Source organism: Tinamus guttatus, unplaced genomic scaffold (assembly GCF_059628265.1).
Source record: "Tinamus guttatus ecotype Peru unplaced genomic scaffold, ASM5962826v1 Tinamus_guttatus_pri_ptg000246l, whole genome shotgun sequence".
NCBI classification, from domain to species: Eukaryota; Metazoa; Chordata; class Aves; order Tinamiformes; family Tinamidae; genus Tinamus; species Tinamus guttatus.
Genome location: NW_028288780.1, coordinates 565,599 through 709,018, shown reverse-complemented (window position 1 = coordinate 709,018; position 143,420 = coordinate 565,599). Strand labels below are relative to the sequence as shown.

The following is a 143,420-nucleotide window of genomic DNA, read 5'->3' as shown; positions in this document are numbered from 1 at the left end:
AGAAACTGATTCCAGTTATTTGTAAAACATGGAAAAATTAGAAGGATATTAGAACTAAAAATATACGTGAGTAGCAAGCAGTTGTTTTGGACATTCAGAGTGGATTTTGGAGACTGAATCATACTATGGGACAAGTTAGTCAGGTGTCCAGAATAGCTCAATTGACTTTGACAGATTTCTCTGTATTCGCCTTTGTGTAAATGAGAGTTTAGTCCCTTATGCCATATAAGCACTGTATGTTAAGAAAATTTGAGAAGAATATTGTCTTTCAGTCATTTCGGTATCATTCTCTTGATGACAGAGAATAAGTCACATTGACTTCCCGGAGCATTTCAGGACCGCATTAGAAGCTTTTCCCTTTTGTATAGTATCACTAAAAAAAAAAAAAAAAAAAGAAAAAAAAGAAAAAAAAAAGGCACAGTGCTGTGAAAATAGTCAGAAAGGCTCCATTAAACTGGAAATGAGAATAAATTGTGCTGCTGTATTAGAAGTCTTACTCACATGTAACTCTGTGGTGTTTTGTAAGATCCTCTGACCCAGGGTTGTGTTGAGCTGACATTACATTCATGTGTTTGCTAGTGGTGAGCATGCTAGGGAAGAAACGCCAATAACTGTAGTCGACTGCTTAGGAGTGTTCTAGCACCAGCTTTTTTCTACCTTAGAAGTAAAGGACTAATGCATGAAGACTCACTACACTGAAAACATATATTAGGTCTGATGACATGTAACATACCTATAGCTGCAGCAGCGTTACTGTGTTATATACGTGGTGCCTCAATAAACCACCCGGGTACTATGCACATGCAGCTGCGGTCTCCTAGATGACTTCTAACCACTAGACAAGGGGGCCCATTCTCACAGCCCAAAGGGACTGACCATGCAGCAGAGGGAAGAGAGAGGCAGGGCAGGAGGAGAAAGGTGAGGGGGTGCCTGGGGAGAAGACCATCTGCTGTGCTAGAGGAGCACATTCACCATTGCTCTATGTTAGCGGTGGACTTCAGGAAAACAAAAACTGTAGCGTATTTGGCACGGGTGTACTCTGGGGTTGGAATTAGGGGAGGGAAGTAAGGGGAAGAAGATGGCTGTGACCTGGAAAATGTTCCATCTCTAGAAACCTTTTTGCTAGAAAGAGGTGAGTGCTGAGGTCTCTTTGTCCTCTCAGCAATCTTTTGGAAAGCTCTGTTCCAAAATAATTCAGGAGTCTAAGCTTAACCGTCAGCTTCTTGAATTGGATTTAGAAAATCCATAGAAAACCCATCTGCTTCTTTCATCTCCTGTTCACCGAGGTGGTTTCCTCTGGCTAGTCCTCCTATTATAGCCGCAATCAAATCAGAATTGCTGGTAGATTTAATGACAAAAATATACAAATAGCACCTTGTTTGGTTATTGTCCCTATCTTCAAAGTTAAAGCTGGTCTTAACATCAGTAGGGCTTAGCAGTACTGACATGTAATTGAAATGCAAAAAAGGTGCTGATAATAGAAAGCACATGTAGATTATGTAGGTCATTGAGAGTCATTTGAAATGCTCTGTGTGAAGCACCTTAGCGTGTTATCGATGAGCAACCTGAGCCAAAATAGTACTGGAGTTGCAAATTCTTGGAGAAGCTGTGCAGAAGAGGTGTCATCCAGAAGGGCACTCTTCCGCGCTGGAGCTCGCCCCGAGAAGGATCTTGGCAGAAAGGGTAGATCACTGTCAGCATTGCCCTGTGCAACTCAAGTCCAGCAAAGGTCTGCTCTAGGTATAACAAGAAGGATTCAAGGAATATTAAAAGAGTTCAAAAGCAAGTCAGAGCTTTTTGTTGGCCTTCCCCCCTGCCCTATCCACTATGTTACTGGTTTTGTGCTCACAAAACCATTAGCTGATTATCTCACTTTCAGAAATGCGAAACCTGCTAAAGAAAAGTTATGTACAAAACCAGACGTGCATAACAACTCAGTAACAGGAGAGTGAGATTTCTTTCTGGCTCCTTAATTTTTAAAATGGAGTCAATGTAACCTTTTCTCTGTCACATCATATTTGGCATTACTCCCGTATGTATAGATTGCAACATCTGTGAGTTTTAAAAATTAATACAGAGTTCTCTAATTGTGTAAGCCTTACTCATTTTAATGGTCCTAAATAAGCAACTTGACTTTGATGCAAAACACTGCAGAGTCAGGAAATAAAGCTCTCTGCTTGTACAAAGCAAGCTACTCTATTGCTGCATGTTCATGTCCATATTATTGATACTCATGTGTAAGATGATTGTAGTGTAAGACCATGCTGTTGGGAAGTAGAATATGGACTTAAACTACTGATACTTAAACACTTAAGTTACCAGTAAGTATGAGTAATAAGTTGCAAAATAATTGCAATTTGGGAAAAGCTTATCTCTCTCTGTGGAGAACCACAAGTAGTGGTGACTTTCTTCTTTGGAAAGGTAGCGTTTCCGTCACCGTTATGCCGTGGTCTGGAGCCCTCCCAGCTTAGTGGAGCAGACCCGTTCTCAGAGAACAGAGCAGACCAGATGATTCCAGCTCTTCTCACTAGCCCAGATCAACCCAGAGAGTTGCAATGGATTACAGAAGAGCTCGTCCAACACTAAGGGAGAGGAACTTCTTAAGACATCTTCCTATTTGCAAGTAACCATGTATGTGCGTTGCTTTTTGCCATATGGCTATAATATTAAAAAAATGAAAGTTACATGTTTAAGACCTCTTTAATTTGTGTCTGAAAACATGCTGGCCACATTGTGGGAGAATTCTTTGGAACTAAGTGTGAGCACTTGCCACAAGAGAGGAATTCTTGGAGCCACCGGCGTCTGGGGCTGTGTTAATATTAAAAGATGACATGCAGGGCAGTTTTTTGTCAGGGTACTGCATGCTCGGGGAGCAGACAGGCTGAAGCACAAGGCTCTGCTTCCCAAGAGTAATTGCCCCTGAGTTTGGAGCTCTAGCACTCTTTTTTGTCACTGTAACCACTGTACTTCTCTTCAGAAGCTTTCTGTGAAGGGGAGGCACAGCAGCGACATGACTGATCTTATGATTCAGGGCACTTAAAAAGAAATAAATCAAATGAGCGTAAATTCTGGGCCATAGAAGACACAACAGAAATTTGTTGCTGATGTGTTTGAAGGAGCAGGTTATCTATTTCTTCTGTTCTTTCATTTTTCCTTTAAATTCTTGTGTTTGTAGGTGTGGTGAGTGAGGTAGCATTCTGTCTATTGGAAGGCTTGAAAAATGATCCGTGTGCACTGTATAGGGATACCTCACTGTGCGTGTATCTCACTGCCAGCCATAAAATGACCTAGGCATTACACACTGAGAGATGCTAGAAATATAGCTCAGCATTTTCAGGTTTATTGAAACAATGTTTTTTCTAAAGGTAGGTAAAGTGGAAAAATAACAGTGAACCATAACTTCAGATCTTCCTGTTGCTAAGGTTGTGGCAGGCAGTTTCAGGAATGTTTCTGCTTTCCCTACATGTTTATAAAGCCTTGGAAAGCTGCCTGCAGCCTACTTCAGCGTAAAGGAAACAGAAATAAAATCCGGCCCTTTATTTCATGAGCTCAGTAATGGAGGACTGAAGCGGCAAGAGACAGGTGCTTTTCTGAAAAGACTGAAAGATCTGAACAGCTGATTCATGGTGAAGCAACAAGCTTTTAGCTGGGAAGGTTTATTGTAGCTGAACCTCATGCCATCCCTCTTGCCGATATCTTAGATGAATCAGCATCGTGCTATTTTTGTCTCAGCTGTACCCACAGAGTTTATAATATTGTTCTGTCAGTGCTATTTATACATCATCACATGCCTGACTACTCCAGGCTGTGCTTTTTTTTTCCACGCTCGTGGATGATGTCATCACAAAGTCACAGTTTTACTGAACAAAGACTTTCTTCAGAACAGCAGCAATCAGAGCTAGGGCAGAGTGCAACACCGGGAGCCCTTGGAACACAGGGATAAACCCCCAGGTTTAAGGGAGCTCTAAGAGAGGGCGTTCATTGCTTCCGTGACCAGGCAAGCACCGTGCTCCCCTTGGGGAAGGGCCTGTAAAGGAGGCTTGCTGCTCTCAGTGCCACACTTGGCCTTTGAGACAGCGAAACACAGGGAGAAGTGGGCTGTGAAGTTGGACTGCTCTGCATGGAGAACTTGCTAATGGTGTGATTATTCAGGGAAAGAAAGACAAAGCCCTCTGAGAAGGAAAATTTCCTGCTGAGATTATTCTACATCTTCTCAGTCATCCACAAAGGGAGAAATAGTTTGTTTCTCTCTCTCTCTCTTTCTTCTGTCTGCAGATATTCATCCACCTTAAATTTTTTTGACTGTATTGTGAGGGTTTGAAAAAGCATCTATGTGGGTCTAGGAAGCCGGGAAGCTTGCAGTCCTGCCCATGTGCATCTTTCTGAAGCCAGAGAACTGAAACCCATTGTAGTATGAAGCAGGGAAAGATCTACAAATAATATGCAAAGAAAGAATTCAGCCTCCTCCGTTGGTCAACTTTTCATTTGTTATGTTCCAGCAAGCCTGAAATTCTTCTCTCTATCCCTATTCCCCAGTTCGTCAAATTTGTTTCCAGCTGTTTATCATCATTCCATAAGGCCAGCAACATGTCAACATCAACAGCTGTGTTCTTCTGATCTGCTACTTGTATGGGAGCTCTTGGAGTTTTAACAGCCGAAACTTTCAATCAGTGCTGTTCAGACAGAGTGTATATAGTGTTTTCCTAGAAGCTATTTCTCAGAAGCTCCATATGTGCTCCAGCCAAACCATGACAAACATATCACTGGGTCACAGATGGAAGCAAAGAAAGGAAAGTGTTACCCCCCACCCTCTGCCCATGCCTGCAGTATGATCGCACTAACTAGGCAATTTATTTGAAAAGTACTCATCAGTTGGACGCAATTATTAGCTACCCCAGAGATACAGCTGGAACGTTATTATGCTGTGGTTTTCAACCTCTTTTGATTTGCAGACCTCTACAATTTTTCCAGTAGAGTTTTAGACCCATATGTGAGAAGTTTAAGCTTGCTGACAACAAGCTTGTTTTTCTCAATTAGCCCTCCCAGGCTCTCTAGGTGTGTTCCACAGCCACTCGGGATCTGTCCCCCACAGGCAGCAGAGTCTGGTTTGGTCCTGGGGAGGGTTGACCACATTGCCTTTTCACAGATACAGTGGTCACTGTTAGCTCAGGAACAGCCCTTCCAAAGTGCTCTGATATTTTTAAACTCCTCTTAAATTATGTCTTTCCAAAGCCAGCTTCCACAGTTTGGCTCTGCAGAAAAACATGACAGTATTTGATAAAGACTCAAAACAGAAACAGAATGGTATAAATAGAAATTAAGAAAATTAGGAAAAGGTGCCAAAGCAGCAAAACTCTAATGATAGCTGTGACTCTGTGTGTGTGTGTGTGTGTGTGTGTGCCATGTAACTTCCAGCATTCACCAGTGTGCCAGATTGACAGTCAGTATTCTTGGGAACATATGCATCTGCTGTGTCACTGGCACTGCCTGTTCAGCCTTGGACAGGCTTTTGCTCTTCTTGCAGGCTTTCTAGAAAGTCTTGGTTCATGTAGAGATTTTGTGCCAGAGTCTCTCATGATGCCCAGCTTGGCTGGTAGCAGCCTCTCTGGCTGGATATATTTTTCCAAACTTGGTAAAGTGCGCTTGTGCCATCTGGTCAGTGCAAATTGCCCTCTACCTCAGCTCAGTGCTCAGTTCAGACATAATAATATATGGTTTATTTCCCACATGTATCAGATGAAACTTGGGCCAGTTTCCCAGCTAGCTAAAATCAACAGGACTGAGACAGAGTGATTTTTACCACCTGATGGTCTTAGTTATAGTCAGAGCCAGAAAGATGGAGCACATCATTTTCTACTTATTCATTATTGATGCTGTTTTTCCATAGGGCCATTGATCACCAGTGAAGAGGAGATAAATGGGTGAAAGCCATTCCCTGTAAGCAGCAGTGACAAGGGAAGACTCAGGATGGAGATCCTTCTTCAGAGGTGGCAGGTATTTTTAAAATGGTGTTTGTGGTGCTGAGTCTGCAAGGGTAGCCCTGAACCCTTCAGGCTGGCTCCTGCCCTTTTCATTTTTCCACAGAGTGCAGCTTGCAAACAGCAAGGGACCAATTCTGTCCTCCAAACCGTGCTGGAGATCACTTCCCCAGCCTCCTGGGGTTCTCCTTTTGCACCACCAGTCTCTCTATTCTGTAAATTAAGCCTTGTCTAGTTCACGAGCACAAAAGTCAATTTTTGGGCAAAATCTTTGGGCAGAGAAGAGGGTTTGGAGTTGGGGAAGAGGGACAAACAGCATGTCACCCGTGGGCTGCTCAGTCCCTGTGCATATATTTCGGCCAGAGGGCAGTTCATCATGTCTTTATCTGATTCCACCTTGCTTGAATTTATATTGATAAAGATTGCCTTCTGATGAACCCGTATTGCATTTTGCTGCGTCCTTATGCCCCTGCTTACCAGCCTGGCGTGCAGGTACATAAGCAGGGGGCTCTAGGATGGTGGAGATGAAAGAGTTGCTCTTTTTTTAAAGAGCTGGCTCTTCTCCCAAGGCCCAGGGAAGGTGCCAAATCAAAGTGCTGCCAAGCTGGAGATCTTGTCCAGTGCCAAAAATTGAATGGTGAAACTCTTAAGAGCAGTATTTGTAGGGAAAGATAACAATTCTTGTCAGACCAACTAGTAAACTTGGGGGGAAAAAAATGGACAAGCTTTTGGGCACATGGTTAATTAAAAGAAACACACTAAATGAATGGGCCTGGAGTGAAGGAAGCAAAAATAGAAAAGCCATCTGTCAATATGCTACTGGATGGCTAATTAGAAAGCCTCAGGTTTCAACCGCTAAATGTTTTACTTCATTTCCTTACAAAATAGAGACAGCAATAAAAATGTCTCCTTGGGGACTGGGCAAAGCTCAGTGCTGTGGGATGTTCTGGGCTGGGTGAGATGCTACGGTGTGGGCCAGGAGGCCCTTCTGCCTTGACATTCACCATCCTCATGCAGTCAGAAACAAAGTGCATACGGCAGAAGAGCTGGGGAGAAGAGTTGAGGTCAGTTCATACTGGTTGTCTCGGCCTGCGCAGGAGTCTTCCCTTCATACCAGGCAACCCAGCTGCGAAGAGTGAAATAGAGATGAAGCAGCCAAGCCGAGACTGCCAGATTTATCAATATATGATGCTTACTTTTTGAGCTGTTATCTCTAAAAATACAACCTGAACATTGCATGTATATATGTAACATGTATTTAATGGCTGATTTCATAGTCATCACACACAGTGGAAACATCATTAATGTAATATAATAGGCAGGAGTTAGTCCAAATCAAAGTCAGGAAATTCCGAGTTATTGTTCTTATGGAAACTGTGACAGCTGAATTATTGGGCATGTTAAGGAACTAAAGATAACCCCATTCAGAGGAGGTAAAAACATTATGTATGAGCAAGGAAACTGAATTACAGTTGCAATGGGAACAATAAATGCATATCCTGACTGCTGTGTGAAGCAAGTGGGAACCTCACCATGCTGTTACATTTTTGCATTACATTTTACATTACATGATGTTGCGAATTACAATTTGGCACTTATTTAGGAACAAATCTTGAAATTCTTCATTATAAACTCCAATGGAGGTTGCAGATCCAGAAGGATTCAGACATGGTGATTCAAAGCTTGGTTCATGCAGGTAAGATGAACATTCATCTCGATTATTTCCTCTTTCCATGGCTTGTTGGTGGATGTGGTCACAGAAAGCATGATGAGTCCTTTCTAGATTCCTCAGCAGGAGACTGCACAACTTGCAAATAAATACTAATACTGAGATAAATACTGGGTTTTCTAGTGGTCACAGCCCCTTATGCTGGGACAAAAACCATGGCAGGATCCTGGAGGATAAAGGCAATCTGACAGTTTCCCTGGGGCTGCAGCTGAGGCACAGTGCTGGTGCAGGCCTGGGATGCAGTTTTTCCTCCCCAAGGAAGGGGAGTCCCCAGTGCACAGTATTTCCTCCCCAAGGACCCGTCACCCCTTCCCACCATGGCATGCAGCCTGCTCACAAGCAGAGGTGCTCGCAGGCTCTGGGCAGCTTCCAGGCACATCTCAGGAGGACTGCTGGGATGAAGGTTGCCATCAGCTCTGCTGCAGCCTTGCAGCTCCCAGGCAACCAGCTTGCCAGAGCACCTCAGTGGAGCAGTGTCCTCAGGTAGGTTCTCGGTCACCCTTGTTCGGAGATCACAGGGAGAGGGAATGGATTTTGCTATCCTCTGGCCCTGCTGAGTGTCCATCCGGAGCCCATGGCAACTGCTAGCCACTTCCTGCAGCCAGGCAGAGGGAGGGGACACCTCTGCCAGCACACGTGGCAAGGGAAGGTCTCTCCAGCTCTTTCTGGAGAGGAGCAGGGAGATGGGGACATTGTTTTAAACCAGACCCACTGTGTGCTGTCTTCCCCTAGGGAGATACCCACCTGTTTGTACCTATACAGGTGCACCCCACCAAAACCTGCCGTTAGAGGCTATGCTTGTCAGCGTTATTTTTGAGTGATACCACTTGGAAACAAGAAACGATGTTGGGGTATTGGTGGTGACATTGCTCATATTGAGGAAGTATGTGGCAGCATGCCCCTGAGAAGGACCTAGGAGAAGGTTGTTATGCTAATGCACCATTGAATCACATGTCCTGTCGTGCTCTTCTCCTAGCATCCGTCAGAGTTTTACAGGGAATGTGCAAGAAGATATGATAAAAAATGTGAGCATTTCAGCTGGTCATTCTTCATCCAGTATTTGAAAAATGGCATCCAGGCCCTGACTGCGCTTTCTAGGGTCGGAGAAGCAGGTGCATTCAGGTGGGCCTTCTCTCTGAGCCGGGCCTGGGGCAGATGCTCTAGCTCAGCCTGTGGTAGAGAACCATGCTGGGATTTTAAAAGTGGCTGTGGCAGAAATTTTCCTATATTTTTTTTGCAATGCTGACTGGTCTTTCTCTTCCCAGACAGAATTGTTCTAAGTTCTGTTGACTAATTTTACACACATGGATTTTAAGACATTTTGTTTCTGCTTTGCTTTGTTTTAATCAGGCTTGTCTGAAATGTCATATTTTAATGAGCAAAATAGTAAAGTTGAAGAAGTCTCAGCCACAGGTTGTGGGGCAGTAACTGCATATAACTGCATACAGAACTTGGCACAAGGCACCCAGCACTACCTGAGATCTCTAATTGACCCATAAATACCGGATGTCGGTACGTGTGGAGAAGGCAAATGTAGAGCAGAGAAAATAGTTTTAGTCTACTCTCTAGTATGATTCACACTTTTAATATCAAGATTAACAGCCTCTGTTAGATTGCAAACTATGGTTGTATTTTCATTTACATCAAAGGATTTAAGAGCCTTCAAAACCCAGCATTTTTAAAAATAGCTTAAAGCATACTGTCTGGCAGCATGAGTCCCACTTAGCACACAGAAGAAGCCAGGCTCTCCTCAAATTAAGCAAATAACTGGAAAATAAAAATTACAGAAATACCCTGTCCTCAACTCAACTTGGCAACTTGTATCATACTTTTGTTTCAGGAAAAGGGATTTCACGAAACACAGCCCCTGTAGCCAGGACATAGCCCTAGGTGATAAGCCCTGCAAATCAGCAAAAGCTGTGCACCATAAAAGCTTGTGCAAAGGCACAGAGCCTTAATTTGAATTTTGGGACTTGTTTGTAATTCAAAAGCAAAGCCACTGAATTGCATCTTGAAAAGTGTATTCCAGTACAGGTTTCCTCAAAACACAGCCAAGGTTTGATCAAAAGGTTCTCAAGTCTTCAAACCTTTTGACAAACCCGAGGAATGTTTACACTTTCAAAGTAAGCTTCAAATTAAGTGAATTTGCATGGGCTGGCATCTTGCTATGGAGTTTTTCTGTTTTTGTTTTTTTTTCCCTCCCCCATTCTAGCCAAAATCCCATCTATGGCCTGCTATTGGGCTCTCACTGCTGGCATTCCAATGTTTTTATTGATAAACCTGCCAGCATCAGCAAAAAATAAATATCTACATCCAAATGAAATATTTAACAGTATTTGTAAAACCTCAAATAAAAAGCAATCCTGTATTTTGGTTTTATATCACGTCCATTCGTGTGGATCAGACTGCACAGTGCTCACTTGTCTAAAACTAAGATAATCCGTACTGCGTATAGAAATACATTTTAATTACGGGGCAGTAAATACTGTGTCATTTTTTGCTGTATTTTTTTATCAGCAGACAAAAGCTGACATTTATTTTACTGATAGCCCTGTATTCCCCTACCACTTCCACCACGGCAGCATTTCACTTGCCCAAGGAAATTGAAAGGATCAGAGCACATCTGATGTTCCATTAATTTAAAACGGCTGCCAGGACTTGCATATTGTAGCAGCTTTAAAGTGATTGAATTTGGATTATTTCAAACTCCGAAAAGTCCTGCCTTGCCTGACTGAGGCATTATCAAGTGACAAAATAAAATATGATCCTGGTATAAGAATATCTGCAAGTACATACGTTCTCTTCCTTGTTTACACAGCCTTGCAGCAGGCAGATTAGGAGCGATGGGAAGGACAACCCTATTTATTTTTCTTTTCCCCTTATGTTTTTGGTAGCAGGCCCCTTTTCTTAGAGCTTCAGCCCAGCGAAGTGGAGACACCTGGTGTTTGTCGCTGCAAATCCTCTGCCAAGGCGTGGGGCGAGCAGGGCCGCGCCGTGTCCAGTGTCCGGCGTGTGCAGCGCGTGCCGCCGGCGCCGCCGCTCGCTGGGGACGTCGCCTCCCCTGCCTGGGGCTGCCACGGGCACAGGGGGCTTCTCTGCTCTTCCCTGGGCACACATGAAGGCAGCTCGACTGCAGCACTGCTTTCACACTGCATCCGAGCGGCGGGTATTTGAAGGGGGAAAAGCTTCACCCTGTCAGGTGTTAAATTAAAGTGCTCAGTTTTGGGTAATAACTGTTTTGTAAGGCTTAATAAGTAGCTTGTGTAACATAGTTCCAAAAGGAGAAAAAGTTTACACACGGCCAAAGGAATATTAAAGTTTCACTACAAAAGAAATACTGTGGCTGCCAAGATCTGATTAGTCATAAAATCCACAGCATTATCACCATCCATCACTGCCTTTCTTTTAATGACCAAACTAAAAAGAGAGACATCAAAGATTGTTGTTGTTGTTTTTAGAGAATAAGGTTCCCTAAATACAATAGGGAACAAATACAAGATCCCAACATATTTTGATAGAACCCTGACCAAAAAAAAAAAAAGAAAGAAAGAAAAAAAAGAAAAAGAAACATCATTTGAATGAATCACAAAACATATGTTATGTTTTGCTCTAAAAGCCATGAAGTTTATGCAGTGCTCTATTATGGTGACTGCTTGGCTTTTCATGCATTCCTAAATTACCATGTAATCTAAAACCTTGTTTTCAGCTGCTCTATATTGGAAAGTCCCTTGCAATAATCAGAATGATTACAAGCTAGTGCAGAGAACAAAACTTGTTTGTATTATTGCAAATAAAAGTGTAATTTCTCAGAAATTTTACCTTTTCAAGGGAAAAATAAAAATAATAATCAGAACTGTAAACTTTCTTTTCTTTTTTTTTTTTTTCCTCCTCCCCCTGCTTGCTGGAAATATTTTAAATATGGAATTAATTTTGGCTACTCTACAACTTAAAAACACATGGATAGTTGGTGTAAAAATATGTTTCTTTCCTGTAGGGACTTGACTCTAATTGGTGTGCCAAAACTATCTCACAGAGATTTCATTGTCTTATCTACTTACATCATCTTAATGCGATTTTATTTTACTTTGTCAAAGTCATATTAATGTAAATGTGTTCTTGATAGCAAACAGAGTTCTTTTTTATGCTAAATAGGATTCAGCTGACTCTAATAAAACAGCTTGCAATCCATTAGGCTATAACTGTAATATAGTTATTTTGTTTCCCAAATAAAGACTGTGTCAGAAAGCTGTATAAGGATTTTTGTCTTGTTTTTCCACAATAATTGCTTGGGTGGGGTTACATTCTGATCTTTAAATGAATAGTATCGCTTGGAACAAACACTTCATATATCTTTTATCTTCCTCTTGCAATACAGTTCTGAGTTTTCTTTGAAAATGCAAAGCTACTTTTCCAGATAAGTCATCAAAATGTTTCCAAAGTATTTTAACTGCCAGATTAACTATATCTTGAATACAAAGATAGATGGCTTACATTCTTTATGCAGAAATCCTGCCAATGCATAGCAACTAGCAACAAATTAATTTCTTTTGCAACAGTGGAAAAAAAAAACTGTTTTGCTATGCAAAGCTCAAAAGGTAAATAGATATTTAAAAAGAAAATAAGGTTACTCATTCCGAAAGGGTAATCTGTACGCAGAGAACAGAGGATTAAACATACACTTGCTCTCTTTACAGAATCTGTCCTAGCTTTCTCTTAATGTATTCAGCTAATTAAAGATTGCAGTGACCTTGTGGCAGATTTTGAAATCTAGGAATTTATTTTTTATTTTTTATTTCTTTTTAAAGCTGCCTCCCTCACAGAGCTTAATACAATCTGTTTCAGGTCAAAGTCTGTTTATGTCAGCAATGTTCATACTACACAAGTAAAATGTTTTAATGCATTTATCAACTGGAAAATATTGCAAACATTTCATTTCCTTTGATACAGACACAAAAACCCTCTGCCTTCATTGCAAATTCTTGTTCATATGAATCACCCTGAGTAATATTTGCTTTAACTTTCGTGTGGTTCTACAAACAGCCTTTATATGGCTGGACTTCAAAGCTGGTAGAAATAAAGGTTAGAAATGTGATAGGAGTAATCTATTATTAGGCATGAAACATTAAACCACTTTTAGTTATAAGCCTTAAAACCTGAATAATCTGGGTTTTTAACTTGCTGCATATTTATTGTGTTTTCAGTTATTTAAGTCATTTAGCATGGAGGGACTGTTTTGAACAGAAATATTTTCCATAGGAATACGAACCACAATTGGGTTTAATTTTTCCTAATATTTAATTTAGAAAAACTGCAATATTATAACAGACTTCTCATATGTCAAAGCTGAAATACTCTGCTTGGTGTTTCTTGCGGTATAAAATTAATCTCTTACCAGGCTGCTGACCCGAAAGGCAGGTTTGAGTGAAACAGGCATGGGGTAAAGGAAGGAGGGGGTGGGGAAAGCCGATAAAATCTCGTTCTTCAAATATCAGGGAGGGGGAAAAAAAAAAAAAAAGGAGAGGAATGTCGCAGCCTTCCACTGACACAAAATGACAAAAAATGACCCAAATGTGTGTGTGGGAGAAGTTTCTTTGGCGAAAAAAAATGGATGAGGTTCCTCCGGAGCTGCCTACATGGCAGGAATGTTAATTGTTAAAATCTGCAGTGTGGCAGTGGTTGCAGGCGAGCGCGTTGTCGCTGTGCGCGCCAGTGTTTGCCTCTTCCCTCCCCCTTGTATATTTACAGTGAAAGGAATGTACTAATGTTCCGAACGGAGTCAGATGGCGCGGGCAGATCTTTATACAATTAGGGAACTTTAAACTGCTAAACTGATAGCAATGGGTAGGAAAAAAACTTTGCATTGGTAACATTTTGTTCTTGATTAAGTTTGTGTACTAATACAGTAGATTAAAAATAAGTCCAACAGTTGAAAACACATAGCAGCTCAAGCCAAACAGGTCAGCCAGAAATAAACTATCATTTGAAATCCAGAATTTAAAATCCTTATGAGCCTGGGAAAACACAGGGATACGGCCTGGGCCCGATCCTCGTCACAATGGTGCCAGTGGGAATTTTACCATTGGTAAAATGTGTAACGTGATTTGTTTTATTTCCTGTTGATTTTAAGCCCTAAAAGAAATCATTTTGTTTCCTCAGGTCTTGCTGTGCTGAGTTACTACGGCTGCCACATGGGTGACAGGAGACTTCTGGGGTCCTTTCTGCAACGGAGCGCGGGGCTGCTCAGCGCCACAGCCGTCCCCCGGGGCCCGCAGGCAGAAATGGGGTGTCTCGAGTCTCCTCGCGCTGCGAAGGAGGAACACCAGGCGGGACGAGAAGTGGGTCGTGTTCTGATTAGAAGGTGCCGTCCTGGCCTCGCGCCGGCAGCGGAGGAGAGGCCTCGCACCTCTAGGCACCGGGACACGGTGCCCCAGGTGAACACCCGGCAAAGCCCTGCGCGCTACCTGCTCTGTGTCACCGGGAACGGCTCGCTGCACTGCAGTGTGCCCATCCAGGAGCGGAAAACACGCTGACTATTTATAATTGGGTTGATGAGAGAGCCGGGCCACACCCGCGTAGTGCATGTGTGTGAAAAAAAAGCATCAACAACATGTTAGTCTCCACCTTTCCTTCTCCCATGCCTGTCCAGCACATCTGGTCCTGCGCCAGCTTGGTTTAATAGGTTACTCTGCAAGCCCCGGGACTGGGGCACTTTGCAAGGTTGCACATTCGCAGGAAGCCCGTGTGCGCAGAGCCGTAACACTTGCAGACTAAGGAGCAACAGCCCTGGCAAGTGGCTGAGAGAAGATGTTCGTATTGCAGGGGAAGGTGAAAACGTAATTGAAACTGTTCATTTTTGGGGCATGCAAGACTGAACAAGGCCATCTTTTCTGTGCAACCAATATCTGTAATTCGCTTGTCCTGGTCTTACAGACTAAATTTGCTCTGCAAATTTGGTTAGTTGGAGAACATGTAAACACCAAGAACTGTACAGGGTGATCCATTAAACATTAGCTTAGCAAAGCCTTAAAAAAACACTCTTCTAATATTAAAAACATGAAGGAAAAGAGATGCTAGGCTAGTGAATGAAGCCAGCTGACTACTGAGAGAGGCTATGGTTTGCCATTTTGGGTAATCTGAGTCATTGAGATATTTTTAGGCACAGTAACAGCTTCTACTATAAAGTACTTTTTTATTTGAATCTTCTTCAAATAGTGTTGTCCTCTTCACCCTCAGATTGCTTCATCCAGGGAGGCAGAGCTTGCTGGCCTGCATGCCCTGAGGAGGGAGAGCCATGGAAGACTCTGATGATTTAGACCACATGGTGGAACAAGATAGACCTCTGCATCAGGTTGGCAGGATATTTCCCTTTCTTCAAAGGTCTCTAAACCCCGTAAGATCTTCTTTGATATCTTTCCAAAAGGGTTTATCAGCATTGGGGCATATATTTGTTTAGATTGTTCCCATAGGCTGGGACCTTCAAAGAAGCAGAAGAGTGCCAAGTGCCAGTTTCTCACCAAGTTCTCCATAAAGATTTCCTTAGTTTCCTTTGAAAATGCTAGTTGTAGTCCACATCACTCTGCACATCTCCCTGCTGGAAAGCTGCCCATGATACCCTGTACAATGTGGGCACAAGGGTTACAGGAAAGGGCTTGAATAAAAAAATGGAGAGAGGAAGAACTGACTACAGACAGAGGAAAGACATGAAAATGTGAAATCTGGGTATTCGACAAACAAGGAAATAAAGACCGAGCTCCCTATTCCTATTGTCATTATTATTTTTTTCTTTCTTTATTCTTCCTCTCTGCTCACTATTTCTCTGAGGTTTTCCTCTCTTAGTGCCTTTGTGTTGTATTTTCTCTTCTATCGTTAAGATCTCTGCTGTCTTTTGAAACTACCATCTCATGGCATCCCATGATGCTATAAATAATAATTTTGCAAAAAAAGGGGATGATGGATGGAACAAATCCACAGGGACAGTTGTTTTATTTTGAGAGCTCGTGGTATGAGGATCCTATCACGGAAGGGCAGAACTTCCATCATCCAGTGATGTCTACTGGCTGCCAGGCACTGCGTAATTTTGCTTTTATTTTAATTTTGATTTCAGTGGCTACTCCACGCAGTTGTACATATCCGTATTCCCAGCACTGTTGAATGTAGTACTTTGTGCGTGTTCCTTCACCCATGGAAATAATGCCTGACAGCATAAGGTCCTTCTCAGACGTGTCTTCGTTGGAAAAAAAGAGGTAAGTGTATGCTGTGTATTGAGAGGATGGACAGAGCCTAGGCCTAATGTGAAACTTTTGGTGGCACTTTGGGCTTGAGATATGTTGGTACAAATGCAGGTGACCTGATGCTATGCCAGGCTTTAGTCTGCTCCTTTGTCTGGGCTCCTTGAAGACAAAATGTAGGCTACTCGACTAAAGCAGACGTTTATAGGGAGGTTAAAGGATTTGGCAGCTGGCCATCTATTTACTTTTTATAAAGTAGTAGCTAAGAGCTCACTAATTTTAATGCACTACCTCAGAATAAGGAAGAGATTTTGGTGGAGACATTCAAGCTAGTAGCTACCAAATCACAAAGCAAAGACTGCCAAAGCCATTTATTCTCCTACTCACAGGAAAGGCCCTGTTGGGGGTCATTTGGAAAGGTTGTCAGAGAAAGAATTTTTATTTTTTGAGGAAGGAAATACAGAGGCTATTTCTGATATGCTGTGTATTGGCGTGTTAGTGATTTGTGAGCTACAGTTGGGTTCATGGGTTCTCTGACTGAGACTGAGAAGGTTCTTTCACATTCTCTTTGCAGTGTATTTGTAGTCTTGAACAAGGCCATTTAAAAAACAAAAATGAAAAAAACGCTAAGTATCTAGAGATTGCTGAAAGCCACAAGGCATTTTAAATCTAGTCTGTCCTTAATGCCTCTTGGTTTCCAGACAGAATGTAAGGTGTAGATTTTGCCCACAAATCTGCATGGCTTGGTCTTTGCAAGGAAAAGTAGTTCTGTTTAGGCTGAAAAGTATTTCTGTTTAGGCTGTTTATGCTTATCGCATGGACTACCTCGCTTCAGTGCATCCCTCCTCATCTTGTGTGGATCCAAGGAAATCTCATGGCTTAAACATCAGCTACCTAATGGAGCGAGGCTGGACATAGGACCTGTTGTAACAGATGTGCCTGGCTCTTGTGAGGAGGCGAGAGGGAAGTCATCTCCCCGGGCAGGAGGGATGCCGGCTGCCCTTGGGGCCTGGCTCGTTCACAGAGAGCAAAAAGGACAAGAAGAAGCAGTGGAGGGAGCTCTCTGAGAGACTCCCCAGCTTCTCACTACGTTCACACAACTTGGTGCCTCTGGGTCCCAGCAGGCCGTTCCTGCCAGCGCAGCCATGGCAGGCACTGCCCAGCCGGGCTGGACAGGGCCCGTATCAGCCTTGGAACATCCTTGCTTCTCAGCACAAGAATTATTTTTTGGAAGGAGTTTTGTTAGGCACCCTTGGCATGTAAGCTTTGGGAAATCAGTTTCCCCTTGACTAATTTTAAGTGTTCAGCTACCAAGGATCATAGATAGGCACCTTTCTTATGTATTTTGGAGTTCTAATAAAATACAGAAATCAGTAAAAGCCCTTTGTTGCCCAGTCAAATCAACATTGCAAATCTGTCTGAGCATGGCACTCCAGCATCAGTCTCCAGATTACGTTTAACATATTTGTGGTTCAATGGTCTTCACTCAAAATGTTGGCTAAAATGTTTTTATCTTTATTTTTAGAGTTCATTGTTGAAAGATTTCTGCTTTGGGCAGTCCTTCCCATGGCTTTTAGCAGCGACACTTGCAGTTGTGTTTCACATAATTAAACAGCCAACAATACTTAATGAAGAAATAAATAACATCAGTAAAGTAGTAAATAATTATATGCAGGCGAACACCAAAGACATTATCCATCAGGCAACAGCTGTGAGCATTAGTTTTGATTAATCAATAACGTTATACAATAGGAGAAGGAATGCTGGCCAGGCCTCTGGGGGAATCACCTACGCTTTTCTAAACAGCAAGCTTTGTTATTTTAAGCAGAACTTTCAGTAGAATCCTTAATTAAATCTAGCAGCCAACAGCTTCTCCATTAGCAATATGCCCTGCTCTTCAAAGCACAATAAGCAGCAGGAGTTTAAGCAAGACCAAACCAAGGCCTAGTCCATAGTTTGGAAAGGTTGACTGATACATCCCTGTCAGGGGAGACTTCTACCAGCCAAAGTGCTGTCGGACTGAGGGCGCTTCGGGTAGGTGCAGAGCGTGAGTAAACTGCCCGGTGAAGTAACTGTTTTGCCTTGCTTAGGCTGGCTGTGAAAAACTAGTGAGTACTTTGGTTTTTGCTCCAGAAAGGTGGAACATTGCGGGCTAAGTGTACAAACAACTGATGCCTGCAGAGCCCTTCTCTGAGACCAGGCAGCTGGGCAAGCATAGGTGCAATATTTTATTTTAAATGTAAATGGAGTTGTAACCTGCTCCCATCTTGCACACGTTTTGCTGCTCCTTTGGAAGCAAGTATGGGTGGGTTCTTTCTGAAGCTGAAGAAGTCTGGTTGATCCTTAAACGTACCTTTGGGATGGAGGAACCTTAATGGAGCTTTCAGGAGTAACGGATCTCCTTGCCAGCACATTGCTCTTTCTGAGAACTTCTGACACAATCCCATTGATTTCTACAGAGCTGCATACTACTAATACAGCCATGCTGAATTCTGCTTAGAGGTTTCATCCAATCAGTCAGCATGATTGCTTACTTTTTTCTTTTTTTTTATCTTTAATAAATGAGGAACTTTAAAAAATGCAAACCTTTCAGAAAGACTGATCAAGGCTCTAGATCACAGCATAGATAACAGATGCAGAATTTTACATCCTTTAGCCAATTAAAAGAAACAGGAACAGGGACAGGAAGGATTTCTGGTGTGCTCAGGGACATATTTCCAGAATCCGTGTTCACATCTTGGTGGCTTTTTCCTTATGAAACTGATCACTGGCACCCTCTTGGCATCTGAATAAACAGCAGCAACATTACTTGCACTGGGAATCAAGTAATGGTAATCTCTCTCTCTACCACCAGAAGGAGAGAACAGATAGAAAAAGGAGACTGAACCACAGGGTTATTGCTTGGTCTGAAAGAAGTGAAAAAACCAGACGTGTAAGCCTGCATCTGAAGGATTATTTTAATTCCGCGCAATGGCAAATATGCCTGCAAATTTCAGAAGCATAAAACGTATGGGAGAGTTGAAATGGCAATGCTCCTAAGAAGTAAGGGCAGGGAAGGCCCTTAACTGTTCTTTCAGAAATGGAAGTACGCAGGAGCCAATGCAGAAAACATACCCTCCACTCAAAACACAAAGAACTTCATGCTGGTCTTGGAGCCTTTTTCCCAAAACTCTATCAGAGGGAGAAATGGGAAAAGAAATCTTTTTGCATGATAATTGCTGATAGCACAACAAAACCCAAAGGGTTTCCCTACCCATTTCTAGACATGCAGGCACTAATAAACTTTTGTGATAACATTAATATTCTTGATAGTCTCTGTGGGCTCATTTTCCCAAACTAGAATCTCATTATATTCTGTGAACCTGAAGTGAATTTGTGGGCATTTAAAGGTATAGCCTATAAATTGCGACAGTAGCTGCCTGCTACTTTTGTTCTTTATGGTTTCTTAGGTGTCCTGCGTTGGCAGCTTGGAAGCCCAGTCACAAATCAAGGCTTCGTTGTTTCAAGCAAAATACTGCAGGTCGCAGAGAAAGCAGCTCCGGGTGCCTCTTAGGTTCTCACTGATTCCAGTGGTGCTGGCCGGCCTCAGCACCCCTAAGAGAGGGTTGGTTTTCCTACATGGGTATTGATGAGTAAAGCTGATTGCTCTGGAAACACTAGAAGTGCTGGTGTAGATAGCTTAGATGACACATTGCCAAAGTAGCTGTCGTCCTGGTACAGTAGTGCTGACTGCGGTTCTGCACTCTGTCATTTCAAATAGATAATCCCAAATCTAAGTGAATCCAATTCATTCCCAGATAAATGATAGGAAGTGAAATCAAATGAAAATTAAATGGAAAGTGCTTGTGGTTCCTCTTAAAGATCAGAAAAGACATGATTATGTGTCTCCTCCTCCACCTGTGAAATCTATTTGGCTTGCTTATCTCAGTAATGTGCAAAGCCCATGTTTGGTTAAATGTCCTCCCTGGTATCTATGACATTGTATATCCAGGGGGACAGGTCACTTGGATGCATCTGTCTGTATGGAAGCTAAGGAAGTAACCCATCCTGGAGGTGAATCTTAAACAGTTTCTGCAAAACAAAATCTCAGGTCTTTTTTATTAAAAAATAATTAATGCAGTATAGGTAACCTACAAAATCCATGGAATTTCCTTTCCTTACAAGAGAGAAAGGAATATCAATATGCCAGGGATGAAGGAAGGGTTTTGTTTTGTTTTGTTTTGTTTTTTGCTGGAGAATGGAGTGAGGAAGAGGGGAGGTTGTTGCTGTTTGAGGTTTTGTTTCAATTCATTCATAGATTATCTGCATCATCTGTAGGGACAGTATTTGTAGCAAGTGTTAATTCTTCCCCTTATCCAATAAGATAAATCAAAAAATACAGAGAAAGTTCTTGGTAAAGTATGGATGTTTCTCAGAAAAACAACATGTTAGTAACAGATACAGACTTGGCATCAAAACAAAATCTTTTTCTGTGTCCAAATATAAAGTACCTTAGATAATATTTTTTATTAAATGGAATAAAGTTTTTGCGAACTTACTTTCTCACAGGCAATATTTGGCATCTTGTGAAGTGCCTCTGATAGAAGAAGCAGACGACATTCAGGTATTTCTCTTCAGTCCTGTTATTCCTGCTTTGTTTTATTGAGCTGAAGTCCTGTGTTTGTAAATACAGTAAGGGCAAATCTCAGCAGGCCTTCACCTTGCTCTCAGTCCTAAGCTTGTGCTTCCCAGTGACTCTGCTCAGGGACTTTCCTTGCTTGGTTTCCTCCTCTAACCAGTACGTGCAGACGCGCACGGCGTCACACAGCCAGCCCTCTCGCTTGGCCCTCAGCAGTGGTCCCAGGGTGGTGGCTTCATCTTGTCTTTAACTGTCATCTGATTTCACTAAATTTAGGTCTTGGAAGTGAGAAGTTTTTCAAAGGATGCAATTTTCAGAGCACCTTATTGAAAAGCTAGGTAAAGCACCTCCCAGGATCACCATTCAAATGTGGCATACGTTTTTTCCTGTGAATTCTCAGTAGATGTCTTTTCAGCGGATTTCCAAAATAAATTAGACTTTGCATAGAGCTTTTTCTGTATTTAACATTGCCTTTTCAGTATTGCAGCCAAGGCTTCCTTTTAAAGGCATGTACGTGAGATTATGCAACCATAGAATTCAGGATACCCAGAGCAATTAAAATAAATCAGGCTAGGTATAATGAAAATGAGCCAAAGCATCTGTTTCTCAAGAGGATTAAAAAAAAAAAAAAAAAGGGAAAGAAATGATCTATCATCCCCAGAGGCTTGGATCCACAGTGGTTAGACCTCTGTTTCTTGTGCTTCAGAAACATGTCCCAAGCTCACTTGGGTAAGAGAAGGTAAAGCTAAAAATGAAGAAAAGAAAGACCCTCTCTTTGGTATGACCGGTCTCTGTGTTCCCTGGAAGAGCAGCTGGATAACCTAGTGTGAGTACAGGAGAGCTGGACTTGGAGATCAATTTGGTTTTGCTGCTTTCCTGTAATACTATACTTTGACATGCTTATATACAGGAACTGGGAGAAGGGAAAGTGATTTCTATATGCTATCCAGTATTTATCAGACAAGTCCGGTGTTTAAAAGTCAGTTTAAATTCTCTAGCTATTTCAGCCTGACTCTAATGATGGTTCAGTGGGAAGTATGGAGATGTCAGTCCATCCTCACAGCAGCACCAGGGACCACAGCAGCCCCAGATGGGAAGGCACTTGCTTATTAAACTGATTGTCCCACAAGGCAAGAAGATGCCTTCAAATCATACAGTCGAGGTACTAGCAGCTACTTTGTTTTATTCCTCTCTGCTTTCACTTGGCGCCAGATGCCCAGACTTTTCTATGCAAAAGGCTCAAAATGATGACTGTGTGAGGAGGGTGGCAGCAGCCACCGCTCGGCTTCCTGGCCGGGATGCAGCTGCCCTGTGTGAGCGCCGGCCTGGGCTCCTCGTCTGCAGGATGGAAACAGCAGCACTTCCACACTGCTCCAGGCTGCCTTGAGGATGAACACATGAAAGGCAACTCAGTGTGCACGTCTAGAGTGACGGGATCAACAGACAGAACTGGGACCTAAACATTGCATGGGAATTACCAGAAAAACAGAACCAGATAAACTGCAATCGGCCATATGCTGTATTATCCAGGAGTAGCGTAGAACTCTTTAGACATTTCTATAAACCTCAGCCCTCTTTGATATAAGTTTAAATTGCCACTGTTGAACCATGTCGGTCAGATTTAGCTGGGGCTGTTACAGCAGATCACGCTCCCTGTTTGTGAGGAAATCTGCTCTCTTGGCTTCAAGTGGTCAGAAATACTTTGAAGGCTCCAGCCTACATTTAACACATCACATAATACATTAATTAAGGTCTTTGTGTGTGTGTGTGTGTGTGTGTGTGCCCAGTTTGCACACCGAGGTAAATAGGGTCAATGAGAAGTATTGAAAGCTGTTTGTTAAGACCCTCCTCTGCAGATGCAATGGGCAGATGCCTCCAGTGCATTTGTAAAGCAAGAAGGGCCATTACAATGAGAAGGAAGGCAGTGCCTAGCAAGCAAAATGTGGGCATATGTGCCATAAGTCACAGCTGGTCAGGTGGGTTATCTGCTTTGGGAACTTCATTTACAGAGCTATGTTGCAGTCGGCTAGACAGGGGAGGGACAATTCTCTTCTTAGGTGGGAGCAGCTTAGGCTCTCTGAGTCTCACCAGAAAGGACCTTTCCTGTGCTCGGTGAAGAGCTCTGCCTGGGGCCTTAGCACTGCACCAGAGTGGCTGAAACACCGGCCTTGACCCAGGAGGACGTCAGCACTTTGCAGCCAGTGCTGTTGCAGGTTACACCGTGACTCCTTGCAGAAGAGTCGGTCTCCAGGATGCTTTCCTGCATGGCTTCCATTTGCAAATGATACCCCGAGGTAATGATGAGGACAAAACTTGTGTTCCAGCTTGCAGCATCTTTGTTTTTCTGTCCCTTGGTCATAGAAGCTGCCTTGGTGGCTGCTTGCAAGCTGACAAAATCCTTCTGCCTGCACATGAGTTGGAGAATTCTGGGCTGCTCAGTGCATTACAAAGTAATGATTTCCTGGGAAGAAATTTCACAGTGGGCAAAAAGTTTCACTGAAACATTCTGTACCAGAGTCTGAAAATGACTGCATCCTTTTAGTCTGGCAGGTAATTTCTTTTCAAAACTAGTTTCAGAGAGACCTCTTGAGTCATGCTAAGCAATTAGGTTCTGTACAGGCTACTTAAGCAGAATAGTCTTAGCATTAGCAGTTTTATGTGGGCAGCAAATTGTTTGCTAAGCAGTCTTGAGTGTGTACTTGGATAGGTACGGCTTGAAGACAGCTTAACTAAGGGTTGAAAGTTGCTAAACTATGCTAGATGGTTGAATTGTAAGTAAGTATTTTGCCTTTGTAACTTGGATAAAGGATGAAGGGACAGGAACAAATGTGTAGATGAGAGCGCTAGAACTTGCTGGAGGCAGATCTGCCCCCAGGGAAAGAGCTGGATCGTGGCGCATGGAGCACCCACCTCCCTCTGTGCAGCTGCAAGCGGAGGACTGCACCAAGCACAGCATGAAATGCAGACTTTGGCGGGGGGACTAGAGGTGGTGGTGGTGGTACTGCAGGAGCTGTTTTCTGTCTCATGGGTCTCATGTTAGTGCTGGTAAAAAAGAACCCAGTAACTGCGAAGGTCAGATGTCCTCACACAAGCAAAACTGTGTCTTGCGTAGAAAAATCCAATCCCAAAGCAAAAGGGCAAGTACAAAAGGGAAGCTGAGCCCAAGTGTTGCCAAGAGCACCTAGGATTGTGGTGATGCATTCAAGGTTAATGAACATGTGAAATCCTGTTTTCAAATGAGGGCCGGGTGAGAAAAAGGAAAATTTTGCATTTGGCTGATGCATCCCCTGCCTGGGAAACCCACCTTGCCCTCCCCGGCTTGCTCCATGCCAACAGTCTGCTGCATCTGAGGTAGCTGCCCGTCCTCCTCTGTGGCCCACTGACTTTATGGAAATTAGTAATTTTTTTTGCTAGGAGAAAAGACATGATGGCTGAGACCTGTTAAGTGGAAAGCTTGTTTACTTAAAATGATTTAAATCTGGCATACTGAGAATAGCAACTTTCTGTGACCACTGACTTGAGTAAATATGGCCTGGCATTTTCAAGATGATGTTTACAACTCCAGCTATCTCCATTACACAGGGATATATATATACATATGTATATTTTCACTAAAAACAGTTGAGGTAAATTATTTGACAGGAGATGGATGTGAAATGGCTGGTGTGCGCATTTCCTGTGCAACATTTAGAAACTGAAGCACATCTAAAGCCTTAGCAGATGATGTTCTTTTCTGAGCTTTATGATTAAAAAAAAGGAAAAAAAAAGAGCACAGTTTGGTTGCATTTAGGATCATTTCCACTGGAGAGATTTTATTCAGATTTTGTGAAAAAGCAGCTATTTTTAGTAGGTAAATTAGCATGTTTTCTGAGGTAATGTAGGCAAGAAACGATAGCCTCGGATAGCTCACTGGACAATGATAGTATTTTAGCTTTGAAATGACAATTCAGTTCTTCCAACTCAAGAGAAAACGATCTTTGTGGCCTCAGCTATGTCTTTTTTTTCACAGTCGTCCACACTAACACTGCACATAACAAGGCATAATTTTACATAAGTAGAAGACTGTGCTCTGAGCCAATATACAAGTCATACCTGATTGAATATTGCCATTTCAGAACCACCATCTAATCACATTTTTCAGGCTGTGTGAACAAAATAATGCTGTTATAATTACACACACTGTTTGTGTGTACGTGTGTGTGTGTATTATATATGTATAATGACATTAGGATGATAATATAGCTCTTTCTATTAGCTCTGTGTTATTAATAAGGTATGACAGAAAGTTATTTGATACCATTTGAAATCCCACTTGTATTTTCATATTGCTCTCAGATGTAATTCAGGGACTTGATTTTTATGAGTTATGGCTCTGATGTCACTTGTATTTTTGCCTGTAATAGGTCTCATGGGAGCAAAATTCATCAGACTCAATTAACAACCTCTGAAAAGTATCTTGGTTAGCAACCGATGAGGCAGGAGCAGCGCGGCCCTGTTCTCGCTGACCCTCAGCCCCCGCCATTGCCAGAAGCTGCCTCTTCGTCAGCAGGTAGCAGCTCCTCAGGCCCCGCTACCAGGTGAGCCGGACCAGCAGTGCTGCGGGGCGGCAGCAGCCCTCGTCGTGGGGCTCCGCGGCCATCCGCGCAGACCGTCGTGGTGTTCATGGCATTTGTCGTGACACTTTTTTTTCTTCTCCTCAGACACCCAGCTTTTGGAGACCCCTGACTCCAGGGTCATTTATCGTTTGTTCCAAATGAGCTCCTAGCAGTGCTAGGGGGGAGCTTAGACACACGATGCCAGGAGGATAAAAAATACAAGGTAAATAAAAATAACTCCAAATGCATCTATTTATTACAGGTTGTGATTTTAAAACTGGTCTCATGTGGGACTCTGCTTCAGTTGTCGATTGGGTCTTGTGTGGTTTCTGGAGGCACGATGGAAGTTTGGACGATGGCATTTTAATGTGTGATCTGAAGGACTCCCTAGGCGAGAGGCTGAGCCCCAAAGCCTGCCCAGCACTTCCCAGGGCTTCGCATCAGCCCCACTCGCCGACCGGGCTCGCGGCTTCGCTGTGGCCCCCCCTCCCACCCAGAGCACGCTCCCTAAAACTCCGCCGAGACTTGAAAGCCTGCAAGAGAAAGGCTCGAAGCAGCAAACAAACAAATAAGATAAAACCAAAATAAAAACAATGCTGGCCTCCCCAGCCCCCCACGCATGCCAACACAAGGTTGAAGATTGGATCCTGGCTGAGTTTCATTCCGAGTATAATAACAGTTTTAGAAGTCTTCAGTTTAAATTGCTTCCTGTCTCCCAGCATTCCTAACCGCAAATATTTTTAATTGTAATACATGAAAATACAGTTATTTAATAAATTAACACTTTAGATGTTTTTGGGTTCAACTTTGTTTAGTAAGAACAGTCTTCTTTTGGCTTTTATGTATTAATTTCCAGCTACTACTCTGATTCCAATCTTATTTTATTCGCAATCTACAGATCTTCTATTGTTATCGTTGCTATGTTTTATGGTTTTGCATTACTTTATTGACTCAGCATACTGTAGGCTTTTTTTTTTTTTTCTGTCTCCACTGAAAATAACCTTTTATGAGAAGCTTAAGTAAAAGCCTGGAATGTACAAAGGAAAGCACAAAGGAAAGCACAAAGCATTACAACATTTTGCAAATTTCTTTTGGCTAGAGAAAGTTACAAAATATTCATATGAAGAAACTTATCCAGTGCCTGCGGGACAAAATCCAACTTTTGATTATATGTGGAATTCCAATTTCTGCTATAAACAAGCTTCTTTTTTTCTCCATTGCTGCTTTAAAAAAAAAAAAAACACCTCTATACAACTGATGTCAAAGCAGTGATGAATATACATACCCTCATTGCTGGTATTACATACTCTTCTGCACTGCGACAGACTCTATTGATATTACATTCAAAGTGCTAAAACCATAAACTGGAGCGGGATGTTCGTGGATCTACCAGCCGCAGCACTGGCAGCTCTCGTGGAGCCCACAGGGCTGAGGCTTCACGCTGCCTTTCCCTTGTGCCAGGACACCAGCCTCTGCCCCATGGCCACGTCCGCTGCCCCATGGCCTCGGTGCTTTCAGAGAGGAAGAAAGTCACAGTGCAGCCCTTGTCCCGTCGATGTTACATTCATAGGCAGCTGGCTGGTTTGTGTACACTAAATGTGCCATGCAATAGAGCCTGCTAGACTTTTGTGGCGGGATTCATCCCATTTTGCTTTGGTCCTCTAAAAAGCTAGGTACAAAGCTTAGCTATGGAGAGAAACTGGTGCCCTCAGGGGCCCCTTTTCCTATTGGAAATTAGGTATAGGTGACTGGCTGTGGAGAACTGGCTATTGTTGGTGTCTCAAGGGGCCCCAACTCACACCAGATCAGCCCGTTATTTCAATGCCTACTTTATGTGTTGCTCCTTAAGAGGATGATCTTAAGCATGGACTGTGGAGTTGGCTTCCCCAGAATTTGGAGTTAATACAGAGTCTTGCAGGAGCTAAATGCACTGAACAGTGGCTTGGGGCAGTGTTCATAATGGTCTCCTCCCGCCATGCTGCTAGGAGTGAGCAGGAAGGCCAGTGCCAGTGCCAAAACATGCCCTTCCATGGGAAAACCATCTAGTCTTGCGTTATCTACCTTGCCTTCTTGATATGGTTACAATGACCTGCCATGGGCCAGAGCCCACAGAATTGCCTGGGACAAAGGCATAGCTCTCTGGAAATCCTCCTAACTAACCCTTCTGAAGATGCTTCTTCAAGAACCTCCTTCTTTCCCTCATTTAGAGCACATGGACAATTGTGGCTTCAGGAGGAGCAAGACCATGGCTGGAGGGAAGGGTGGGTTCTCTGCAGCCATCAGAGCCTGGAAGGATGCTCTATGCAGCGGCTGCAGCTGCAAGGACAGCGCCAGGCGCGCCAGAAGGGCCCGGGCCACGCGGCACAAGCAGAGGAGGTGGGGCATGAATGGCAAAGGGAAGTTCTCTGTGCTGCTTGAATGTCTGTTGTGGGGAAAAGCAGCCCAACCTGTCAGAGATAGAGCAAATGAATAAACAAATAAAAACCTGTTTGTGCCCAATATATTGTAACAATCACCTGGGGATGGTTTTATCTGTGTGAGAATATAACCCTAACTAAACATGCCAAGGTCAGTGAAAACAAAGGCGAACTGCTGAAGAAATGCAGGTTCTTCCAGCTGAGGGTTCACTGGGGGTAAAATTAAGTGACACTACCAGTTCTTCAGGGATATTTCAAAGTGTGGGTCTCACTTGCATCATCTCCAATAGCTACCCATCCCCTTCAAAATACTCTCCTGCCCCGAGTGACTGCTGTGCCCCGAGTGACTGCACTCTAACACTGAGCACCAGATGTTCACAGCCAAAATGATGGCTCTCTGCAGCTCTCTTACCGGAGTCATGTTCTCATGGTTTCGCCTGCCCGGGGTACAGCCCGCCCCGCGGCTTGGTAGCAGCCGAGTGTTGATGCTCCTTGGCTTGAGCCTCCCTGTCCAGCATCACGCTGGACTCAGCCCGCGGTGCCCGCGGCTGAGCGCCTGGCACTGGGCTGCGCTGCTCGGCTTTCTCCAAGCCTGGCAGGACAAGTGAGCTTTCCCCTGCAGTCTGAATGCCAATGGGCTCCAGCCCTAGCACGCCAAAAATGGGAAGCATATTCCCAGTTCCTCTAGCTGAAAACAGCTTTCTTCCCGTTGCTACCATTTCAGCCAAGATGCTGTAGGGCCACCAAACATGCAGAAGGTCAGGGCATCTTAGAGGTACATAGAGAGGGAAAGGTTGAATGTTCAACAGGTTTGACAATTTGATTTCTCTCCTCTAAAGGCTCTGAATGAAACGCAGCCTTCTCCAGGAGAAATCCTACTTAGAGCTTGGCCAGCCCAAGGAGAGCCCAGAGCAGCTGCGAGGAAGCCGAGGATGGATGTAGCAAAGGGCTCCATGCAGACAAAGAGAATGAGCGGAAAAGGTAAGAGGAAATCTTACTCTCCTCAGCCCTGACCCAGGCTCCCAAGAGCAGGTCGGGGTCCCTGCCCAATTGCGTGGGAGTTGCTGTGTGCCCTCCCCTCACAGTGTCCCCTGGCTCCTTGGGGGACAAAGGCCTGTCCCTGAGCACTGACCACAGCTGGAGCTGGAGCAGAGGGTCCACAGGGCAGTTCCCTCCCTTTCCTGGAGCCAAACACCTGCTGACAGAGCAGGTGAGAGCCAAGATGATGGTTCAGCTAGAGGTCGGCAGCACCTGGAGGTGCCAGGACACTGGCAGTGCTAGGGCAGCTGCTAGACCCCAGCTCGCACCCATGGGACCGCCTGTCCTTTACCCCCCTTGAGCCCGATTTTATTTCCTTTATCCATTTGCCGCTTGGGGCGGGCCGCGGGCAGCGCTACTTGCAGGGCAGGCGCCCCGCAAGCGCCACCTCGGGGGCCGGTTCGGGCGCCCCGAGGCCGCGGGCGCGGGCGCTGCGCAGCCCCCGGCCGGCGCCAGGGGTCGCCCGGGCCGCGCCGCCGCCGCGCGCACTTGTTGCGCCCCCGCGCTGCGCCGCGCTGCGCGCCGCTGACGTCACCGCCCGCCGCGCTCCGGCGCTTGGCTTTAGTGATTTTGTTTTCGCGCAGGGGGCGGTTTCGCGCGGAGCGCGCAGGGCCGCGCCGGCTGCGCGGCCGCGGAGCGAGGGCAGCAGAGACCCCCTGCGCCCCCAAAACGGGGCAAAAAAAGGAAAAAAATTAATAGGAAAAAATAAATTTTAAAAAAAGCTGCCTCCCCCGCGGTCCTCCCCACTCTGCCGCCCCGCGCCCGCGGAGCCGCCGAGGACGCCGCGGCGGCGGGCGCAGGTGCGCGGCGCTCCCGCGCGGCGCGTTGCATAAGCGGGCGCGGATCAGCATTGCAGGCACGTCGCGGGGCGTCCCGCGCGCGGCGCCCGCCGCCTCCCTGCACCGCTCGCTGCGCTCCCCCTTCGGAATTTTTTTTTTGCAAGTGCACAAGTGCATTAATATTTATACGTTTATATAATCGATAACCCACTTTCCCGCACTACCCGGGAAGGAGAAAATAAAAAAAGAAAGAAAAAGGAAAGAAAAAAATAAAAGATGGTATCAATGAGGCGGAGAGGATGGAGCGCGGAGCGGAGCGCGCTGCGCGCAGCCCCGGGCGCGGGGCGGGCGGCGCGGGCAGCGCGGCGCGGCGCCGCAGGAAGCCGCCTTTATACGCGCCCGGCGCCGCAGGTCCTGTCAGATGCGCAGCGGCGCCGCGCCGCGCCGCGGGCCCCCAAAATTCGGGCTGGGGCGCGGGGGCGCGGGCCGGTGCGCGGGGCGGCGGCGGGCGGCGCGGGGGGGCGGCGCGGCGGGCGGCGCGGCGCGGGGGCGGCGGGGGCGGCGAGCGGCGCGGCGGCGGCGCGGGGCGCGGGGGGGCGGCGCGGCGGCGGCGGCGGCGCGGGGCGCGGGGGGCGGCGCGGGGCGGCGCGGCGGCGGCGGGGGGCGGCGGGCGGCGCGGGGCGGCGCGGCGCGGGCGGCGGCGGCGGCGGCGGCGCGGGGGGCGGTGGCGGCGCGGCGCGGGGGGCGGCGGGGCCGGCTTCGCCCTGCCAGGACCTGCCGGGCTCCATTCACGCCAACAAGTTTGGGAGAATGTTGAGTTCAATCGCGCCGGAGCGCCGCGATGGAGCAGAGCTCGCTGCAGGTACCGCGCCCGCGCAGCGCCCGCGCCGCCCCGCGCAGCGCCCCCCCGCGCCCCCCCGCCCCCCCGCGCCGCGCCGCTTGCGCGCTGCCTGCGCGGCGCCGCCGCTGCGCGCTGCCTGCGCGGCGCGGCGCGGGGGCTGCGCGGCGCGCTCACGGCGCCGCCGTGTTGTTGTTCCCGCAGTGGGTCGGCGCCCCGTGCGGCTCGCACGGCCCCTACGTGTTCTACAAGGCGTTCCGCTTCGCGCGCCGCGGCGGCGCCCGCCCGCGCGTCCTGGCGCTCGGCGACTTCTTCTTCGTGCGGAGCGGCGCGGAGCAGCCCGCCTGCATCGCCGAGCTGCAGCTGCTCTGGGAGGAGCGCACCAGCCGCCAACTTCTCTCCAGCTCCAAACTTTACTTTCTCCCCGAGGACACCCCGCAGGGCAGGACCAGCGACCACGGCGAGGTAGGAGCTCCGCGCGCGCGCCGGTCCCGTGCGCGGCCCCCCGCCCCGCGCACCTGCGCGAGCCGCGTCGCGCGCGGACCCCTGCGGCGCCCCGCGCGCCCCGCGTTAAGCAGCCGCCGGCCCGCATCGCTGCGCTCCGGTACTCTGCGGGCTTGGGCTTATTTATTTGTTGATTTATTTATAAATACTGCTCGGTGCACTTAAGCAGGGCGGATATTACGAAATGGAGGCTGGGGGGGATCAAGAGCCGCGCAGCTGGAGGGCCCACTGCTGAGTAAAGAGGTAGATGACAGGTAGGGCAGCGCCCCGCGCACGCTGCGCCCCGGCCCACCCCGCGGCCCCCTTCCTGCCCTGAGCGGGGGTGAAACGGACCCCCGCAAAAACCCACGGCCTGGGGCAGGGGTCGCCCAGGGCTTGGGCTTGGGGGCACTCGTGAGGACAGATTGCGCTGGGGGCTGCTGTATGCTGCTGCCGAGCCCCTGCCCGGGAGCCGCGGGAGAGCTAGGGATGCTCCAGTGCCGGGGACCGCCTAAAACTGCGTGTGTGCGTGTGCGAAATGAAAGATGTTTGGGGGGGAGGGGACACAAATCATTTTAATGCATCCTAATGATGGGCTCACGCTACTGCATGAGGAGCGTCGGAGGGAATTAACACTGCCGCCGCAGGGAGCGTGGCACTGGCCGGGATGCGTGTGCGGACGCTGCCGGCCGGGAGGCTCGTGCTCCTCACGGGGCGCCCTGCGCCGCCCGGCCGCGCCGAAGCGCGTTTCGGCTACGGCACGCCTGGAAATTATGCAAATGGGCGCCGTGCCGCACCGGCATCATCCTGGCAAACGTTAGAGCAGGTAAAAAGTTTGCTCATGCAGTCGGGTTTTACACCCCGCTGATGTCATTTCCCCTCTGGCCTCAGTCAGTCACTCGTTAGCTGCGCAGCTCCGAGGGATGCTCGGCTGGCAGGGAGCCCCAGGCCGGCGCCCAGAGCCAGACCTAGCGGGGCTGCACGGCGCTCCCACCGGGAATCGCCCCGTGCTCGCTCCCACGGGCTTCGCTGCCGCTTCCCAGGAGCAGCGCTGGGAAATGGGACGGGGGCTTCACGTGAGCCAGCCGGCTGCAAGGACCCCCGGGCACGAGTGAGCAGGGGGCGATGGCGAGTGGGGTGCATCGTCTCTGCAGGCGTCTTCACTGGCATCAGGCTCACTGGCATCAGGCTCTGTGGCATCGACTTGCGTGTGGTTTTTTTTTTTTTTTTTCTTTAAACAATTTTTTATAATAGCAGCGGTGACCCAGCGAGGCCGTTCTGCTCGAGGCTGCTCGGAGGAAAAGCGGCTGACACGGGATGCAGAGGCTCTGGTGCTCAGGAAATGTCTGATTGGGGTATTTGATCTGATTGCCAAATGTTTGTGCTAATCAGCCATGAGTGTAAATACGAGTCTTTTTATAGCGCGCGGGATGCATCATCCTGCACATGGAAGCATAACCCTGCGCGCTGCTGGAACTGGGTGCTGCTGTGCACCCAGGCTCTGGTGCGATCCTGCTGCGGGGGGACCGGGCTGGGGAGCCCAAAAGCTTCATGCTGGGGAGAGCCACGAGGCCTTCGCGTATGATGTAGGTTTGGCCGCACTTCACAGAAAACTTCCCTGCCTCTTTGAAAATGCGGGTGCCTGGGTTGCATTCATTGGACTACGCTTAATACATATCAAAACTGGCACTTGAGGGATCCCGGGAAGGTGTTTGAGATGACATGTGCATTCTCCAAGATCCGCAGGCCGGTTCATTTGGGCAGTGGGACGCTCGCTGGTTCCGCCTGGCGCCTCGGCCACCGACGGCCCTTGGCTCATTCACCAGAACCCAAGTTTACTACGAATTCCTGTTGATTTCCTCTGTGGTACCAAAGCGCGTGGGTCTGATGCAACGCCCTGTGTCTTGCAAATAACCCTTACTCATGCAAGCCCTCTGCTTGAGTAAGCATTGCTCACGCAGGGCAGAGGAGAGAGCGAGTTTCCTGTAATTACTTTCCTAGCACTAGCTTGCATTTTCCAGCTAATTTGGAGGTGAGGGGGAAAAAAGAAAGGAACAAAAGAAAGAAAGTTGCGCTATAAATGTGTGTCATTTTTAATTGCGGAAGAGATTCTTCCAGAAAGTTTGGGAAGGTGGCAGCTCTCGTGGCTGCTGGCTGCAGTCTCACGCATTTCCAAGGTCTCTCCACACAGGTGGGCGCTGCCCGGCCACCCCTGCACACCAGTGTGGTTGTTCATTGCTCCTCAGCCCCTGCCCAAGACCTTCCTGCTCCCTTTGCCTGGGCACAGGGCTCTGATTCCTCATCTGGATCGAGGGCTGCCCCGCTAGAGCCTCCGGTCCGCGGCGCGTCTCCCGTGCTCGCGTCTGTCGACGTTGGTAGCGGCAACACGTTTCAAGCACGCAGATGATGGTTGTTAAAGGGTGCTTTAAAAATCATGCTAATAGCATCAATCTCCAATGTACACTTGCTCAAATTAATTCAGCTTTGGAAATCAGGCACACTGTAATAGCAGCGTTAGCGAAATGACATTTGTCATAAAATATCATGGTTTTGGTAATTGCATATCCACGCTGTATATTTTTATCTCTCTCACCACCAGGAGCATATGCTGGCAAAGGAATGAGAGGGCAATGATATTACTCAGAGAAGCCACATGTTGCTAGCCATTAGCCAGCAGTCTGGCATCTCTGGGCACTTATGGCAGATTCTCTTTATAAAAAACACAACAACATTTTTTTATTTTTTTTTCCCTTTTCCCTTTTGCCTCCATTTCCCAGTGTGCTCAGTCTGCAAAGTAACACCCACTGCTCCCCAGAGTTGCTGTTCCCGGTCTGATCAGTGGCACTAAACATTAAACTCTTGTCTTTGGAGAATAATAGGCCTCACATGGTACACCCTCCAGCATGTTGAGATACTGTGCAGGCTGGAAAATAAAAATGTTCTAATTGTGTCTTTTAAATAAGCATAGGAGTGAATTAATTAGACTATATTTTGTCTTTAGTTGCTTAGTTACACAATAGTATTCCTAAGCACAAGTAAGATAAATTGGCTCTTTTTGTGCTGCTTGTCCCTTAATCATAATTACTGTATTGCTCAGGAGAGTAACACACACATAGATTTTGCATTTTTAATAATATTCAAAGTATATGCATACAATATAGAAAGTATGTTCTGATTCAAGCCCTTATATGCTTTTACTCAGGAAGTTCTGCTGTTGTGGGAGCAATATTTGCATTAGTTGCTCAGAGATGTAGTTCTGGGAAATACATAATTGAAATATTCTTGCAATGCTTGTTCTGGCCCTTTCATTCGCATTCAAAATAACAATGCCTTAAGTCTCCGAACAGTCATCCACTCCTGATTTAAGAGCTTTCTTCTTTGTGTGTGTGCGCGCGCGTGTTTGCGCGGGTGCAGGGTGGGTTCGCGCCCAGGGTTAACCCTGCCGAGACCAGGCGCTCCCGGGATTCAGCACGTCCTGCCGAGTGGAGCTTTTTATCCCGCAGCTGAAGCGCAGTCAGGAGCTCGGACGAACATGGGCATTTTATGGCGTCGGTCCAATGACCTTAGTGCTTGGCAGGCGTCCATGTTTCCGCGCGAAGGTGCCAGGCTTACAGATAATGAGAGAGTTTGTTTTCCTTTTCTAGGTATTTTTAAATCTTTCTTTGCAAGCTGTGGTCTCGGTTTCGGGGGGCTCCTGGGGGCAGAACTGTGGGTTTCTGCACCGGGGAGGCTGGCGAGGGCCTGACGAGCTCCGCTCCGTGCGTGTACGCGAAAATTGGCTCCATTGTTCTCGAGTCTGAAAAGCAAGTAAATTATTTACAGATATTTGCTAATTAAAGCACATATTGTTTTACCAGCACAATAGAACATAATATAACAAAAGACAAAAGAATAAGCTTGCATAATTTAAACCTGCTAATGCAACATACTCCTTGTTAAGAAAAAAATATAATTATGTAATCCACAAGGAGAGCTCTTCGTACTGTAACTGTAGTAGGCAAAATTAGGAACGAATTGCTTGTCAACTTGCCTGAACTAAAACAACTCTTTGAGATCTGCAAGCCATCTGATGGGAAAGCATTTTGACTGAAGCCTATTTTCTCCTCGATCAGAACTTCTATCTGCAGTGACAGATATAAATTCAATTTGAACCTCTGTTCAGCAACGGGAGGAGAGGAGAAAAAAAAAAAAAAGGAGGAGGCTCGTGGTAGAAATGTGAAATCTGGCTGCTTGCATCCGTCCCTGCGAGCACTCCATCTCCACCCCACTTCTGGCCCGAGTTTAACCAGGAGCCCACAAAGTAGCCCACAGAAACCTTGTGCTGCCTTGCCCCAGGCATTGAGTGCACAGCTCTCTGGAAATACTGAGTCAAGAGGAAGAGGAGATTTATTAATGCCAAGGAAAGGGAATACCTTATGGCTGTAGGTGCCATCCTTGTGGTGTTGTCCTTGTGGTTGCCATGCCCTGGGGTTGGCCAGGGCGCCGGTGGATGTGGTGAACGTGTCAGGACTCAGCGCTCTCCATCAGCGCAGGTTCCCAGTGGCCGCGCGCGGCGGCGCTCGGGCTGGGAGGACAGCGCAGCGCCCGTCACCTGGGTGTGACGGGATCGCGACGGCCCTCGGCAGCGCCCGATGAAGGGCAGCGCTGAGGGGCTCTGCCTGCGCCTCGGCACAGTCCTCCCGTGCACCCGGTGAATTCCTGGGCTGCTCCATCGTCTTTTTTGAGTCTCCTTCTCATGTGTGCTCTTATGCAGAGCAGTAGTCCTGCAGCCACCCGCATCTCCCAGCTGCCATGTCTATGTCTCGATACCCGTAGAAAGGCTGAACAGGGCACGTCCAGCAGCCAGACCTCCCCCGTGGCACAGCCGGGTCTGTCAGCTCGTCTGTGATCCCGCCGTGTCCCCCTGCTTCGCTGCCACCAAGTTTGAGTTCAGCCAACCAGGTTTCTGCTGGTGTCCCAGAGCCTCGTGTGGACCTGCTCGTGTCCCAGAGCCCTTGGGAGTAGCTGTGTGACGGAGTCGGGACCCGCTCGTAGCAGGGATGCAGCCTGGCGCCTTGGTCTGAGCACAGTGGCCATCACGTGCGGGCGGTGGTGCTTCCATCGCTGTGTGTGGGGTGCACGCGCCTTTCCTCCCAAATCCAGTTTGGCTTTTCCTGAGCGGGAGCGTTTCTGGGAAGCCCCCTCCTTCCTTTCCTTGCAACATGACCTGCCCTTCCTAGAGAGGCCTCGAATATGGAGCTGGGCTCGTGGGGCAAGAGCCGTGTCATTGTGCCCCTTATGAGAACCTCCATTTTGCCCATGTGGCAGAACACTAAAACATACGTAGGATGGGAAAAAAAAAGCAAAAACAAAGACAGCCCACCAGAATAACAGAACCCTTTAAGTCCAAATGAAATATACAGTTCTATTATCCTCAGTGAATGTAGTTTATATGAGTTGAATTGTATTTTCTTTTTCCTGTGGATGAATGTGTTTTCATCATCAATGTACTGGGTTATAAAATATGTGTCCGCAGCTATCTGCTGTGCTAAAGGTTTCAGTAAAAAGGCTGAAGATGTTTTCTCATGCAAATTATACTGATCAGATAAATGGCAAGTGGTGTCTCCTGTAATTATCAGCAAGAGCTTCTAAGGTTGTCCCCCTTTCTCTCTGGGACATGTATTTGATGGTAGGAGATGGCCAAGCAGGTGTTCGCCTTACTTCTGCCCTCCCAAATTCCTCAGATGACCTCTGGAAGCACCGCAGTGAAAACATTCACAGCACGTCAAAATTTTGAGATATCTCAGTTGCCGTAAGTCTTCTGAGGCTGCTTTGCCTCTCCGAAATATAAATCTCCGCCAGTTATTGGCAGGCAGCGAGACGCTGCGATGCGCCGCGTGCCGGGGGAAGCAAGATGTGCTGCCGCCCCGCTGCCCTGTGGCCCTCTGCTCCAAAGACTTCATTTTTCTTTTAAAAAACAATTATCTGCTTTAAACTCTGCTAACTACCTGACCTCTTTCCATGAATGTAAGTATTTCCACCATCTGCTGAGTCAGGCAATACAGCGTTTTGTGCTTTCACCAGCCTGTGATGGTTGCTTAGACAACAGTGACATAATATTTAAGCATAACGGCTCTCAAGAAGGTACTGTCCCTTTTCCCTGGACTTCTCTGAAAATGCAAATCTGTCGCGCTCTTAAGGAAAAGGAGAGAGAGAACAGCAGTTTGTATCACTGTCTTTTCTCAACTGTCTCCCCATTGCCTCCGTGATAGGTGAAAGTATTTTACTTTGCACAGGAGTCTGGCGAGATGTGCTAAAATTACAGGCTGACTAGATATCCACTTTTATAGAAACAGAAGAAAAAGCCTTTCTTTTTATAGCCAGTATTTATTTCAAGATTTGGACAACTCTGTGAGGGGAAAAGCATTCCCGTTGGTCCCTCGGTGCCCTTAAAGGGGCAGCCGGGAGCAGCTGCCCTCCCGAACAGGCCGGAATCGGCATCCGCTGCTCCCCCTTGCAAAGCTCTCCTGGTCGTAGTGGGGAGAAATTGGGAGATTGCAAGTGCGGCCTTCGTTAAAGACTTCCCGTGCAATGGAGACCTCATGAACGTATCGCTTTAGAGCACAGCTAATACAGCATGAGTTGAATTGTGTGTGTGTATGCAAATATATATGTGCGTGTGTATGCATACACTGTAGGCAACGTGGGTGGCTTTTCATGTTTACACAGAGATATAATTATGAATGACATGAAGGGTATACAGCAGATTCCTTTAATCTTCTAAAGGTTTGTTAGTCATGTGTCACTGTGTACCTGGTTTTTATTTACTTGACATCTGCATTTCTCTGTCGTCTTGTCGAAGGGGTTTCTTGGAGAGCAGGAGGGCACTGGGGATAGGTGCATAGCGGCTTGTACCGCGTGGGCAAGGGGATCTGCTGGGTAGAAATTCTCTAATTAGCGGCTTTTGTAAGAGGACTGCTCAACTCAACCAGGTTCAGTTGACTCTCCCATGCCCTGGGGCTTCTGCAAACTTCTACGTTTCCACTCTGGTTGTCTCCAGAAAGGAGGCAACCCTTTTCCATGGACCATTCTCTCAACCCCTCTCCTAAGAAAAGATGCAACTTCTGGTTTGGGTCCAATTCTGGTGCTTGGGAAGGTTAAATAAAGGGATGTTGAAAGATGGGCAAAAAGCGCGCAGATTCCAGATCTGGAAGAGCGATATTAAAGAGTTTCTTTGAGATGGTGGAAAGTCTAAGGCCTTGCTCATGGGACAGGTATTGCGAGACAATTTGGAGGAGCCGGTGCCCATCTTGCGCAGAGGAAATCCCAGTGTGACCTGCACTGCCACTGCGTACAGAGAGTCAGCGAGGGAAGATTGCACTGGATAGGGTCTAAGGCCACTGATCTTTAAATGGCTCCTAAAATGAACTTCATTTAAAACACTAACAGTGAGAGAAAACAGATCTAAATTATACATCCATGTTTACAAAGAGGTTATTCAAGCAGAGAAAGATGTTGGTTTCTTCTTCAGAGCAGTTTCGCTGCCGTTAGCTGTGCAAATGGGGTGGTGATGCTCGCAGCGTGTTTGGGATGTGCTGCCTCAGCTTGTCCCAGGCTGGGGGGGAGCCTCTGAAACATACAGGATCATTTTTCCATTTTTCTAGCTAAAAATAAGTTCAGATGTATTTCCCTTGTAAAACTGCAGTGATCATAATGGCACGTTAAGAGGAAGAAAAATGTGTGTTCATGCAGAACAGAGTCAGAAGCTGAGCAAGTATTTAGAAAAAAATAACAGGCCAAGGCACACCGCTCTTTTGCCCTTCACCAGATATCTTTTGTCTAGTCAAAACCACCACTGGACCCAGTGCCTTGAGCCTGTTATTTTAAAGCTCAGTCTGAGTGTTTTCATTTTACTTAATTGCCAGGCGTTAAAATGGCCATAAAAAGGCTTTGGTGTCTCAGCCCCATGAGGTGAAGCGTGGGGTGACCGGAGACCATGGCACGCCGCGTGTGGCCAGGAGCCTGCCACAGCTGGGGGCAAATACACCAGGATTGAATCACATTGAATCATCCTTGTTTAAGTGGGGTTTCTTTTTTCTTTCTTTCTTTCTTTTTTCTTTCTTTTTTTTTCTTTTGTCTCTTTTTTTGATGCATACATTGTGTGCGTATGTGCGAAGGTTGTATTCTCGAAAACAAGTTTATTCATTGATGATGTAATAGTGATTGTACTTTTCTTTGGTTAATAAATTGTCTGCTCGGCTTGCTTTGTATGGCAGCCAAAATTAGTCATACCGGTTCTTGGAAAGGATGTGAAGAAACTAGCAATTGAAATCGTAATCATTTGATCGTAAGAGCTATTTGGAAGAGAATATTTTAACCAAAAATACATCTGATTTCCAAGTCAGATTTTTATTATAATGCTGCTAAATCGGTTCTCTAGAGTTGAATGTTAGAAAGAGTGTAGTGCTGATGGAATCCAACATCCTGAAGGAAGACTTCCCACAGAAGCTGCTGAGACTGTCTTCAGGCAGGCTGGAAATACATTTTTTTTTTCCATCTTGGCATTTAATAATCGCCATGTAATGTCTATAAAATGGATAGCAACTGCAGCTTTTTTATTTTGAGTGGCTGGTGTAATGAAATTGGGTGAAACCATCCTTTGAGACGGCACTTTGTAGTACGCCACACTTGTTTACAAAGTATGGGCATTTGGCACAAGCAGAGATGCCGAACGCCACTGATGCCGCACGGCGCACGCACGTGCCCCGCAGGGGATGGAGGAGCCTGCTCAGCGTATGCGCCTGCCGCTCGTCTCTGACCAAATACTTGTTGTTGCACTAAATGTCATGAAGGTGCCTGCTTATAGAGCAGTTTTGCATTATGTGAGGCAGACTGGAGTAGCAGATCTGCTGGATTTATTTATTTATTTTTACCAGTGGTACTCCAGGTTCTGTATTGTGTGTGACTCACCTCAATAAAGCTTTTTTTCTCCCCCCTTCTCTCTATTGAGCAGTATTTTATTTCCTGAGGAATGTGTTTGGTGTGGAAAAAAAAAAGGGCGGGGGGGAGAGAATCACTCATGCCTTTCTCTTTGTTTAATAACTCAAAGAATTTCTCTCTCCTTTGCAAATACTTGTGTTTTGTTTGAGAGAAAAATCGGACGCTGCTTTATTTATTTCGAGAACCAGTAGTCTCATTTAGTGCTAGCAATGTGTGGTGTGCAAGGTGTGGTGTGCAGCCAGCTCTCATTACAACATAAATCATTCCTGCTATTTTAACTAAAATATCTGGAGTGTATCTTGCTGGATACGTGCGCATGTTTGTTTGTTTATTTTTCTGAGGCTTTCTCGAGCCCCCGCTTACTGTAGTCGTCTATAAAACATTCTGCTTATTCATCATGACTGAGAGGAGTTGATTGTTTCCTGGAAGGATAAAATTCAGCAATTAGAGCTGTTTAATTCAAGTATATGTTCTGGAGGCTAAACCGAGTGTAAGTGCTTTTCTTAGAATGTCTATTTAAGAGGGGGGGGAAATTACCATTCTTTTCTAATCTCAAAAAAGGTTTTAAGAAACATGAGAATGTGCAAGTTTCTTTTGGTGGGAAGCACATAACATTTATGTAGTATTTCTTTTGGGATTACATCACAGTTTTATTTAATTTTTAGGACAAAAGTTAAATTCAATATTTGCGAATAAGCCAAGGGAAAATGTACCATAAAGGCAGGAATTTTCTGGTGAGTCAGAGTTCCAAGAATCAGAGATTTACTTAGGCCATTTATTTCGGGACTAGCTATAACCATTAGTCATCCAGCCATGAATTTCTACATTTGCAGCTAATTGCACCTAAAAAACAAACTTTCCCCGGAGGCCTTGGGTTATGCAGAAAGCGATTTGGCAGTCGACGTTTCTCAGGGCTCTCGCGGTCCAGCCTTGGGCACCGCGTGCCGGTGTCCGCGGTGGCCCGCGCCGGGACCCATGTGACGTGTTGTCTCCCTGTCTTGGCTGCCCCTCGCAGGATGAAGTTATCGCTGTGTCGGAGAAGGTGACAGTGAAGCTGGAAGACCTGGCGAGATGGGCGCAGTCCGACTTCTCCAAGTGGCGATGCGGCTTCCGGGCTGCGCCGGTGCCGCCGGCCGAGGCGGCGCGGAGCGACCACAGGGAGACCCTCTCCCGGTACCGGCAGTCCACGCTCAACAGCGGCTTGAACTTCAAGGACATCCTGAAGGAGAAGGCCGACCTTGGTGAGTGCTCCTGGCGTCGGGGCGGTGTTTGGACAGGGGTCGGCAGCGGAGGAGCCCCGTTGCGCCGGTCGCAGTCACGGTGCGTGTCCCATCTCAAGGCAGTGCCGGGAGTCGTCCGTGGTTTCCTCAGGTTCCAGCCTGAGGGGTGTCTTGTGAGCTTTGCCCTGAGGCGCTGTCCGGGCTCTCAGTGGGCGCCCCACAGCTCTCTGGCTCCGGGAAGGCACCCGGTGGTGTGGGGGGCCCGTGGGGTGGCCTGGCTGCCGCCAGGTCGTGAATGGGTGGTGTATCATGGCAGTGACATGGGACGAGGTGGCTGGAGAGATCGGTGCTGTGCGTGGGGAGCCCCGCGTGGATGGGGATGTGAGGAGCCCTCTGAGGTAAAGGCTGGAGCTTGACGCTTGGGGCCCCGGCTGCCTTGTGAGGTGAGCCGGGGCGCAGGCGGCCCGCGTGAGGGGCAGCGTGAGGGACAGCGGTGGTAGCACGGCCGCTTGTGACGGCTGTGGCTTTTGGGCTGCTCTCGCGCCTCATGGACGCCTGGAGCTCCAAAATCAGCAGTGGGGCCTGATGTCCAGGGAACAGGTCTCCTGGTGGTAGCTGGTTCACTGGGCTAGGGCCTCGGGTGCATTGGCACTGTCAGGGACAGCACGCTGAAGCGCCTGCCAGTGACGTTCCTCTGTTCTAGCAAGCTTTAAAAAAATGTTTGAAAGAGCATCACATTTGGGACAGAACGGGTTGAAAGGTAAGGAATTGGAAGTTAAGGCTGATGTGTGTGAGGAAGAGCTGTTGTACCTAGGCGAGCAGGAGCCGCAGGGCCAAGCTCGGCCTTAGCCGTGGCAGGGCTGCGCTGGCCCCACCGCCGAGCCACGCGGAGCCTCGCCTTGCCCTGCCCTGGGACGGTCATCTTCTGCACCCAGCGCCTTGTCTGATCCAACCAAACGGGGAGGTGGTTTTATCAATCCCACCTCTTGCCACTAGTGCACAGGTTGGAAGATTAAAACACAATTGGAAGCTGATATTATTTTTTGTTGCATCTTCAGGAAATAAAAGAACAACTCATGTAATTCATCCTCTTTTCCTCTACTTTTTTGTGTGGTTTCTTCTGGTTCGTAATTACATGCAGTAATTTTCTCTGCTATTGCCCTGGCATCTCCTTTCCTCACTACATTTCTTTGCATTTGTTTGTTGTGTCAAAAAATCTTCATGTTTTTTCAGACAGAACTTTTGAGTGTTAATCTTTTCTTGTTTTTGTTTTTAACAAAAAAAAAACTCTTGTGATAAGTTATGAAATTGCTATTATCTACCATAGGAGCCAAAGAAAGTTATTTTAAAGCATAAAGCTTATACTTGCACATTAAGCCTTTGAAAATAGAGGTTATACCAAAATGCTTATGGAATGTAAACTATATGCTATAATTTCGATAACGCACAACCTAGTGTTGCTCGTTTTCAGTCAGTGAATCTAGCATTCTTTGTTTGCCTTTTTTTTTTTTTTTTGGTATAAAGAGTATTTTGAATAGTGCTTGATTCTGATTGCCTTTTTGTTCACCATGGCTGGTTGGTGGGGATGGAACCAAGGATTCAAGAAGACCTAGAGCATACTAGTCATGTTGTTACAGACGTCCGGTCTAGCCTGCGAAAGGCTATGAAAGAAATGCCTTAAATCTAATACTAGGGTGATTTTTCATTACTTAGAGCACCCCAAAAGTTGAGCATATTTTGCTTCTCGTATCTGAAGTCCCCAGCGCTGCGCTCGCGTTCGCGGTGGCCAGCGGAGGTCGGTGCCGCTCGCTGGGAGGCGCCGTGTCGCGAGGCGCTGCGCGCGGGGTGCGCGCGGGGTGCGAGGCGGCTGCCGGGCGCCGCCGCCGCGCTGTGCGGGCGGCCGCGTGCCAGGGCGCTGCCTGCGAGCGCCTGCGCCCCCAGGCCCTCCCTGCGCGGGCCTGGCCAAACGCACAGCGCTCAGACCCGGCCGCCACGGGTTTGACTAGCGCCAACTTCTGCAGCAGGGCGAAAGCACAGTGTGGTCAGCTAGGTTCTGCTGACAGATTTTTAAGGCAAGATTTTTAAGATTTTTGCCTTAAAGGTTTTCAGATGCTACCTTGGCTCAATTACTCCGTGGTGAGATGCCCCAGTGCTGTGTTGCCTTGACAGGAGGCCCCTTTTCTATGGATCTGGGTCTGAGGGGAGCGTGGGATGGTCCTCTTCCCATGCTGGTCAGGACATGTGTGCCCTCTGCCGCACGTGCCCCAGTGCAGCCTTTGCTGAGGTTAGGAAGTTTCCGAAGCAGGTGTTGAAGAGGCCCAGGTAAACAAGGTGATCTCCTGCACCCTCTTTTTCCTATGAGAAGGTAATTTTCCATTACAGAAAAATCTCATAAAAACAAATATAATTGGAGATTTTCCTACAAGATGTCTTTGGACCACGCTGTAGAAGGTAATAGAAAATTAGGTCCCTACCAAAGAGCTCAGGAAAACTTTGCAAAATCAGTTCTCGTCCTATAGAGGAGTGGCAAAGGGAGAAATACCCGGGGTGAAAGGAAAGCGTGGCTGACGCGGGCCCGTGGACGGGGCACCGTGAGAACAGCCCTAATTAAACACACGGGCGCCGGGCGCGGGGCCGCCTGAGCTCATGGGCGGCTGCGAAGCGGCGCCGCGAGTGAGCCCAGTGCCGCGAGCGAGCCCGGTGCCGCGAGCGAGCCCAGTGCCGCGAGCGAGCCCAGTGCCGCGCGGCCCTCGCCCGGGACGGAGAGGAGGTGCCGCCTGCCTAAGCCACAGCCTGGGGAAACCATCCGCCTCAGCTGAAAGTTGATTCTAATTCAGATTCCATAGCTTTCTTTTCCCTTTATTTTCTCCTTTTTGCTTCCTTTTCTTTCCTTCATTTCCTTTTCTCCCTTCTTTTTTTTTTTTCTTTTCTGCAGAAACTGATATTTCTGTAGAATCCCATTGTTTTCATCACTGTGAATTATGCAGAACTTTTCCTTAGGACTCTATTAAATTAAAGATCTAGCAATGGCTTTTTTTTCCCCCTGTTTTTTTTCTTGCGAGCTTCAAGATTTCAGCCTGAGAAATGATTTTTAGAAATTATTTCTTTCTGCCTCTTGAGGTATTTATGTTATACGTTTTGTCCCTTTCTACAAATATGTCAATATTGAATGTAAGCAGTTAATGTCTTAAGACTATTTATAGCTTTCTGAGTATTTCTTTGAAATGTTGAGAAAAATAAAGAATAACAACAATGCAGCATATAAAAATAGAGTTCAGGAATGTATTATTCATAATGAACATGAGAACCTGTTTTTCCAGAAGAATTGGTCTGATTAAATCATTCACTACTAAGGCTGCTAGTTATTTATTTTTGTCTTTAGAATTATTTAGGGGATTTTTCTTTGTAATAAATGACTTGTATACCCATATTTGGTAAACCAGTTGGAAGTCACCAAATGAGGAGTTAGTTCATTTTACAAATTTTTAACAACTAAGCAGTGTAAACACTATCAGTTAAATATGGCGAAGTTGCATATTTGTATTCCTTGGGCTATAGTTCGAAAAAAAAATTCAAATTATTTTATATAACGCTGCTTCTTACAGACTTCCTTTAAGTGAAGTATGAAAGCTGCAGTGTAAGCTTTATTGGCCTATAAATATGTCATTATAGTTGGACTACATTTATATGCTTTGGATTGTTGTTTAAGCCAAGAAAATATGTCTCTACAGGTTGACTTTTTATTGAAACCCTTTGAGGCATACAACAGAATGTATTTTAGGCCAAGGTTATTAAAACAGCATTTTCATTTTTGCAGCAGACTCATTGTCAATTATGCTGCCACAAACTGTCTGTGGATAGGCAGTTATGAATGGTTTCATCTCTAAATGTGTCTTTAGAAAAAGAAATAAAAGATAGAGGAGTTAGAGCTGAAATTGAGAGAAGAGACGGAGGAGGAGTGAGGGGCTGCGGCGCGCACGGGGCCCGGGCTGTGCTGGCCACGGGGTGAAGATCCACCGTCTTGCTAAAATCCACTGCTACTAAGTGGGGACTGGGCTGGTCCCGAGGAAGCTTCCTAGCAGCTTTTCCTGCTCCCTCCTTGCAAGCTCTTCGGCGGAGCTTCCTGGGCAGCCTGAGCCCCGCCAGGATGGCTCGTCCCAGCAGCACGGACCAGCCCTCTCTTCTCCCCATGCAGATTATCAGGTTCTAATGTAGTCAAAGTATAATACTGCCGAAGCTAATCATCTGTGGACCCACTCGTGATGGCAGCTTCTCTGCTTCTTCATTGTCTGGTGCGCATGGCTGAATTCAGACTCTCCTGGCTTAACTTAATGCAATGATTTTCTAACCAGCTGCTTGTGAGCCCTTGCTGTGAGTCCAGTTCTTTCTGGGGATGTTTTCTGCCTGAGTCTTTGTGCCCCTCTTCTGTCTTTGGCTGCTTCCTGCCAGTTGGCCGGGCTGAATGCTGTTTTTGTCTTGGCAGAGTTTCCACAGGTGTCTGTTATCCCATTTCCCCACTCTGTGCTCCTGTGTACCCTGTGTTGTTTTTGTCCTATAGGTTGAAGCAACCTCTCTGGCTCTGTTTTAGCCATCGGAATTGATACAGCTCTTTTGTTGTGGGGTTTGTCCTAGGTGCTCCGCAGAGCCCAGATGGAGGAGGTGCCTTCTCTGGGAAAGGGCTGGTGTCATCTGGTGTCCTCCTGGGTGCTCGTACAGATCCTAGTGTCCTCTTGGGCGTTCATATAGCTCCTGGCATGTGCTGGGCAATGCTGTGGTTGTGGAAGGGATCGAGACTTGCTGCCCAGCAATACCACAAGCGTGAAGGCTTCTTCTGCCCATGCATCTTTTTCTGGTTCAGGTGCCCTGCACCTGTATGCTCAATGGGCTCGGGGTGGCAGGTAGCTCAGGAGCTGCCACAAGAGCTGTCACACGGGCGGTGGGAGCCAGCTGGGGCTCTGAGCTTGGCCTTGCCGTCACTTCGACGGCTGGGCTGGACTGGACTGCCCTGCTGCAGCCTCTCCGCTTGCCTTTATTGGTTTTAAACTTCATTTAAACTTCATTAAGCTTTTCAAATGTTTGCTCTGTGCTTATAGGCCACTTGGTGTGAGATAACGAATACTCGTAGGTTTGTTGGCTCCAGGGCTGCAAGGGGATGCTCTTGCTGGGTGATGCTCTTGCCAGGTGCGAGGGGGTGGTGGCATTTTTGCCCCCAGTGATGGGGAAGGGGGCCGTGCTGTCCTTTGAAATGCAGGTGATCCACTGAGAAACAAGAAACGTGAACGCTAGCCCCTGGATGGGGACAGCGGTGTCGCTGCGGCAGGCGCGGGCTGCCCTGGCTATCTGCGCGCTGATAGCGCTGTCACTGCGTCAGCCCTTTCAATTATGCATTGGGATGACAGGGCACTTTGTCGCCAGTGTGGAGCGAAGCCATTTGCAATTGCAATTCAGGAAACATTAGGGAAGAAATCACTGCTGCAGAGTAGGAGATGAGGAAGAGTTAAATTTTAGCGCCTGCTGAAGTCGGAGGTTTTTGCCCCAAGTTGTTCTGAAGCTGAAGCCACCGCTGGTTGCACCATTAATACGAGTTTTGTGGCAGCCTCTGGCTAGAGTGGGAGTAGCCTGCATAATTGCAAAATAAAGCAGGTAGAAAATGCAGGCCATTCACAGGGAGTGTAAAAAGTGGCTGTTGTGGGACCGTGTGCCTTTAAAAATGTTTGACGGCTTTTTTTATTTTTGTCTGTTTTTAGCACCGAGATTGACCTTGCCAGGCAGTGTAATAACCCACATGTGTCTGCTCTCCAGGATTTTTTCCCTTCTAGTCACTGCTGGATCTTGCATTTAATTCTTACTGACCATGAGGTTCAGTTCCAGTAACTGGAGGCGCGTGCGGGCGGTGCAGCGTGGCCGGGCCCCACGTCGCCCGTCCTGCCGCGGGGGCCGAGGGTGCTGCTGCCCGCCCCGCTCCCCGGGGACCCCTCTGGGACTTGCGCTGTTCGTGTCCTCCCTGTGTCGCGCTCGCTGCTTTGCGCTGGTGGGTCCTGGTTTCTCGTCGGTGCCTTTCTGCTGTGTTGCGCCCTTTCCGCGTAGCCAGCGCAGAGCGCTGATAAACCAAACGCCACTGGAGCGCTGCAGTGGGGCGCCCGGAGCACCTCCTCTTTCTCCAGCTGCCTGTTTTCCTGCATCGTGAGCGTGCTCCAAGCCTGGAGTCTGGTGGTTATCCTTGACCTCGAGCGCAGTGTTGATGCGGGCGAAGCGCCTTCCTTCCCGCTCGCGAGGCGCTCGGGCTGTGCCTGGCGCTGCCGTGCCGAGGTGCTCGGGCTCTCCCACGGGCTCTGCTGAAGCTACGGCCACATCCGGGTGTCACCTCCCGGCCTGGAGGAGGAGAAGAGCTGACCCGGCGTGGGCAGCGCCGTGCACCTTCCCTGCGCTCCCAGGGTTCGTGCTCACTGCTCCCCTGCCCGGAGAGCTCTCGGCTCCGTGGCGGGCCTGGCCAGGCACCCTCTGCCCCTCCAAGTGACTCAGTCCAGGTCTTGCTGCCACCTCGCCATGAGGCTGGTGCTTGCTCTCTGTGCTTGCTCAGTGCCGCTCGCAGGATGAGGCCACTGATGGTTCCAGGTGCTTGGAAAAGGGGAGCAAAACATGCAGATGTATGAATGGCAGTGCCGGTAAGTGGAAGTGGGTGGCAGGGAAAGGGCAGTGTTAAAACATGTAACAGCAGCACGAATTGTAACTGACTGGATAGGTTTGTGCTGCAGGCGTTGTGGCATAACCTTTATTTACTTCATTGAGTAAAATCTGTACCATGTGAAGTGAGTTCCTCCTTAATTTTATTGCTAATAATAATTTGCTTGTAAAAATAAATCCTCAACACCATAAGCCTTCAGCTTGGGGCTCCATCGCTGTGTCGCATTGTGAAGGACAAATCCTTAACGCCGTAAGGACGCCTCTGTTAGTGATAGATAATATGTGTTATTTTAACAGGAGTATATTTCAGCTGCTTCTGAGGAATCCAGGTGAATTTTTACATCTGCACACTGCTGCATAATTGATATATGTAGGAGCTGAAATTCAAAATAGGCTTGTAGAAGAGCACACATTTGATTTTCCTAAGCATTTAAATATATGTATCACATCCTCATTTTAAGATGCTGGTTAATGACTTTATGAGCATGTTGGCAGCCAAAGCATTACATGTGGTTTGAGAAATGTGTCTGGATATGCTTGGTAAGCAGTATTGTTCTGACAGTGTACTAAAGGCCATCTTCAATTTGACTGCGCTCCACTTTGTTATGCTGTGAAAGAAAAAGATAATTCAGCAGAGCATTGTGCTGTCGGCTGGAGATGCCGCACTTCAGAATACAAATATTACTAAGGATAAATGAATCATTAGAAGAACAGTGGCATAAAATATCTGATGAATGAACTCCAGGAGTCTCTGCTGGAATGAATTTAGCATTCGCGGACAGTACCATAATACGTGAAATAATAGTATCAGTTCTACATTCAGATGCCAAAAACATTTATGGACCCGGAATAATTGTGAATTACAAGGCTATAAATACGTAGAAGGGATTTGGTGATATCATAATAAGCCATGAGAAAGATGCTAGTCTGGTTTCTAATGTTACCGGAACCTCACGATGTATTTGCAGCCTTGTTCGCGCTCCTGCGGTTTTAGGGAGCAGTTCTGCTCTCGCAAGACGTTGGCGATTCCCGTTCATGCTGGGGGCAGTTGTGCATGTGTCTCATGGGTGGAATAGATCCCCACGTGCTGTGCGATCCAAGAATCCTAGTGCAAAGTTCAAAATATAACTAAAACAAAATAGAAGGGAAAGGTTCCCTCTTGTGCTCCTCCAGGTCCCCTTGTGCCCTGTTCTTCTCCTTGGAATGAAGCTGGTGCAGGGAGGATGGGTACAGCGTGGCAAGGTGGCTGCTGGGTTCCCGACTGCTTTATCCACAGCTGCATCATTTTTCACTTCTTATTGCTGAGCAACAAAACAACCGAAGCCCAGATGTTCTGGTCCCAGGCTTCCTGAAAGTGCAGGCTAATGCATTTTAAAAGCCCGTTCTAAATACCGGGGGAAGGCTGGGAGCGGCAGGAGGAGCTTCGCCGCCGCGGTGCCAGACCCACTGCTGATGAGAGCAGTTACTGAGGCGCAGGGATGTGACGGGGTGCTGGAGAGCGTGTCCCGCTTTCAGCGCGGCCCCTCTGCCCTTGCGCCGGGTCCCCGCCGTGCTGCGCCGCGGCGGCGGCTCCGCGGGTGCCTGGTGGCTCCTCGGTGCCCTTGTGCTCTTCGCTAGGCTCATGGGCCCCAGCGCCGCGCGCGACAAGCCCTCGAGGTGCCTCCCGGAGCTGCCAGCCTTGCCCGCTGGCGAGGCAAAGGCAGCGCAGCCCCGAAACTGACCCAGAAAAGGCAGCAGCGACGTGGCCGGCGGTGGCTGCGGCGTCTGCTCAGCCGCGCAGGAGGTTCATGGGGCACCGGTGCTGGATCCCCCCGAGCGCATGGCCGAGACGATGTTTGCTTCGATTGCGCCCATGTTGGTCCATTATCTTTCTCTCTTGGATTCAGCGGGTTCTTGCTATTGCAGAGTCAGGGGATTGTTGATTATTTGTTTGTTTATCTAATTACTGGTGGTTTTAACTTGATATTCTTAGCTATGTCTATGTGAACTCTCATGGCATACCCAATAGGCAACATGTAATGCAGTTATATGTTTTCCTCCTTAATTGTTTTCAAACTCTACTATTCATTCATACCAAGTATTCCTTGATTAAAAGCTTTGTGGTATGAAAATTAAATTATGAGGTGTTACCAAAATTATTTCAAAAATCTCAAATGTTTCAGCTCCATCTTGCTTTTAATTTTCCTGCTCCTGGAATGACCCTGGCTTGTGACAGTGTATGTCAGGACATGCTTTGAGTTTCGCTGCACAGAGTAAATAGCTAGAAAGGGCCTTTTACATTCCTCCTCTTAACCCTCCACTCAGAAACACAAAAAATGGAGCCCCATTAAGTTCTGTGGTATAGCGTGTGTGTGAATATATGTACATATATATATATGGTTGACATACACATATATATCAACCAAATAATTTTGGCAGTTCAAATGCAGAAACTAAAAATAATTTAATCTGCAGTGCAAACATAGTTTCATATTTATACTAGCATCTGGCCTCAGGAATTGAATACTCCATTCTTTAAATAGCTTCGCTCCAGCTCTCGAATGCTTTGTGACTGGAACATTACCCTACAGTCATACACCTTGTTTACATATTTTTGTTAAAAGGCAGAAGAACTTGCAGTACTTCAAAACACTGGTGCAAGCTTCGCCCTCCCCTCCTGCCCTGGAAAAGAATATGAAAAAAAAAAAAAAAAAAAAAAAGGTGGTCCAAAAGTGTGTTTTAAATTTAGCTTTCCGATTTTGCTGTTGGGTACACAGATTACTGTCATATGCATCAAAACCCATAAGAAAAAAATCCAGAAGATGTGTGCCATTCCAGCTGCCCAACAGTAGTCGACTCCAAATTTATGTGCACTTTGTCGGATTGTTAGTTTGTTTTTAATCCAGCAAATGGCTTTGTCTTTAAAAACAATTTGCCTGGAGGCACTGAATCTTTTTTTGTTATCCATATGGTAGAAATAAGAACGAGGCCCCTGTGAAGGAAAGATATCAAAATAATGTAATAAACAGGTAAGCTCTATAAACGGGTGGCTAATGATTAGCTTCTCGCAGTCCGTGGGGACAAAGTATCTTTTTATAGTTTTATGATCCCTGCCCAGCCCCGCCCCCCCTTAGGAGGAATTGTGTTTTCACATTGATACATTTGAAACTTCAGCTAAGCTTTGCAAATTTAGCAGATCCCCCTTTAGAGGCTGCTAGTGAATGTAAGTCCAGGCTAATACTCCTATAGCTGCTTTCTCATTCACATGTCTAGAGGTGAACCTAAAAGCAGAAGAGAAAATATCCCATTTTTAAACCGCTGTCCAGAATCCGTCTGCATGAGTCACTTAAGCAAAATCGTGTCGGTTTGGCTAAAAAAGGCCTCCGCTCCGAAGGGACGGTTCCTTCCAGCGCTGGCGCCTGGCCCGCAGTGTTTCTTGGAGGCGTTTCGCTTGTTGTCTGCGCGCTGTTGTCCCGCATCAGCGGTGAGGCTGCCCATGGGTGTCCCGGGCGCCTTCCCGCCTCCCTTCCCGCCCGGGTGCCTCCGCTTGCCCGCAGCAATCGCAGCCGCGCGGGGCTTTTTTTGAGAAGCGGGTGTGCTTTGTTTTGGTGTTCGTTTGGGGGATCGTTCCTCCTCTCCGGAGCCTTTCCTGGAGGGCAGGCTGTGTGCTCTGCTTCTCCCTTGTTTCTCCGGGAGCGGGGGCCTGCACACAGGGACCGCGAGCGGCTCGGGTCAGCTTGCCCATGTGGGAGACCATGTGATTGCAAGGCACAAACATGTGATTTATTGGGTAAAACCTATTTAATATCTTAAAAGCATAGAGTAAGAGATCAGATGTGAGCAGAACAGCTTTAAAATATATTCTCTGACACCATACTCGAGGACTTTAGGTCTGTATGAAATACACAGGAAACGAGGCCAATTCTGTGCCTGGTTTTTGATGGCAGGGCGTGTGGGAGCCAAGGCAAGAGCATGGACAGCAGTTTGCATGCAGGATAACACGGTCCCAGCCAATTGCACCAATGGCACTGAAGCATTTTTTTGGCCTTTGGTAGCTTCCCTGTCTTGTTGAGCGACTTTCCACTGATCCAAGGTATCTGCAAATGGATATAAATTAATGTGTGAAGTCATTGCCTCATTTCAGGCCGGTTGTGCCTGATGTTTATACAAAGCCGCACCTCTTTTCTGCCTCTTTCAGAGCTCAGGAAGGACAAGAGGCAGTTTCTTAAAGCCTTTATCACCTTACAGACAGTCGCTAAATCAGTGGCAAGTGGCTTCTGTCTGTTTTACCTGGCAAATGCTTGGTGCGTGTTGTCTCTGGAACAAGGGACCCTCGCACACAGCGGTGAAGCAGGGCAGCAATTGCCAGGAGGACCTGTGGTGGTTTTGATCAGGCTACGATGAACCACTGTCTTCTGCTGCATAAATGAGATGCTCTGTTTTCCCCAAAGCTGTCAGGCTGCTTAGCGAAGGACTGCTTTTCTTAACTAACCACTTTACTTGCTACTTTTTAGGAAAACAATGCAATGTGTTTTCTTATTTGAAGAGGGAACTTGTGACAGCAGCGCTTGGAAATTACATTGTCCAGGCTCTGCAGGCCTCTGAGTGGGTCTGTCTAAGAGCACCATTCATACCTCACTGGGCACGTGGCAAATTTCTCACTTAAAATCATGCAGCATTTCTTGGGCAGCTGGAATTTTTAGCTGGGCATGCAACTAAGGTTTTTCAAATGTTTGGCTGGGCAGACAGAAACTTGGAAAATACGCTGTGGTCAAGTTTTCTCTTGTTTCTATAGTGGTTTTGTCACTTGGGCTTCTTACAAGCACAGTGTCCCCAGCGGGAGCACAAGGACTCATTCATGCTCCCGCAGAGCGAAACGCGTCCTCGGGCGCAGTGCCGCAGAGCCCTGCGTGCCCTGAGCCCGATGGGACGAGCTCTTTGCCGACGGTGGCCAAGAGGGGCTGCAGGGGATGGTGGCCATCAAATCTAGTGGCCAAATGAGAGGTCTGGGGAAGATAAGGAAGATCCTGACCTCTTGGAGCAGGCTCTCCTCACATTCATTTTTGTAGAGCTCTCATGCGGCTGTTCCTCTCATGCCACCTCATCTGTCGCTTTGGCCAGCAGAAGAGAGTTTCAGATACCTGTATCCAAGCTCTTCTCTACAGATTTTTGTGATAAGTTGGTGGTGCTAAAACTTCACCAGGAATCGATCTTGAGGACGGTGTCAGGCTCTCCTTTAAAACGCCAGGCTACACGCGTTCCCTCGGGGAACAGGCCCGGCAGGAGCGTGGCCGCACGGAGCAGCGGGGGCTCCCTCTCCGCGACACAGAGTAGGAGCGGCAGCGCGCGGCCCGGCCGGGCTGCCGCAGGGTGTTTCACCGTGAGTGTCCTGGGCGCGAGTACGCGCCGCCCGCAATGCGCTGCGTGATTCCCAGCGAGCACGGAGACCCGCCACAGCAGGGCCCGGGGAGGCACTGGCGCGGCAGGAGGAACCTGCAAAGCAGCAAAGAGCAGCAGCTTCTCTCCAACACGGCTGCAGGACGTGACCGCTCGGTCTGGTAGCGGGTCTGGGAGAGCGTTTTGGCAGCGACAGAGAGAAAACTTCTCCCTAGAAGTGGCAGGCCCGGTGAGGTCCCCGCTGTGCAAGGTCCTCACTGTGCCCGTGCTGACTTCAGTAGGAAGTTTTGCCCTTCCCTTGGAGAAGTGGCTTTCGCAGCCCTTGCAGTGCAGACGCCCTCCCTCCCAGGCTCCGAGCTGGTGTGGGGAGCCGTGTGCTGGCCCCTTTGCTGCGCCGTGCATGCCAGGGTGAGGCAGCACGCGGGCCCCGGGCAGCGCGCTCAGTGCCACCTGGGCGCTACAGCTGCGCCTGCACATGGCGTGGATGCACCCTGCGGTTCGTGGAGGGGATCGTGGTGAACCCCGTCGTTGCTTATCATGGGACAAGGAACAACTTTTGCTTGTTGTGTTCTTCCTGGGAATTGTAGGAACCTGCAGCAGTCGAGTAGTGGCAAGAACAACCAGACTTAAGAAAGACATTGTGGGCTGTTATACACCCCCCTGCCACCACCACCGCTTGCTTTATTGAAGGACAGGGGTACATACAAATGCCAGCAAGTTTGGTCTGCACAGCGAGCAGGTCCAGGGCGCTGTGTGCAAGACTGAGGCGTTTGCTTAGCAAACGAGAGCGCTTTGAGCGCTGGGAAGCGGCTTTAGAAAGCGGCTAGCCCCTTTCAGTTCCACAAAGTGAAAGTTTGAAGTAGGTCCTGAATCTGGTTTCTCACATGCAAGATCATTTTGCTACCCGTGACCTAGAAACCAACAATGAGTGTATAAATTACAGGCAAGAAGAAAATTGTGAATTGACTGTAAGGTGAATGGAAGTTGAATAATTCCCTGAACTTCAACTGGAGAAAGAAGAAAAGTTCACTGAATTCTAAAACAGACTGCAGTATAGACAAAGAAAATGTTATTTTAGTATAGATTAAACTTATGACTAAGATATAGAGGGATTATTGTGTCTGTTTCAGATGTAATTTCATGCCTGAGAATTTACATTGAAGGAAAACTGGTCTGGATCACATTAGCAAGGGCCCTGTGTTGCTGTCAGTTTAATTAAATGGAAACTGCTGGCAAGGAGGCTGGAGGAGGTTTATAGAGGCAATACTATTTTGTATGTTGGAACAGGAAACTGTTAGGTCTTCCAGTTTGAAAGGGACCAAAAATGAAACCTGCCATTCGGTCTTGTTTACAAACTCCGTGCTCATTCGCAGCGCCGTGCGGTAGCGGGGCTGCTGTGGCTCCCTGCGCACGGGGGCTTCGCTAGGGCCGCGGGTCCACGGCCAGGAGAACTGTGGCCTTGGACGGGCAGCTTCGGGCGTGAAGTTTTTCCAAACCCTGCACAGGTCTCCCAAGGTGCTCCCTTTCCCTTCCCTGCTTCCCGAGAAGCAATCGGGAGGGCTCGTGGGGAGCCCTCGCTGCAAGGCTGCGTCCAGCAAGGCCCCCCCGTAACCGGAACGGCCGCCCTCGGGAGACGGGATTTATCTGCCGGCTGCCTCTGGCACGTGGCCTCCTGGCTTTGTTTTCTGAGAGAAACATCTTCGGTTACTTTAATAGGCAAAAACACTGAACCTGGCTTGTAAGGGGGAAAAAGTTGTTTTCCTTCCCTTCTTCAGTTCTGCTTGTTGGATTGTGCCGTCCTGTGGTGTCATTGTACAGTAATTCCAAGTTGGAATGAAGAAAACTGGAAATGGATCTTGGGCTCCAGCAACCTGCTTGCTCGAGAGCCAGCTCTTCTGGGTGACTCAGACCACTGGGAATGAGTGTTTGGGCCTTTTAATAGCCCCTCCGTGACACTGGTTGTGATTACAACAAACGCTTTGGTGTCCTCCGGAATTGTTCACAGCACTTGGTTGTATCTCCTCTTTTATTTATGTTTGCTTTTCTGTCTTGGAAATCTTCACTTTGCTCATGATTGACCTGCCTTCCTCCACCATATGAGCTTGTTCTCCCTTTCTAGTTTCTTTGAGATGTCTTTAAAGATCAGGGGATTTTCTTCCTCTTATTCTTTGACCGAGGGAATTCAGGTCTTACCTACATCCAGCTACTTCTCCAAATTACAGTGCCACAGTGTGAGAAAGTTCAGTGTAAAACAAAAGAGGCAACTTTTATATTACATATTTATCTTGCATGTATGTTTGTGTTATTTAGATGAAGCTGTGTGTGCATATATGTGCATATATACATATGTACATATATATGTGTGTGTCTACGCGCATACCCAGGGCTCTACACGTTGCTGAGTGCTGACAGCCATAAAGCACTTGGCTCTCACAGTATCTTTGTGAAGGACTTAATATTTCTCACATAAATATCAAAAGTCATAAAAGACATTGTTTGAGACTAGAAAGATTAAAAGAAAGAAGAGGGAGAAAAGAGTTGCTTAAAAAACATAGCAGCAAGAAAACTAGAATGAGCGAGTTCGGAGAGATCTCTATCCCTGTGAATTGGATGGGATTTTCGGGGAAGCTGTAGGAGGAATACATGTTTTAATATTAACTCCAGTCATGCTTCACCCGGTGCCTCCAGTGAGCGTGAAGAGCCGCATGGCCGGCAGGTGGGGGAAGATGAGGTTTGGAGAGCAGTTGTGTGACCCAAGGTAAGCGGAGGGAAGAGGTGCCCAAGCCAAGGTGCTGCCTCTGCCTCTTAATGAAGCAAGGGAGCATTTGTGCCAAAACACTCCACGATCCCTCAGTCCCTGGCGGGGAGCTCCCTGGGGCACCCTTCCCCATCACAACGCTGCTGAGACCCAGCTGGGAAAAAACTTTCCATCTCTAGAAAGGCAAGTGAGGTTCTCTACCAGCTAGTGTGTTTTAATATTTCTTTTCCTGCTTCGTAACAGTGCTTCAAATAATTATGTTGACTGATGATTACAGGTATTTCAAGGCTATAGTACACTGTAACAGAGCAATGCCAGCCTATTGTTTCTGGCCCTATCCAGTTATACAATTGAGTTTAGGTATGTAATAATGTTATAATGAGACTATCCATCCTACAGGGCTGAATTTCATGAAGTCTAATGCAAGAATATTTATAGCTTTGTTTTTAGTGCCACTTTAGGGTCAGAATATGCCTCCTTGGTGTGGCCTTTAAGGAGAGGAGAAAATCCCAAATTTCCCTGAGGCCAGCCCCCATGCAGTGTGGAGGCACTGCCCGGTACCTGGGCTGCCCGGGCAGGCTGACGGGAAGCAGAGTCCGAGAGAACATTAGTTTCCGCTAGAAAACGAGGATCCGCCATTATTTGTACAGTAAGACAGAGATATTATTTGGCTGTGCCACTGTAATGGAACAATAAAGATCATACTTAATTTAAGTATCATCTCCCAAGAGTCTTTTTGTTCTCTTTCTAGCATTTTGCGCTATTAAAACAAATTTAAATTGCTGGTACATTTTCCCTGCTGCTGTTCAGAGAGAGAAATGGGCAGAGGCTCCCCTCCTCCCAACTCCATTTGAATGTAGACCTTTGGCATTCCAGAAATCTGACCTTGTTTGTAGGGAACGGCTCATTTTTCTATAATGTAATATGAAGCACTCTTGTGTTTTGATTCCACGAACTAGAGAGTTTAATGTTCCAGCTTGCCACGATAAGGATGTGATCTGGTTGAGATAGACACACTAAAGGAAATTAGCTATTGTACTATTCTTTAACGTATTGTTTGTGCAGCAGTTTCATTTAGAATAATTTTAAGTAATCTTAGAGTGCCTTTTAGAAAAATTTTTCCTTCTTTCTTTTTTCTTTCTTCCTTTCTTTTTTCTTTTTTTTTTTTTTTTCTTGGGCCTGGATAAAAAGTGCAGCTTTAAGAGGTTTCTCCTAAAATAAATTTGCGGCGGCCTCCTTGCTAGTCAGCCTGCCGTGATTACTTGCAGACATACTGGAAATCTGCATGCGCTTTTCTCCATTATAAAACACTGATCTGCTCAGATCATTAGCTCCCTCATGACTAGCGCTTGGCAGCCCGCCAAGGCAGCCCAACTCCGGAGCTGTAAATCGTGAGTTGAAATAGCAGAAAGTGGATTTGTAACTTAAAAAGTGTAAACAGTTTGGAAAATGAAGTAATTTTAGAGTATGATTGATTGCCTTAAGATTGCACTTTAAATTAGCCCGGGGTCTCCGATGCAGATCCATGCGCTAACTGCTTATTATCCGTTTTCACTTTTCCTTGGAACAATGGCATTGTTGGGAGGCTGCGAAACAATGTATGCTTCTCCTAGAGTGACCTTTTAGGAAATGAATAGTTTTATTGTGTGTCCATTACTTTGCCTGAAACAACATTTTTGAGTTATTAATTTGCCATGTTCTATAAATAAAGGATTCCAAATGCAAAGCAGCTGCGTGGCGCTGCGTGCCGTTTATCAAGCCTGGGCTGCCGCATCACCGCTGGAGATTGATAGTGCACTGCGTCGAAGACGTTTTTTCCACTGATAAATTAATAATGTTTTGCATAGTCTGTAGTTACTGCAGATTGGTTCTTGAGTGCTCTAGTAGCAAAAATGGGGATTTTTGGGGTACAAGTGATGGGTGTGCGGTCTGGGGGACTGACGCGCCGCGGACCCCGGCTCACTTGAGTGAACCGCCCGACGTCTGTGATCCTGGCAGAGGTGCCTGGTGAGTGTTGGGCAGCAAAACACATGGATTGTGTTTGGCTCCTTAAAAACTGAGGTCCCCAGCTCGCCCGCTGCTGGTGGTGAGGAGTGCAATGGGAGCTAACGTGCTCCTGCTTCAGGAGCTGCTTAGCACCCGGTGCCGCGTGCGTGCTTGCTGCTAGCGGGTAGTGGCCGAAACCATTTGCTGCTCTTTTCCCAAGAAGATGTGAAATCTGTCTGCAAAGAGTCCCTGCTATTGAAGGTCCCAGAGATCTCTGGTGTGGAGCAGGACCTCAGTGTAATTTTGTGGGGCTGTGCACATATGTGTATATTAAGCGCACATATTCTATCTGTCTAGGATCGTGGTATTTGCTGCTCTTATGTGTCCTCTAGCGCTTGTGGCCAGGCTAAAAATTAAGAATCTAAAACTTTCAGTGACAGTAACAGTGGTTGCAAATCACAGTAAATGGCTGTGTCTGCTTGAACCAAATATCCAGCAAAACCTCTTATAATTTTGTTTCTGAGTGCATCCCTTGTCCTAGGCTTGGTCTCTGGCATTCAGTAGATGGAAGGCGCTGTTCTGTCGTTCTTCGGGAAGCTCCTTTCTCAGAGGTGTTTTTATTTATTTGTTTGTTTGTTTGTTTTCTTTTTACAGCATTATCACCCCTCCTTCCCCTCTCACTCCACATTTGCAATGAGGATGTTGCAGTTAGGTTTGTGCAAGAGGGACCATGCCAAGATCTGAGCACAGGTCCACGCTGGGCCCGGCTTGGTTGGGCCAGGCTCATCTGGTGGCCTCAAGCAAATGGGAACATCTTGCAGGTTATTTCAGATGCAAAACAGGGGAAATAATACTTACCTATCTGCTTGCCTTATAGGAATGCCCTGCGGACTAATTAGCCTCCATTAGGTGCTTTGAAAGAGACAGTGCTATCTCCTATTCCAGCACACTTCAGAGGGATAGATAGGAGGCTGAGGTTGTTGGAGTGGGTGGTGCGATCAAGCCATGTCAGGAGCAGAGCATGAACAGCCCCATGGTTTTTGGAGGCTTGGCAATGCTTGGCCTGGTCCTTCCTGGGCACAGGCGCTGGAGACTTGTGCTCTCGCTGAAACCTTGGAAAGAGTCTGCCTAGAGAAAGGAGTGGGAGGATGCTTGCTTCTTCCTCTCGGCTCATAGGCATAACTCATCCTGAAATCCTTTCTCACCCTGCCTCCACCTGAGGCCTTTTCAGATAATTCAGGTAATGCAGCTCCTCTGCTTCTCCAGGAATTGCTTCCTGCTCCTGCACAAGGGGAAGAGAAATCCTGCGCTGGTTCTCAGGAGGCGCACGGGGCTGGGCTCTCTGGTTCCCATCACAGGGCAACAAAGTCTTGAAGAACAAAGTCTTTCTCACTGGGTAGCAAACTCCGCTGAAAAGGCCCGGAAGGCAAAACCTGATTCTGGGGGTAGGGTGGTAAGTGGTACAAGCTCATGGCCACTCAGCAATGGGCTGAAGTCCAACGTCCCGTCACGTTTAGCAGGGGGGCTGCCACCCGACCAGCAGCTCCGTCTGTTTTCTGGTGCGTCTTGCCTCACCAAGAGCTCGTGCACCTCTTGCAGATGCCAGCATAGCGCAGTTCAAAGGACCCAGCCCTGTTCTCACCGAAGCCCACAAGCCCAGCTTTTTATTTTTTTTTTAGTGAGACTAGGACTTGGTCCAAGTTGACTCGAGAAAAGCTTTATTTTTCTCCGTTTGCTCCTCATGCGTCTCTCAGGCTGTGACTAATGTGCGATGAGACGGGAAAACCTGTGTGAAATTTTCCAAGGGAATTTTCTGTGTTTTAATAACATTAATGAATTTGCTTAACACTTCATCAGATTTTTCATCCCGCGTTGCTGGGATTTTGGCGTGGGTTCTCGGCCCTGTCTTCAGCTTCAGAAGGAGCTTCCCTCGGAAACGCGACCGGGGGCTCCTGGGAGTGTTTGGTCCAACGCTGGCAACTGTGCCTTGCAGAAACCTTCTTGGCACGGGCACCTGGCAATACCTGTGAATGATACCTCAGCTGTGTGATGCTGCCAGCTTGTGCTGGGGAGCAGGTACGGAGGGCAGTGAGATAAAGGATGGTAAATTCTTGGAAGAAAATAACGTGTAGCTAGCATTTTTGTAATTGCTATATATATATATTTTTCTAAGGAAACATCTTTCTAATTCCAAATGTTTGTTCCAAGTGGGGGATGTAAGCATTATTACGCTGCAGATGATAACATAAGTTTGTCTGTAAAATTCTTTAGCTGTGTTTTTTTTTTGCTTCCCAGCTTGACTTTTTTCTTCTCTTCCCTTTGATTGGCTTCCAAAAAAGTTATTAGCAAACAAATACAAGGGGCTGCAGAAGCTTATTAAAAATGGCTTCTTTTGTTCATATCTGGCAGTTGACAAATTGTCTTGTGCTCTATCTTACCTGTTCCAGTGTGAAAGGTTACATGAGAAAATGGCTGCAAATAAATTGCCATTGAATGTTGTGGAAGACTAAGCATACTGCTTCTCTATTAAGGACCTCTTTTAAAGCTCTCTATTCAGGCTCCCCCCTGCATGTCTCTCTAACACTTGTCTGTTATATTATGTTTGGCACAGAAGGAAACATTAAATAGAAAAGAAACGTCTGACTGTGGTGTTTCTAGACCCTATTATCCCTCTGTCAAATGTCCGCATGAGAAGGGTACAATTTTTGTCCATGTTGATGATGATTTCTGAAGGTTTTACTAACCATCTTCGGAATGAATTGCTAGAAACAAATGAAATTGAAAGGCATATTTTTGCAGCTTTGGAAATCTTACTTAAATCAGTGTAATGAGACGCACTCAGTAAAATGTAATTATTCTCACTTCTCCATGTGTCAAAGAAATCAGCAGTATGGTTAGGGAGCGGAGGGTTACAGCGAGCTTGTTATTTTTATACAGAGCCAGATCCTGCTTGTGTGTAGCAAATTGTAAATAGTAGATAATGCCGTTCTTATGTCTATGAAATGCCCTGCAAGAATTAACGGGGTTGTTATTTCATCAAGTTGAATCACTGGAGCATTTCCACGCGCCGTGGTGCGGGGACCGGCAGCTTCTGCCGTTGCTATTTCGAGGAGGGCCAAGTTCCCCCGAATTTTCAGAATGAGAGTGAAAGGGCCTTTGGCGCGCGGCGTGGGGCTGCTTTTGACTCATGTGCTGCTGGCTGATGGAAAATGAGCTGCCTGCTCCTGCCGCGTGGCAGGGGCGGCGCGGCGAGCGCGAGGCGCGGGCCGGGCCCTGCGCGCGCGGGCACCGGGAGGGCAGCAGCAGCAGGAGGTTTCCCCTCCGCTCCACGCCGGGGTTGCCACCCAGCGCCCCGTGGCTTCCCCTCTCTTCCAAAGGTCCTTGCAGTTGCCCAAAGTGAGCGTGGAAGTGTCCAGTAGTCCGAAGCCTCATGGACTTCTACAGCACAGGGGCGAAGTCACAGACCACGGGTTGAAAATAACTGAATTAAGAGTCTCTTGCACCCAAAATGCAGTCGTGAACACAATATTGGGGCAGCTCTTCCCTCCTTCCTTCCTTCCTTCCTTCCTTCCTTCCTTCCTCTTGTCATGCTGGTGGTTAAATTGCCCTCGCTGTAAAAACCCCAGGCCTCTCTCCCAGCCACGGCTCTCGTTGCTGGTCTCTCCGAGGCTCATGTGTGGCTTTCTCCAGGGTTTTCTCTATGCAGACCTACCTACGCTTCGGAACAAACCAAAACATTGAAGAATAGTAGTAGTATGTGATAGTAATAGTGCTGCTGATGGTGACGAGAAGGTATTGTGTATGGAAAAGTTGCTGGATTTGAGCACGTTCATGAAACAGCATTAGGACGTGCAGAACGAGGGCCAGAGGAGCGGCGGAGCTTGCTGGGTCTGTAACGGCGCTCGTGTGCCCAGATCTCTGCAGGATGAGGCTTTGCACGTAGGGAGTGAAGTGTGGTTGGGTGGCGTGTTGGATGGTGTTCAGCGATTGCTGAAAACGGTGCATTAAATAGCACTTTGAATTGCAAAGTGCTGGTTCAGTTTTGTCTATGAGAATGATAACGCTTATTATCTGATTGTTCTCTGTGCAAATTTCACCTCAGGAAAAATTAAATTATGTTTGAATTCAGCTAAAGCAAAGTATATCATTATTTCCTTTCGTTATTAAAAGGGATTTTTACTGTTTGTTTGTTAAAACTGAAGCAGCTGCCATGTTAGAGCCTTAGATGATTTAAAGGCAAATACAGAGAGGCAGAGCCATTGACAGTACAATTGGCTTGTTTAATGTGATTTAATTCCTATTCTTGGCTTCGTCATATTACCAAATTACGTTTTCAGCCTCCCCTCCCCTTTTAAATTCTCCCTTCTTTTTGTCATCGGCAGAACTGAAGCTGCTTATCAGTAACCACGACAACCAGGACAAATGCTTGTTTTAAAGCTGATGCACATTCAGCCCAAATGGGCTGCCTGACCCAGAGCGTCCGGGAGCACAGACGGCATCTCCTGCGTCCCCAGTCGGTCCCCACTTCCTCATCTCCATCTGCTTTAACAACTTAGCAGGGCAGTCTAAAAGCCTTTTATGTCATGAGAAGAGTGGTTTTGCTGTAGGCATTGTTGCTCTTTGGATGTGGGCTGACCTACTCCTATCGCTTGAGAAACAAGGGAGAAGAAGACTTTGGGCATGAGGCAGGCAGGGCCAGCTGGGGCCGGAGGAAACCTGGGAAGACTGTGCCCTAGGCAGGAGTAGCCATGGACGGGGATTTCCACCAGGGCTCTTTGCTCTCTTGGTTGTCCTCCAAGCTGCTCGATGTTGTGGGAGAAAGCCTCTGAGGTCCCCCGTCTCAGTTTCTCTGTCTGTGTAATGGGGATAATAGATTTTACTCATCTTGATAAAGCAGATAGGGATGAAAGGGTTGTGTAAAAGCTGGAAATGACGACTGTCGATCACCCTGCTTTGGGGTCTAGCAGCTTCTCATAAACCTGCTTCCCAAGGCGTGGGAGAAACCGGGGAGCTGCAGCCAGGAACAGCTGAGTATTGGATCAGGGTATGAAAAAAGGACGTCGGATGCCTGTCTGGGAACTTTTTCAGTATTAAATTTCTTCCATCTCCTACAAAAATTGGATTTAAGATTTGAATTCAAAGTGATTTAACGAGATAAATATTATGGGAGATTTGATAATATGGATCTGCTGTCAATCATCAATCAACATGCTCGGTTTTGTGCCCGTTAAGAAGGACTAGAACAAATCACATCCAAATCACCAGCTGTAAAATATTCCTCAGCCATGTACTTTAAGTACACATTAGATTTTTTTTTGTTAATGACTGTATTACTGTTAGATTGAACAGTAGTTTCCATCTCCAGTAGGTTTGTAAGTGTACTCTTTCTTTCAAATGTTCAACTAATCTGAGGAATTCTCTGAACTGCTGATGTTCTTCTGGCACCGTGACAGAAAACAGAGGGCTGTGCAAGCGACATGAAATTCTGAGAATTAGTTCTCTGTCCTCCTTACAAGGAGAAAAAAAAAAAAAAAGAAAAACATGATACATCCAGAAAGGCTCTGTGCATTTTATTGTGTGTATTGGCAAAATATCTTTCGTCTTTTGATCAATTTAAAAGCAAAATCAAGCAGGCAAACGTCCACATAAGAATTACATGGCAACTTGTTAATACTGTCATTATCTGGTAAACATAACTGTAATCACTGCGTTCCCTCTACTGCAACATGTTGCCTTTGTTCTTGATTGCATTAGCATTCAAATGGAGGGGGTTTCTCAAAGCGAGGATGAGTAGCGGTGGGCCTGCCAGCAAAGCAGTATCCCTGTTGTGTCGATAATTTACCAAAATTTATTTAAGCCCCAAAACACAGATTTCTAGTCCTGTCTCATGGGGCTAAATCATTATTGTATTTGCATTCATCTGTGAGAGAAATATGATTCTTGTATTAATATTTTAGGTCATGTAATTAATTAGAGAGTCACGGTATACCAAGTCATATTTCCAGAGCGAACAAAGACTGTGGGAGTGAAAAGTTAGGGTGCATTGGAAGAGCTGGATTCAGTAAAGGTCTCTCCCTAATCAGCAGACATGAGCAGGAGTGCGGAGAGGCAATTTTGTGATGGTGATGGTGATGATGGTGTCTGAACTCCTCAGTTCTTGCTCGCAGGTCACAGCTGCGTTGTGCAGGGAGAGGGGAGTCCTGTGGGAGGATTCAGGGTGTGAGCTGGTCAAGAAAGGAGCCTGCCAGAAGTGTCCTGCCAAGGCTGCTTCTTTGGGAAGAACCGTCCGCTCTCTCAGGAATGCCTGGGGATGTGTGTATGGCGGCTTGGCCAGCTGTGATTATCTGGCTCATGATTGGAGAGTATTTGGCAGGTTGTAACTGGTGGTGATATGGAAAGGTGTTCTCATTTCAACATTTGTCTTAAGGTTTTTGAGTTCATAAAGCTCCAATATCTTCTTCCCTCTACTAACTCTTCTACCCTTCCGTTGGGTTTTGTTTTTCTTGCAGTTTTGAGGATTTCCCTTTTTTTAGGTAGTTTTGTACTGATTTGTTTCTGTCTGCTGGAAATCTGTTCTGTCTCCCCATAGGATGTTACTTGAATGGACAGGTTTGAGATGTGCAGGGTCTGTCCGTCCCACACCAAACCCGTTGGTTTTGGTGGATGAGCTGCACTTGTCTTCATCTCTTCTACGCCTGCTTTCTCCAGGCTGGTGCTGCAGAAGGTCCCTGCCGAAGGAGCAGAATAGGGGATGGAGGATCGGCTCCTATCTTAGGAGCTGGTTCTTTGGCACATATCTGGACCATTGCTTTGGCCCAGGGCAGGCTACGTTGTTGTGGGAGTGAAACTCATTTCATCCACATTTGCTCTGCGAGCTTCCCCTTTGGCCTCAGCTGGTTGCAGCAGTTAGTGGAGGAGCAGCAGCTCTGGAGGAGGAGGTGACCCATGGGTCCCGCAGCCGTAGCCGTGTCGGGTCAGCCCAGCTAACCCTCCCAGGTTTCACTAGGAGTGTCTGGACTCCTCACCGCTGGCTGGGGCGCCTGCTGCACCTTCACGGTGTGGCTGGGCACGAGAGCAGCGATGAGCCCCATGGAGCCCCCAGGAGAGCGCACGCCGTGCAGGGGGGCAGTGCAGTGCAGGGGGGCAGCGCAGTGCAGGGGGGCAGCGCAGTGCAGAGGGGCAGCGCCGTGCAGAGGGGCAGCGCTGTGCAGGGGGGCAGCGCCGTGCAGGGGGGCAGCGCCGTGCAGGAGGGCTGCGCAGTGCAGGAGGGCAGCACCGTGCAGGGGGGCAGCGCCGTGCAGGGGGGCAGCGCAGTGCAGGGGGGCAGCGCCGTGCAGGGGGGCAGTGCAGTGCAGGAGGGCAGCACCGTGCAGGGGGGCAGCGCCGTGCAGGGGGGCAGCGCAGTGCAGGGGGGCAGTGCAGTGCAGGGGGGCAGCGCAGTGCAGGGGGGCAGTGCAGTGCAGGAGGGCAGCACCGTGCAGGGGGGCAGCACCGTGCAGAGGGGCAGTGCAGTGCAGAGGGGCAGCGCCGTGCAGGAGGGCAGCGCCGCAGCCCTGCGTGGGAGGGAGGCCGGCGCCGGGCACCGCGGCTTCCTCGGGCATCGCCGGCTCTTGCAGGTATCACGCGCTCCCTGCGCGTCGGGGCCCTACCCGTGTGCCCCTTCCCCTGGTGCTCCCATGGCTTGTCTTGCAAAGACCTATGTTAACATTTGTCATAGCAAATGGCAAGCTTGGGACCTTTCAAGTAGTTTTTTTAGTTAATAAAACCGATCTTCTATTTCTGTTATGTTAAAAGTACATTATCTTTTTATTACAAACTCTGTGCAGCTCTGTCTGTTTTCCTTCTTGGCAATTTCATGACTGCGCCGCTTGATTGCTGTATGGAGAATTACAAAATCATTAAGGGTGGGGTTTTACCAGCTGACTTACAGTACAGCCATTGCTCAAAATAACCACAACAGTGCAACACTGATGTGTAATTTACGTCACAGTATGTTTTTATGAAATAGTTTGTGGCTTATTCATTTAGATTTAGAACTGAATATCTCTTCTCTCGCTTTTTAATCAAGCTTTCTTCTTTCTTTTTTTTTCTTAGGGTTTTTTTTTTTTCACTTTTTAATATTTTCCACTCCTAGGCTTGGCCTGCCGCCAATTCAACAGCTACAGTGCGGGGGAAAAAAAAAAGATCTTTTTTTCTTCTTTCCCCTGCAGTTTAACTGCAAGTGTGTTTTCCTCTTTGATGTATACATTTGTGTTAACTGCCGTGAAAGATTGCAGATTCGCTGTAGAGGACGTTGCAGAAAGGTAGAGCAGAGGATTGATAAAATTGCAGCACAAGTTTGGAATTGTAAACAGAGCAAAGCGTGCGGCGCTGTTCGGCCTCCCACTCTGGCGCATTTCCTTTTTAAAAAACGACTTTCTGTATAATGTCTTGTAATTAGAACAGGAAATCATTGAGCAACTGTAAGAAGAATAAGAGCGCTTAAACTGAAAAGAAAATTACCTTCCGAGAAATTATATTCACAATTTTTTTTTCATAATTTTTTTTCCCCCATTGCAGTGCTGGTAATGCTGGTAACAGATGCACATAGGCTTACCCGTGTCGTCGTTGTGCTTATGTTTTCTGGAAGAAAATCATTTACAGTAATACAAAAAAAAAATGAATGGACAGAAAATGGGAAATGCCTAATTGCAAAAAATATTCCGTGTCACAACAGAGTAGCAATTAAATTGAAACTTCAATATAATTATCAATAACAGCGGAGGCTGGAAGCGTGCCAAGTGCGTAAAGTTGGTGAGCAGCCTTTATGTGGTTGCTAGGAGCACCGGGAAAAGTATAAAGCGCGGAGAAAGGAATGTCTAATGTAATAAAGTAACAGAAGGTAGCATAAATCATTGTGAGAGCAGCTCATATTGACATTATTTTACTTAAATTGGGTTGAAACTAGACATTTAGTCTTACAAGAGGAAAAAATCCATGTTTCTTCTGAAAAAAAAATCCTGTGTTTTCGGGGAGGAAGCGGGAACTGTGCACTCCTCGCAGCAGCCCCATACATATTTGGAGTCTTTTAAGCAAAAATCTTTAAATGTTTGTTTCTGTTGGCATCCAAATGCATTTGCACTAATACGATTAAAAGAACTAAAGGGCAGAATACTTGGCAGATTTTGCAGTTGAGGTAATTAGGTACAGGAAGGAACATGCATAGTTTTTCCATCAAGCTCTATAAATTCCTGGTGTGAAGGTCTTTTTACAGAAAAAAAAAATGCTTACTGATGTTGGGAGTAGATTAGCAATAACATTACAGCCTGATGTTTCCGAAACAAGCAAACAAAAAGCGAGTTACGGTTTTGTATTTCTCCGTTCTTTCTCTAAATAGGTCTGGCTCTGCGTGGCTTTTTTAGGAATTCAAGTTTTTAGCAGTCTTGCTTTTTTTCTTTTTCTTTTTTTCTTTGGCCTTTAATTGCCTCGCATCGCATTTTTTCTTTTTTTTTTAAATGTCTGTGCTGCTCTGAAGTCAGTTCTCGCACAGATTCCCTGTGCTTGGCGTTTGGTGCCTCTCCCGCTCACCATGGCCCCTTGAGGAACGGGGAACCCAGCCCAACCGCCCCCGCCGCAACGGCACCTTCTCTGCTCACAGCCCCCAAACGCAGACCCGAATGAAAAACTGACATTGAAGGGGATTATTAAAACATGTAATTATGATATAAGCGCGGGATTAGAGTAATTTCGGTTGGATCTTCCGAGCGGCGTCCTGTAGGCTTTATCTTTTACAGTGTTGACTTTACTGAAGCTAAAGCCAGACTCTGAAATTCTGCATCTTGCTTTATTAAGATCTTAATTAGGAATTACGTTGTTTTTTCTTGCTCGTAATGGCAGGCGGTTAACGTTTCGCTCTCCCCTTGCACTAGTTCAGGCTTTCTGATCATCCTCATCAAAGATAAGCACCAAGCTCACCATTACATGCCATGTGCTAGATTTTGCTGGAAGAAAAATGCTTCTTCTTTGGACTTATGTTTTATTAGGGATTGGTCTGCTTTGATTCCTCCCTGCCTGCGGGAGCATGCTGGGGGGAACAGCGTTTTGTTCCAGGAACACCTCTCGCTAAACACGTCTTTGCTTCATGCAGTCCTTATTCATGCTTAAATTTACCTCCTGAACCTGGGGTGAGTAGCGAAGGGAAAGAAGTGCATCACCAAGTATTCGCTGGAGTTGCACGAGCAATCCTGCGAAAAATGCTCTGATTTGAGTGTACGACACGGGTTTGAGGTAACGCGTCAGGTGATAGAAAGTTTATAGAATTCAGTGCAGTCACTTAGAGCATGTTGGTCTAGAAACCAGTGGTTTACTACAAAGGCATGTGGGACATGAATTTATATAAACCCCGTCTTAAAAAAAAAAAAAAAAAAAAAAAGAAAGAAAGAAAGAGAGAAAAAAACTCCGACCACATCCTGGCATGAGAGGTGCTGCCTGGTGAGCAGTGCCAGCCCCTCGCCATCCACACGAACGTGTGAAGCGGTAGCGACCGTCAGGCCAGTCTGCACAGAGCTCCCCGAGGTGCCCGTGGGTGGATCACGTGCTTTTCCTGGTCACAGTTTCCTGATGGAGAGGAAGGCCTCCTTATTCCCGGGAGCAGCGCCCCAGCATATTCTTGGGTAGCCTTACAGGGCACTTGCTTGCTTCAAAATCACATCCTTTTTGACCAGCAGAGTTTTTAGAATCACAGGTTACATTTTCTTGGAAGAGTAATATTAATGCCGTTTGCTATGTATTGCAATGTGTATTTTTGTGATTTTTTTTTTTTTAAATACACAAACTGTTTCGATGTTCCCGCCAGATTCAGGGGTAGTGGGCAGCACTCGGGGTTTTCAGAAATGATCGCTTTCAAGATCTGTCCTTCTACCAACAGCCCTACCCCAATGGCTGTGCTGGCTTGAGCTCTTTGCAGCGTTGCCTTGGTCTGCAGTGGTGACCTGCTGGGTGATAGATCTGCTTCCAGAGACTACATTCATAAAATTTAGCCTTTTCTGTGTCAACATTTTCACACGCAAATCAAGATGAGTTGTGCTGTTGTGTGTGGTTGGGTGAGAACTGATTGGACATTGCTTCCGATATGGGACGTGATTTTGACTTTAAGGGTAAGGAAGGCGATTTTGGCATGGGTAATGGGTTTAAGTAAGAGACCTTTTGTCTCTGGCAGAAAAAGTAGCTGAGTTAGCTGGTGCTCAGAGTGGAGCTGCATCCTCCAGCGAGGCGCTGCTGCTTGCGGGCTGCACGCCTGCCCACGAGCAGCTCCTCGTGTTCGCACCTTGGCTCCTGTGCTGCTGCCTTTCCTGCTGCTCAGCGTGCGGCGCATCTTGACTGTGCCGCCTTTATGCCAGCATCGTTAAAACGCCCGTGCAGTGAAGAGGACTCGCCTCTAAGGGGCTTTGTATTTTGAGTCTACCTAGAGGCAGCATGAGCATTTTGGGAGTCCACCTCCTTACCCAGGGGCTTTTCTGTGGCTGCCAGTATGAAATACTTCAAAGCGAATTGATTGCTCTTCATTCCGGAAAATATATATATATATATTATTTTCAAAAGATGTTAAATCGTGTAAAGACCAACTCAATGAGATTGTGTAGGGAGCTGAGTAAAATGACAGGAAATAATTCAATCAAAGCAACAGAGCCGGCAAAGTGCCGGGAAACGGGGAACGCGTTGGTTCAATCCACTGGGTAGCTTCTGCCGAGCGGTGTTTTCTTACTCAGGAGAGCAGAGTCTTTGAGCCAAAGGCTGGGAGAACAGGACAGAAAGCCAGAGAAGCAGCTGTTTCACTAACCATCTTTTTGTATATATTTTTTACTTTCCTTTCAAAACCCGCCCTGTTATGAAAGATCGGTCTTGAGACAAGCACAAGACTTTCCCTATTGACTTGAAGTTTTCTGAGATGTTCTCCCGTTGACCAGCCTTTGTTTAGGATCTTGATCTATTAAGTGTACTTGTTTTTTCTTTTCTTCCAGGTGAGGATGATGAAGATTCAAACCTGCTAATTCTCAGCTACCCCCAGTACTGTCGATACCGCTCCATGTTAAAGCGCATTCAGGACAAGCCTTCTTCAGTGCTAACAGACCAGTTTGTTTTAGCCCTGGGTGGCATTGCAGTAACAAGCAAGAACCCCCAAATCTTCTACTGTCGGGATACATTTGATCATCCAACTCTTATAGAAAATGAAAGTATATGTGATGAGTTTGGTAAGTCACTTCACATCTATTTTATTTTTCTTTCAAGTAATGATGTTTTTGTTCAGCTTAAATGTCCACTGTTTTTCGAGGAGGAAGTGCGAGCCACTGGTATTTATTTTTGCAAAGTTGCTGTTGGTACCATATGCTAACAAATGCAATGGAGCAGAGCCTTGCCGTGCGCCCCGCTGCTACGGCCGCGCGCTGCTCAAGCACAGCCGCGCTCCCAGGCAGGGCCGGAGAAGCGACCGCGCTTGACGGTGCAGTCCTGGTCTTCCTGGAAGGCAGCCTTTCCGTGGGAGCTCTGCCATGCGAGGAGCTTGACTTTGCATGTGCAGAGGCAGGTCCGGGAGGTGATCTCTTAATTCAAGGAGTGTGGAGAGCTCGCTGCTGCTCCCCGAGGCTGCGAGAGCTGCGGGGTGATTTAGCACCTTTTTTAGTAAGACCAGCCCAAGTGGCAGAGGATGTGCTGCTGGATGTGTGGCAGGGGTGCCTTCCCTATTGGCCATGGTAGCTCCAGGCACAGGTCTAGTGCCATGTCTTTAGCTGTGGTCAGTGATGCCAGGCTTGCAGCGTTGGGCCCAAACTAGTAAACCCACATGCAGTCACAGCAAAAATTGGCTTTTGAGTGAATGAACATAGTGGTTGCTGGGGGGTATGCAAAAAAGAAAGAAGGAATTACGTGGAAGTTTGGTTTGCTAACACAGTAGTATCATCTTGATTTTTATTTACCTTAAGATCCACCTCAGAATATAAAGTTCAACTTTAATTAACTATCCTTCATATATGGGAAAGGTCACGTTAGGCTGGAAGGCGTGCGACGAGTGTACCATCTGTTTGCGGTAGAGTGTTTTGTTCGGGGTCACTCCTTGATTACAGGTTTGCTGCAGTGGTTGGATCCATAATGCAAGTATATCATGGAATATTAGTAATAGATGAATCAAAGCGATGTGGAGTGATGCAGAATGATGCTTTGCGAACCATAGCAAGTGCTTTGTTTGCTCTCCCAGAGCTATCTGTGCTGTTCTCTTGACCTTTGCAAGGCAATTATCTCATTATCAAACCAGAGCCACGGCAATCTTTGCAATAGAAATTAATTATGTGTATTTAAAACTTAGTTTGGTTTAGGAAGCAGATCTTGTAATGCCTGTAAAAAAAAAAAAAAAAAAACACACTACTCTTTAGAAGTCTTTTTGTTTTTGTTTTTGTTTTTTGTAAATGCAAATAATGATGTGGTAAAATTCGCGCGCCCTGCTGTTTTAGGAAGGCAAACACTGCCCAATATATCGTTCAGCTCCTATATTGCAAAATGCATGGTGTCAATTATGTTACCTTCGTCAAAGGCAATGGGCAAAGTGTTATTTTATCCCTTTCTTTCCTGGCAGGACAATAAAATGTGCAACACTTTGTTATACAAACAGTTTACATTGATATCATGTAGATTGATGTCACATGTGGAACGCGATGACTGCTGAATCTAAACAGAGGCAGGGTGGTACAGCAGATAAATGGATTACTCCAAGGCCCTGGCGTTTATCCGCCGAATCGGAGGGGGAGACCAGATTACAGAATTGTGACCAAAATTCCTCAAAGGTGCCTAGGAAGAGCTGCGGGCGCCTTTGGCTCGCCCCTGCAGGCGGGGAGCGCGCGGAGGGACAGAGGTGGGGAAGCGCGGGCGCCGCGAGCCGCGGGCAAGGCCTGTTCGCTGCAGCTGCCAGCGGCCTCGCTGCATGGGTTTAATGGAGAGAAATGTTTTTCCAGGAAGTATTCTCCCTGCTCTTATTATGCATTTGCAATAAAAACATGTTGTTCTCCCCTGGCTCCTCCTCCCCAGACCCTTGTTTGTCCCTCCTTGTTCTGCAATGCAAACACAAAAAAACACAGCGGCACACGAGGAAGAAAAGGGAGATTTGTGGTGGCGAGGCCGTTTCTCAGGACGCTTTGCTGTCCCGGGTCAGGGTGCTGTCCCTGCTGCCCGCCGGGGGCAGCCGGAGCGTGCGCTGGCCGGTGCATGTGCCGAAGCGCAAGGGAAACTCGAAGCATTTATTTCTGGTCTATTTTTTAGTTCTGTTTGGTAAATTTTAAATTGTCCTGGATTACTTTTATAGCATGCTGGGTCCAATATGCTATTAAAAAAGCTGTTTGGTCCCTGGGGTACTGTAAACGCTTGCTCAGCCCCAAAAGGAGGTTTAAAGTTTTATTTTTATGTGTAAAGGCCAAATTTTTAGAAAATATTTTATACACAAAAGTGAAGAGAACTGCATCACGCCGGGGTATTAATATCATCTTTTCCTCTGAGAAATGAAACTTCTCCATTTTACCATAAAAAGAGCGGCGCACAGAGAAACTGCTCATTGAAAAAAAAACAAATGTGCCAAGGCACTGCAAGCCCCGCTTCCCTGCTCACCCCTCTCCTGCTCCATAGCCTAGCTCCATGTTGCTCGCGCTGGGAAAACAGAGCAAGAAGCACGTGGGGTGCAGCGGGCTCCGTCGAGGCGCCGAGCGGGACCGCTGCTTCCGGCACAGCTGAAATCTCGCCTTTGCTTTCGTTATGCATCTCAGCTTAGCAGAACTTGGTGACTCATAGATACAATCAGTTGTTTAGGGGAAAAACATAACAAAACAAAACCCTGCGTGTAAAATGAGCCTAAAAAGAAAAAAGAAAAGAGCGAGAGAGAGAAGAATGTTTCCAGTGTAATGAAATGCAGAGTTTTCCTGTTGGTGACATTCTTTATTGAGTCAAAGTTGACTTTTCTCTGTAAGCCATCTCACGGATAAAGTTGCGCTCAGGAATGAAAGGTATTTTTAATGTTTTTTGGTTGAAGTGCCGCGTTGCGGTGCTGCTGTGTGCTGGCTACCGGCAGGGCCGCTGGCGTCGCTGGGGTTGAGGCCAGGCTGGGACAGGGGCCCTGTCCCCCTGCCCTGCCAGGGCTCTGTGCCGGGATGTCCCTTCCTCTGGAGCAGCCAGAGCTCCGCGGTCTGTGGCCCAAGGTGGACGATAAGGGAATCGCGTGTGTATCGAGCCCCCACCTGGACTGGAGTGTTTTGTTGCACCGAAGTTTGTAGCATTTTGGTCAAGTGGCGGGGATATTAATCAGCTGGTGCCAGCTGTGGTCGCCTGCGAGGTCTCCGTCAGCGTGCCTCGTGTCCTTGCCTTTGGGAGCCGCATCCAGCCGGAGGAGGAGCAGGGAGAACATTCTTCCTACCTGAAGGCCTGGGTTCAGTTTTTATGCATTGCATTTATTTTATTTTATTTGACAACTTTCCATTTAAAAAAAAGGGCTCTAGGTGCTTTTAATATTTTTTTCTCTGATTTTTTTTCAAACACTGCATATATCTGCTTCTGGAAACAACCCTGTGATAATGTCATGGTCGGAGTGTGTAGGAGATGTCCGTGTTTCCCCGTGCACCAGAGGATGGCAGGAAGTACCGTGAGCCAGACAGGGAGCTGTATCCTCCTTCATGGACAGAGCAAAACTGCAAGTTTTCCTCCTCCTCCATGCAGAAAAGGGAAAAGGCAGCCTGTAGACCTCTTTCCCCAGTGCCATTTTTAAAATTTCCAGTTTTCAGCTTTCTCTGTTTCAACACACATGTGATATTAGGGTGGGATCGGTGTTTGTGCACCTCTGCTAAGGGTAGCATGTTTTGGTATTTAAAAACAGGATGTGAAGAGTATGGGGGCCTTTTGTTCGTGGGGATACTGGGCCCTGCTCAAGTGCAGCTTTTCGGTGGCATCTCCAGCAGTCTGAAAAATATGCAAATCTTTTCCAAGGCTCTGGATAGAGTGGCTTAGCTAAATATTTCAATTTTAACTCTCTCAAAACAAAAACAGGACATAGCTGTAGGGGAAGTAATGATTAATGCATAATAGTGCTATACACAATATACATAGATAAATGCATATTTCTTTCTCCCTGCCCAGCCCACCTCTGCAAACATAAGCTTTTAGCTTGAAAAAGAAAATCTGGAAATGTTCTGGATTCTGGTCAGACCTCTTATTTTGTTAATCCAACTGTAGAGTAAGATATTAATGATCCCCAGATGTTGTTTATAATGATTGATTTTTCAGTTGTGAAAAAATACTTGCAGTTTTTTTAAACAATTGATATTTTCTGGTGTGCTCTGCAGCATTTGAATAAAGCGTCTGAAGGCAGAGCTGTTTATATGCCCAACATAATTGCTTCTGTTAAGTGATTTCTTCATTCTTAACATTTTTAGCTCTAATTGCTTTTCCCCCATACATCTAAAAATAAATATTTGCAAGTTTTGCATTCTGTCACTCATTGAAATGCATAAAATATTTGTATACTCAAAGCAAAAAAGCCCTGATAAGGGGCCACATTCTGTCTCACTTGTGGTGGCGTAAATCCAAAATACCTCTTGCTACTCAGGGGCTCTTACTCGAGACTTTCACCCATTGGCCAAGGGCAGAATCCTGCCCAACGTTGAGAGCGAGCTCTTAAGTGAACACAACTAATGCGTGGTAGAGTAAGATAAAATACCTTCCTGCCTGCAAGAACTTCAGGAGAAACAAATGCCCTTTTCTTTTTGCCTTATTACTGTGCCTTTTCTTTAGCAGCCATAGCTGTAACCACGATAAATATTAAGATAGATTATTTTTTCGCTCTGTAGAAGTGGAGCCAACGTGCCGGTAGATGCACACGACCAAGCATCTCCTCCTCATCTCTAGGATTTCCGCTCCATAGTTTTATGACTTGACTACCAAAACCATGCTATGAGCTCCACTTTTTTTGTAAACCATAGCAAAAGCGCCGCTCGTAGCATTTTTGCAGCCGGGAACTGTCTTTTTCAAAATTTCATTTTATTTTCATTTTCGGTCCGCACGGGCGGCACCTCCGGGGGTCCGTGGCTCCGGCCCGGCTCCCTGCGGGATCCCGGGCACTTTGCAGCAGTGGCCGGGCCCCGGGGAGCAGCGGGGCCGGCAGCGCCGGCGCACTGGCAAGAAGTGGTTTCTGTCAGAGTACGGTCACATTCTTCTGAATAAACCCACTCAAAAAAGACAACATTGTAATATTTTCCAACGACTGTTTATCATGAATTACGTCAGCCCTTAGTTTAAATTGCTATTATTTCTCCTTAATGCTTCTTGGTGCCTGCATAATTTACAGCATTGGCAGCTGCGGGACTATGAAATAACCTTTCACAACCGCCATACAATTGTAAAGAACATGAAGTTTTTGTTGTTAATTATTATGGGACTCCTTTAACTTTTTTACAAAGTGACATAAAATATTGTTGAGGTATTTATGGTTAAAGCTACTTTTACATGGATCTATTTTGCTTCTGGCTAGTTCTTAACTAAAGCAGTCATTTGTGGTTATTATGCCTTGGGAGATATTATGTCAGAACTGGTTTAAGAGTATTATTATGTATCACATGTCATATATTACATGTCAGCACTTGAGGCTGTCTTTCAATAAAAACAAATGTAATTTTAGTTAATGGTCTTTTAGGTAGAGGCCATTTGTAAGCTTACCTGAGCTGCTGGGGAGGCACACGGAGACGCCGAGCTCGTGTGCGAGGGCACTTGGGCAATTTCTCTTTGGCTTTGGATGGAGTTTCCAAAATATTTGTTGTTATTTCTATTGGAGGATACTGCCGCTACAAAGCAAATAGTTTCCCAATACCGAGGTTAATGTACACATTTTAAGGAACCGTAACTGTTACTCATTACTTTCTTTTTTTTTTCCCCCCACTTCTGAGTTTGTGCTTCCAGGTCCCTGACTGCTCAGGCTCGTGGGAGCATCCCTGGCTACCACAGGAGCTAATGATGTTACTCACTGTTGTTGCTTAAAGGAAGAGCTGTTAACGTCCAGATACTGTGGGTGAAGGGGCCTGTAAGTTACCGGCTGCAGGCGAATTTTAAGTTTCCCTAAAGTTTTATTTCAAATCTGGACGAAGCAAAATTACACAAAGCAAACTCTGAATTAATATGTCATTCCCCTTAGCTCCAAATTCTGAGCATATTTTCCAGTACTTACTTATTTAAAGCAAGAAATGAAGCATATAGGGTGTGCCAGAAAGTTTACAAAGAATGAAAACACATAAATGACTCATGTGAACTTTTTCTGGGTTTTTTTTCTTTCTCTTTTTTTTTTCTTTCTCTTAACATGTAATTAGTTGATAACTGCTGGGCATAAAAACTAAAAAGAAAAGCGCAGTTCCCCCCCCCTCCCTGCCCATCTACGTTTGAGCACCATAAACGCGATCAAAGCCTCTTTATCTCCAGTCGCATCTCGCTCCGTGGGACTCCCGGTTTTGGCGACGCCGCCGCGGGGAGCGGAAGCCCTGTGGCAGCAGCGCGGCCGCTGTCCCCGCGCGCGGCCGGCCTGGGCCTGTGGCGAGGCAAAAGGTGCCCTCGACAGGCGGCCGCGCGCGGGGCCACCCTGGCACGGGTTGTGGCATCCGCGTTTTCATAAGGCAAACAGGGAAGGGAGCTAAACTGGCCTGGGTGCGGCAGCGTTTTTAATATTAGGCCCCAGCCTTGATTTCCCGGGGAAGGAGTGAGCAGTCCGGATTTGGAGCTGTGTGGCGGGGGAGGAGGGGCTTTGCTCTTGTTTTTTCTGTTTCTTCACGAGTCAAAGGCATTTCACGAGCTGCTGGCAAGGCAAAAGGGACTCTACCATTACGTAAGGACGTAGCAAACTTTGCTGTTTAATGAATGGGTATTTGGTATTTCCAAAGCAGCTAAAAGGTGGTCAAAGAGAGCGGCGGAGCCGATGTCATGGGGATTTTAATGGCAATGGCAGCAGCGAGTAGTGGAAGGTCAACTTGCTGCTGGCGGAGAAGCCGTTCAGAGCGATGTGTGTCGATGAGCACTGGTGGCCCCGCACAGACATCAGGCTGGGTCACGTGGGGGTGTATAAAAGATATGGGTGCAGATTTCTTCCCCAGCCCCCCTTTCTTTGCTGCAGTTTGGCTGGTGAAAGGGCCAAACAATTAGCAGAAGTGTTTGAACATGGCGTTAAGTCACCCAGTCTGCAAGGAAAACGGACTCGGAATAATAGGATATTGCTACAGTTAAATATAGTTATTCAAAATTGTTTTTAGCTACAGATGTTACGCCATTTTAGAAACTTAGACTAAATAATGTCAGATCTTGTTTGCTTTTTTAGTATGTTATTCATTTATTGGGAAATTCAAAATGTAAAACAGCTGGGAAAGAGTTTGGTGTTCACTAAATAATCTTTAAAATGTGTACATTTCAGACTTACTCTTATAGCGCTGTTTAGAAATGACTGAATTGTGTATTATAGTTATAAAGTTCTGTAAACATGCCCTGCCATGTAGGTAACAGGGAAACATGAAATGGGAAAATGAGATAATGCTGGAGCCAAATTTTATGTATTACGGTCTTGATAAAGCAGCAAATGAGTTTCTCCATTTAAATAATTCGTAATTTTCCAGGAACATGCATGGGTGTTATGAGCATCGTGGTTTAAATAGGAGGGGCAAATACTGTTCGTTCTCCTTTAATTCTCCCTTTGATGTTTATGTCAAAACGAAGGAGTTAATTTATCTAAGAGTTTCCCTGCATGAGTTGGACTGTACAAAGCCAATCATGTAGAAATAATAGACTCGCAGTGGAAGTGCTGCACTATTGCAGTTTTAATAGCTCCCCGGCTCGGCTCAACAATTAGTCCATACATTTTATAGCTGTGTCTTTAAGAAACTGGCACACTCAGCAAAATCACAGTAATTGGGAGATGATGCAATGTGCGGAGGAATCAGAGGAAGAAAATTAATTGAAAAATGGCGTTTTGTTTGGTTTGGCGGTTGTTTTCTTTTAAAATTTTAAATATTCCAGTAGCAATTACTGGTAGATGAGATTTCTGCAGATTTTAAATTCACGTGGCTGGATTCTTCGAATGGGTTTGTGTCCGTTGCTAAAGCGAACGGCAAAAGAGGCACAGGGGAGGGCATTAGAAAGTTTTGCTGTGGTCTTCACCCCCTGAGATCAGGTGAGAGCGCAGGGTTGGTTCAGAGGACCCTTCTTCTCTGTTGGCACTGGTGCAGTTTGAGGAAGGTCTCATTAGCCTGTCACATCTGTGTAACCCTGAGCAGACCGATGGTGGTGGGTGCGTGCAGTGGGTCTCGCTTATGCCAACAGCAAGGGAGCGCCCGGCAGCCCGTTTTAGTTGTGGCTGCGAGGGGAGGCACCCGCGTGGGCTCCCATGGGATGAGCACCCCTGGAGACAGCTGCTGGCTGCTTAGCATGGCCTTGCTTCTTAGGCCGAAGTAGCGAATAAGCAAAAAAAGAAAGAAAAAGAACTGGCAGCATCTAGCTCAAAAAGAAGTACTGCTTTTTTCTAGGTTTATCATCAGCAATTAGATCTTTATATAATGTTTCTTTATAGATTGATTGCCCATTACGGGCCAAAAGCCAGTGAAGCAGTGAGAGTTTTGATTTCAACTGAAGTTTGGGCTTGGACATATATAGCTGTATCTCAGTCTTTCAGTGTTCAGGCAAGCACTTCTTGTGCCTCAGGGCTGCTGTGTTGGTCTTAATGCCATAAATTACCTGAGGGTAATGATAGATAACCAATTGACTAGGGTAGGAGAGCAAACCTGGTTTTTAGATGAATAAGCAGGGGAATACTAAGAAGAAATAGAGAGGTGTTACTACTGCTGCATACAGCACTAGAGGAAATCATTATCAAAACCCCTAAGAGCTAACATTTTTGGTAAGTCAGTCAAATGATTATGGCTCACTGCAAAAAGGGTGATACAATTTGACGGGATAACTGCACCGCTAATACCCAAATGTATTATTCTGAACTGCAGGCTGCAGAGGATCACGGGAGAGCAGGAATACTTTATTAAAGATATTTTTCCCAATTTCAGCTCGGCTGCACTCGCTTCTCATGCCTCTGCTTTGCCCATCGTGTTGCAGTACGGGATAGGGTTAAGAAAAGATCCAAAGCAGGGTCTGTGGCACGGCAGGCTTGGCCGCGAGCGGAGCACGGGTGGATGTCAGTCCCCTCCGTGTACGCGAGGGAGGGCTGCAGAGCGCTCCTCCATTTGGTACCAAGCAGCATCCAGTGCTTCCAAGTTGAAACAGCTAAATTTATGCTGGAAATGAGACACAATTATTTAGCAGTGAGGGGTAATTAACCATGGGAAGAGCGTAGCTAGGAATAATGCAGGTTCTTTATTGCTTGGCTTTAAGAAGACACGATCCGTATTCAGCCAAAAGATGCTGTCTTCATCTGACGGTCGCTCTGAAGTTGATAGGTCTTCAAGGCAGAAATCCCCTCCTGTCTCGTTTTGGACCTACTCTATTAGTTGCTCTATTGTTACTCTATTAGTATGTGTCATTTGTAGCATGTGGGCCAGCAAAGGTAGGATTTGCTGGATCTAATCTGCATTCTACAGTAAAGCAGAATCTTCCTAGAAGTTGTTTATGCTCCAAGCGCTAGACAGCGACCTGTGCAGGATTACCCAGGAGGTGAGGCAGGGACTGAACCCTGTAGCCTCCTTGCCCAGGCCTGCCTTGGTGGCCGCTAATACCTTGTGTCTTGAATCTCATCCTTGTTTTTCCAGTCTCAGTCCCACCACAAAGGGCTGCCTGCCTTGGAGGACCTTCATCAGAGCACTGTGTGTTCACCTAAATATGCTATTGCACACTCTTAAGATCCTTCACAGACTTCACGTGTGAACTTTAAGGATCCTTCACAGACATTTCAGGGCACATTTACCTCTTTGCATAATAGCGTCAAAAAGCATGTTAATTATAAAGCAGGTGTTTGCAACAAGTGAGTAATAGATGGGGAGGATTTTATTTGAAATCAGCAGCCTCAGCCCACAGAAAGGGTAAGAAAATACATGAAGAGGCTAATGGTGATGATCACTGTACTGCCATGGGGGGCATTGACAGTCGCTGCTGGACTTGGATCAGGAGGGCACTAAGGAGCCATCCCGTACAGTCTGCACTGTTCTGGGCTCGCAACTGCAATATAAAAAGTCAATTTCTCAGTGCAAACAATTTTTACTATGGGTGGTATGTTTACTTTGAGTAGGTGTTGATTCTGTTTCTCACTTAAGAAATTAAATAAGTCACTTCATCTTTCAGGACTCATAACCTCAGCTGAACCTTACTTAGATGAGCCTGTGTCCCATTATGTATTTTTACAGAGGCAGAACACAAGTTTGAAAAACAGAGAGAAGATTATACTTGGGGTCTTTAGCAGCTCTTACCTCAGAATTAGTAGTACAATTACCCTCATTCCTTTATACCATCCTGATTTTGCAATGAACCATAATCATTTTTCCGATTTACCAAAAAAATGATGGTTCTTTAGGGCTTTTTTTGGTGTTGGTTGTTTTGAAAGGCACCCTGTAATTAGGTTGAATGCATGTACATTGTGAATGTTTAGTTACAATAGACGTGGGTTTGTTATAAAACAAGAAAAAACAAAATTACCTAGCTGCAAATCCTCACAGTTGTTTAGTTTAGAAGTTTAAGTCAATTTATGGAAGTCTGTGTTTACTGTCTTTGGAGCTTGATCATGACATTGGAATGTATTTTGGAAAAAAAAGACCCTATAAAATGAAATCCACATTTACTGGTAAGAAGCGCAGAGCACTTGGCATCGGCAGTGAGACTATAGTATCCTTTGAAGTGTGGCAAAGAGGAAAACTTGCCGGTGCCATTTTGGGTGTAGAGGATCGCGAGCCGATACGTTCACCCTAACGCCGGCTGCAGCGGCGGAGGGACCCAGGGCCATTAATTTCATAGTGAAAATGTGCACCGAGTCTCCCAATGACAGCAGTCAGAAGATGAAACAAGATCTGAAGCGCTTTATTTAAAATAAAACTTTATAATAAAATAATGTCCCCCGAAGATACTTCTTTTGTGATGTGTGCCGAATATGAGTAAGCTCTGTGACTCACTTAGCCTCTGACATGCTGCAGCCATCCACATTCCCAGCCACGAATGTTGCCCTTTGTAAAGGAAATATCCTATTTTTGGTATGGCGATGTCCTCAGTTTTAAAGAATTTTCCTCTTTTAAAGTGCGCAGACAATTAATGCCTCATGCATGTATGCAACAATAGTTGCCTAGCAACCATCAGAAATATTCGGGAGAGCAGAGGAGGCTGCGATGAATGAGCGGGAGCATCCGCTCGCGGAGCAGGGGAGCTGGAGGATCCGTGGGGCTGTGCTGGCTGCCGGGGTGGCAGCACGAGCATCCCTGCGCGCTGGGCGGCTCGGCAGCAGCGGCAGGCGCTGCGGCGGCCCCGGCGCCTGCCTGGGCTCCGTTTGGTGGTGCTGCCGCGGGGCTGTGCCTCCCGTCGGTGCCCGTTGGTGGTGTTCGGAACTTTTGGGGTGGCCCGTCCCGATTAGACCAGAAGCAAATGGTGGAACTCTGTCTTTCTCCCGCTGGATAGAAAATCATAGTTTTGGCCATCTCCACTTCAAAAGTAAAGGTTAAGAGCAAGATTGCCATCTCTGTTCCACTCATGTAAATCCACCAGAATCAATTATTTGGGATTTACACTGATGTAATTTAGATGGGAAGCTGGTGCTGAAGCTTTTGGGGATTTGCTTCTGCGCCCGTTGACTCCCGTGCCACTTGACTGCCGGTGCTCCGCTTTTGGTGTGTGCTGCTGCTATTTGTGTGTGGAAGTGCCTCGGGGGCCCCACATAAAATGCTGGTTCACTAACTTTAGTGGATTTTTTTTAGATTAGATGTTCAAACGTTGAAATCAAAATATGTAGGGGGTGATGGGGAAGCAGAAGATGCACAATGGCAATCAGAATAATGTCACTTTTGAGGTTGATACCTTGTGACTTAGCAGAGCTGAGAAAAATCACTCATCTATCTTGGAGATCTGAGTGTTTCACTCTTTCTGATAGTTAAAAGCATTTATTTCTGGCCTTAATGGTTGATGAGATATCAGACTTAAAATATGCCATGATCCTATAGTCTGGTAGTGTTTTCTGGCACTGGTCAGTGACTAAATATAGCCAGTTCTGCACCACTGTGATAAACTCGGAAATAATGTCCAGCAGAAAATTCTCAGACAATTCCATAGACAAATGTGGAATATGAAATGACTTCTCTGGATTGCATCTGCTTCGTGCTGTGTAGATTCCTCTGTGCCCCGTCTCTCTCATCCCCAACTTTTCCGACTCCTATCCTAGGAAATGTTTTCTGCTACAGATGAATGTTAACTGAAGCATCTTAGTGGTTCGTGTTGGTTCATGCTAAAGCAACAACAGCAGAAAGGGTTTTTAAACTCCAGCTATTTCACGCATTCCTTTTGGCTTTGTAAACTGCTTTACCTTGCTTTTACCAAAAAGAAGTGTATTAAAAAAAAACATATTTTTTCCAAAATCAGCAATTGTCTTCAAATGAATCTAGTCCAGGAACATGCAGATTCTTGCATTGTATTATGGGATTAGTCGTATTCATTTGTCACGTGTAATGCGAAGGTGAGATTCAGAGGAGGAAAAGCTTCTCAAGTCTAACCTATCTTTTCTGAAAGGATTTTTTTTCCTCTTCTTTTATTTTTTAATGATTTACTTGCATTGGTTTTCTTTTTTAAACTCATCCATATTTCTGCCAGGCTGTGTTTAATTTCAAGATGGTGTCTTTGCATGAAAGATAATCAAGTGTAATGTCTTCCACAACCTCTTCATATGCATGACTGCATAAAGCTTGTGTAACAGTTTATTATTATAAAATTAGTATAGTATAGCATAGAACAAACTGGGCCCATGGCCAGATGCAATAGACAATGAATAGTTATATAAGGTTTTGAAGCACATGTATGAGAACACAAGCGCCCTGTATTTTCTTCTCAATTGTCTGCTGTTTGTTAATGTTTCCCTTTCAACGTGATTGCATCTCAATTTAATAGCACTTGCCATTTCAGGGTTTACTGTGCCAGCGCTCGCATAGTTACATCCCCTCTGTGCTACAAAGCCTGCATGTATATTAAAACTGAACTAGGCATGGTTAGCTAATGGGCACTTCAAGGGATATGCACTTATAGAATTAAGTGATGTATGTAATTGTTAATTTTGTGTTAACAAGTTTGAAAAAATGTGTTTCACCAATAATTGTAATGCTGCGCTCTGTGCAAAGTGTGACATTTTAATTCTTGTCGAACAGTTTCCTACCTCTGCTCCGTGTTGTCATGGCAGGGTATTATTTTGCAATCAAGATAAAAGCATTATTTATTAAAGTTCTAAAATATTACATTACTGGAAGTTTTAAGCTGCAGATCAATCTCCTGTTTCATAAAAGCATTTCATTGATTTTTTTTTTAATTGGTCTCTGAATTTAAACTTAAGTTCCACATTAGGGATTGCGTAAGAGGCCAGAAGCTGGGGGATTTTTTAGGCAGGTTTGATAGTGTTTTAAAGGAAGCAATGAACCTGTCCCAGCACGGTGGGAAAAGCTGCCCGTGGCACGTGGGTCTTTGGGGCTGTTCGCCCCTTCGGTGTGGGGAGTCCTGCCCAGCTCTGGGCAAGGTCTGGCTCCCAGCAGCAGCACAAGGCCGCTGGCGGGGGAGGCCTTCTGCTGCCTTCGACCTCCGCGAAACTCGGCCGTGTTTGGCCGTTTGGCAGCGCAGAGGTTAGAGGTGGGAGCTCACCTGCCACATTCGAGGGTCTGAACTCGGGTGGTGGTGGAGGAGCGGGCTGAGCCGCTACCTCCAGCTACCTCCGTGGGTGCTCGGAGCGGCCGTTTGAAGGTGCCTGAGGGAAGCGAGTGAGTAACCGCGTTGAAATGCCAGAGGATTTGGGTGTCTGCCTTCCTCGGGCATCTTTGGAAAAACTTAAGTCTTTGTAAATTCCTTGGAATTTTTGTTTTAAACAACCCTGCGCTGTGGAAAGAGGAGTCAGCTACACTGTGGCTTCAGGCGAAAGCGGCGTGGCTGAGGAGGCCTTGAATGGAGGCCATGAGCTTGAAACCCTGGATAAGTAACAGGACTAATAGACTTGCTGCAGGACTGTTAGTGACTCTAAACAAAGGTCTCGATTGACATTGTCCCAAAGTCATTCCTGAGGTGAAACTGGAGCTGGAAGTAAATTTCAGCCTTTTTTATGGATAATTGAGAGAGAGAGGGAAGGGAGCGTTGCTGCGCCGGCGCAGAAGCTGGGTGCTATGGGAAGGGGGGTTTTGAGGAGAAAAGATGGTACTTTTGAAAGCCTTGCTCATAACCAAGAGATCTCCAGAGATATCTGATGAAGACATTTGGAGTGTGTGTTACAGTACATCAAGATGTAGAGTTTCTTGAGTAAATATTGACTGGTTTGACCTTTGCTTTCCTCAGTCAATATTTATCTCTTGGGTCAATGAATCTGCATATTCACCGCAGCAGAAGTCCAGATCTCCTTAGGAGCGCGCATGGAAATCCAGGAGAGGTGCTGATTTATCAAGAACTTATTTTTATATCTGTTTAAACCCGGATACACAGAAGCTCTGTCCGTTCGTGTCACTTTTTCAGGCTGCCTAAGCAGAGCCTGCTCCGGCCGTGTCTGCGGGGAGGCCGCTGGGCAAAGCTGGGCTCCGAGCTGTGGAGCGGGGCCTTGTCGGAAGGGAGGACCCCGCGCAAGGGGAAGGCCCTCCCAGGTGCCGCCAGGTGCGTCTCAGAGGCTGCCCCGGGGCCACAGGGCTCCCGCCAGCCCGCAGGGTCCCCGCGAGGGGCGCGAGCTCTGCAGCCGGGGCCTCAGCGCGCAGGAAGCGCCGCGCAGCCGCAGGGGAAGGAGCGGCCTTCAGCCATACCTGGTTATGCAAATGCAGTCATTTGTCTTCTTAAATGTTCATTTCGCCTTTTCCCTAGTTGTATTTTTTTTTTCAAATTGCCATATGTCCTTCTGGTGATATTTCAGTCTTGTCAAATTAAAAAGAGAAAGTCTTATAATTAACTCAGGGTATACACCAAATAGAGCAATGTTTGCCATTTTTACTGTGTAATCAGTCAATAATATTACGGGTGGCCTATGAGTCTCAAAAAAAAAATAGCTAGTTTTTTTAATCTTGTAACTGTCAAAGGTATTCATTTAGGGAAAGGCATTGAGAAAGAAGAGACTTTTGCAATTGCACAACTGCAGTTGAAAAAAACAGAAGAGGCAACGTCATGTGTTTCTGAAGAGTACACTGTTTAATTTTATAGTAACATTATTTTAGGAATGCTGACGGTACACAGGAAAGAAGTGAATAATTCTTGTTGCAAAACCCTGTTGGGTTGTTAACAGTCAAAACGCTAAGACTTAATCAGCTCTGGATTTCTGTTAGGGAAAGCAGGACGTTAGGAGGAAAAAAAAAAAAAAAAGCTCCTAAAGCAATAGTGATTTATCAAAGCAGCATTCAGATAAAATAAAGGTTTGGCATCCTTACTTAGGATAGGCTGGAAAATGCATTTATGTTTTCACGTACTTTTTTTTTTTCCTGATGTGCCTGATTGACTTGTTTTAATACCGGTGTTATTTACATTTCAGGGATGGGCCTCTATTATGCAGGAAATTGTCCAAACCCCTACAGCTGTATTTTAAATTGAAATGATATTTTTTATGAAGTGATTGTGCAGACTTAATTTAGTAATCTATTATTAAATTTATAGTTTCAGGCTGTATAAAGTCTTTATATAGAACGAAAATGGGCACATATGAAGATCTATGCTATATATACACCTGGTTCTGTATATTAAATCTTTTACATATGTTGTCCATTTTCAGGAACAAATAAACTGCTTCTTTTGAAAACTCAGCTTCTCTTCCATATTAGGGAATTCTTGCAGACTCCCTATGTTCCTTAGCTTCAGTATAATGCTAAATCAGTTTGTACATTAGGCTATTTTTAGTTATGAATGAACTTTATAGAGTGCAGTAAGCAGAATGATTGCAGAGATTCGAGCTCATAAAATCAGCGTGTCACACACCGCAATTAAAGCAACAAACGTTACGCAAGCGTTGTTTCCAACGCACAAAAGCAGCGAAACTACCAAAAGCTAAAAGCTTTTGCCCCCTCATTCTTTTACGAGAAATATTACATGTATAGTAAATCACGTCATACTAAATTAGGTTAAATTTTGCGACCTTCACTCTGGATAAGGTTCACGGCTGTGTTTGCTAACACCCTTCCCTCCTCCTGCCTTGCATGGCAGATGAGCAACACTAGAGGGCAACTGAGAGTTTCTTTAAACCAACAAAGCTGGAGATGGTTTTAATATCAACTAAGTGTTTAAACTTGGTAAGGATTTATTTTCCTGTCTGCAGATTTCACATATGTAACCTCCGAGTTTCCATTGACAGCAAATAATAATCCAAATAAAGTTCTTCTGCGGGAAAATATAGACGGAGCAGTTCAGAAGGCCGCTTTTGCCCAAATAAGGCTTTTTTGTAGACCCCATGTGTTAGATAATGATCAACTGACAGTCGGTCATGAGTTAATAATGCTAGATGCTGAAATATGCATACCATGTGGTATAAAACAGCGCTGTGGAGAGAGACAAACACGGCTATAATTAGACATCTGAAACACAAGGAAGTGTGTAAATTGTTTAATAGTCTCTCCACTTAATTCACGCAGATAATTTCCTAAGAACCAGCATTGACTACAAAAGACTATTGCACAACGGGCTTCATATTTAGTTTAAACCCTGCCCTGCTCTGATAAATTAATGACTGTCGCTCAGTTTTATTTGGCTTTTTTGGAGTGCTGAAGATTTCCTGCGACTGCAATGCCAAGAAGGACTGGATTCTTGTTGTGTTTACCTTCGGGGTGATTACACTTAGCTCTTTGGGTTTGCACTCATTTAAACCTGGGTAAGCGAGATTGCCATCAGGACTTTAAAAACACCATCTTACAGATCACAGCAGATACATGGGCTCTCCTTCCATGAACATGCGGCCTGGCAAAGCAGTGAGGGGTGAAAAAACACCATTTTTTTTCCTCTGGTCCAGCAGTGCAAACCAGCATCGTATTCACACCCAAGACTGCACCGTTGCGGGTGGATGCAGATCCCCAGGGTCATGGGGTGCAGCTCAGAGTTTCTGTCCAAGGTCATCTTTATTTTTTGCCCCTGCTCTGTGCATCACAACAGGGTGCCCACACACACGGGAGCTTTTCAAAGGCCCTTGCCAAAAAAATACATGCACTGAGGCTGGTGATGGCCCAGAGGAGCAGGATTTAGGATGCTGCTGCTGTTCCCGTTTCCCCCCCGGTTCTCCTCAGCAGCCTTCAGCGTGGTGGAAGTTAAAGGTAGATATCAAGGCAAGAGCTTGCTCTGTAGTGTCTGCATGTTGCTTGGCTAATATCTTCATGCAGTTGAGTATGTCTAACAAATTACGGTTCCTTTGCAGTGCAGTGATAGACTGTAATGAAAAAAAAAATTATAGGATTCTTATCCTTTAAAAGAAGTGATTTTGTGTTCTTAAATAATCTGCTGCAAGATGGAAATGCAGGGGGTTTAAATAACATATTTGTCATTCCATGTTGTGCGCAATGGGGCGATCATAGCTTCCTACCTGCTGTTGTCACTCCCAAAAGCAATGTTTCAGGAAACCTTCCATTTTATGCTTCTCGTATGAATTTCTGTCTGTTTAGATTCATACATAGTGTCCATCTTTTATCAGTCTATTAGACTGTCTAATCTGTCTACCTACATGGATATGACTGGTTACATATCTATTGTATTTCTGAGGTATGTAGGTCACGTCTCCATTGGGTACTGCTGACTCTGCTAGACAGCAGTTTAACAAACGCGAGCTTTTGCTGGAGAGAAAAGAAATATTGCTAGGAGCACCGCCTTAAGATTTGCTACGCGTTCTTATTTGCCTTTTATTTTCTGAAGCTTGCTAATGGGAAGCTTGTTGCTCTTGGTACCGTGTGTGTTCTGCTGAGCTGGGGGAGATGGGCTGGTTGCACGGCCCGGTTGTGTGTCCCCCCTCCTCGCTGCTGGCTTTGCACCGCTTTTGTCTTGGCTGCTGCGTAATCAATTTGGGCCCACTAATTCTTTGCTCCCTTTGCTTTCTTTTTTCCCTCTTTTTTAAATCCAGGAGTCAGATTTGCCCTTCCCTGGGCCTTGCCATGACCCTTGCATGGAAACCATACTCCACAGGATGCAACTGGCTGGGACGTGGCATGGGGGAGCAGGGCTCAGAGGCTGCAGAGGGGCCATGGCTTTCCAAGGGAAAGTGAAACTTGATGGACCCGCTTCTGATCTGGTGGTGCCATCCAAACATGTGGCACTTTGTACTGATGTAGGGCAGTTTTGTTGTTTGAGACTGAAATCCTCGTTAGGCACATGGAGAATCGTGATGTCGTGGTAGTGGTCAGCTCTTAGCATGGTCGGAGACCAAGGTGTGAATAGCCCAGGGGAAAAATGTTACCTAGTATTAAGTGAAATGTCTTAACCAAAATCTCAGTAAGTGACATGGATACAGTTGTTTTCCTAATCAAGCTTGTTGTTTCCACGTACAAAATGTGATGTTTTGTTTGTTTTCTTTTGTGTTGTTTTAGGAACTGTTTTCTGCAAAGCCAAGTCAATTGGCTGGCTTTAATTATATTCCTGTACGAGAGTATCATCTGGCTTCTTTGCAAATATGGAGCAAATATTTACCAAACACCTCTGCCTCTTTTGGAATCATTAATAACAATTCTGTCATCTAGTCAGTAGTAGGCCTACACTGGGATGCTGTGGGGCTTTATTTATTTATTTATTTATTATTTTAATCTGCTCTGAAAACTGCTTGAATTTCATGTATTTGTCATGCATAGACAAATACATTTTTCTCTGGAGTTGTTAGCCTCCCTTTTCAATTTTCTGTGCTTTATGACATGTATTATATGAATGGATTTTTGCCAGAAAAAAAAAAAAATTTCAATTTCAGAACTTAATTTTGTCAGAAAAGCAAAACGAAGCCCATACAGAAGTCTTAGCTTCCAAATGAAGAAAACGAGACCACAAGCATGGTCCTGAATCTGGTCACTACCTTCAAAAGAAACTAAAAACATTCACCTCTTGGCACGATTACTCAACCTAGTATCTGCAGTGCATTTATCTATCTTTTATATTAAAACAGTAATAATCAGAGCAGGAATCCAGGCAAAATACCACCTTTTTACTTTCTTCAGAGTTTGTCTGGGCAGGAGGGGGGTCAAACTCCAGTCTGCAGCAAGTCATGTGTCTCCACATTAATCCGCACAAGGAAGGGGCTGTTTCAGTCCCTTCCGAAGGAGGAATGTTTTCTTTAGAGAGGTAGCAAATTGATTTTCCCCACATGGAGCATGGGATATCTCATTTCCAAAACAAGACTCTCAGAAGTAGTTACACAAGTCCTCTCTTTGAGGTAGCAAGTTAGAAAGCAATGAGGATCCTCTGTGTCCCTAGCAAGGTTGTTTGCCGTTTCCTGGAGTTTCCATTTCAAATTGACGTGTTTGGTTATAAAACCACAAAGCATGTAAGCTATGGAAAGGAATAAACACATTTTGGGATTTAGAAAGCTTAAGTAAAAATATGTTTAATACTCAAATTGATTTCTGTGCAGCTCGGTAGGAAAAAGATGTGGGGGTGTGACTTCAAAAGAGATCAGCTGGAGTGTAGCTCTCTTGGTAGGTGTTCATTGCTGACTGCTAAGGTCATAGTCAGGTTTTCCCCAAATTCAATCGATAATGTTGTTTCCTAAATAAAGGTCTGATTTTTTTTTTATTCTGGTCTGATCCTTGAGAAATAATCCTTAGCTTTATTTACTTGGTGCTTTAGCTGCTGTCTCTTTGATGCAGTATTAGGTTGGTTGCTACTTGTCTCCTCACCGATGCCGCTCGGTGTGTCCTGGCCCTGCGTGTCCAACTCGGGTGCGGTCTCCGGGAGGGAGAAGCTTTTCAATAAACTTCTAGGGATGGGGAGAGAATAAGTTAAACATAAGACTCTGAACTCAGTGCAGAAAAGGCAGCAAGGTGAAGGAGAGAAAGCAAGGCGATGGAGTAGAGGCCATCAAGGCAGCAGCTGATGCTCCAGAAAAGTATGTGCAATTTACTAAGCTTCACACAGTTTTGCGAGTGTGCTTAAAAGCAGCCATATGCTTTTCCTGACTTTGGGATACTGCAGAATGCCAGAAGCCCCCTAGGGGGGTAAGTGTTAAAGCCATTAAAACCGTTAACTTTCTATTCATTACATTTTAAAAGGTGCAACATGTAAGCATGTTCTCTGGCCAAGAACTAGCATTTGCCAGACTGCTCTAGGGACATCACCAGACACCAACTATTTGCCACGTTCCAGCCAGCATGGTTGGTTTGCAGGTTTTCTGGAAACCTGGGACCACTCTTTCCATGCCTACATTGATGCCCAGGCACCTGCAGCCTGCATTTAGCACCCGAATCATAAAGAGCCCCATGATCACATGCCACCTAGGAGGAAGCAGTGCTTTACCTGCTCTGTGCCCTCTGGTGGCTTTGCAGCTAGTGCCAAGCATTCTGGTATTTTTTAAAAAAAAAAAAAGGAAGATGCATGAAGGTGGAGGACTAGTCCAGTGCAAAGGGATTCTGCAAGGAGATAGTTGTGTCCTACATGATGGACAGTGTTCATATGTTCATCAGGTCAGGTGAACTGTGGCTTGTCTCCCACAGGCACACTTCTCTTCTGAGCCCAACACTCTAATACAGCCCTGTTCACCACCTTCTCCTCACACCCTCAAGTGCTCCACTTAATCTCAGCTTTATAATTACCTCCCGTGTGGCTGCACTCTTCACCTTGCATGTTCAGCGCTTGCTCAGTTTTGTAGGCCCACCCTGGATGTGGGCCCAAATCTTCCTCTGTCCCTTCTTTGGTGATGGTCCTAGACAACTTGACAAGCTCATTTCTGGTTTTTGCATAGTCGTAGTCTTGTGGTTGGCAGAAATATCATTGGTTCTTCCCTTCTTTCCATCCTTCCACAGGATGGTAGCATGGTCATAAAAAGAACAGGCAGCCCAGGTTTGGTTGGCAGCCTGGGCTGTAAGCGCATTAGCAATGCTGAACAGCTATCCCAGCACATTCCTCTGACAGCAAAATACAGTGATGGCTTTCTTTTCCTTTTCCTTTTTTCTCCTAATTTTCAAGATTTTTTCTGAGAAACTGTAGGACTTGCAAACCAAGGTCAGAAGTCGTATCAGGAAATAGTTATGGAGATTAGAGAGGCTTGAAAAGGACAGGAACTTTGATCACAGGCGTTACAATTGGTTAGATGTTCTCTAGAGTAAGTAGTGCGTACTGAGCAAGAAAAAGGTGCATGTTTCAGGCATGAGTACAGGACTGTTTACTTCCATAGTTTGTTGAGCAGCCAATAAGGTCCAAGGTTATTTTGGACTCAGCATGAGTAAGTGATCCAGGTATGACAAATGAGGTAATGCATTCCTTGCTCATTAAAAGTTCTTGGCTGCACCACTGAGGTTGACAAAGTGCCAACATAGCTTGACCTCAACTATGTAAAGGCCACTGTTTTTTTTAACACCCTCCCTATAACAACATATCTTTGACATCAGTCAAAACATGTGCATCTAGAGAACAGTGTTATGGGGAAGATTGAACTCACTGGGCTTCTGATAATAATCACTCTCCAAAAAAAGAGGTAATTCTAATGTAATACTAACTTGATTAAACCAGAAACCTCACCTGAAGGCGGTAATGGAAGGAGAACAGTGGCCACAGCCCTGCAGGTTTCTGACTAGGTGGCAATGGAGGTCTCTCCATGTCCTCACCTTCTGTCCCTTCCTGATCACTTGCAATACCCCAGTGCGGATATAGGCTGGAGGCCAAGAGGATGATGGTTTTGAGCAGTGATGCTGTTCTGTGGGTTCTGCAGTATGGAGGTGTTCTCCAGCTTGTTGGAAAGATCTAGTTTGTCTAAACAGCATTATTGCTTTTTTTTTCCTCTGTTCTCTTCCCCTTTTTGGGTCAGAGCCTGCTGCTGAGTGTGGCTTGTCTCCAACATCCATTCATTAATTCACTGCAGCAGGTGCCTGTGGATTCCTGTTGTTTGATCATGGTGGTCACTAGACAGGTCACTTAAACAGGCTTCGAACATCTAGACTGCTGGATCAGCTTCTTTCTGGGGTAAATTTAAGTCAGTGACGATTTTTCAATCCACGTTGGCAGATAACCCTCTGTGCCACACACAACACAGTTTTTGCATTTAACCTGTTGGGATTGTCAGTTTATGATAAAAACACATGGGACATTGTTGGTGTTTTAGCACCACAGACCCTAACCACAGTCTGGGGAGGTGGAGGTGAGATACAGTTTCCATCGAAGAAGAACCAAGTGATTTAATCTCACTTTCACATTAGTGAGAACAGTTAAATCACTTCATGGGCTAAATACTTATTCTAAAGGCAGGTGTGCGTGTGAGCGTTTGCATGAAGGTGAAGGCTACTTGTGAAGCTCCCCTGTCCCTGCCCTCCCGGCTGGGGAAGAGCAGACTGCGCCCTCTGCTCACCGGCGGGCGAAGGCGACGCTTCCGGGCAGCGCGAGGGCTGCTGGGGCGGGAGCTGCTTCAAGCATCAGGGGGAAAAAAACATTTGAGTGTCTGGGTAGATCTGTATAAATAACTGCTTTTGCCCTGAGAATTCACAGCTGAACTGGCAATAAGACATGCTCGAGAATGGGAGGAGTTGTTCCGATATGGTTGTCATCATGGCTTGTGTCGCTCTTGCTGTTGATGGCATATCCATTTCACACGCTCTCCCTCAATCAGGAGCCCCAGACCTGGAGCAGCAAGAGGTAGCTGAAAACAAAGGCCCGCCATGTGCACTAGGTAATGATGATGCCTCTTGTTCTTTACGGTTACAAATGCTTGCGTTTGCCTGCGATCTTCATTCATGTTGGATTCTTGTCCAATTCCTTGTAAACCCCCAAGTTAGTAGCCTTGGTGTCTTCTGTAGAAGTAAGCAGCTTTGCAAGCCGGCAGTGTTTTTGTGCAGGACAGCTTTGGGTAAATGAGACCTGCCTGCTCCACAAGACAGTAGAGTAACACGCTGGTAGGGGCTGGCACCACTGGACACTGATGTAGCCCCTCCAAACTCCTGCTGGTGTGCGGGGTCAGCACGCTGAGGGGGCAGGCCGGCCTCGCCGTGGTGAGCGCTGTCGCCCTGCGGACGGGCTGTGGTAGCTCGTCCCGAGCGCGCTGGCAGCGGGTGTTCTTCACGGGGTCACACCTGAGGCGCCCGCCGGGGCTCGCCAGGGGAAGGCGCTTCTCTGCTGCGGGCTGGCCACGCTCTGCTCCGCGTTGCTCTCAGCCACGGAGCCGGCAGGAACAGTGACGTCTTGGGCATCGCCACCGTCGTAAGCGAACGTGCCTATTGTGGCAAGCAGGAAACTTGCAGTGAGCTATGGGCTCAAGAGGAGGGTCCCAGACCGAGGAAAGCATCGGGCGCGTGTTTGGATGTAAGCCGTTGAATGCCGTCTCTTGCTCCCACAGCCCTGTCCTGTAAAGGCGGGAACTGTTGGTCCCATGCAGAGTCTCCCTCGCTCCCCCCAGCCCTTCAGATGCTCCCCGGCTCCAGCAGGAGCCCCTCTGCTCTCCTGTGCGCCCAAGGCTCCAGCGGAGCCCTAGCTCCATTCACACCTCTTCCTTCAGTATATGGGGAAGGAGAGAGAGAGAAAAGAAGGAAGGAAGGGAGAAAGGAAAGAGAAAGAAGGAGAGAGAAAGAAAGAATGAACGAACTCAAATTGCTCAAAGCAACCATGCTGTCAAATGCACAGAGAAAAAAGTATTTTATTTAAACTGGTAGTATGTCATATTTCTCATATGCCTATTTCAGGCGTATTGACTACGGAGGTGGCAAATAAATGCAAACATTTTTCTATACTTATTTATTCTTTTTTTTTTTTTACTTTAATTTGCTTTGCTTATGTTCTCACCTTCTGGGAATGTGCAAGTTATCAGTTCTCACTGACACAAATGCTTGCAGAAAGCCACATGCACAAGGATTGGGAGAATTGAATTGTTTCAAATGTTCGCAAGCATCCATGCCTCAAGTTCTTCTTCAGCCAGAGATCAGGAGAAGACATGGGACATGTGCCAAACTATCCAGTACATCTCATTAGGCAACGTTAGCAGGGCGACCGATTTGGATTAAGTCACAAGTTTGTAAAATTGCAGTAATTATCAATAACAAATTCAAGAAATCTGCAGTGTGCTCATGAATATGCCATAAGTGAAACAAAAAAATAAGGCAAAATTAAAATAAGTATGTGCCTTGTTATAAATTATTCGTTCACTCCTAGTCATGTGCCCTAGCCCAAGAGAATAAAATGGAATATAGCTGAAATATAAATAATCTTAGGATAATGCATTTATTTATAATGGTTTGGGGAGCAAATGTTAATGGATTTGTTTCAAGTGTGAATGGAACTATTTCAACTCTTTTCTTTTATGGAGCAGCTATTAGAGGCAAGGGCCTTCTCTTTTGGTATTAATTCATATAGCTGCTTTTTTTTGTTAATAGTGTGTCTGATTGAAATGGCTTAAAGTGATTTAAAATACCAGTGTGCCATGTACGAGCCAGTCCTTGAGCGTTTGGGGAACAGACGTTTTCTACCACAACTCCTTAGCAACTGGGAGAGTGCAGCAAACCTGCCTTGCACGGGGTTGGTGCCAGCTCTGCCAGCTCTGCTCCAATGCAAACAGTGTTTATATGCAAGTTCAATATACCTGGAATTCGGTAACAAATGCCTATTTTGCTCTTCAAGCTTTTAAGCAAAACATTAGAAGTGCTTTATAATGTGATGCAAAGTGCAGTGCCAAAATGCGGGCTAACAAGTATGTTTGGAAAACATGGAGCCTTGAACTAGTTTCTTTATTTAAAAAAAAAGAAAAAAAGCGCTTCCCTCCGAAGTGTGCTGGCTCCCTGCTGGGGCCGTGTCGGACAGCGCGTGCGAGCCCGGCCTGGCCTCTGGGAAACTGAGGAAGCGCTGGTGTTTTCCAGGCTCCTGCATGGCAGCAGCGTGATGGGGCGACCAGAGGGTGGCCGGGCATCGGGGCGGGAGGGCAGTGGGGCAGGCGGGTGTGGGGCGCCGGCATGGGCAGGCCGTGGGGCAGTAGGGTGCTGGGGTGCCGAGCTGGCAGGCAGAGGGGGGACAGAGGGACGGGGTAGCCGAGCACCCGGGAGCGCGCGGGCGGCCGCGGCGGCGGGGGGGCCTGGGCCCCGAGCGGCGGCGCTCGCCGCGCTCCCCGGCCGCGGCGCTGGGCAGGCGCGCGCCGCCGCGCTCCCCGGGGCAGGTATAAATCAGGCAGATGTTGGGCGGCTGGAATGGGTAACAATTTCTTTATCTCTTTGTTTGCTTTTTTTGCATGTTAGCCTCCGACGGCAACTGCCGACCTTCTTCCTGCAGTACTTTTCAGGCAGCAGAATGTGCTTCACGGGAGATATATGGAGAGATTTCCACAGGGAGTTAAACATATGTTTTTGTTCCTACCCAAACATGGACTTGCACACACGCAGACACGCGTGCATATATTTTTACTGCGTTTCAGTACTGGGGGAAGAAAAAGGATGTGTCCTTTGGACTTTTGGTCTTAAACCCATGGCTTTTATTTTTCTTTAAGCGGACCAAATATGACACTGTTATTAAAACTATAAAATCAAATTAGCACCCTTTATTGTGTTGGCAAACTAATTAAAATGTAAAATGTCCTGAAACCACTGGCTTACTGTGTGACAAATGTGAGATTAGAAACAATTACGAGGCACTCAAGAGGTTTGTGGTGTTTAGATTTCTGACATTGTTCCAATCATCTCTTTAAGTAATGAAAACAATGGTTACCTAGAAATTAAAGGTTTATAGCAAATTATCTTCTTCAGTACAGTCATTAGTTAATGATTGTTTATCATTTTAAACGTTGCTGTAGTAGTTGGAGACTGATTTTTAAATCTGAAAACAGGCAGGACACATAATGATGAACCAGCAGCTGCTTTATCTAGTATTTCAATATGCGATCGTAATTTGTATTGTAACATCATTATTGAAAGACAAATCTAATTTTTGTTGTCGTTGTTGTTATGATCCATATCCCGGTCTAAACATGGCTCTGCATGGTTAAGGCTTAGTCAATGTGCTATTTCAGAGCTCTTTTATCCAAAGATCCTGAGAACTGGGCAAAAATGAAAGTGGTTCATGTGAATTTATACGTATGATAGGTAAAAAACAATCAATCACTTATTTTAGCACTGGTCTCCTCCTAGATCTCCTTGCTAAGGTTTTTGATCCATTTCAGGACTTGGGTTTGCTTTCTTTTTTTCTTTCTTTCTTTTTTTTTTTAAATTTTTTTTAGAAGAACTTTGACAAGAGTGACAGGATATATAAACGTTTCTTGGAACTGAAATGAGCCTCAGTATTTCAGAACATTTCCAAAAACAGATGTTTCCCAAAGTTGAAAATGCTAGTTAACACTCTTATTGAAGATTAAAAATAATTATAATAAATGCACTAGGCTGATTAATGCAAAGTACCCTATTAATATTCAATTTTGTTCTTTTTGTACCATTGAGAAATATTTGTGCTTTCTCTCTGTGTCCTTTGGAGACCAATGTTTGACTTTATATTAATTAGATATGTGAAAGTAGAATAGATTAGCCTTGGGGAATATGATATAGAAACATATAGTGTGTCAAGATGTAACTCATGGAGGATGGGAACCTCATAATGAGCATTTACTATAGACAGATGTGTACGTTTCTGTGACTGATTGTAGGGGAATTATTTATTATGCTTTCAGCTGTTAAGAAGCCGTGTATAAGACAGTGTGCTCAAATTGTTCTCCATTAATTTTCAGCGCCAAATCTTAAAGGGAGACCACGCAAAAAGAAGCCATGCCCACAGAGGAGAGACTCATTAAACGGCATTAAGGATTCCAACAATAATTCCGAAAGCAAAGCTGTTGCCAAGGTAAATCACTTAATAATATTCCTTTCAGTGCGTTCTCCTTTTTTAGCTACAGCTCTGCCTTTGTTTCCCAGCACACTGTTTCAAATTTAGAAAGTAGCTTATTTGCTTGGTGAGAGAAATGCAGGGGTTTGGTTTGTTTTTTTTTTTTTTTCAATAGTTCTATTCTTCACTTTAAATCACATCTGTGTTCAAAGTTAACAGCAACTATAATCACCTCACAACTTAATGCTGTCAGCTTGTTGGTAACTGGTAGTGCTTAAGCTTTCTTGGCATCCAGTGTTAACTTTCACATTCTGTGACACACAAACATAGTTTGTGGCTGTATCTTCAAATTAAAAATAAACCAGTGAGCAGCTCACCCTGTTACAATGTACTGCTAAATATAAGTTTGAAGATAAACAGAGTATGAAACAAGAGCTGCCTTCAAATAATGGTTTCTAAGAAGCATACACAAACACCATTACCGTGCTGTTAAGATCCTGACTTAAAATAAAACCAAAAAAAAAAAAAAAAAACCCAAAAGGGAGGAAAAGGAAATTCAGAACAAAAGTACAAAAGTTGAAAAATCTGGGCTGGCTCTTTAATACTGAGCGGTGAGCTGTGTATTCCAGGGTTTGTTGAATAGGGCATGTTTTTAAGGAGTCTGCTGGATTTGCTGCAGTGCTTAGCCCTGCTGCGACTGAAAACTGGATCACTGGTTTGGGTTTTCAGACTTATTTCCTAGACATTTGTACAGTCTTGCCTTAAATTTATTTTTAAGTGACATTTCTGTAGTTTAATTTACATCCTATTCTCTGTGTTGTCTCTGTGGTTTTAAATAGGAATTTAGTTTTCTCTTAAAAGAAAAAAAAAGCTCAGCACAAATGGCTCCTTTCAAGATGATTTAATTCGAAACTGTAAGATGCAAAGATGGAAAATTACTTAGAGAGAGCAATACTTGTAGATGCTTATCTGTGGGCGCGCTTGGTCACTGCACTGCTACTGAGCACCAGCTACGCACGTTTGCCTACACTGAATTTTTAGGTCAGCTTCTCTGGAATCCATTGTTTCCATAAATTAGATGGATGCATATCTGCAAAGCATTTGCATTGTAGTGACTATCTCCTTAGGAAATACAGTGAGTCTGCAGATGCATCTAGGCTGTATTGTTGTGGGCGGCAAATGTCCCTGGAGATTAGGAGGTTAAAGAGGTCAAGTGGAAGTGCTGGCCCTCCCTTTCTCATAGGAGGGCAGATTAAATTCCTCCTCCCTGGAAGCTGGGGTAGAGTTGTGCCTTCTCTCAGTGCCTGTACAGAAGGCTGGAGTTTGTGACAGCGCTGTGTCCCAAGTCAGTGTTTCGCTGCTTTCTGCACCCCGTTGCGCTCCGCGGGAGCCCGTGCGCTGGCATGCGCCCAGCGTGGGGAGGGGTGGCGAGCCCGGGCGCCACCAGCACCAGCCTTTGCTCTGGGGACAAATGTGCAAAATCTGCAGAGTGAAAATGCCTCAGTTTGCCTCAGATCCCCCTCCCCTGGACAGGTCTTGGATTAAAAGATTACCAGCAAAATGCAGTGTGGACTGCGTTGTCAAAGCAGCCTGGACTGTGGCATGAGTAGTTGTGCCTCTTCAGCACCTGATATATAGGTATGAGATAATTAAAAACAACAGTAACACTTCATACCAAATTGTTTATCCACTCTGTTTATATTTGGGTTCACCCTTCTAGTCAAATGTGATGATATTTCAGATAAGAAGTAATTCCACCTATTTATCTAGTCATACTGTGCTCATCATTGTGCAGATATTAATAACATTAATTATCTTGGCCAGCTTAATTTCATTATAAATAATAGACGTGTTCATGATGTAGCGTCCTCGCTCATAGTCCCACTGACTTTGCTGTGGCTCTTCGCATCAATCTGTGTCTCCAGACTGTGGCCATCCTTTCAAGGGGGGCAGGCAGTGAGTCAGAAACCCACCAAAGCAGATGTTTTGCATGTTATGCAGTTTGAGTCTCTGCCGATAGCTTTCTGGGGGAGAAGGGGAGGTGCATTTTGGGCAGAAGCAGGGATGGAGATCCACGTACTGTGGTTGAGCCATCATCTTATGTTCTGCATTGTGCTTCGCTGTAGTCTTCTGTTCTCATTCCATGTCTGGCTAATACTGTCGATGGGTCCACGGAAAGCAGAGTTGAAAACTGCTAGTGCAAATGGGACAAATCCACTTGTGTCACATGCCAAAATGCATTGGCAGTGCTCCTGGCCATACTCTTGCCCCAGCTAGAGTCCTTTTGACTAGAAGTTGTGCTGCTTTCATCCTCAGCACGTAGCACCCAGGGGCTGACAGCAGCCCCATTTTGGGGGTGACAGGAGATGTGGTGGCTCTGCAGCTTGGGCTGAGGGAAGTGGTGGAAGAAGTGGCATTCAGGAGATTGCTTTTAAGCCTGTCAAGCCAAACAAACCACGTGGTTTTAATGACTTGCTGGATTTCATACTCTAAGCTGCCAATGACTAGCAATCTTTGTAAGCCCTTACGACTTAGTTCACTAGGGCATGCTTACCTCAAACCATGAGCAGATCGTTTTGTAGACATTCACTGTTACCTGATGCAGAGAAGTATTCGGTCTGGTATGGGTAGTTCTGAGAGAATTTGCATCTAGATTGCTTGTTAAAAACAGAATGACAGCAAGACAGACAGACAGCGCTGTCTTGGCCCTGTGGATTCTGCCAGGGGAAGTGGCTTGCTTGTCTATCACTTCTTGGTCCATCTCCTGCATCTATCTTATGCCTTTTGGGAAAGGGCTTGGGGACAGGAGGGGTCTCCTCCTAGGCTGAGAATGCAAAAATTGGAAAAAACAGGGTCCTCTGATCCTGATGGCTGGATGAGTTCTCTTGGAAAGCTGCATCTCAAACTCTCTTCTTGCCAAACACTCCCAGGAATGTAGAGACTTTTATACTTTATGTGCTGGCAGGTCTGGATGGGTTTTGGTGCCTTGCAGACTCCTGTGAACCTCGCTGTCCCCGTGTGCTCTTCTGGTTTTGTGCCCACAAGAGTGTGCCCGTTCAGAGTGCCTAAAAACACCCTTAAGACTTGTTAAAAACACCGGGTCTGACCAATTCGAAGAGCTGAAAGGATTAACTTGTTAAACATGGAAATAGTCCCCAAATGAATCTACTCATTACGTCTCCTAGTGCAAATGCTAAAATAAATCCCTCACTTCATCTGTATGGCCAGATCTGGGAAATTAGTTTAAAAGTTGCCAGTGTTTCCTTTTCCTGCAGCCACAGGTGCCTGGCACGCTCTCAGACCTGAAGATTTATTCTGAGAGCCTTAGATGTTATCTGATTGAAGCTCTAAATAACATTCCGTAGTGGTCTGGGGTGCGTGTGAGCCCCTTGGCAGGAGAAGGCGAACGCGGGGAGGCTCCGTTGAGTGGGCACGTGCCCTTGACGGCAGACCGTGCGCTTCTGGCTGCCGAAGGGATCAGCCATGGTCAGGTGCTTTTGAACCCGCATCAGTAGGTTCATAAACCGTTGAGAGACCCTGGGAGGGCTGCCTGGGCCAGGGCATATTAATGGCCTGTGTCCTTTTGGATGTATTAAGTTGTACAGGTCTAGAGCGAAGGAGGTTGGGCCCCTTCATTGGAAACAGGACGCTCCCTTTGTAACATAATCATTAAGGCTTTGGGAGCAGACCAGAAAAGAAAGTGTAGCCAAGAAAAATCCATGTTTAGTACCTTTGTCCAGATCTTTGTCTTCTAGGAAGATTCAGGCTTGTGTTTTGAGAGTGAAGTTAGGTCAGTTGCCGGTCCCCAGTGCAAATCTGGCATGGCTCTGAGGGACTCGGATGCCTTTATGCTGGATTTACACCGGCCCTGTCCGGACTGGCACCTGGCCCTTTCAGTTCCCATTAATCCTTGGCCGTGGCAGTCATTCATATCTCCTGCCCCGTGGTGGTGACGTTCCAGCCATGAGGCCCGTGCCTTGAGCACTGAATGGGTGCAACGTTGCAGCCCTCATCAAAGCTTCATTGAATGTGACACTACTTGGCCTCCTCGCCTTGCGCTTGGGCGCTTTTGAGTTCGACAGGCGCTTTGACCTCTCTGCTCTGAGCACTGGAGAGAAGGGGGTTGTGTGTGACATGGGGTCTTCTCACTCCCAACGGCTTCTTTTGTATGTTATTTTCTTTGTTTCCTTATGTCTCTTTAGGAGTCACGTCCCTTACCATTAATTTGCTTACATGAAAGTGAGTCTTGATCTGATTTAGCATTCATGCCCGGGCCAGCATTGCAAACATAGTTCTGAACTACCCAGTTTGTAAAAGAAAACACAGTGAAAAGGTGGAAGTAGATGGACAGAGAGATAAAATAGAAAGATAGATAGACAGATTGCTTCTTACGTAGCAAGTGGGCTTCATAATCAAAAATTTGTTCCCAGGCTCAGAGAATTTGTTCCAAGTTTTAGCTTGCAACAAATTTACAGCTCAAATTAAAAATCCCAAAATTATTGAAATTATGGACTCCTATTGGGAGTGCTAACCCAGTCTTTGGTATGGCATTGAGAATTATGACAATGTAATTTGAGCTTTTTTGGAGGAAGCTGTTAAATAATTTTGCAAGGAGCCAAAGTTAAAAAAAAAAAAAAAGGAATTACTGCTCTGAACTTAAAACTGAAAACTGGAGTGAGCCAATCCAAAACTCATTTAATGGGGAAAATTCCCAGTAGCTTCATTGAGTTTTGGATGAAATTCAGGATCTTTACAGAGGCTTGATCAGTAAGCATATCTACACCTAAAAGGCAAAGCCTGGTGTCTAATGCCATAGGAAGACAACCTCTCTGTGTACCATCAGACCAGAGAGCACTGGTCAATAGAGTAAACGCACTGCCGGAGTAAGGAATTGAGAAAGGCCTTGCAGGAAATTCATTTTCAAGTCCCTGGCAGGAGCAAGTCTGTGCCCTGCAATGTCCTCCAGGGAGAGGTTTTTCAGCAGCACTGAGTAACATCAAAAGTTGTGGCCACTTCTCTCTGCCTGTGGCCTCTAGTTGGGTAGCAGCCTTGCCTTGCTGTCTGTGGAAGACTACGGGTACAGCTAGCCTTAAATCAGTGCTTTTAGCAAAGTTAATATGCTGAGGAGCGTAAAGGAAAAGGCTTTGCTTTCCTTGGGCCTGAACACAGAGTCACTTTTCTGAGACAAAATAAGCATGTTTTGGTTAGTCTTTCCCTTAGTATATTTGCTGTTTGTTTCTGGCCCTTGCCTAATGCTCTTCCTAGCACTTACTTCCAAAATGTCAACAAGTGCCCATGAAGCTCCTGGTGTGAGTGGGAAGGATGATGGAGTCGATGGTTTACTGGAGGCTGCAGAAGGGTTGGTGCCGGCTTCATCAAAAGGCTCCTCCAAACTCCTACCTTTCTCATGAGCGAGATACCCTGCTCTCCTCCTGAATCCCAAGTACTGGCTTTTACAGCCTCCCTCGTGCCTCAGGGAGCACGGCGGACATGGCTTGGTCAGGGCATGGAGCCATCAGAAAGCTTCTTGCAACACTTCAGAGCACCCTTGACCACCGTTGCTGCTCATAGGGAAGGACTTGCAGTATTTCACTGGCAACGCCTTGGACATGGTTTGTCTGGAGAGCTTTTAAAAACCAGTTCGCGAGGGTGCACTCCTTGTTATTTGTGTACATCAGCTGTGGGAAGGCTCGAATTGTAATTTGCCAGATTCAATGGGAGGATTATCTTCAGGAGGACTGCAGGATTAAGCCAGTCTCACTGGATATTTTCCCCCTTGTTTTGAATGTTGATGAGAAGTAAAGTGGTTCCAATTTGTTGGCTTCCTGACTGGCACGCTCGTGCCGGCGAGGTCAGCAGGAAGCGCCGAGCTTTGGGACTCACGTGCACGGAGGCTGCTGGTGTCTACCAGCAACAGCTCCTGTAACCCGCCTCTTCCTTCTGCTAAGTGCTCGGGGCTGCGCTTAACTTTAAGCAGATGCTCCAAGCCTCTAGCCCTAAGCCTGCGCTGCAGCAGCCCCTGTGCTGGTGCGTGGTGAGCGCTCTGCCCGGCGGAGGCTTGCCAAGGTTTGCATCTCTTCTGGTGGGCCAAAGCAGAGAAGAAGGCGTCTTCCCAGAGCCGGCTGCGGAGCATTCCTGGAAGGAGCTGAGCACCCGGCTCCGAGGGCTGTCTACGGGAGTCGGCAGCACTCCATGTCAATCCTGCAACCAGGGTTATTATTAGACTTGCTAATGGCAAGTGTATGCGAGAGATGGGAGCTGTCTGTGACATAGCAATGTATAGTCATAAAAACGTAGAGCTTGTGAGCATTACCAATGGGTTATAATGATTTAAAGATGTGGCTATTTAAAAATGTTGTGACTAAGATTCAGAACAAGACAGTTAGCTCTATAAATAGCTTCTTTTGTTTCCCCTCAAACACAGTTGCATGGTTTGGCCTTCATATTTTTCAGCAAGCAATTCTGTTAGGAGAGGTTATTTATTCCTTAAGTAAAAATTAAAGGTTACCCAGATCTGATATGACATCTTTTCTTTTCCCAGGTAAAATGTGAGGCTAAGTCAGCTTTGCCCAAACCCAAGAGTAACAACAGCAACTGTAAAAAAGGCTCAAGTGAGGATAAATCAAAGATTGCCGTAGGTGAAGAATGCAGAGCTGATGAGCAGGCTTTCCTTGTGGCACTTTATAAATATATGAAAGAAAGGAAAACACCAATTGAACGAATACCCTATTTAGGTTTTAAGCAGAGTAAGTATTCTTTTTCTCACTTTCTTGTTGACATTTTAGAATGGTTTGGCTTCTCCAGAGAAAGTATTTGCACACAGAGCCTTTTTTAAAGCCTTATGGATGGGGGGACAATGTTTATATCTACAAATTTTCCAGTCCAGGCATTGTACTGTCTCTTATGCCTAGATTTGCATCGCTTCCTTCTGGGGTAGTTGCTGCCGGATATTTATAGGTTTAAATCCTCTGATTATGACTAGAAATAGGCATGCTGAAAACTCTCTAGTTTTCTGTTTTGTAAATCTGCAGCGTCTGTAATGCCTTTCTTCTGAGTTAATAATATGACGTATCTTTATTGTGCCCAGATGTTCTTTATGAAAGGACAAATATTAAAGGAAGACATTTAAAGGTGGTCAAGAAAGGCACAAAAGGGATCGTATTTTTAAGCACAAAAATGTGTTTATAGTTAATAAATTATTGACTTCAGAGAATATAAAACCAGACCGTATCTGTTTAATACAGGATGCAACGTTTAGAATTGCTTTGGCATGTACAGTTTGTAGTGCCACGGTCTGTAAAGCAGTCGTAGGTGGAGAAGATACAGTTGTAACTAAATTTTACGTAAATATTGCAATGCAAGTGTAGATCTTTCAGCATTTCCAACAAAAGCTGTAAATGGGGGTATTTTTCCTCCTTATCTATAGGTTGAATGATACTTTAATTACTTAAAGGAAGGACTCCATGGATTGAAATACTATTTACTCTAATTTATCTCCCAGATGAAAACCATGTGTTATTTTGATGACGAATGTCAGACCTGTATGTTTTACATAACAATTTACATACCTAATAGCAATTGGCACTGATTGCAACAGGCCTCCAGCAGCCATTATAAACTTATATAACTCCGAATGATTACAGTGTTTGTCTGAAAACTGCCTGCTTGAAATGGAAGTAAAATTAATGTACTATGAACAGCTTCGTTGCATTATGCATTGATTCAGATTAAATCAAGGTCTAAGCAAAACTCTTGATAGCTCTGGAACAGTACAAGGTTCAATGAGGCTTTCAGAACATTTTTGTGTCGAAGAAAGATTCCCCCCCCTGCTTTATTCTGTGCTCCCTCAAGCAATGGATGAGGTGGGCTCGCACACAAGCAAGAGCATCATTTCTGAAATTTTCCACCAGGAAAGGGGTCCTTTGCTAACATTTAGCTGAAATACAACCAAAAGTTGCCTGGCACTCATTATGAATTAGAGGCCTGATCGGACAAATACTTAAATGCCAAGAGTAAGTATGCTGAGGAGAGCAGAAATGTTTGCAGGAGCAGGCTCTGTATTTGTCCAGCAAGAGCTGTGCAAATACTGCCAGAGTAACTGTGTTAGTGGGAGGAAGCACTGCGTTCACTCCAGTATAGCATCCCCCACAGGGCAGTAGAGCCGGTCCTCTGGGACCCACAGTGTCACGGCCGAGCCTGGCCCCAAATCCTCATTGCATGTCTCTTGGGAATCACTGTTTGGTGGTAGTGTGGTGCACGGGCCTTTTGTTAAGTTCAGTTATTCAATTATATCAATTACTCTTTGGGAAATTAAAGGAAAATTAAGACACCCCAGCAGTAAGCAGTGGCCCCATGGGACATTGAGGAAAAGCATATGGAGGGGAAGAGTGATGGAGCAGGCAACAGGCCTCTCCCAGAGTGTCTTTTGGGGGAGATGCCTCCAAGCCTCCCAGCCCGTAACTGTGGGCAAGGCACGACCACCCTTTCCGTAGTTATTTGGGCTCCCCCGGGTTCATTCCCGTAGGTCCCATTTGAGCACAGCCCGCTCCTTATTGATGAGGGAGGCCATTATATGGGCTGCTGTAAATATTGGATATTGCTGCCTAATCAATAGGCATTCTCTGTGAGCCCATGTGTGCTCCTGCTTGCTTGTTAATGAAATCAGCGCTAAACAAATAATTAAAACCAACATTCTTTCCAATGAGTAATTTTTATTATCAAAGTTATGGAAACGTTACTGCCATTATACTGTCTTATCAGCAAAGTCAAATGAGCCCATTACCTTTGTCTCAGGATACTTTTCCAGTCCTATAAAGCCATCTATAAAGCCTAAGTGTGTTCTCTTATATGCAATTAAAAAAATATATATTGTGCGCACTAATATTTACTCTTTGGATTATGTAAATATGTCTTTGCAAATTGTTTCACAGGAGCTTTTTCAGAGGCTGTGAGCGTTTTTTTTTTCCTATTTTTCTTTTTTTAAAACTGTTTAATTAACATTTCTTTGAAATATGTTGGTTAATGCAATGCTTATCTAAATACTTATTGTCCCTCTAACAGTTAACCTTTGGACTATGTTTCAAGCTGCTCAAAAACTGGGAGGATATGAAACAGTAAGTGTTTAAGTAACTTAAATGAAGTAATTGTGCAATCTAACTTTTCCCTGTTAGAAAAAAAAATGTAAAAGCAAACAATCATTTGCTGCATTTTAGGCTAGCTGTACACATTGTGAGTTTATTGGACCGTTTTTGGAAACAGTCCCAATTAGTTCCAGGTTTGGCAAAATTGTAAACTTGTCGTAAAAACTACAAGTGGAAAACATATGTAACTCTTCCCTGTCAAGGAAATTAGTTGGGTCTGTAATTTTTTCCCATGTTGAGAAAGGGCTATTATTGTACAACAAGCCAAGATTGCATAAAAGAAATTTCACTTGGCAACATCCCTGACATCTGTTCATGTCTAATATGGGAAATGTATTAAAGGCTTTCAAAAGTAATCAGCATTGTCCATTAAGGAATAGCATGCTGCAGTATCTTCTCTTGTTCCGAGTGTAAAAGATCTTTATTAGACAAGGGTCAGTACCACATAAACAGGAAGTTATCAAAGTAATTCAGAAAAGTTTCTGACACTTTTTATCAGCTAACCATATCTGACAAGAGCAGTTTATTTTTAGCTCACAGGAAAATTTGATGGCCGTGGATTTTACAGCATGTATTTTGAACCAATAAAATAGTAGAGCAACAAACTTAGATTAAAATCTTGAAATGAGAAGAAAGAGCTGCATTAATATGGCACATAGAGACGACATCTGTAATAAAAACCAATTGACATAGGAAGATGTCGTCATTGGAAATATTTTCTTTGCACACAATGATCAGATTAAGTTGTTCAGTTCCTGCCGCAGTTGGATGAAAGAAATTATTTTTGCTTTGTTTACAAAGTAATCTGGGACATATCTGTGCTGTAGCAAAATGACAAGAAGAAATGCTCTATCAAGAAACTGAAAGTCATTAAAACGAAAATATAAAACTGGCTATTTTCTTTCCATACAATGAAGCATATTGTTCTCCAAATTAAGAGCCCCGGTTTATTGGCGTGGGTTTGGCGTGGGTGTGGTGGGGCTCTGTGAAATCAGAGCACTAACGTTCTCAGCAAAGCTATATGCTTGATTTGGCTTCTGTTACCTCTCTCTCTTTCGTTAATCAGCACATAGCATGCTTAGGTAGAGGGGAGTGCACACATGTGCTCATGGGTGTATATGCACGATTAGCTGCTGCAGCGAGTGCTTGTAGCTATTTACAGCAATTGTGAGGCAGGAGGCGTTGCTGTGAGTTGTAAAGTGCAGTGTGGATGAGGGCTAAAACCCTGAACTTGATCCAGAGCGTGAGCAAAGGCTGGGAAGGAGGCTGAGCGGGGAGCGACATGGGCAGAGCGCTCAGGGAGGCAGGGGAGGCCGCGGCAGCGTTTTGGACCTTCTCGAAGGGACCGGGATGCCCAAGTCGAGCTTTACTGGAGACAGCTTAGGTTGAGGGCCAGGATGAGAGAAGAAGAGGTGGATTTAGAGATGCTGAAGAAGGTGAACCTGCATGTGTAGGGGGAGGGCTGTGCTGGTGTGGTTGTGAGTACAAGGCCACTGAGGCAGGTCTCCCAACGGCAGCAGAGATGTGCAGGATCCCATAGAGGGGCATCCATGTCAAGCAGCATCAGGCCATCCTCGTCTCGAAGGCCCTGACCTCTCTCACCCACACGTGTGCTCTCCAACGCGTGTGCTCTGAGGGTGAGGGGCGTTTGTCACCTTTGAGGAAAATGTGCTGATTGTGCATGGACAAGAAACTTAGGAACCGCTTGCTGGTCAGTAAGTAGCAAAGGAAGCGTAGCTCAGGCCAGACTTGGTTTGGAGGTGCCTGGGGCTGAAGGGAGGCGCGGGGGCACTGATCCAGTTATTATGGATATGGATGTCTCTCGTGTTTTCTCTGAAGAAGAGCTGAGATTTGGAGGAAGTGCGGATGTGCGTTAGGTTATACATGGAGCATGAGGCTGCCCAACCTCATTCTTTTCTGTTGATGATCTCATCCTCAATATGGATCTACCTTTGTTTCCCTGAATGTTAAACCAATAGCTGTTGCAATATTTTTGACTTATCCACCCTCCCACCTTCTTCCTTTTTTTTTTTTTTAATTTTATGGCCATTTTACACTGACAGAGTTTGCCATTCTGCAACTGACTGTGTATTTTATCCTGGTGAATGTTGATAGGACACTTTTGTCTTTGGTTTTGTTTTTCAGCAAGTCAGCAAATGGCTGGTGTGCTGTGCACCTCAGTATTAGCCCCAGGATCTTAGACAGATCTGCTTAGTCCCATATTTATAATTTCAAGTGAATGCTGTAATACAGTAATGACCGGGTTATGCCAATATCTGTTGATGATGAGATGTCATGCATAACAACGGCACAACAGAGCAAAAATTTATTCAATTTTAAAGTGACAGGAGTCTATCCTGATTAACCTATGTTTGTTTACATGGACCCTACTCTCTGATGTAGATGAGTCATTGGTGTGTTTTAAGGACTTCTCCGTCTTTAAGTTGCTTTGAATTTTGACAATTTTCTGGTTTGTGTGTTAAGGTAGATTGGGACTTTTCTCTTGTAAGTATTGTAAGGGAAAGAAGGCTTACAACTGGGTATTTTGCTTCAGCACGACAGCCATTTTATAAAGAAACAGCAAATAAAATCTTGGTTAAAATCACTTACTGGAACAGAGAATGGTCAGTTTATTTTTGACTAAGGAGCATAGAAACTTTCCCAGTGAAATCTGGGAAACATTGCATCTTTGTATTTGGCAGAAGAATGGTAGTCAGCTCATTTTCACCTTCATCCCCTGCCCTATCCACCTCGTACATGTACAGATGCTTTTACAGGGCTTTAAAAAGCACCTCTGAGAAGGAAGCAGGGATTATATTTTGTTTCTCGGCTTCTGTTCAGACTCAGGAGACCTCTGAGTCCAGTCCTGTCATTTAAGGATCAAAAGGTGAATGAAAACAGCCAGGGATTGGATTTGAGGTGCAGGCAACAACTTCCTTAACCATCTGCCAGTCATTCTGTCACGTATCAGGTGCTGGGATGGATCCAGCAAAGCTTGCAGAAGGTGTTACCTGTACATATATGATATTTAATACTGTTAAGTCATAATCATGTGTCATATGCTTTTATTTAAGGGTTCTCATATTAGAGTATTTTTGAGAGTCTTTTCTCATTTCTCCGTTTTCTGATTACTAATTCTTAGGAAGTTGTCATCCATAGCTGTTTAATTGCAGTGCCATGTACTTCTTGGGACAGTATTTTTAAGCACAGTGAAGGCTTACTAAGAATAGAAACCCATGTAAATTGATATAACTCCTCACCAGATGAAGCCATCTCTCTGGAATTTGTGGGATTATGTTTCTCTTAAAAAAGATACATGAAATAAGCATCTCTGCTTATAATAATGAGAGAGCTCATTGAAAAGTACTGTGTGGCAGACCTGAGAGAACCTCACAGCAGTCAATGATATAAACCGTCCCCAAATCCCTAGATGAAATTTCAAAACAATGTCGCATTGTGGATGGCTCAGCTGCAGTGACATTGAACAAGCACGGCCTGGGATTTTCTCAGTCATCCTAAATGAAGTGAATAAAGCTTGCAGATGTTCATAGATGGGAAATATCCAGAGATTATCCAAAGAGTTGTCTTTGGCAAGTTATGAAGTGGCATCTTTCCTTCAGAGCCAATGCACAAGGAATGCCGTGTCATGTTCTTCTTGGTGCTGAATGGACAAGCTGAAGATGTCTGAGAAAACATGAAGATTAAAAAAAAAATAGCTGGGACTTAATCTTTGGTCTGTGGCAGCCTAAATTTCACTGAAGGTCAGCAGGATCCCATTTAGCTACTGCCTCCTGGAAGCCACAACAAAGTGCTTTAGTTTTGAGAAATTACTGATACCGATTACCAAAGTTCTGCATCTGGGCAGGCCCAAAGAAGCTGACATTTCAGTGGCATCCAAAATACCTGTGTTTGTGTCATACAGGACTAAGCTAACAGAAGAGCTCTGTTTCAAAGAACTTTGTGAAGTTCACATGCCATGACCCCCTTAGATTTGCTGCTGCGGTGCAGAAGACCTTTAAGATTTCTCAAAGCAGAAGAAACCAATAAAAGCCTTTGTATAAAGAACCCTCTACTTTAACAGCTAAGATCACTGCTTTTCTTTGGTTGCTCCTGGAGCAAGTTGTGCAGATGGGTTGCAAGCCAGAAGGCTGCTTCTAAACTGAAACCAGCATTGCAGTGGAAAGCTGCAGGAGACGAGACTGGCCTATGCAGTTCCCATGATTGATGGGGGAACCTGGAGCATCTTGCACCCTTAGAAATGTGGGCACTGCGAGGAACAGGGAGAAGAGCAAATCAGAGATCTAAAGCAACGAAGGAACTTTGTCCTGTGTAACGTTGTCAACTGGAGCGTGTCAACTATGTCAGGAAACTTGAGATGAATTAACCAGAAGTGTGCGCTGGAAGCGCTCAGGAAGCATTCGATACAGCTCTTGCAGGGTCTGCATGGTCTAAGTCCACTCTGCTTCCAGACTTTGAAGAAAATGGCACTCCGCTTTTCATAGTTTATGGGAAATAATCTGCTCAGATAACCAAAATATTCTAGTGTTTCTATATCTTTTGCCCTCTGCTTTCTGGTTCCCACATGCTGCAGCCAGAGGCAGGAACACCCGTGAGCCCTGTCAGCATTGGAAAGTGCTGTGCAGAGCGGCCAAGGCAGGTGATTTTGGTATGAACAATAACCACGAGCAGAGTATTGCCAAGTGCTGCCCTTCCCTGGCTCCTCAGGAGGTTTTTCCTCCCTTGGAGCAACTGGGAGTGCCTTCAGTGAGGTGAGAAGGAGATGCTCTGCCTGGATGTGGTCACCCCGAGCACCGGGCTCCAGCAATGCTGTCCTGCGTGACATTGACAAAGCTTCCAGTGGGCAGCATTTTGTGTAATTTATCACTTACTTGGGTCCTTTGAAGTTTATTAAACATAAAATCTGAAATTTGCAGGGCAGGGGAGAGCCCAACCCCAGGCTTTGTTGGAATAATAATTTTTTGGAAAATGGCAGATTTTAATTGAGCTCCGTATGTGGCAGAGCACAACTTTGCTTTATACCAAGGAGATGTGGTCTGCTGGATAAAGCTGGCGAATATCTGTGTGAACACTCCTACCCAAACAGCCCAGCGTGGAGAGACAGGCTGACAGTGGAGCGGTCTCGGAGGCATAGCGCTTTTTGGACCTTCCAGGTTGGAGAAAGAGCCTCCATTTACACTCCCAGGAGATGATGTTGATCAGGACTTTAGATCTGTGCTGTCTTCCATAATGATAACCGGCAGCAGTGTGGGTGGCATCGTGGAGAAGTGGCTTAAGAACCTGAACAAAACTGACTTAAAACGAACCGTTTCCTCGGATGAGAGTTTGATCTGTTATTTAAATCATGTGTTTGTGCAGAATTTATCCCTGTGTTGTGGCACCTCTTACCTCTGGTCTTGGATTGGCTCCAGAAAAGAGAATAAAATTAATGAACACAGTCAGACCATTTTGCTTTAAATAGGATTTAAGAGAAAATGCTCCCTTTTTGCAAATATCTATAGGTGCAAAATATCTAGAGGGGCCAGTAGAGAGTGGGAGGTGCTGATGACTTCTAAGAACAGGGCAAACAAAGAACTTAAAGGAACTGTAACGTTATCAAATAATGGGTCTCCAGCCATCCTTTTGCCTTTAGAGAATAATTTCAGCAAAGGAAGGACTTTCCTTTTATGCAGAGATGAAAAAAGCACCTCTTAGCCTGTAATATTTAATGACAGTAGCCAGCTCTTCTTCTTTAGATTAAAATTATAGACCTCAGATCGCAAGCTGTAATATTTGTTTTCTTCTGATTGCTGCCTTTAGCTCCTCGGTAAACACCATTGACTGCTCTGTGGGGAACTCAGGAGAAGCCTCCAGGGCTGAATATATTAAAATCCACAGCATTCCACAGAAAATGATAGAATTCTCCCCAAATTGTTCCAGCCTTCCCCCCACAATTTTCCACTGCCCTCTTCATGAGCTGCAGGCAGAGAGAGGTTGTGTTGTCTTATTCCTGTTTTTCTTCCTGTTTTAAAAATAGTGGAATATACAAAATAATGAAGTGGTATTCAGAAATAATTCTTTTGCCGGGTCTTCCGTCTGTTATTCTGTGTAATCCTAATTTCTGTACAAAAAAAAAAAAAAAAAAAAGAACCATGGTATGCAGCTCAATATGTTACAAGATGTTTATTTTCATCAGCGTGGTCCAATAAAGTACATAGCTCAAATATTAACATTGGAGTATGTTAAGATTTCATTACTATTTGATCTATATATTTAACTGACATAAATGGATAAAAATAAACAACTTGGAGCATATAGCGTTATGGACTATGCTTTTGTGGATTTACAGAGTTTTGTGGTAGATTTGGATGTTGCAGCAGATTTATTTTCTCTAATTCAGTTAAAATAACTACGTAATCATTATTTGTGCTGAGTTTGGTTCAAGCTTCATTTTCATAATTCACGATGGGATTTGTCTGCATAACTTCTGATGGTTAATGACCCTCTATTGATTGAGCTTCTCTTTTGTGAGGCCATATTGCTTGCAACTTGATAATGAATCAGGCAGATCACTCCATTTTAGAGAGAAATAAAATAGACATGGTGTTAACTTAAAGAAGAAAAAAAAAAGGAAAAAAAAGACACCCAAAGCTCTGTGCTTGCTATATATTCTTTAGGGGCTTTTATAGTGCTGGTAGTACATGCTGTTCTGAAAGTGTCACGCATGCATTTGTTGTTGTGAACTCAAATGCTGTAGAATCTGTAAAGATGCGAGATTAAATTTTCCATTGCCATTTTTACAGATAACAGCTCGTCGACAATGGAAACATATTTATGATGAATTAGGTGGTAACCCTGGAAGCACAAGTGCTGCTACATGTACTCGCAGACATTATGAAAGGTAAGATAACAAATCTGAAATGCTTGTTTAATAATGAAAAAATTAATTTGGAGAGCCTTCAAAGCATTTTATAAAGAATTAGAGAATGGGAGAGGGAGAGGGTTTTTAAAGACATGGTAAATATTCCCCCACTGCTTTAGTCAGATAATCCGTTGTAATTTAAACCAGAGTGTATGTCTCCAGTGACAAAATAAATAGAAGGAGCATCTGATTTTTCCTTGGTTCATATCTTAATTTTTACAACAGTTTCTCTGGTAAAGAGGCTGCAGGAAGTGAGCAAAATATAGCCCAGGAACAACAAGGAAGGGCAGCTAATTGATGCAAACGCTTCTTTTTTTTTCAGGAAGGCCAATTAGGCAAATTGGGGTTGTGATGGAGATAAGGGGGCGGCCCACGAGGCCGGGTGCAGTGCGCGCTGTGGGTCCCGCGGGCATCGCGCTGCCGCTTCCCCTGCCCTCCGCTACCGCCGCGGCTCCCGGTGCCGCGGTCTTCCCGAGCACATAATAATTTCCAGGGCTTGCGAGGCCAACATGCATCAAATAAAATGCTGGAGCTGGAATGTTATTTTAGTTTGGTTTGTAGAAACGATTTTTTTTTAAGAAGCCAATATTAATGAAAGCTCTGCAATTTCTGGCTTAGATAATGAAAGTCTGATCTCCTGTCCCTGGGGAGGAACAAATTGCTTTGCTGGTACAGGAAGAGGTTTGTGCTCGCCCAAGCACAGCGCCGCACAGCGGGGCTGGGAGCAAGGGGCATTTTTGACCTTTTTCTGGTGCTGCACACGCTGCCCTGGCCCATGTCTGCAGGCTGGTCGCCTTCGCTTCTAGGAGGCGTTGGGCATGGGCCACGCTGAGGAAGGAAGGTCACTTTGGTTGTGCTTAAGATGGGTCTAATTTGGGCCAACAAGCCCGAAATTGGGTTCTTGTGTTCCAAAGTCCATTGCCTGGTTCTGGCCTCGGTTTGATATGAGGCAAAGCCTCTCTTTTGAGACTCTGGCTATCTGTCTGAAGATGGCATATGGAGAAAAAAAAAATGCTAATAGGATTTTTAGGTTAGCTAACAAAAAATATGTCTTATCCAATCTGGCCTGAAAAACCAAACACGTATATAAAAACCCTCAGTGACTAGTCCAATCTCCGGATTTCTAGTACTAGAAACATTTTTTCCACCACAGAAAAAACATATTGAGCCTCAAATTTGGAAAAAAAAAACGTAAATGAAATTGTCATGCTTTGTTTCAGACAGTGTTTCTAACTCCAACACATGTAAATGTAATGCCCATTTACAGCCAAAGTGCTCAGCTGACATTTAATCTAAAACTAGAGCTGCAGTGCAGGGATAGACGATCCTGATTGAGGACACACATACATTTCCTAACGTGAAGGTGAGCTGCAAAGCTAAACTGGAAACTGAATTAAGTTGGGAAGGAAAAGCTGAAAAAAACTCATGGCTTTCCTTCCTGAAACCCACTGGCCTTTCCTGGCAATGCCCCGACTTCCAAATACCAAGGCTGTTTGGATGGCCATGGCCTTGCCAGGCACAGGGCTGCTTTGGAGGGGAAGCAGAAATCTCTTTTTGCTTTGTTTCTCTGCAAAATGAAAGGTTTTTTTAATGTGTTATCAACCGATTCATTTTTCATGGAGTACGGGCTTGTGTTTCCAGTAACTGCTTTCATTTTAAAACAAGGCAAGGTTGCCAGCATTTCGGCAAGTGTTATTTGTACATTAGTTAGACAACTTTTGTTTTATTAATGAGGGTAATAATGAAAGTGCAGGTTGCTGAGTAGAAGCAATGGGTGTTTTTATTTAAGGCATAGCAGGGATCATATAATGCCAATGAATGCGTTATTGTCACTGCAGGCACGGCTGGTCTGAACCTGCCGCTGATTGGGTTATTCCAAATAGGCCGAAGCACTTCATAAAAATGTCTTTGTCAGCCTAGTTTTCCTTCCAAACCTATTCATCTCTGTCAGTTTTTAATATTAGTACCAGGCTCTTGGCTATAGTCCATTAGTACTGTACTTAATTGCTCGTGTTACAGATGATTACCAATATAAAAGGCATTAATGTTTTCCCATCGCGGGGCTGTTGCTCGGTGCATGGTTGAGGCTGCAGCGGGCTGCGGCATCGCTCGTGTTTTGGGCATTGCTTTGCTCCACCAGCACGATCGCCCCGCGCCGTCACAGAAGTCCAGGGTGTGCAGTGCTGGTGCTCACTGATGCAGCCTGGACCTCCCCTCCTGCCCACTGATGTCCTGCATCTGTCCTTGGAGCAAGAAGCCCATCGAGATGTCACCTTCTGGCGAGGAGCCCTCCTGTGCCAGCTGCCTGCCCCCAAAACGCCGTGCAGGTGGCACAGGCAAGCTCTGAGGTTTCCTCTGCTCCTGCACAGATGGGCACGATGGGCAGCCTCGATCCTCCTGCCAGATAGACCAGCCCCACAACTGTGGTGCTGTCCTCCAAAAAACAACCCCAAGAGCTCAACTGGGAGGTTCATCAGGTGTGGAAAGCTCTAAAAAAACAACACAAAAAAAGAGCCATTACCTGGTGAGACCTTTTGGTGCCTCCAAGCCAAACCCTGCCCTGGCCAAGCCCCAGCATGATGTGGGGCTCAGTGCCCTCTGCAAGCACAGGCATCTCACTGGGGCTGTGAGCAAACAGAGCAAACGGGTGAGACGTGGCCTCTGCATCAGGGTGGGTCATGCCGGTCCAGCACAGAGGCTGTGGACACAGAACCACGGTGGATTTTATCCTCCCATCACCAAGGCCTCTGAGCACCTGCAGGATGTGCTGCACGTCCTTCTCTTTGCAGGAGATCCAACATCAGGAGGATGGTGCCTTGTATGGTTCAGAGCCCGTTCCGCTTTTTTCATTTTCCCCCATCTAAATTGCTCACATAAATATTATATATTATCAAAAACACAAGGCAGGTTAAAATAAGCCCCTTACGTTGTTACCTTTTAACAATCATGAGGTCTCCCTGCCCTGAGGATATTGTGGAGTAATTCAATATGCGGGAGGGTCCCGCATTCCTTACCAGTGCTGCTTGTTTCCCTTACAGCATCTTGATAGCTCCAGCACAGCACAAGCATTTTGGTAGAGTTTTGTAGGCAGAGGCAGCCCATCTCTCAGAGGGCAGAAAAGATAGGCACTTATTGCAACATCTACATGCAAACGCTTATGGTTGTCCTTTAATACACATTGTAATTAATAGAAGGTTTTGGTTTACACTGTTAAGTGTGAAAACATCCTCAGGCAAAAATTAATCAAGTGTTATGTCATGCTGTAAACTACAGCTAGCTCTTTGTTTAACCCAAAAAGAACTTGCCGAGCAGCAGTTTTTCTTGTCATACTAACTCAGTGGTTTTATTCTTGTCCGCACCCCACTTTCCGCCCTCCCTCCCCGCTGCAGTCAGTCGCAGGCTCAGACAAAAGTTTGCGACTTGCAAATTGTGTCGATAGTTTTCCATCAAGCATGAATTTAAGCCTGAAGATGGATGAGGTGTCTTAGTCCTCTCTTTTCCTGTTTTTTTTTTTTTTTGATAAATAACAAGAGGCTTCTACTTATGATTTTCTGTCCTCAGGGCTTTATCATTAAGATTAAATAACTGTACTCTCAAGCATAGCACTGAACAAACATCTTTTCAATTATGTGAGTAACAGATGCTTTAACAAAGGAACTATTGAAAATTCAGAAAGCTTTCCCCCCTCCCTCCCCAAAATTTAAAAAGTATCAGATGACCGAGGAATGTAATTGTTTACCATTAGATAGATCCTTAACTGTCCATGTGAAACATCTGAGAACGCACTGGGCTTTTTCTGCACGATTTCTCCAGGCCTGGCTTTGCCATTGCGGCGGTCTGCCCACGCTAGGATCAACAGGGAAGGTCTGGGGGCGCTGGGACGTGCTCTCTTTGAGGAGCTTCGGGAAAAATAGACCAACCCTCACTTAGGATCAGAGCTGGGACCTTCAGGTGGCTGCATGTTTGGCAGCAGAGTTTTGGGAGAAGAGGAGCAGGTTGCTGTGTTGGCCGTCGTTGTGATTTCCATTAGCACCTAATATTTGTGTAGTCTCACTGATGCCTCAGCCTCAAGGTGCCCATGGGTGACACGTTCCCTGGGAGAACTGGGCATGTGGACATTTGATGGGCCGGGTTTAGATCTCTTTTCATCGCCCTTGCAGTCAGTGTCCCTCACCACCTGCCCAGGAGCAGCAACGGGGCCGTGTGGTCCCAGCCGCGGGACTTGGTGGCTTAAGTGCTTCCGATGTGGTGCTTGCGACTGGAGCGCCTTGGGCTTGCAGAAAGCAAGGCCGTGCCAATGGGCTGACACGGAAGAAGAGTTTATCCTGCCAGAAGGGAAACCCAAAAATAAGCACAATGCAAACGATGTAAAAAATAGCGGAGGTTGTGCTGGGCCTCCTTCTCCCCCTGGCGAACGGGCACCGCGTTCGGGGCATATGGCTGCTCCCTGGCCCCAGCACCCCGCATTACCCGTACGCAGTGGGGAGGTCCGGAGGGGAAACTGGCAGCCTGAGCATCTCATTTCCTTCCTCTTTCTGGGCTGGCCAGATCCTTTGCGTTATTGTGACTACTTTTTTTATCATGTCTATAAATAGATGTGCTCTCATGTGTCCTGCAAAGCAGAGTTGGGCCAAAAAAAGTCGTTCGTTCTGCATAATCGATACATGAAAACGTAGTGGTTACTGGCTTAGATTAGATCTTGTATTGTTATTTCTAGGCTGGGAAAAAAATGTTGACCAATAAAGATTAAGGGCTTTTTTGTTCTTTTTATGAAATGCTAATGATGAAGACATGTTTGATATACTGTGAAATACATTTCTGTAATGTGAAGTTTCTGCTTTTTGTTGGGAAAGAGATTCAGTCCCTGGAGGATTTTAGAATTTGTAAATATAAAATTATCTGCTTCAGTGTTTTTTAAAAAAAGGTTGGCAGAAAGCCAGATTACTTACATTACTGTAATAGATTTGCTGACCTCTGACATCTGCTGCAGAGAAGTACATTGAATTTTTCATAATATCAGATGATGCAGATCTAAAACTCAGTACACTCTGCACCATTATTTAATTCAGGACTTAGTAAAGCACAATCTTTTTTAGAGTAGCAGTTTATACGTGATTAAACTTAATATTGCCGATTGTAATAAATCAGGATTAGTATAGTACTGATTTGTTAATCTAACTTGTATTGATTTTAAGTTGTCTTTATTTAAAAAAAAAAGGCTCGCTTTTCACAGTGACTGAATTTAATAAGAAGCTCTGTGATAGCAATGACTCCCCTACTGTTTCTGCTCTTGGCTGGAAAATGTTATTCTTGTATTATTCCAGGAAAAAAAAAAAAAACTCATGCTGCTAAAAATCTGCTGCCTGTGGAAAGATTTTTTAATACACTGGTGCTTACATATTCTATTTATGTTAATTGACTTATAAATAATGCATTTTATTAATCTTAATATTGGAATCTTGATCGTGATAAAGACCCTTTTATTTGGTTTTCTGCCAGCCTTTGCAAGTAAATATTTCTGTAGACCACAAAAGATCCCCCCTCCCTTTTCCTTTTTGCCTGAGCATTGTGGTAATCCCTGGCCGGAGGGATGTGGCCGAGGGGCGGCCCTGGCTCCCGAAGCAGGCGGCGTTGGAGGGGTCCGTTTGGCTGCATCGATTTTTGTTTCTTTTCAACATTGCCCTTGCATTTTCTTGCACAAAGGTGGATGCAGCCTCACCGGGGCCGCACGCACGTGGGAGCCGTGCCCGTGGGAGCTGCGTGGCCCCGTCGCGCCGCGCGGGGAAGGGCAGAGCCCGCGGCCTTGGCCAACGCTGGCCCAGGTGGAGCGAGCGCCGCGTCGCTTTGTCGCCCCGTGCCGCAGCCGCGACGCTGCGGTGCCGCGAGCGCGTCCCACGGGGGTGCAGCTGCAGCAGCGTGCCGGGGCTGCAGGCGCCCGCCGACGAGCCGGGGGCCCTTGGGCGCGCTGGTGAGGCCCGCGGCCGGCACCTCGGCCCTCCTCAGCAAGCCCCCAAAAAACTGCCTGTGCGGCGCAGGGGAGCAGCAGCACTGTGTGCAGCGAAGCCAGGGAGGGGGGAGAAGATAAAAATTGCAATTAAATAAAAATAGAAACCCCACCCCGTCGCGAGCGGCGCTGGTGCCTCGCTCGGGTTTTGCCTTAGTCATGCCTCCTGCCCGGCAGGAGCCGCGTCCAAGTCCGGCGCTGCTGCCGCTGGCGCCGGGCCTGGGGCCGCCTGCGCCAAGGGTGTTTTTAGGGCTGTCTTCCTGCCAGCTGCTGAGCTCAGGGAAAAGCGAGCGGCACGCGCGCGCCCCGCGCTCCCACAGCGGCCCCGCGCCGCGGGCGCCCACCGGCGCAACGCGCCCGCCTGGGTTCCGTGTCCCCCCGCTTCGCGGTGACGCGCTCCCATGGCAACAAAACACAGTCAAACAGTCGGGTCGCGGCGTTTGCGCCGCCGCCGCCGCCGCCATAAAAGCGGGTTTTTATTAGCGGCGGGCCTGGCGCTGCGGCCTCCCCCTGCAACGCCGCGAGCCGCGCTCGGCGTGGGGAGGGCGCCCGGCTCGCACGAATGTTTGCGCAGCCCTCAAGTATGAACAAGATCCACCCCCCCGCCTTATTCTGCTTAGTTATGCTTTTTATTATATACACATTAACTGTAATATTACAGCGGGAAGCAGGTATTTGGCAACTGCGTATTATTTTGCTAAGTTTGCATAGAGGGAGCAGTTTCCAGTTTTAGCAGCTGTAACATGTTTAAACTCAGTTTGTAATGGGATCTGAAGATGAATATTCCCTGTGGGCTCTGCTTAGCTTCATTACTGGAGCCCTGCCAAATTCAGGGCTAGAAAGTATTATTCACGCCTCTTTGCACATACCATGTCAGAGCATGCTCAGTTAATGAATTTTGTTTCTAATATAGCATAAATTAGGTTTATATTTTAACATAATTTATGTTGCATTTTATTAAAATGTAAAATATTATGATCACGAGCAATCTAATTTCTGCTCTCTTAAGCCCAAACTGTGTTTGAACATCTAAGTATGTAAATCAAAATCGCATGCTTAGATACTGATTCTAGGATAACAAACGAATATCTGAACCAAAGAGATTTCTGCCTTGGAGTCTTAGATTAAAGATAATTAAGGATTCCTGGTATTTGAACAGATTTATGTTGTTTATAAGCAAAGTACATTTTCTTCATAGAGTCAACTTGTCTTTTTTTTTAAAAAAAAAAAGCAAATTATGTTTGCTGTATTAAAGTTCATATTTTAAAAGTCTGAGCCCTGTATTAATCCCTCAGTGAGTCATTAATCATACCAAATGCATTATAAAAACTTTAATCACTGAAGTTGAAACCGAGATTGTAATGCAATCCATCCTGTTTAATTACATCAGTTATTTTTCCTTTCAGATCAAGAATTGCAAAGGGGAAACAGATAGATTAAAACTCAGTGTTCAGTGCTTTGGTGTGGGGCAGGGGGATATTTTTGCTTGTTTATTCCTTTTTTAGAGTGGTCTCGCACACTTTAAACTGGGAACTTCTCTCCAAAAAAACCTCCTTTTTTTACTCTCTTCTTCTCTCATTTGTTGCCCCATCCTTCCCATCTCTGGCCCGACCAGCTCTCCTCCAGGGAAGTAAGGGGCATTTTGCAGAGGCAGGTCCTGATGCGGGTGCCCAGGGACGCGGCTGTCCGCTGCCGATGGTCCCTGTGTCACCTGCCTCCTCGCCTCGAGGTAACGAAGCTGGGACAACCCGTGTAGTAGGTGCTTCCTCTACACCTTTAAGGGTAGGCAGGAAAAAATATAGAAATGTATGCATTTCCCTTTACTTGGTCTAAAAAAGGTGTCTCATACCCTCAGCTGGTACAGATCGGTGTAGCCGCACACACCGCTCCAGCGTTGCTGATGCCTGATTTACACCAATTGCGGCTCTGCTGGATTTACACCACGTGATGATCCTGCCAAATAAGTTGATTTATCATGGTTGGATTTGTAGATGTAGAGGTTACAGGGTTGCTTTTATGCTGCGGAAGGAAATAGATTTATTAAGTAAACTGTTCGTAGTAGATACATTTTGTTCTTTGCTAGAATGGCAAAACCTGATCAATTATTTGTTCCTTAATCCTCTAGATTAATCCTGCCATATGAAAGATTTATTAAAGGAGAGGAAGATAAGCCACTGCCTCCAGTGAAACCTCGAAAACAGGATAGCAGTTCCCAGGAGGGTGAAGTGAAAACAAAAGTGTCTGGAACAAAACGCATCAAAAATGAAAACCAAAAGAGCAAGAAGGAAAAAGATAACGCACAGAAACCCCAGGATGCATCTGAGGTTGGTTGCTTCCTACTTTTTAACTTTTCAATTAAAAATGTACAGCTTTAATCACTTGAAATCCAGTGATAAAATGCGTAATTTAAATGTGAATTCGGAGAGGTTGGGCTTTGCTGAGCAGCGGAGATCCCGTTGTTGCGGTATTGCCAGCGCTGTGATTTTGCCAGGCAGCAGGCAGCCACCGGTTAGCTCCATGTTGCGTGGAAGCGATGGCAGAAAACCAAGCCCTGGTTGTAACAAGATCATTTCTCCTCATTGTATAATACAGCGGTCACCGCTAAAAGACCAGCAGCTGCCAAAAGGAAACCACACAGGCACCACAGTTATTTCCTAATCTAAGTATAGGGTGCGGGAACCTCTAATACTGCTGATAATGCTGTGGTGACTGCTGGATACAGCTGATTTTTGTAATGGCAACCTCTGGATCAGCCCTTCCATAGTTGCAGAGCTTAGCATATGCCTGTCAAACACCAAGGCTTTTATCATCTTAGGTACAGCTTCTTTTTAGGTAGAAAGGTCAGTTTTTTGGCAAGTGGACCTTGATGCACTTGCTGCTCTCTCTCTTCTGCCACAGGCAGTTTCCCAATGGGTCAGTTCCCACTCCAACCACCTGATTCCCATGCAGGGCATTGCTCAGTGCCATCCTAGGACCGGCTTCATGTGATGGATTTTATGTTCACAGCTGATGATAAGATAGATGAGTAAAATTCATATTGGCATGCAAATAAGGGATTTGCTAAGTGATACAAAATCAAAGGGAATTTTGCTCCGGTGCGTCTTGAGCACTTTCATTGCAAAGTGCTGCCTGCGCTTCCCTGTGCCCCGCTTGTACTGGGGTGCAAATGAGTCGATGAAGCTCCTCACCTACAGCCCCATGCACAAGATGTTGCTTTTCCCCTCGCATGGTGCCAGCTCACAGCAGCCTCCGAGGCGTTGCAGTGAAAGTAAGTATTTAAAGAATGCCGAAAGCCATGTGACGTGCCAGGCAGACGCGGGCTGCTCCCTCGGCTGCGCTGCTGTCTGGCAGGTACGTACGTCCTGCCTGTTTCTAAACCAGTCTGGAAATTGTTCTTGACTCAACTAACAACAATCCTCCTCCTCCCTTTAAAAAGAAATCATAGAGCCAGTAGACAGGGATGTGGCTGAGACTCTACCTGCTTGGTCTCAAGAACAGAAAAATTTGATTTTTGCACGTTGCTACCTCTTTAAGTCATGCTTACAGTGGCAAGTTTCATCTCCTGTCTGAACCAGAATTTGTGTTTTTAATTGCCTCCATCAACAGTGTATTTAATATCCAGTGTCAGAGCACTTCACAGGGAGAGGGATTTTTTTGTTTGTTTTCTCTCTATAATTTTAAGGTAGGGACCCTGTTGTGGGGAGAACCCCTCTGCTTCTGATTAAAAATACATGGAGAGGAGAGTGCACACAACTTAAGTCACTGGAAGGTTGCAACACAAATTGCCCACAGCAAGGAAATGCGAAGTTAAGGCTTGTGCTCCGTTCTCCTGACATTCCTTTGTGCCTGATTATTTATTGTGGGGCCTTGGATCAGCAAGATACGTTGCATGCTATCGGGTCTGCCACAGCTTGGTACAGCATAACAGGTCAGCAGTAGAGCGTCGGCCTTAACTTTGAATTTCCTCGCTTTTGTTGTTCCCTATCTCAAACTTCCTGCTGCTTAAACTGCAGTTATTCCTGCGTGTGATTTGCAGGAAGAGTTCCTAAGCTGTGCTTATCGGAAATGTAAGGAGCCTGGAAGAGACAATAAAAATGTACAATCAGAGCAGTTTCCTATTGTGGGATGGTAGCTTTTAGAGCAGAATTATCTGGCCCCTGACTGGGATGAAGGGCAGTGTCCTGCCTGCTGTGATCAAGGTGGGTAATTAGGGACACCAGCCTGGTGGGGGGCACCATACAGGTAGGTGGGTACATGACACCCGGGCAGCAAAGGGGCCCGCGGGGCTGGATGTGGCACCGTGCCACGGGACGGGCTCTGTGGCCTTGCCGCTGGCCAGGAGAACGGAGACACTTGATCCCATCCCATTGTAAAGCCCTGCCTGCCCGGAGCAGGGCAGAAGGTTGCACGTCCTTCACACCTCACTCATTGGCACACCTTGGCAGCAGGTCCCCAGGCCAGGTTTTGTGGTAGACATCCCTTGGGTGCCTCCTCATCCAGGGACAGTGGTGGCAGCTGCTGCTCATGGGGAACCTCCATAGCTACATCTATAGATGTAGAGGCATGGCCACCACCAAGCCACCACGTGGCCTAGGAGCTGGCCCTGTCTGCTCTCTGTAAAAGCAAGATCGAGCTGCACGGGCCCAGTCCTCTCGGTTGCATGGTCGCCTCATGCACAGTGACAAGGGTGCAAGGAAGAATATAACTTTAATTTATTGGGGTTGCATTTGCTTTTGTATTCTTCACTGTTTTCCTGCTATTGCGATCACTGTAGTAGTCACTGTAACAAGACACCAGGCAAAATGCTATTAGCCTTAAACTGCACATTTTCTCACAATAGCTTAAACTTCAATCAAAATGTTCCTTAACAGAGACAAAGAGCAGAATGTACAGTTATTAAATATGATTTCTCCTTTTTTTCCTCCTTGCTTTGCTCATCTGTCTGGTATTTTCCTGTAATTTTATAAGCTCAAGAGACCAGTGATAGTACTTTGTAAAGGACCTAATAATGGTATTTGGACTGGAAAAGGCAGCTATTAGTTTAAAAAGAAAAAGTTACAATGACTAGCAGACACTGTAACTAATAGGCCAACCAAACACACAGGAATATTTAAAAGCAGCTGTGAAGAAATAAATCTCTAGTATGGTTAGATTTGCTGGGACCTTTTCCTGTCCCTCACTCCAGTCGATGATAGACCATAAAGCAGCATTTAGATAATAACTTTCTTGATACATCTTATCTTTACAACTAAGAAAGAAAGAAAACAATAATAATGAAGGGCTTGCACAATGCTGCTGTTTTCTGACTGTCTTCAGCCACGACACGTCAGAGGAGAATGACAGCAGCTCTGAAAAGGGCTGTCAGTCAGCTGGATCGCAGATGGGGCGCTCCGACGACCTCCGCGGGTCGCAGTTCAGCCGGCTACATAATGGGATGAATGGTGCGAATTGTGCGCGCAAGCTTTATTAACGGGGGAGCAGGACGAGCTGCAGCCCCATTGGCCATAGCGGATAAAAGCTATGTTTGTAATAGCGTGCACACACACTTACTGAATGTTGACAACTTCATTTTAATCCGTTAATAAAAAAAATGTGTGTCCCAGTTAAGCTGTAGCAGTGATTTGCTGCCTACAATAGGGATTGCCACTATTCCATTTCTATCATTTTCACACTTTAATGCAGAACTGGGTGTGAATGATCTCTTCTGTAATCACTGCATTTTAAGATAGTCGAAGGCATTACATTTTTGGCATTGTATAAGAAAAAAAACATTAGGATTGGTTTGTAATTTTTATTGGTGAAGTTGGCTAGCGAGAGAAATTTCTATAGCCTTATTGATTATGTGATGAAATCTGCACTTCCACACTGGCCTAATTAATTTTAAAGACTATATGAGCTCAGCATTCAGCGATCTGGTCAAGCCACCAGTGCCTCTAGTCAGGTTATAATCGTACTATTTTGAAATACTTTATTACGACACAGCAGGGATGGGGTAATTCTTAATATTTCCAGAAGGTACATTTCTTTGTTTGACTCTGATACCTAGTATTAAAGCTTTCACATTCCAACAAGGTGACTGACAAGTACATCTCTAAAAGTAGCAAACAGGGTACCGTGTATGATTTTATGAACAGCCTGCCAACACACACAGCATTCTTATTACTGTCTATTGAATCATTTTATTAGGTTTCATCAGAACAAGAGAAGGATCAAGAAGCAGCAGACCAGAAAAATTTTCCCGAACATCCTACAGCAGGAGAGATGAAACAAACCATGCAAGGTCCCCGATCTCTTTCACCAGAGGCAGCTCGGCCACCACCTCTGGAAAAGACAGACTTGACAGAAAACAGCTCCAACAGTGAGAAGGGCAAGCAGGAAGTCCAGCACTCATCCTCTTTCTCAAGTATATCAATGCCCTCAGAGGAGGAGACCATGCTGGATGCCACCAACGCCAAGCGGCTGCACCCCTCAGCAGATGCCCTGGAAGACACAAAGCCAGAACAAAGGTTACACAAAGCTTTTAGTGACTGCTTAGAAAGTGAACCCCCAGAAATGCCCTTCACAGCTTTCCCGGTCCAGCTGCCCACTCAAAGCGACATGGAAGATGACAAATTGCCACAGATGGCCGATTACATCGCAAACTGCACAGTCAAAGTGGATCAGCTGGGAAACGAAGATATCCACAATGCGCTCAAGCAAACACCCAAAGTGCTGGTGGTCCAGAACTTCGACATGTTCAAGGAGAAGGAGCTGCCTGATTCCATGAACAATGACTCCACTTTTGGGTACACACCGCTCCTCTACTCAAAGGGTAACCCGGGCATCATGTCACCCCTAGCAAAGAAAAAGCTGCTGTCCCAGGTCAGCGGGGCCACCTTGTCTTGTAGCTATCCGTACGGTTCTCCTCCACCTTTGATCAGCAAAAAGAAACTAAGCAGCAGAGATGAGCTGTCCTCAAGCATATCACAAAGTCCCCACACCCTTAATTCGGATCCTGTAGCAATTAATAGGCCATCAGTCATTCAACACGTACAGAGTTTTAAAACCAAGGAAGAAAGGAGGTCGATTAATGATATTTTTAAGCATGACACGCTAAGTAAACCAGATCATCAGCGCTGTGATTTTTCAAAACATCACCTCAGTTCTCTTGCCGAGTCGTATGTACAGAAGGCAGATATCCAGGACTGCAAAGATAAAATGAGTGAGAAAAGGGCACTGCATCACTCCCATGTGCCCACTTTCTTGGCAGATTTTTATTCATCGCCTCATCTGCACAGCCTTTATAGGCACACAGAACACCACCTTAATAATGAACAGACATCAAAGTATCTCCCTCGGGACATGTTCAGAGAGTCAGAAAATATTTCTACTTTTACTCAACACAAACACCAAGAAAAACTAAATTTAAATTATCACCCATCTTTGCATCAGCAAGAAAAAAAGGCAGCAGTAGAGGCCTCTTCAGATGATCAGCCAACAGATTTGAGTCTTCCAAAGAGCGTACACAAACAGACTGCAAAGGCGCTGGGCACCAGCCTCCCTCATTCATCCATGGCACAGCAAGAAGGCAAAAACATCTCCCAGTTCCCAGCTGCAAGCAGCCAGGCTGTGAGCCTAGACTGCAACCCCAAAGCCTGCCGCGTGTCCCCCATGGCCATGGCGGCCCCTAAAAAACACAGCGAGCTGCTGCACAGGTCGGGGAAACAGCAGGCCCAGAGACTGGAGAACCTGAGGAAGATGGAGGGGATGGTGCATCCCATCATCGGCCGCAGGGCGAGTCCTCAAACCATCGGAGCTGCCCGGCCTTTGAAACGGAGCCTGGAGGATTTGGACAAGGTCATTTCTGAAAAAAAAATCCGAGCTGTCTCTCCTCTGCACTTACCAAAGGAGACCCCGGCGAAAGAAAAGGTTCCCGATCCGGAGGGGGAAGGCAGCAAGTCCATGCATGGCCTACATTCTGGCAACATGTTGGAAAGCCACAAATTTCCCCTTTCAACCCCTATCTTCACAGGCCTGTACCCAGGAACACTGTGTGCAGGGCTGAACAATCGCCTCCCGCCCGGGTATTCTCATCCTTTACAGTACTTGAAAAATCAGACCGTGCTTTCCCCACTAATGCAACCTTTGGCTCTTCATTCCTTCATGGTGCAGAGACAATTCCTTACGTCCCCTGCAAATTCACAACAACTGTACAGACACTTAGCTGCAGCAACACCTGTAGGAAGTTCATACGGTGACCTTTTGCATAATAGCGTTTATCCTTTAGCTGCTATAAACCCTCAAGCTGCATTCCCATCTTCCCAGCTGTCCTCTGTACATCCCAGCACAAAACTGTAAATTCCTTCACTCACACAAAAAGAATCTGAGGAAAAAAAAATGTTAAGTTAGTGACATTCCTTCCCCTGTGATGATGTCTTGCAGAATGAGCAATCTGTATTTTCGTTAAGCAGGATACAGTCTTACCCCGTGCAGTGGAACGCTTCCAAATCGGATCCAGACAGGACTGCTGCTTTAATTCTGGCTCCCACATCACCCCCTCTCCCCTGTGCCCGCCACCCTGCAAAAACAAAACAAAACTAAACAAAAAAAATCACTGCATTTTGCATATGTGTTTTCTGAAAGGACTTGGGTATGGTGAGAACAAATGTTCAAAGGGAGCCGTGGAAACACAGGCCCAGTCCTGAGCTCACTGAAATCAGAGGCGACGGCTGCTTTTGGGTTTCATTGAGCCGAGGATCAGAAGCACTGCCTTGTTTCAAATGAGTCGAGGGCTCAAGATGAACCTGAAAAGAAGAGGGCCATGAAGCCGTACAATCATTGGATGTGCTTTTTGGGTAACTTTGAAAAAAAATATTCAATCAATGCAATGTATAGTAAAACGGCAATAGATTTTTCATTTTAACACTATTAGAACAGAAGGGTAAACACTGTTTAATTTGACTGTACATATCCACTCGTAAACTACCAGTGTCACATTTGGTCACAATAATTTATATAGTTTTATTTGTCCAGTATATTCTGTGCTCTTTATGTTTGTTTTTTTGGATTTTTGTTTTTCTTTTTTTTTTAAATTAAACAGTATCATTTTATCTGCAACTTTTTTTAAAGACTGTGGCTGTCGTAATTTTTTTTTATGTGTTTGTAATTTTTCCAGTTTCTATATACTTTTGAGCAGCGTTCTTGTTTTGGTTTTGTTGTTTTGTTTTGTTTTTGTGGTAATGTTTACTGTTTACAAACTGAGGCAACTGGTTCAGATTAATCTTAATGGATATGAACATACTGTAGGTAATACTGCGGTGCGAGGACACAAACAAAATTCCTTTCCCTATGGTCCGATCCTGCAAGGTACTGAGCACCTGCCACTCTCCTGGTGTCCGATGGCTCAGACGCTGCTTTTTCCCTCCCACCGAGCTTTGCTTTCCCGTATTGTGGTCCGTGAATTTGTCAAGAGCTGTACCTACCTTACCTAGGCTGTGAAACCCTCCTGCAGACCAGAAAAACAATTTAGGAGACAGAACCTCACTGGCACGAGCTGCTGAAAAACAGAGGAGTGCAGAAAACGGATTTGCAGTTTGCGAGAAGGCCAAGCATTTCGAGAGGTAGAACAGGAGCCGGTGTTGATCTGAATCAGAGGGTTTGCGAGCCCGGGGCTCGGTGGCTGGGTCGGGGTTGTCGGCCGGGCCGCTGTCCCGTCTGGAGAGCGCCGCGGGCGCGCGTCTCCGCTGGCACTGCCTGGCAGAGCGTCCCTGGAAGCGCAGCCCTCGGGGCTGGACAAGGAACTTGTGGCCTGCTGGGGTGCTCCTTGTGCAGCCCACTGGGCGCTAAGCCCTCATCCTGGCAGTCCCTTTGCAAGAGGAAAAGCCCGGGCCTGGAGGGACTGGGTTCTCGTAACGAGAGAGCTTTCCTGTGGATGTGTGTTCGCTTTGAAGGACATCACTACTGTGCAGCTAAGCATAGACATCAATAAAGAGAAGTGTGACTTGGAGGCATTTTACAATGTGGAAATGGGTTGTGATTCAAACCATCTCAGTTACTGTTCAAAGACAGCATAATCGATACAAAAACAGAAATGGAAACTACTAAGAAACACTTTGCATGCTAGGCATGTCATAAAAATTTCCCATGATATGAAGCCAAATACAATATATAATGTATCATAGTTAATATCCAAAGGTGGAAACCAGAATAATATACTCGTCTACTGTTAAAGATCCAGCTTCTTCAATTAAATACTTTATATTCCTGTGGTAAAGCTCTATTTAATTGATCGATAAACAGACTAGTAGAGTTTAGAGCATGAACGTGCCAACGCGCAGTATCCTGCTGCTCCACAAATCAGAAAAAGAAACAAAACTGCAAACTCAGCTGGGCAGAGGCTGAAATGTTGAAGACATCTCTAATAAAGTTGCACTAGCTCTGAATCACGTAAGAATCAGGGGTTTGGGGGCGGGTGGGGGGAAGGCGGGTGGGGTGGAAGGAGAGAGAATATAAGAACTGCAGCAACCACAAATATAAGCATATAAGCTTCTTTCTTTTTTTTCCAAATCAAACATTTTTCTTTCTGGTTTAGGCCAAAGTATGTGTCGCGGACTCATGCGTTTGTTTACATGCAGTGTCTGATTGTGCTGCTGCTGACGTCGTGTTGGAATTGGATCATAGCGTTTTTAAAACAATGTTAAGGTAGTGCAGGGGCAGGGGGGAAGGGGAAAGGGGAGGAAGGCTCTTCGTTGCCATGTGAGCAGACTGGCCGTTTCTGGCAGAGGAAGCTCATAACAAACTGGGTAAAACATCAGGACAAATAAAAAGCAATGGTAGCATAAACCCCCAACAGAAGCAGTGCGTTATTTGTTTAAAAACTCTTAACAGAAACCTTTGAAATGTTTCAAAAGACTATTGAATTCTCCATCGGCCGAAAACCCTTTTTTTTTTTTAATATCTTAAATGAAGCTTTGTTTGCATTGTTAGAGTTCAAGAGGCCTTATTATTGAATGAAATTGCACAAGCCTTTCTTTGTGCAATCAAAGCATTGTTATTGGTAGGTTTGTAAAGGAAACTGTGGAATCTAATTGGCAATAGAGTCATAAATCTATTTACCAAGAACCAGTTCCAAGAACTGTTGCAATTCAAACACGCTGTGTCCAGGATTCATTAGGTATTCAAAAAGTTGTGAGATTAAAAGGAAAAGGCCCAGCTTGCACGTAACTTCTGGCTACTGGCTGAGTTTGACTTCAGAAAGCGTGTCCAGAGTGGAATCTGGCTCTCGGTAAAACATATTCCTAGTAAGGGTTAAAATGAACATAGGCTGTGTCTTGCAATAGGGCTGTCTTCGTTACTTAGGTGTTTGACATGAACGGTTTGCACAACATATCAGTGCACAGAAAGTAGTTTGTTCCAATTAAAAAAGAATTGACTTTATGGCACGTGGCATTGGTGTACGATTGAGCCCGTAAGTACTGCATCTTCCTATGTGGACGTGTGTGCCGCGGCTGGCAGGGCTCTGGACTGTGTGGGGCAGCGCGCCCTCGGCGGCCACGGCTCAGTTCCCTTCAAGCACTCTTCAACACGGTCACTTTTTTGTGGTGGTCAGCTAGGTCGCATCTGGTCCAATTTTACAATTGTCATGATTTTAATGAGAAATGGGAATTCTTTCACTCATGTGAGGCCTGCAGCATTGAAACTATTATCTTGAGCACTTATTATGGTGTTTGCTGTAAATGTGGTTGATATTTCACTTGTTCTCTTCCTCCTCGTCCCCTTTTCCCCCGACCCCATAGTTTTAAATATGTTCTAATAATGGCAGCATAATCTACTAGCTGTTTATACTTTTTTAACTTTCTTTTGTTGTAAATATTGTATACTTTTTGTGATTCAAGTTATGTAGCCTATATGCTCTGTAAGGTGATGATTTGTATATATAAAAATGGCCCAGTAATATTATATAGTTTCCCATTTAAAAGGTTATTGAGTAACCTTTGCATTAGTTTAAACACTACCAGAAATAAAGCTGAGCCAACTATAAACACTCAATTTTTGTATGTTTTCCAAATTGTACTTATTAATGCTTTTGATACTGTATTATGTGCCAATAGTTTCCCAATCACATAGCAGGCAAAAGATATTTTGTACTTTTTGATCCACTGTAATATTTAATAAAAAATGTTACTATCTGTTCCCTTTTGTGTTTGATTAATAATTCTGTAAACAGCCCTTATCGCAATGGATTACATATTATCCCATCCGACCTTTCAGCCCTCTTATATTGGCTTTTCTAGGGAAAATATCCCCTCCTGCAAATGATTAGATTAAAGGAATGGAAGTTTGCAATTTCCTAAAGGAGGAAGTGACAAGATCTTCAGTTCCCCTCTATTTTTTAATGCATTTGCACTGAACTGTGGCTGCAGTCAGGCTGGCTGTACAAATAGCTTCTGATGGGATAACATTTGTGCTTGGCCAGTGGCTTCTGTAGCAAATTTGCTCTATTTGCATCCCCAAGCAGGTTTTGGGTGGTTTTTTTTTTTTTTTGTGTGTGTTTGTTTTATGCCGGTTGCAGATACTAGCTGGGATCTGGAAAATCACCCTCTGATCTTCCTAGTTCAACCACGAGTAAGATTTTGGAGTCAGATGTTAACTAATAGTTTTGCTGATGCTGATAAGCGAGCACCAAATACAGTTCGCCTGTGTTCTGCTCTTTGCTGAGTCCAAGTCCCCAGACTTGGTGATGCTCTAGGAAACCGGTCTTTCGATGAATTCCGTTGAGCGCAGTTATGTTCTTGTTCTCCTTAGCTGAGAAAAACATTTGCTTCAGTGTGTTTCAGGAATGGACACCCCCCAGCACCACACACGTCTCAATACTGAGGGCAGATTTGGTGGCCGCGGGGTGGTCCCGGATCCTGGCTGAACTCCATGGTCCTGGTAAGTGTGTACGTGTGTCCATGCGTGTCCGTATGTCCATCCTCTGCAAGGAAACCTTGCCCCACCTTGGCAGGTCTAAGGATGAGTGCACTGTGCTCCACGCTGCTCTTGGAGCATTCATCTCTGCTAGTGCTTGTCAGCCCTGTGCCGTGGGTGGTCAGACCTGTAGCTCTATCTCCCAGCAGGGTTTCGGAGGCAGAGCAGAGTCCCATCCAACAGTGTCTTGAAGCCAGCCTGGTGGGAACTGGGCCCTTCCTCTTCCCCTCAGTATCTCTGCTCCTTGGAAAAGTTTCCAAGAACATTTTTAATAAAGTTTCTCCTCCTGGGAGGAGCACCCTGCGCACAGTTATTACAGGTAATGCTCACTGGCGTTGTAATTGCTCTGAGGAAGAGAGAGCTCGCCCACGGGCTTTCCAAGAATACGTGACACTTCTGGTTTCTCCGAGGCAAGCCTGGAGCAGGAAAAATGCAGCCTGGCTCCTTGCCTTCCCCAGTTTCTGCAGGCACTTGCACAGGGCGATATCAGAGCATATTGCCACGTCCCTGCTTCCACGCCTGGAAGGGCAGGATGACCTTGGTGAAAGAAAACGGAGCAGCCACCAGAGGAACCCCAATTTCCCTCATGTGCTTCTGGGATTATTTAAGGTTTGCATTTGTCCAGGAGAAGGCAGGGGTCCGGAGCAGCACCGGAGGGTGACTGAGCCCTGAGCTGGAGCAGCCACAGGGCAGCTTTGCCTCCGCGCTGTGGCCAGGGTGAGGATACCCTCCCCGCTGCTGCTGCTGCCTCCCTTGGGTCTTCACCACAGAGCCCTGTTTTTGAGGCTGCACATGCCCAGCCAGCAGATAGGACCGCGAGGCCTGCTGGATACAGGTTAATCTTTGTTTTCATTTAGCTTCCCAATTATCCTTTGCAGGATTATATATATATATCTCTATTAAAAATGTTACATGCTCCATCTAGTGTCTCACCTGAGGAATGAGCCTCGGAAATGCTAGGGGAAAAGCTCGGGGGGGGGGGGACATTTCTGTCCCAAGCACCCAGGTACTGGGGTTTCTTCTCCTTCTTCCTTTAACGGACACTCTGAGGACAAATGTGTAAAAAAACAAAACAAACAAAAAAACAGGTTAGACAGATTAGATAAATTCCCGAGGGATCTTTTTTGTGCTTACAAACAAGCAAAAAAAAGAACAACTTGCATGGTTGGGTGGTGGGGTTCTCCCCGCCCCCGTTCTGTCCCTGAAAATTAAAAAAAAATTCAATGTTTCATTTGAAAACTGACCACAGAAAATCTAGTAGCTTCCCAGCATTGACTTTTATCCATTTTGCTCCAAAACGTCCTTGAAAAACATTTGTATATGTGCATATATGTGTGTATAAATACGTGTACACGTATGTGTGTATATATGTGTATATGTACCCATGTGTGCATGTGTATATGCCTGTACACACATACACATTATTACGTGCACATACACATGTGCGTGTGTACGCATGTGCGTACCTGTATGGATACTGTATGTCCGTACGTGTGTGTCTACACCTTTTCCAACGGGCGCACGTGCAGCTCGCCGTTCCAGGTGGCCCCGCCCCCCCGGGCGCCCCGCCCCTAACGGTCGCTGGTCCCCAACGGTCGCGCGTTCCAGAATATTCCGAGGCGGTTGGGCGGGGCGTCCCTCTTCCAGCCCCGCCGTTTCTCGGGGTCCCCAAGAGGGGCTTTGGGGCTGCCTTTCGCCGTGGGGAGGCAGGCGGGGGCCGCCTGCACCTGCTGGGCTCCGCGTGGAGCCGCGCCATGAGGTAAGGAGGGGACTTGGATCCCTCGGCCGCCACGGGCAGAAGCTGTGTGGCCGTGTGTGCATAGGGTTGGTACCTAGATGCTCCCTAGGGATTGAAGGAGGCTACTCTTGGCAATGTTTTGGCTTCCCCTACCTCTGTATTTAGGGGTGCAGTGCTGTATGCTTACATACATGTTTTTAAATGAGAATGCCTGGGCCTACTCTGCACTTCCGGAATATAGCCAAGTTTTTGCCAGCGTGGTAGAATGTAGAATGTGTTTGATCAGAAACCCATCACTTCAATAAACTGTTACCTGGAAATCACTGTCTCCTTTTCTTCCCACCTCCCCAATTGTTTAAGCATAGCTTACAAGTGATCTCAAAGATAGTCTGAAAGACCGTGACTCATGCAAATAGAAAAGCAGTGGTTTTCTCACATCTGGGGAATGTGATGATATCATGTGGAACAGGACTAAGGTGGGTGAGGTAAATGTATTGCTTTATTAATGTGTAATTCCGTTTTGATTTTTGAGATCTGAGGCTTGAAGAAAACTTAGTACCATTGCAAACTGTGTCCAGGTCTTCACACAAAAGCATTCTTTCATTTGCTTCCTGCGGGATTAATAGAGAGGTGCCAATGACTTTGCAAAGAGCATGAGGTTTTTTAGTTTAAACTGTAGCCCTGTAAAATTATATTAAAATCCCTAAACAGAGATGAAGAAGGACTTGCTGCAAACATTTACAGGAATAAAATATTCTTACATGTGAAAATACTGTATCTTTATCAAACTGTGCAAATTGTGGTTTGCAGATAAAACAGCTAAATGCAAGTAAGTAAATTCCTAATCCAGATGTGTTTAATTAGACTTAAAGGGTTTATCTACAGTGAGGGGAGGTAACTAACATTGTTTAGGTTAAAAAAAAAAAAAAAGGTTAAAAATTGTTTAGAAATTGTATGTACATTTTGCACTGGTAATTAGAATATCATGAATGTCTTTGAAACACTATGCAGAAAACTGGTCTAAAAATCACTAGTTGGCATCTATCCCATGTGATAACAAACTTGTGTACTGATATTACCAAAGTAAGTGCTTTGTGTCCTCTGTAGTTATTTTGTGTCTCATGCTATATGGTCTAGCCTGGCTTTATGTTGTCCCACCTTGCCTTGCCATGCCTCTCCTGCAGCCCTTGCCCGTGCTGTTCATCTGATGTTATGCTAGAATGGCAAGGCTGGCCCAGTAGATACCGGGAACAGAAATGTCCCTGGTGCCTTACGCTGAATTCACAAACATCAGTATGTGTTTAGCCTATCAGGTCAGGCCCTGTAGATGACCTAAACCAAGAAATGGGCCTCTGGATCTCCAGAGTTACTAAAAGTAGATGATTCTTTTCTACTCTTTGATCCCTGTTACGTAAAAACCTCCATTCGTTATCTGTTTTATGAAGGGGCCTTGCAGCAGAAGTAATTTGCCTGTGCTGAAATAGATTTCTAGAAAACACCCCACACACCTTCAGCAGTGCTGCACATGCTACAGATGTTAATGGCTCCTTACTTAGAAGCCCAGGAGCAAAGATCACAGCAGGTCTCCATGCGGCAGAGGGCTGAACTGAGACACTTAGCTCTTACCACACTGTCTTGGAGGATGCGGTAGGTTAAGGTGCTCTTGGTTCTTGTTCCAGGCAGTGTATGGTGGACTATGTTGCCTCAAACACAGGGCACTAGAAAGTAATGTGGTTTGTGGAAGGAAGCATTTTTCATTTCATTTTTGTTTATGGAAGAGTTATGGAGAGTAGATTCCTTCAGCTAAGTGTCACACCTTCTGGAATTTTTGTTACTATGTCTTAGCATTTTTTGCATTCCACCTCTGTCTTAGCCTGCCCTGTTGGCATGCCTATTTGTCTCCTTAACCCTCCTTTTTTAATTGTAAGCCCACTGGGGTGTGGTTTGCACAGTGCTTTACACCACAGCATCAGCACAGAGGTATATAGGTAATCTTGCAGTATGTTAACTAGGGTCAGTGGCTTGGTCATATGCGTCAAGTAATGCATCAAGTGAACCTTGGAATAAATGTACTATTGGTAGTTCAGTACCAGGAGCTTCCTCATGCACCAGGACTGATCTTGGATATCACGTCAACGTGAGTTCTGCTGTTACCTTCTCTATGGGCAGGTTAAGCTGAATCCCCTTACCCTCCTGAGCCGCCCTGAAATCCAGGGGCAGATGCCTGTCTTGGAAGGCCCATGATGGAGGTCTCGATATTTATAGCTTTAACTTTCCATTTGGCCATGCTGCTGTTCCCTGCAGTTAGTCAGAAGCAACTGGTTAAATCACTTTTGATCTGCTGACCAGAAATTCAGCTTGACAAATGCTGTTCTGCCACAGGAAAGAGTTGCTTGCTGCCAGGAGCAGTGACTTCAAGGTGTGAGTGCTGCAGGCTCTTCCAGATCAACTGTGGCACAGTGTGCACCTCACCTGACTCCAAACTTGTGCATGGTTGCACGTTCCATGTTGAATGTGTCCCTCACCATAGGAATTTACCAAATACAGGTCTCTGAGCACAGTGTTTCGTTTTTATTGATTCTTTTTTGTGTGGTGGTTTTATTTGCAGGCACCTCAAAAAACAACAAGCAAATAAAGCTTTTCCTCCCTCCCCCCAATGCTTTTGGAGTCCTCAAGTGAGGAATAAAGCCATTTGTTTCTAATTATATTTGGCAGCCACTCAGAGAATTTCGGACTAAAGCATGTGAATTTATTTTCTCCTGATTAAAGCACTTGACCCCGTAAGCAAAAGGCAAAGATTTCAACACACACCCACAAGTAAGCAAGTAACAAACTGCAGAGCAAAGCCCACTTCCCTCCACCCCAACCTTTCCTTAGACATACAAAATAATTCATTATGAAACAAAAGGCAGAATATTTAGTGCATCACTTAAGCTTGCCTAGGGCTCATCTAACCACCCATTTACTGCTTTTAAAACAGCATTTACTCTAATCTAACACAAACAGAACGAAAACCCACATGCTCCATTGAATCCCCAGTGTACATATGATCAGGGCCCATTTATTGCCTACAGAAAGAAAGTATATTTCATGGATGGATCTTTCATGTTGGATCTCTTGGAGTTTAGTGCTGTTGTGCCAATAGCATAGTTAGGATGGGATCCAGTGGCACAGAATAATGGGAGTTGTTTTCATTGCCATACATTTTTCCTGTATTTCCTGTGTGAAACAGTTTATACCCATCAGAATGTAAAACAAATCCCCGGTGTTTCTTTTTTAACTTGTTTTTAGCTGTATGGCTATTTTGCAATCATTTGGTCCTCCAAATGATTAGCTTAGCTAGTTATGAAAGGTGCCAGGTTTCTCGAAGGCCCTCTCTGCATGGCATACAAGTGGTCCTGGAGTTTAGCTGCCACGGTCTCGACCAGCACGGCAGCAGTGAGGAAAAGGAGAGCTGGTTCTGAGGACCAAGGGCTGCTTTCTTTCTCTTTTCTGTCTGGATGTGCTCCTATCCATAGAGCAATATGAGAGAGGCGAGTGGTGTATCTAAAGCCTTCAGGAGAGACTTTCATGACTGCAGATCCCCAGTAGAGATAAGTGGTTTCTTCCAGCTGGAGTTAGGTATTATACAGCTTTGAACCATCAGCAGGATGGCCTTGGCTGTTCCTGAGCATCTCTCTATGAGCCAGTTCAGGAGTCTATCTTAGATGCCTCTTTGCCTGTGCACCTATTTTCAGGCAGAGGTTCCCTGGGGTAATGGGGTTTTCAGTGGTTAGGGACAGCAGAGCCAAGTCTCCTTTTATGGTCCTGCCCATGAGACACAAGGTGACACAGCTCTTGCTGAAGTCCACTGTGGAGTGAGTTCAACTTTCAGCTCTTGTGTTTACTATTTTGTCTGCTTTAATAACAGCACAAGGATGTGTTGCAATCGCAGAATAGTCAACTGGCTCCAAACCAAAAGAAATAGCAATGAGTTTGATGGCACTTTTTAAAATAGCAGAGAAACCAGCTCAAACAGAAATTAACTACCCTGTGAGATTCTGTGGTCCATAAAATTCTTCCCCAGGCTCCATGGTTTTAAAATAACATGAAAGAAATACTTTCCATAAAAAGTAGTTAACTAGCATACAGATTTTTTTTCAGTCATAATTGTGAGAGTTGTAACCAAACAAAATAGTTATGCAAGCATTAAATTATACATTAAAGAAGGCTGAGAAAGACAGTGAATTACAGAGCTTCCATATAAGGTTCCAGATATACAGATAGCAACTGTTATTAGCATTTTTATTAAAGGTGACCTACAAAAGAGGGACAAAAAATCTGTGCCACTTCTGATTTCTTGTGATGCATGAGTGAATCTGAAATAGCTCCAACCCTACTGACATCTAGTCCTGCTGTCCTTTCTACTTTCCCTTCCCAACCCTCCCCATCCACCTCCCAAAAAATAATGAAAGAGAGCAGAAGATTGTTTTCTGCTGGGACTGCATATATGCAGGCCGTTTTTTTTTTTTTTTTTTTTTTTTTCTGTTTTAGGTGGGAAACTTATTTGAAGGACTTAGGTGGAAGTTTTTCTTAGTGCTCACATGAAATAGTGAGATTGTAGTTATTTTTGTGGATAAATTTTTCTCCTCATTGGATATTTGAGTTTTGAACAGGCAAGCGAAGCGTAAGCAAAGCAGTTCTGATTGTAGCATGACTAAGAAACCCATTTTCTGATGGATTGATTTCCTGTGAATCATTTACTTTTATCTTAAGAAGGTGCAAACAGCCTACTACTAGTTTGAACCAATTTATAGTGACTTTTTTTTTTTTCCCTCATGTGAATCTTGCATTTCTACTTTTTCTACAGTGGAAGTACTAACAGCATCTTTCCTCTAGCTGCGTTTTCATAAAGCTTGTAGGAACATAATCATCTCTGAGACTATTACTCCCTTGTCCCTAGTGGTTAAAATTGTTTAACAGGTTATTTGCTTATTGTTATTTTCAAAATGCATTTTGAATGTAATGACAGACAAATAGAAATATCCAGACATGCACACAGAAACGCGCCGTGATTGCATGAGCAGCATTTCTTTAGGAAATGAAGCTTAGGAAACTAGTGTATCCAAATAGTGTAGTGTATTTGTTTCTTTGTTGCAGTGCTGGGCATTGCTGCTTGGATGATGTCACAGTCCTCCTCTGGCTTCCTTCCCCCAACCGTTCAAGGAGTTGTAGCTAGATGAGAGTTGAATTTCTAATGTAGAAAACAATCAATAAGCAGTGGAAAATATTGATTTGTATAGCAGATGTATAGAAAGAGTGTATATCTGTTTAATGATCCTACTGTATGTTTTCAAGACTAAGTCTCTATCAGCATAGAAGGGAGTAAGTACCTTAGCTCATGCCAGTCAGATGGGTGGACAAATCATTTTCTAAATGTGTCATAAGCAAGGAAGTGAGACCAATAATAAATAATGCAGAAAAGACTATTTCTGTTGACTTGTAAAATAGTGAGAACAGCTAGGTTAATTTCTGTGTTGCCCCAGTCACTTCTGTACCAGCGTCCCGGTACAAACCTGTAAGAATGTCTCTAAAAAAAGAATATAAATCACTGCAGTCCGAGGAGTTAGGGCAATAGGAATAGTTTGTTTGCTTGCTTATTGTCAGTACTCAGCATTTGCCATGAAGTAAATGAGGTAAAACAGACCGTTTTATTTGCATTTGTATAGCTTTAAATAAGCAGCTGGTGATGTTTACTTGCAATGATAGTTATTCAGAAATGAAGAATTTTAGATCATCATTTTTACTGAAATTTCAGCACAGTATTTTGGGGGCTAGAGTTGGAGAAAGTGAAGGTAAAGATGAGGTTTTACACCTTTGGGAGTTTGTCAGTTGTCAGGGTGCAGTTCATGCTCTTATAGTCTGTAGTAGTTTACAGGGACACTTCAAAAATGGCCACTTACATCTCATGAATGAGCATGCCATTTTGAATCAGGCCTTTTTCTAGTATGTCACCATAAACCAAATATGTTTATTCCATCAGGGAGCTGCCTGATGCCAGCATTTTGCTCGGGTGCTTCTTTCTCTTGTGGCACTGACCTTGTCTATGTAATCAGTCCATAGCTTGGGCTTGAAGGAGGGTGACAAAGGGAGGTAGAGAAGGAGGCAGTGTTTTGCAGGAGCTGCCTGGAGCACTCACCCTTGGTAAGGGTGGCCTCAGAGCCAGGTGGCCACAAGATGGCATTGTATACATTTGCTTTTTTCGAATAAGTGCAAAGTGCTTTTTTGAAAAAGACATCATGGGATGTTTTCTCAGGCACTTAGCTTTTAAGTCTTAAAAAAACATGAGTCAATAATATTTTTTAAAAAAAAGAAAAGCAAGGGCTGACGAGTCTTGCTGTGGTTGAGTGTCCATGGCTTTTCCATTATAAACTGTTTGCTGAGAATTGTATGATATGTTCTCTTCCCAGTTAAAGAGCAGTATAGGAGGTGTGTGGATATATATCTGATGCTGTATCATATATCCATATATTGCATATATTCATTCAGCTGCAGTTTTGTCTTACTTGAAAGCAAGAAGCCGATAGTGCTCTGTATTGGTTTTTCCCATATGGAGCTATTACAACTCAACCAAGTGCTATCCAATGGCTGATATAAAATAAAATTGAAATAATTTAAGCCTGACAACAACCCACTGCATTATGAATTTACTTTGGTGAGATCTGCCAAACGCATTTCACTGTGGACAGGCTTTCAGATCAGAACTGGCTCATTTATAAGGCTGCTACTGATGCTCCCCTTTTTCAGACTTTTACAGAGTATTTATTACAAGGTAGAAGAGAAGGTTCTAAACTGCAACAGTGAAGGAATTGGTTCCTGAAACAGGAATAGGAAGACAAGAGGATATTAGCTTATAACAGCATTAAGTGTACCTCAATGAGAAAGGGATTTTGTTTTCAATAGCTTAAAATGTAGCATGAAATGTATTCAGGCTCTCACTTCTCATTGTACTGCTGCCATTTGTAGGGGCAGACCACGATCTCTTTTGTTCTGCATTGGTAGTGCCCTGTGTCCCAGGATCTCAAGGGCCATTGAGGAGATATGAGAAAGTATCCTCCAGGTCATTACCTTGACAAGTGTCTCCATCTTCCCCAGAACTTCTGTTTTTAGCTGCTAATGGAAGCAGAATAACATCTCCAGAAGGGGAGCTGCTGGTTGTATTTTCTGCTGGCTTTGGTTTGAATGTGTGTTTGTTTATTTATCCCCATCTCTCTTAACTGATGCATGATAGTTCTACTCAGAAGTAGCATCTGTTCTTCATTTAGAGCCAGCGTTAAGCTACTTTTACAACTGGATTGATTCAGGCAGAAGGAGGTCAAATGATTTATCCAGGTTCAGACAGAGTTCCATTAAACAGCTTGCCTATAGCACCTATAGATTGGGTCAGAGATGTATTTTGCGGGGAATACATGAGTCAAGGATTGATATCAGCAAGATAGAGAGTAGTAGTGTTTCCAACACCATCCATCTTAGGCTTTTAGTCTGTGCCCTTTTAAGGCTACATGATTACCAAAAAAAAAAAAAAAAATCTGTATGCTATTAGAATTAGCCTGAATCTCCATATGGATCAGAAGCAAAGGAATTATAGCTGCATACTAAATAATTCAAGTATAGACACAAAGTTATTTGGACTAGAAAGTCCACAGCCTTTCCAATTACAGTCTACTGGTTAGTAGATTTGCATTCTTGTTGTACCATTTTGATACCATTCCTTGTGTTGTGCCAGGGCTGTGACCTGGCACATCCCAATTCTTACAAGCTACACTTGAAGTAGTAGGGTTTGGATTACATACTATTTTTTTTATTCATTCCAAAATCAATAACTTTTTATTCCACTGAGTTGCTATGTATGTTCTTCTCTGGGTTGCTTCTCCAGAATATGTGTGTTGTTACTTTGCTCTCTCATTAAATAATGAATTTATCTTAGAGTAAATAGTACAACTGTATGTATGCTCAAGAGGCAAGCAGGAAAGACCAAAATCTTCCCTAAAGATGCTAACAGTCTAAATAGTCCTAACATTTTGTCAGTAGCCTCTGGATTCTGACAAAGAGATCAGGGAGAGAAACCAAGAAACAGACAGTAAGGTCAAAGTAATAAATTGGGATGAAATATTTCAACAATGGAAAATAACCTGGACAGACTCCAGCAACTGTGGTGATTTCTTTGGAATTCCTATGGCTTTCTGCCTCCTCCTGCTCTCCCCCTCAACATTCTAAGTGCCTAATGACCATTGACCATTAGAAATGGCAAGTATATAGTGGTTTTGTAGCTGGAACTTTTCTCCCCCTATTCCTTTTTTAGAAAGACTGGAGAGAGGCTTTTTTTTTTTTTGTAGTTTTGTGTTGTTGTTGTTTGTTTTGGTTATTTATCTTCCATCAGAAATATACTTTACAATCTTTTCTGGTGACTTCCTTTTTCTTTCAAGAAGCATTCTCTGTGTGGTAAAGTTGGCAGCATGTTGCTGCCTCAGGACTTTGGTGTTTTCTTAACTGAGTCCAGCCAGAATAACATTGTCTTCCAATAAATTAGAGTTCTTCCAAACAGCTCTTGGAACAATGCTTGACTTAGATGGCATTTCTTAGGTTGTATTTCGCAGTACTGGAGTACTGACCCAGCATGTTTTCTGCTGAAAATCAGATTAGGATCTGTTCAAATCTTTTGAAATGAAACTGTCTCTTTCTTTTCTTTTCTTTTTTTTTTTTTTTTTTTTTGAGGGAGTGGAGGGAAACCAACAGCTTTATTTAAGCCCTTTTAATTTTTTTTAAATTTTGTATTCAGTATCATTTCTTATTTATTGTCAATAGAAGTTGGCTCATCAGTCTTTGGGGATAAACATCTCTTCTCAGACAGGCACATGTGCATGCATCTGGTGCTCGAAGAGTACCTGTATCAGCTTTGATAGAGCAGCCATTGGTAAAGGCAGTGTGCGATTTATTCTTAGACGAACATGAGCACCTGCCTTGCCCTCATTTGTTTCAAACTTTTTTTTTGATTTTACACATATGTTTTTCCTCGGTGAAGTAAAAGCAGTATGTGAATGCTTCTGATTGGTAAAGAGTCACATGGACGTGAGTGTGAGATGGGGTAATTCTAGTAAGGCCATGTATCCAGCACACTCAGGGTGAGGGGAACAAGATTGTGGCCGTGAAGTGCTGCCCATGAATTTGGCCCTCTGTGGGGCAATTTTCCTTGGATAAAATCTTTCCTGATGTTCCATGCTCCACCTACATGAACCAGAGAGGAATATCAGTAGTTCAGCACTGAGTCTGCTCTCTAACATTTGCCCTTCTCTATACTGACCTGTACTGCAGAACTGAATCAGCTATATCGTAGTGAAGCTTCTGCTTGCTCTGATTTGGCCTCCTGAAAGAGCCTGTGTTAGTTGAAACGGACCAATATACAATGCTGTAATGGTTGTAATGCTTCTCATGCACAGACTGATTGCTCTGTAGGATCTTCAGTTGCCATGTACCAGGCCATTCAGAGCAAAACTGAATGGCTCCCTGCAGCACTGCTGCTGCATGCAGTTGTATCCTCAGCAAGAAATGCAGCCAGCGAATGAGCAAATGTGGCCCATTGCCAAGTGAGAATTCCTTCTTTGACATGACTCTCTTCACCAGACAAGCAGCATGTGAGTTTTGACATTGGTATAATCTTGGTAGATAGTCGTAAGGATTGGAAAATTATGCCATTTTCTTTTATTTTTCCTTATCAAAATTAAAAAGCAGGAAGAGGGGAAAGGATTAACATGTCACTTTTTAGATTCATCTAGTTGAGAAACAACGGGCAGATTGAGAGGTTGAGTATCATATTTTATAAATGATGA

At 45.5% G+C, this 143,420-nt stretch overlaps 1 protein-coding gene across 1 annotated transcript; it reads left to right on the top strand.

Moving 5' to 3' along the window:
- The first annotated feature begins 30,182 nt into the window (after nucleotides 1–30,182).
- ARID5B (AT-rich interaction domain 5B) lies at nucleotides 30,183–127,559 on the top strand. The gene is made up of 10 exons (XM_088526322.1): nucleotides 30,183–30,244; nucleotides 30,425–30,685; nucleotides 40,698–40,923; nucleotides 69,706–69,936; nucleotides 96,711–96,823; nucleotides 103,347–103,551; nucleotides 105,866–105,918; nucleotides 112,746–112,843; nucleotides 120,994–121,192; nucleotides 125,055–127,559. The coding sequence occupies exons 1-10, from the start codon at nucleotides 30,224–30,226 to the stop codon at nucleotides 127,203–127,205; spliced, it is 3,558 nt and encodes a 1,185-aa protein (XP_088382448.1). The 5' UTR covers nucleotides 30,183–30,223; the 3' UTR covers nucleotides 127,206–127,559.
- Nucleotides 127,560–143,420: the final 15,861 nt, after the last annotated feature.

What these genes read in the sequence shown, in the direction of transcription:
- ARID5B (XM_088526322.1), top strand. Translation starts at nt 30,224, where the DNA reads ATGGAGCAGAGCTCGCTGCAG. An exon ending in GGACCAGCGACCACGGCGAG is followed by an intron (nt 30,686 to 40,697) that starts GTAGGAGCTCCG and finishes TGCCCCTCGCAG; the next exon opens with GATGAAGTTATCGCTGTGTC. An exon ending in GAAGGAGAAGGCCGACCTTG is followed by an intron (nt 40,924 to 69,705) that starts GTGAGTGCTCCT and finishes CTTTTCTTCCAG; the next exon opens with GTGAGGATGATGAAGATTCA.